We start from the raw sequence: 142147 nt of genomic DNA on the forward strand, positions 1-142147 counted from the left end.
CAGCAGCTCCCAGGACCCGGGCCTGAGCTGGAGACGTTAATTCCAAAAATATCTTCATGACCTCGTGATAGGGAAAGACTCCTCAGCTCTAATAATAAGAACATTAACAGTTTGGCCATTTAGTCTCAAGAGCGTCTATCACAGACAACACAGAGAGCGAGAAGCCCCAGAGTGGAAGATAATCACACCTTCTGTAAATCATCTTTCAAAAATCCATCTGCTGTAAATCAGAAAAAGACAATTCAGTAGAAAAACAGACAAGAAACTTGGACAGGCACTTCACAGGAAGAAAACCCAAACGACCAACAAAGAGACGGAACACACTCCACTTCAGCGGCGACAGGGAAGCGCCCGCCAGCAGACCCAGGAGGCGCGCCGCGTCCGAGACGCCAGCGACGGCTGACAGGAACCACGCCTTGGCGCACGCGCTGCTCTGGCAGAGAGAGGAACCCCGCGCTCTGGACTAAGAATCAGCAGGAAGAAACTACCCAAGTAAATAAAGCAACGTGAAGAAACAGAACCCTCAGAGAAGAGGCGCATGCTGGGTGCGCACACGCCTGGAAAGACGGGTCCCCTCCCTAGTATTCAGGGCACACAGGGCAACACCGGCAGCCGGCGAGGTCACGCCCGCACCCCAACGGCGCCACGTGAGCCCACCGTGCGCCAGCAGCTCCCAGGACCCCGGCCTGCGCTGGAGACAGCCCTCGGCCAGTCCTCCCCACCACACACGTTTAAGGCCTCTGCAGTCAAACGTGTGCGGACCGGGAGCACGGCACACTGGCATCAGCAGCTTTTCTTTCTTGGTGCACAAAATAACGGTGCATCTTAAAACTAAGGACATCTTAGCTTCGGAGAAACGCAGCGCTGCCTCTGACACGCTGAGCCTTGTCCCCCGCGCTAGACCTCAGCGCCAGGAGGCGGGGCGTGCCTGTGAACCGCTGGCGGGGCGTGTGCGTGGTGCAGGCTGGGCAAGCGAGGCAGGTAGCTTTCTGTTCTCACCTGTACACACTTGCACCTGTTTGCAGTCAACACTTTCAATGAATGTGCTATTTTAAAGCCAGGGGTGTTTATTCGAGTGACCTAGTCCTAGCCCACGGCAAGGAAGATGGCTCTGAAGACCAGAGCGCCGCCCAGCGACCCCTGCAGGGCAGCACAGGGGCGCCGATCCAGCCACAGCACGCCGCCCGCCCTCGTGGGAAACCCTCCGTGCTGCACCCTGCGTGTCAGAACCGGGCCTTTCCTTCGTACCCGATGCTGCGAGGCCAACGCCACCTCTGTGGGGCGTCCAAAACCACAGCCACGTTACCCGTTTTTCTTTGAAAGTCAGGCCTGCAGCTTCTCAGTTTTCACACAGGAGAGAAACCTACGTGCTTATAAATTCTCAGACCAAGAAGCAGATTCGTCTAGAAAACCACGAAACCTCTGGCGCTGTGCACTCAGGCCAGTGTACAGACGGCACCAGAGCGACCCCCCCCCCCCCCCCGTCTCTGAAGTGCCCTGCAGGGAGGGCCGCAGGTCAAGTGCCGAGGTGGGGAGACAACCAACGGCCAATCGCCTCCCATCAGCTGACTTTGAGCATCAGGTCAAAGGTGACACGCTAATGCCACATGCTCTACTCTTCCTTTCCCCCATCATGTCTACAGAGTGGCAGTAAATATGTCTTCTGTAGGAAGTGCCACTGCAGGGTGCCAGCCTGTGCCCTTAGCTGCCTATACCCGGATCACCTGCCCCCAGATCTCCACTCGCCCACCTGCCCTGTGTAACCAGCACCGGGACCACCCCCACTACTCACCTGCCTGCCATGGGGCCAGCCCTCCCACGCCTCCTCCTGAACGAGTGAGCAGGCCTCGCCGCGGCGCCCACCCAGGGCCGGCACCAGGACCAGAGGTCCTCGCACCACGTGAGGCCTTTGCACAGAGCTCAGCGCGCTCGGAACACGCCGTCTCCTGCTGGGTCCTTCTTGCCCCCTGAAGGCAGGTCTGGCACCCGGGAGCTCAGCGAGCCAGACGTTCGGAAGAACCCTTTCCACTGCCCAAGTTACTGGAACACTTAAAGCTGTTTAAAAACCCTACTGGTAACCCAATGGCTCCACACGCGCCGTGATTTTCCTTCTTTTCCTTTCCCCTAACAGACGACACCCACGGTTCTTACGTGACAAGAGGCTGATCCTGTCTGACTCCTCCGCGGCTCCTCCTCCCTGAAAACACCCCCCCTTCTCTGTGACTCTCCCCAGCGTCACAGCAAGCCAGACTCCAGTTAGACAGCCGCTGCCCGGGACACGGTGCCCACGTATGCTGGTCCTCACCTGCGGCCAGCGGCGCCCCTTGTCCCGCCCTGCAGAGGGGATAGCCCCGCGCAGGCCCTGCCTGGCTCCCACTGGCCGCCCGACGGGCTGCACAGAACGCCGAGGCAGACCCCCACTGCGGGATGCAGGACGGTCACCTCCCCGGACCACCAACCAGCGCTGGCCAGGTTGTGTGGGACGCCTCAGATTGGAGAGGAGGAGCGAGGGCGCAGTGCTGGCCTCGACCCAACAGGAAGTTTAATCTGCCTTTACCGACCCCCGGCCCAGTGCCAGCAGCAACGGCCCAAGCTAACCAGAGCAGTGAAGGAAGACGCCCCCACCGCACCGGCCGGGGAATGTCCCCACGTCCCGACCTGGCTGTTCAGGTTCTGCTGCCAGCTCGTCCCACGCCCGTAAAAACCACACATCACACGTAACTGAAAACAATGCAGACACCGTCCCCAAGGACGATGAACACCCGGTGCCAAAACCCACCCCCACCGTGTGACCCGGCCACCAACCTGCCTGGCAGTGCTGCGTCTCTGGGAGTTGGACAAAGCATTCACAGACACGGTTCAGGAGCAAAACACTCCAGGGGGACTCTGGCGACAAATACTGGGAGCCACCAATTCAAAACTGGAATACGCACTGTGTGAAAGTTCACCGGCGGCACACTGAGGGCTGGCGCGCTTTCCTGTAGGCACGCTCTACTTCCATTTTTAAAAGAACGAGGATTGTGTTGTAATGAAAACAAAAACTTACCACCTCGAACAAAAGGGAAAAAGTAAATTCTTTTTCTTGAAAAAAATGGAGGTTAGAGAGTTTTATCAGTTCAACTAAAAATAACTGCTTAAATCGACCCCAACACCTCAGATTCATGTCCCAAAGTGTCAACACGCCAACGTGCCCACCGACGTGGTCACGGGGGCCGCCTGGGGAGCGAAGGTGAGCGCCATCTCGTGTCGTCTGGGCAGGCCCCCCTCAGCCGCCAATGGCACGGGGCTCTCCACTCGCCGGTTTCACCCACGTGCGAATAACCATTTCGAAACGTAACAGGAACTCGCTCTCTGTGCGGCAGGAAGCAGACTGTGTTTGTGTCACTCTCTAGACAGGAGAGCCACGGCGTGGCTTTTCTCGAGCTTGCTCTGTGGTGGCAAGTGCCATCCCCGCGAATGCCATCACCCGTGCTGCCGGCGTGGCGTGTGCCCCCCACCCCTCGCATGACCCAGGAGCCCGGTGCCGCCCTCGCAGGCTGCTGTGTGTGTGCACGCCCGAAAGGCAGGCTGCATGCGCCTCACAGCTCTCCCAGCCGAAGTAGCTCAGCGTTTCCAGTGCCAGAATCTCACTCACCGGATGGAAAAAAGGCCCAGAGAAGTGGCTCCAAGGTCAAGCCGGTTAGTTGCTGACCTTCAAGTCACACTAGCCTAGGCTTCATTTTTATGGCGAACGTGGTTTTAACACTGACTTTTTCTTTTCTTGAACTAGAGGCAACCCAAGTTTTTCATTGCAAAGAAATGTTACATGCCCTGACACGAATCATTCACAAATTACACGCATGGGCCTGATTGCACAGTGGCCAGACTGCTAACCGTGTATGACATTTCCCTGCCCCGCTATCCACTCCCATCATGCTCTGCTTGGGGAAAATGCCTCCCCCCTTGCTACGTGAGGAATAATTCAGAAAACTGGACTTGTCCTCCCCGAAGGAGAGGGAGCACAACGAGGTGCGTGCAGAGAGCTCTGCCGACAGAGACCGCACCGACCCCCACGGCTGAAGCCGACGTTCCCGGCTCGCATCCTGGGACGTGGCCGCGCGCAGGCAGAGGAGCCTGTCACCCGTGCAGTGAGATACCTCAGGGAGCCTGGGTGTCTCACCAGAGCAAGTTCTGCCCCCGAAATCCCCAACGACCCCCACAGCTTGCGCCTTCAAGTGGCGTAAGTCACGGGGACCGGACACTGTCATGAGAGAATATCCAATGTGGCTCTGCTGGGGATGCCAGGACCCCCCAAGTCCCCCTAAAAATATACCTCCACCTTAGGCCCAGAAAAAACCTTGAATCCCTCTAAGAAAAGGCACGGTATGAAAGTCTGAGAAACGCCATCCTGGACATGTCTGTTCTCCTGCCAGCGCCAACGGATTTGACCACAACCGTGATGCGGAGATACAGCTGTTGTCCTGTTCCACAAACACGCACAGAAATGACGGGGAACGAAAATGCCACGATGCAACTGCTCTGAAGGTGCCCATTCACACGTGTCACAAGTCAAACCCCACTTTGCAAAATAAATCATAATCAATTGTAAAAGGTTACCCAAGCTGGTTATTTTTTAACAGGAAATTATGTTTCAATAAATACTTTTTCCTCCAAATGACAACTATAGTTTTAGGGAATAAAAGTATAACCTAGAGCCAGGAGCAGTGGCTTACACCTGTAATCCCAGCACTTTGTTTCTTTCTTTTTCTTTCTTTCTTTTTTTTTGAGACAGAGTTTTGCTTTGTTGCCCAGGCTAGAGTGCCGTGGCATCAGCCTAGCTCACAGCAACCTCCAACTCCTGGGCTCAAGTAATCCTTCTGCCTCAGCCTCCCGAGTAGCTGGGACTACAGGCACGTGCCACCATGCCTAGCTAATATTTTCTGTATATTTTTAGTTGTCCAGCTAATTTCTTTCTATTTTTAATAGAGACGGGGGTCTCACTCTTGCTCAGGCTGGTTTTGAAATCCTGACCTTGAGCGATCCTCCTGCCTCAGCCTCCCAGAGTGCTAGGATTACAAGCATAAGCCACTATGTCCAGCCACTATGCCCAGGAATTCAATACTAGCCTGAACAACAACTGAGACCCCATATCTACAAAAAAAAATTTTTTTAAAAGCCAGGCATGGCGGCACACCTGTATTCCCAGCTAGTCGGGAGGCTGAGGCAGGAGGATCACTTGAGCCTAGGAGTTGGAGGCTGCAGTGAGATATGATCCTGCCACTGTACTCTACCCAGGGCTACTCTCTTCCTCCTCCCTCCCCACAAAAGACAACGTATCAGCACACAGATGTGTAAAATCATGGACTCACTCAAGTTTCATTTATCTCAAACACCAACCCTTCTGGACTCTCAGCACTGTAGCCCTGTCAAGGATTTACACATAACCTTCATCATACAGAAGAATCATTTGGTTGACACTTTCTTTAAAAGTTATATTCTGCAGTGGTAGACCAACTTGTCTTAAAGAACACCCATGTTAGAATTCCGAAAGGCAATGCAAGACAGGCAGCCTTTCCACTGTGAGAAACCTGCCACACAGTACAAATGCTATTGTAGGTGCTTTGGAGAATACAAAACATTTATAAAAAGAGCTAAATCTCAATGTCATAAACTGAAAAATAACAATGACTATACCACCATTGACGCCGGGAAGCCTAAAATGAACCCCGTGTTTGGAACTCTTCATAATACACGGAAAAGTGGCTATGCCAATGCACGAAGAGCACAGGCATCGGGCACACGCATCACGCACACGCTGGCCTAGGGACCAGAGACGCCGGCCATGTCCGCAGCCACGTTAGTGCCTAGCGACACAATAAACAGCAAAAATCCTGCACGCCCAAGGACAATTTTCAGCACGCTCCACATATTTGACTAATTATATCAAGAAAATTCAGAATCCACTCAGAAGTTCAGGAGGGATGCAATTTTCCATCTCTGTGCCAGAAGTGCCTCTAACTTACTTATGAGCACGTTAGATAAAAACAACATGAAACTCCTCTCAAGGAGCTGGTGACACTCGATCGGGAAAATGAACCAGATGAACCTCACACACGTGATTAATATAAAGCAATTAGTACATTACTTTATTACATTTTAGTGCTTCCTTAAAATAAATATGGTAATAGCATGTCAAACATACATGAGAAATAAAGCACACGTGTGGAAACATGGTAACAGAAAACTCACGCAGGACTGTTCAACGCTCAGCACTGGAGGAGCGGACAGCCGCCAGCCTATCACAGGAGGGGCGGCTGTGCCTAGCACGGTATGTACAAGATCGCACGGCTGCATCCTTTCTCCAGGGACCGAGGGGACGAAGTGAGACCTACAGTCCCATGTGGTGTTTTGTACACAATTCACGCCTTTTTTGTGCATCTAAAATTAGGTAACAGGACACTTGTCTCTAACCTTCTCTTTCCATTGATCTTTAATTTTTCTGCAGTTCAAGATAGGTTCAAGTAACACTCCCAAGAGAGTATGTGCAAAACTAAGGTAAGTGGCTCCAGGATCTTCCAGCAGCTGTCAGTCACAGAGGTGTCTCAGCAGCTGTGGCCAGCACGCACGCGCTCCCTGGGAATGTCTGCTCGGGAGAAGTGTCAACCCCTGTTGGGACCAACATGGAAAGAACCGGAAGCCATTCCGCTTACTTGGAGTTCTGAAGTAACTGCAAATAACCACTTAATTGCTTTTAAATAGGCAACAAAAGTGTCAATCTAAACTGAGAGCTGCACACTCCTCTCAGAGCACGCCGCTCTCCCAGAAGCAAGGGTCAAGACATGACGAGTAGTGACGTAACAAAACCACTAAAAGAACTGTCAGTGTTAAGTGCATCATCTTTCAGGAGAAACATGCTCAGAGTGAAAAATATTCTACTTTACCAAAATCTGTCTTTATTAAAGTGAACAAATCATTAGAGCACTATCCAAAACGGAATTAGCAATGACTGTGGTTGGCTCAGCCTGCCACTTTAAATGAGGCAAACGCCACTAAGAGTACCATTCACCGTCCTCATGATCGAGTGTCAGAAAGAATCACCGCCATACTGGGAAGCATTATTCTAGCAGAAGACAGACTTTGCAGACTTCAGTGCTTTCAGTGAACTGGTATTTTCAGTAAACTCCTTCTGAGCAGCAGGGAACAAGAATTTTTTCAGAAATCTTAGACTTGGATATAAATGTTGGCAGTAGACACAATCAATAAATATCATACAACTTCTCAAATGAAAAAGATTTCCCACTATGAATTCCTTCTCTAAAGACATTCAAACACCCGACCCAAGAGCGAGTCTGTCCTGCGCCCGCAGGAGGCTGCAGCTGGCCGACACGAGGGTGCCGGGCGATGTGCAAAGGGGCAAGGGGAGAGGCGGGAAAGCAAAGTGGATTGCGTTCAACTCGTACTGACGGAGAACTTCAAGTAAGGGAGGCCGGCGGCCCAGGGGTCTCGCCCATGGGGGCCTCTCCTCAGGAGCCTCAGTGGCGAGCAGCGACCACAGCAGCAGGAACCACAGGGACACGGCGTTTATTTCTCCACTCTCACGCCGCCTGGCAGCCCTGCGTGAGCTGGGAGCTGGGAGAGCGGTTTTCTTTGTTGTCTAGAAGCCTCTTTGCAAAAGGTTTGTTGTGACTCTGCACACTTCGTACCCAAATGGATGAAAATAATAAATAAGAATCCTGTGGGCACACCCTTCAGACGCCTGGCTGTGTCCGTGTCATTTACGAGTCTGGGTCTTCTTTGGCACTGCGGGCCGCTTGGGCTGCCACAAGTGGTTGTGGATCGTGAGCGCGTCCACGCTGACGGACATGGTTTTGGCAGGGATCAAGTTAAACTGTTTTCGGTCTGAGCTGTATTTATACAGCTTGTCAATCATCTTCTTGGTGATGTTCTTTGGCCCTGTGCCAGTGAGTTTGTAGATTTCTTCAGTGTCAGGGTAGTAGCAGTAAAGCGCCCTGAACTGGCAGCCAGCGTCGCGAAACAGTATGATGTAGTGATTGGCGTCACACTTCTCCAGCTCCTGTGTGGAAGGAGTAAAGGAGACACACTTCAGAGTCACTCCAGTCCTCACAGGTCCCCAAGCTCACCCAGCACCACACCGGGAGAGGTGAACGGCCAGGTGACCCCACCCGTAAGGGCGGCTTTCTGGTATGTTAACCACAGTCCCCCTAGTTTACACGGTGGGTGCATCCACTTCATGGGACACTATAAGCCACTGAGACTGCACTCTAGATAAGCAAGCGAACATGTGTTTAAGATGAAGGGAGAAATGACATCAAAAGATGCTCCTGGTCACCCACCAGAGAAAGGCCCCTCACACCACAGTGAGATGGCCCCTCACACTGCTAGGATGGCAGTGACATCAGACAGACAGTGACAAGTGGCGGCAAGCAGGTGGAACTACTTACTGATGGTGGATATATGGTGCAGCCACTGTGAAAACCAGCTTGGTAATTCTCCACATTATTTAAAAAAAGTTACCACTGACCCAGCAATTCCTCTCTCATGTATACAGAGGAGAAATGAAAACATGCATCTACACAGAAATTGCTAGGTAACTGTTTATAGCAGCACTATCCCTAATAGTCAAAAAGTCGAAGCAAACCCATCACACGTATGTATCAATAAAAAATTTTTTTACAAACTAGAAACGACCCAAGCGTCCATCAACAGATGACTGAATAAACAATGTGGTCGATCCATACAGTGGAATATTATCTAGCCAAAAAAGAAATGATGTTCTGACAGACATCATGACACTAATTGTAACTTAAAGGCAGTATTAATATATATTGCCATGTGAAGGAAGCCAGAACCACAGATCACGTGTCTTGTGACTCCAGTTATAGGAAATGTCTGGAAGAGACAAGAGTAGCTCAGCAGCTACCAGGAAGGATGGGGAGTGAACGCTGACAGGCATGGAGTTTTTGGGGGGAAATGAAAATGTTCGGGAATCATACAGTGGTGGTGGTTGTACTCTTCTATGAATATACTAAAAAGCTCTGGATTGTATAATTTAAAGGGGTGACTTTTATGGTATGTGAACTGTATCTCAATAAAGCTGTTACCAAAAATATGGAAAAATCTGAAGCAAATACAGTAAACTGCCAACACGTGTTATGGTGTTTGTTGTAGCATGTTCTCAAGTTTGAAACATGTTTTTAAACGTCATCATCATTTTTAAAAATGGTCCTCCTCATGTAGGGAAATCTGAGCACAGTGAACGGGTTTCACTTTCCACCCCAGCAGTTCTCAAAGTGTGGCCCAAGGGTTCCCGAAACATTCTCAGGCATCTGTGAGGCCAAGGCCCTCTGCCCCGGGAAGCTCAGACGTCACCATCATCGGCAGCTCACTCTCCTCTCCTGAGCGTCCCACCTTCCAGAGGCCACATGACACGTGAGGTTGTAACAGGTGGAACACAGAAGCAGCTAAGATTCTAGCTTTCTTCTATAAAGCCAGGAACTAACAAGACTTATAAAAATGTAAAATAATGCCACTCTTCTATTTATTCTTGCTTTAGAAACTAGTTATTTTTTTCTTTTTTACAAATGTACAGTTTTAGTCAGCATTTAAGGGGTATATTAAATATTGTAAATATTTTTTAAAGGATTAAGTAGAAAAACTGGAATCCAAAACCATACACGCAATACTGATTTCAACTACACACACGCTGTGTTCACGTAATAGCAGCCGCAGAGGCCAGGCAGGGGTTATTTGCAGGGACAGTGGGTGGTGGGTAGCAGATGCCATCCTGCTGCCGTCAGTGCTGCCCATGCAGTGGAGAAGGGGCACAGCCCCCCTGGTGTCAGCGCGCACTTTAGAGCAGGCCGAAGCTGCTGTCATATGAAGGCCTGACGTCTGAGGCCCTGCTGCTGGCGGAGTCCCCAGTCACCAGCAGGTAGGAGGAGCTCCCGGCGCCTAACCGCTGGTCTCCATGCTGCTTTCCTTCCAGGGCTCTAGAACTCTGGTGCATGCAGGCAACAGGGGGCCTGTGATCAGCCCCCAATAAAAGCTCTGGGCATCTAGCTCTAAAGGGCTTTCCGGGCAGGAGCACGGCCCACGGGCTGCTGCACTGCTGTTGCTGAACTGTGTGCTCCGTGTGACCCAGGGAGGCAGAGCACACGGGGCTCTGACCCCACTGGGGTCTTCTCCCAGAGCACTGGGCCGTGGGCACTGACCACCACCGTAATAACCCGGCGTGAGTGCTCCCAGGCATCTGCGTGTGGGGAGACCCTGGGGACTGCGGCCACCAACTTGTCTGTGTGGAAATCTAGTCAGGAAAAACATGATCCTGGGTTGCTTTTGCCCTGGTCAAATGAAAGAAACGTGATGGGGAGGGGGAATATTATCAGTCCAGACAATCTGCGTTAGTGAGAAAAGGACACACCTGTTTTAAAGAGGAGGGTCACTAATTCCAGGTGCCATTTTAATTTTTTCAACTAAAAGGAAGTGATTGAGGACCAGGGGTTGGCCTTAATTATTAAAAAGTAGAATTTCTGAGGAAAGACAGATCACTGCATAATTTTCACTCATTCCTATTCAAAAGCCACTGTAGCCCAAGGGAAGCAACCTAAGACCCACCACACCTGTGCCTGGACCCTGGCGCAGGGTCGGCTCTGCTTCTCCGTTCCTAGAATTCCACTCCTGCCAGTTGGAGGAACCAGCAGGGACCTGCCCCTAAGTGTCAGGCTCCTGTCTCCAATCTCCTCCTTGGCATGTGCACCTGGATCTTGAGAGGTGTCTGAAGTCCACGTGCTCACAGAACCTGTCCTCCCACGCCGCCCCACTCCCGCTCACCTCCATCTCCCTCCCTTGTAAAATCAGAAGGCCCTGCAAGGCTCCACCCTCGACCATGCTCCCGAAGCTGGCTGCGCCCACCCAGGTCTGCCCCTCACGCACCCCTACTCCCTCCTCACTTTCCTGCGGTCAGTTCTGACCCTGTTCGGAGGACAGGTTGGTCACTGGCCCTCCTCTGCCCACACCTTGCATCTACCTGTCCTACTCAGAGTAAAGCCAAAATCCTCCCTGGGCCCAGAGGCCCTGAGTAATCTGTTTTCCCATGACCTCTGACCCCACTCCCCCCAACTGGCCGACGGGTGTTATGTCGGCACATGGGCTCACTCCTGCCTGCCTGGAACATCCTTCCCCCACATCTGCACACTTCCTCCTTCCCTCCCTGCAAGTTCCTGCTCAAATGCCACCTTGTCATTGAGACCTACTATGATCGACTCGCTGAGCTTGGCAGCAGGTCCCACATGTCCCAGCCTATGGCCCACGGGCCACATGAGCCAGCCATGCGTCATAGCATTTTCAGGGAATCAGCCGCACCCACTGGCCTGCACACTGTCTGTGGCTGTTTGCACGGTACAGAGATAGGGCGTGTGGCCCACACAGCTGTGGACACTTACTGCTTGGCCCTGCAGAAGTCACCTGCGATTCTTCCACCAGGTGACGACTCACCTCACCAATGTAACCAAACACTCAGAACAGCATGCGAACAGGGAGGCACGCCCTGAGCCTTCCTGACTCCTTCACCTACAGACCAGAAGCTTCCAACTGCCAGGGAACATCAGGCCCTGACCTTGGCCCATCTACTTCCAGCCACCGGCTGCACCTTTCCACCTCCCAGGGGCAGAAGCTGGACGTAGCTCAGCAGCAGATAGGCGCGGAGTCAGCCCCGCCCTGCTTGGGGCCTACAGCCACGCCAAGCCTGGGGCTCAGGGAGGGAAGAGTTAACAAAACAAACAAGCAGCATTTTAGCCTAGACAGGCTTCCCATTTCTCTGTGATCAGGACCCAATCCTGGAGCCCCTCCTGCCACCTGAGCACAGTGCTGCGTCAGCCTCCTGCATCTCCAATCACCCGGTTCCAGCTACCAAACTAGTTCTACTATGTTTCTCCACTTAAAAAAAATTTTAACCCAAATTTCTCCTTCCCCACCTCTCCCCCTCACGCCCCCATTTAGTGTCACCCACCTGGGTGACACAGACCAGTCTTCTCACCCAGCCTGGAAGGCTGCTCCGCCCCCGGCTCTGCCCCGAGTGGACTGTGCGCTGGAGTGTCTGCCCGGCTAGTCTAGGTCCCGCTTCCCTGGTGCAATCCTGCTCGAGGCCGTCCCAATTCCTAAAGCCGCAGCTCAGGAGATGGGCACTCAGGCCCTTGGAATCACTCAGGGGAAGAGCCCTCAGCCTTACAGCAGAATCACTCAGCAGAAATTATGAGCAAACCATTGAGAATGTTTTCTATTAAAAAGAACTCTTGATTTAGAAACACCTTTTATTCTCCACAAAATTTAGTGGTAAAATCTGATACTTGCCTCTAATATTGAATTCTTGTGCGGTTCATTCACTTTTCCAGCCAGACAGCAATGGGATATCGCATTGTGAATGATAGGTTTGTTTGATTTGCTACTGGGTTCCTTAAAGAGCTTGGGACCTAAGAAATCAGGCCAAGATTTGCAAAATTAGCATTTTAAGGCACGAACACACACACACACAAAAACCCCAACAATTTTTTAGCAGTGAGCAATGGGTAGGCTAAATTACGGACATTTGTGATTTTTTGAAAATGGGAAGAGCCACTTCAAATTTATTTAAAGAATTCCAAGTTTAAAATTTTACAAAAACTATGCTGGGCATAGTGGCGTGCGCCTGTAAGTCCCAGCTACTCGGGAGGCTGAGGAAGGAGGATCACTTGAGCCCAGGAGTTGGAGGCTGCAGTGAGCTATTATGATGTCACGGCACTCTACCTGGGCGACAGAGAGAGAGCACGTCTCCAGAAAGAAAGGAAGGAAGAAAGGAAAGGGATTAAAAGAAGGGAAGGGAAAGGAAGGGAGGGAAAAGAAAAAAGAAAGAAAAGAAAAAGAACAGGGAGGAGAGGAAGAAGGAAAAGAGAAGAAAAAAGAAAGAAAAATATTTTTTACAAAGACTAAAGTAATAATGTATCCCCTTTCTAACTTTACCATAGAAAGTGTGTTTCTTTACCACAGAAACACAAAACCAGGAACTGACTTTAATAGTCTTCCGGTTCAAAGTGCCCAGGACACGTGCAGCACGCTGGCCCTGTGGGTGGGGGGGGGTGACAGGCCCATGCCTCCCACACCCCTGCCTCAAGGCAGACAGCAGGAGGGCCTGAAAGCTTCTACGAGGACAATGCACCTGTTCCAAACACCAAATAGCCAAACACAGCTCTCTGACACTAAATAAAACACTGTATCAGAAAAATATCTTTAAGACTAAAATAAAAAACAGACATTTTAAAGAGTGCTCCGCGAAGGCGTGTGGACATGAGCACAGTGCCTCTGAGGAGGGCATGGGCCGTCACCTGTGTACTCTGCCACCGAGGCCAGGGAGGAGGCTGCGGAGGCGGTCTCCCAGTCTCGGTCCGTGCTCCTGCTGGCGTTGCGGCTCAGTATGGGCAAGGCCTCCATCGACTCAACTCTGCAGACAGAAAGGACAAAGGATGGAAGGTGTAGCCACGCGCCACCCTCCCTCTCACCTGCAGCCAGCAGGGGCTGCAGCTGTTTCTGTCACCTGACAGCAGACCAGCCGGCAACCAGGGCGGGAAGCTCACCGGCATGGGGGGGAGCCTTCAGTAGGGGGCTCATGTGGGCACCAACCCCAGGCGGCACTGAGAAACAAACACTTGAGACACTACAGAGTGAGGAGGGGAGTTGGCCCTTCACCAAGGAAGTTCATCTTCAAGCGGCCTTTCCCCGGGCACCGCCCTGCTGGAGCAGGGTGCAGGCACGGCACCCAGCCCTGATGCTGCTGGCTCGGGAAGCCAGAGGGTGAAGTCTGGCTACTGTGCTGACACCAAGCAAGGGCTGGGACCCAGGGGAGGAAGGGCCTGGCGGGCGTCTGAAAACCAGGCATCGGGGACCCCAATCCCTGGAGGCCTGAGCTGAACCCTGCAGGGAAGTCTCCACTGAGCACAGCAGATGCCAGTGCCAGGAGGAACACAACTGCCCAGAGACGCCAGTCGCAGCACCGGGGGCTGAATCCAGCCAGAGTCACTGACCGCCAGAGCCAAACTCCAAACTGAACCCTGAGGCCCTCTAAGGGACCCTCCACAAACCCAGGAGACAAGGAGAAGCCACAAGACATGGGGAGAGGCAGGAAAACACAGCCACGGTTGCCAGAGCTGTAGTCACGTAGACTTTGTTTGCTGTTGGCAAACAAAGGGTGCCAACAGCACTTGTGAGCAAGCAGGGGCTCAGTAAAAGCCACTTGAGCCCCTGGGGGGCTGCCCAGCGAGGTCCGAGGTCCACGAGGGCCCCTGGCACGCTCTCAAAAATGACTCTCTGACCATATGACCAGCGTGGGACCCCAACATGCTGCCCTGAGAGAAACGCACTTTCGCCCTGGGCTGCACCCACCAGGACTGTCACCCTCATCCAGTCCAATCACGTGGAGGCCGTCTACACAGTGGCCCGTGTGCACCACAAACACAAGGCTGAGAGGGACAGAGACAGGCTACGGACTGCCTGGGATCAGAGGACATGGCAGACACTTGGCGTGCCAGCACAATGCCGGCCGCCAGCCGACCCTGGACCCGGAGCAACACAGTTATCAGGGACACGGTGGGGCAGCTGACAACAACTAGACATGGACTTCAGATCAGATCTAAGTGCTGGTCTGACGCCTGTGGTCATGCAACAGGACGTCCTTGTTCTAGGAAATACGCGCTGAAGTGCTTGAGCTTAAAGGGCGGGGCGCTGCCCACATGCTGCGAGTGAGCGCAGACGCATCTGCACACCAGGGGAGCAAGGGGGGGGGGCGACAAAGCAAACGCCACCAGTTTAACCCTCTGGCAGGCCTGGGCGGAGGGCACTTAGGAGTTCCTTGTGAAATTACTGCAGCCATTCTGTAAACGTGCAATTACACAGAAAGTAAAGTTACAAACAAACGCATCTCTCAAGAGGTTTTAAAAAACTCTCATCAAGTTCCACTCTCTTCTCCCAAACGTCCCCAGCCCCGTGCCCGGCAGCCGTCCCGGGCCTGCTTACCGCTGGGAAGGTGTGCCCCCTGAGTGAACGCTCTCCGGCTCCGTCGTCGCCGCGGAGGCCAAGGACAGGCTGGACCCAGAATGAGTCCGGCTCAGGTTATCAGCTGCCAGAGACGGAAACAGACGTCAGTGCAATGAGGCGCTTCCATCGGGCGCCCATCAGCTCCCCTAACCTGGAGCACACAGAGCCTCCCGCTGACCCGGTGACAGCAGCAGGGAGCAGAACCTGGCCTCTATGGCATCCTGAGTCCTGCCGCCTCAGCCCCCAGCCCTGCCTAGCGGGAACTGCTCTGCATCTGGATGCCTCTCACCATCTCAGACCATCAGCCCTGGCCTCAATTTTCTCATCTGTAAAATGGGGATAATCTTCTCCACCCCTCGCACCTCACAGTTCTTGAGAAAATCAAAACGAGATAACGAACGCGAGAGCTCTACAGGGTGTGCGTGAGGCACAAGAGTCACAAGCGCATGACTGAGCCGCTTACGCGTCGAGGAGCACTTGGTTCCCGAGTCACTACACGACTCTTCCCGATGGACTGACTTTGGCCGTGGCTTTTTCGCCTTTGATTTAGGTTTGCCAAGTCCCTGTTCTTCTAAGATCTGCTGCTGCTTCCTTCGCAAGTACTCCTGTTTGATGAGCTCTCGCCGCGCCTTCTCCTCCTCTTTCCGTATCCGATCTTCCTCGGCTTTGCGCCTGGGGGGACAGTACGTGCATAATGATCCTGAGTTACAAGGATTCTCCTGCAGAACAAATCTCCCGACCTGCGACCTCCCACAGCACTTGGCGTGTCCAGGCACCGGTTCTCTCCCCCCGGCCCCTGGGCCTCAGGGTGGGCCGGCTTGCCTAGGGCGGGACACAGTGGCCACAGGCAGCCCTGGAGCTGACCAACCCTCGCCTCCCTGGAGGGCAGCATGGCTGTGCTGTCACGAGAGTTAAAGATCATCCCAGGAAGGGCCTGAACCAGAGTTTGGCACGGGAGACCCACCCAGACGCCTGCGACTATGGACAGCACCTGACGACGGAGTGGAGTGATGACACCGGGGGACGCTCCCTGCTAACCACACTGGGCTGGCCTCCAAGCCTGCCAAGGCCCTGCTCAGTCCACGCGGCGCCCACCCCTCCTGGACAGGGCAGGCAGCTTACCGGGCCTCATCTCGCTTGAGCTCAACTTCCGCTTCCAGCTGCTGCTTCCGCACACGAGCCTCTTCGGCCTTGCGCTGCTGTTTGAGGAGGAAGGCTGCCCGCTTCTTGGCGAGTTCATCTTCTGCTTTCTGTTCATCCTACAAAGCAGACATCACGTGCAACGTGATAGGAAACACCCTTACAAAGTCCAACACAGCCTTATTTCAACCCTGTACCAGACTTTAACAGACACTTAGAAAAGCTTGCTGTGTATAGTCCAAAGATTTTTCACTCTTTTTTTCAACTGACGAGTAAGTATATTTTCATAGACTCTAAAATATGAATGGAAAAGAAATAATGGCATTTAAAACGCATTAGAGGCCAGGCGCCGTGGCTCATGCCTATAATCCCAGCACTCGGGGAGGCCGAGGCAGGAGGATCGCTCGAGGTTAGGAGTTCGAGACCAGCCTGAGCAAGAGCGAGACCCTGTCTCTACTAAAAAAGAACAGAAAGAAATTAATTGGGAAACTAAAAATATATAGAAAAAAATCAGCTAGGTATGGTGGCGCGTGCCTATAGTCCCAGCGACTTGGGAGGCTGAGGAAGAAGGATCACCTGAGCCCAGGAGTTTGAGGTTGCTGTGAGCTAGGCTGACACCATGGCACTCTAGGCTGGGCAACAGAGTGAGGCTCTGTCTCAAAACACAACACAACACACATTCGAAGTCAACCAACTCTCCAGATGCCTCATAATGACTCCAGTTTGCCTTAAAAACTACATATGTATCTCCAAAATATGAGCTAATACACAAGTTGATTATTAACTTGTTTACATTTTAGAAGTACAAATACCAAATAAACCATCTTTTGAGGAGATAAACCTGACGGTCTTGCCTTACGCCATCCATGTTCTAACTGCCTGAAGCAAGAGCCTGTGGCCACGCGTGGCTCGACAGCGGGAGGCGGCGGGCTGCCATGCAAGCGTCACGGGTGCACACCACACGTGCCTGTGCTGGACACCTCAGGCAGCCGCAACACAATGGGGCGGGTTTGTGCACCTAAACATGCAAAACGTGCAGTAAAAACATGATGTGGTGATCTCATGGGACCACTGTCAGTGACCAGGTGTCACTGTGAGGCGCCCAGCTGGCTGTACGTACTATTAAAACAGAAAATAAGTTCTCACAATTTATGTTTCTCTCCATCTCAAAGAAAAAAATTGCATGAAAGGCATAGATACAGAGCGAAAAAAGAAAAACATTGTTGTTAAAGCTCCTGTGTGTCTCCAGGGTCTTTGTATCAGGGGTTGGCAAACTTCAGCCCAAAGGCCAAGTCCAGCCCGCCACCAGTTTCTGCAGAGCCTTCCCGCTATACATTTTTTTCACATTTCTAAATGCTTGAAAAATATCCTGAGATACACAAAAATTACATGGACTTCCATTCCAGGGTCCACAGGGAAGTTCCACCAACACAGCCACGCCCACCGCCTACACACCAACCCCAGGACAGACTCCCATGGCGGCAAGGCCACGTCCCTCCCCTGCCTGGCCCCTGTGCTCACCCAAGCGCTTGTCTCCCTCTCACAGCTAAGGAGAAGTGGCCACACCTCACGAATGCTGGAAGCAAACGCTTCCTATCTGTTTACCTTGAAGAAGAAGCCAACCCCTGGCTTCAGGTCACCTTCCCCGACGAGGTCTGCCGAGACGTCGACACTCACGGCCTCCCCGTCCTCATCCGGGGCTTTCAGGCCCGAGAGGTCGACTTCGATGAGGCTTGCCTTGCTGCGCAGGGGCTCCCCCACGAGGACGCTCTCTCCTCCCGCAGCGTCTGGCCCTGCCTCCACACTGGCGTCCAGAGCCTCTCTGAGGCCTGTCTGCTCCGCCGTGGTGTTTGTGTCTCTGCAAGGGGACAGGACCAGCGTCCGCTGGTTGCTTTCATCATGCAGCCTGTAACTGTCAAAGAGACACTTCCCATGCGCATCACCGCCAGGCTCTGCAGCAGCTTCCGAGCCGGGGTCAGAGGGCGTCCGAGGGCGGTTACTTGGGGGGAAGGGTCTCAAATGTGGGAGCGTCTCTACGCTGGGTGTTGGGGTCTTGCTCCGGGAGGAGCCCTGCTGCCTGTCCTTCGGGACCTTCAGCTCGGCCGGCCTTCCGGAGCGGGAATTCCGACCCTGACCCAGACGAGGGGGCTTGCGGTGGCCTGTCACTGCAGTCGGCGAGAGCGGCTCCACAAAGTGGAGCGATGCCTTTGCTTTCTGGTCCTGTGAGTTATTTTTAGAACCTGGAGTTGGTATTGTAGGAGATTTCATAAGAAGCTGCTCTTGCTGCTGGGAAATCTTCAGTATAGCCTGCTGGAGTGTGCTGATGGTCTCGTTCAGTTTCTCAATGGACAGGTCACACTCGTTCACATCCACAACCTCACCTGCGCTGTCTTCCAGGAGAGCCGCAGAAATGACCTTGTTTTTCTCGATGTCGTGCAGCATGGCAGGGTCTTTCGGCTTATGCTGCTGAGCGAAGGCCAGGCTTTCTCTGTCCACATCTTGGGCCTCACTGAGGAGATCTTCTCTCTGCTCCTTCATGAGAAACTCTTCAGTTTTAGAAACACCATCGCCAAAGTCCTCCCCGTTGTGCTGGGAATATTCTTTTGTGAAGTGTTCCGGCTGAAGTGGCTGGGACAGGACGTCGGCCTTCCCCTTCCGCACCACGTGCAAGAACGCGGCCTTGCCCAGCTTTAGGCGCTGCCGCGCGGACAGCGCCTCCATCTTCTTCTTCTGGGCCTCAATGGCCCTGCGCTTCTCCTCCAGCTGCATGTGGAGCTGCACCAGCTCCGACGCCAGGAGGCTGGCGGGGTCTTTGCTGTGCCTGCCAGGGCTCTGCTCCCTCTTCTGTCTCCACGTCGTCAGAGGGGCCGGGCAGCTTTCCGATGCGTCTGGCGTGGTCTTCTGGGAGCTGCTGGTGCTGGACTTGGTCTCGCAGCTGTTGAGTCTCTGGAGCTTTCTCTCCGCGAAGCTGGTCATCTTCACACTTCCGCTCGCCATGGAGACGCTGCTCATCTGAGAGGTTGTGCTCAGACACGGGCTCGAGCGGCCACTGGCATCATCCTTGTCTTCGTGCTCTTTCACCTTCATATCCTCCTGCAGCTTGGCCGACTCTTCTTCACCAACATATTTGGTGATGATCACAGGATGGTCCTCGCCAATAAAATCGTGCTCAGCTTCTTCTATATCTACGACGTCAGAGTCAGAGTCCTGCCTCAGAATAGCCCACGGCTCTGAATCGTGAGAGCTAGGGCTTTTTGCACAGCTGATGTATAACCTTCCCTCTGCGTCTTCCTCGGCCCGGCTGACGTGCAGGAAGAAGCCGTCAGCAGCCTGTCCCTGAGGTAGCAGATCAAACCCACCCATCGGCAGAGGCCCGCCACGCGCTTCTCCTGCAGCTTCTGCTGACTGTGGTCCTGTCTCTGCAGGGTCACTGGTTGTGGGAAATTCTGAAGAGGGGATTGGGGTAAAAGTCCTATTCAAGTCACGACTGCTGGTTGCTTTCTTTCGTACCAGAGGCTGGTGGCTCTCATTGGCCCTCCTGGACGTGAGGCTCCTTGGTCTCCCTTCCCCACGTTCATCCTCCTTGGTGATGATCTGCTTCTCTTTTGCTGGCTTAAGCACCGCGGGCATCAAGGGCTCCAAGAAAAAACTGTCAGGCTTACTCTCCCCGGGGTCTGCCTGCCCCTGGGGAGACCTGGCACTCAATGTCAGGCCTGAGGCCCGAGGTGAGGTCCTGGGGACCTCCAGGTCACCCCGGTGGGGAGCCACGTCTGTTCTAATGATGGCCACAAGTTCTTCCTCCTCATCCTCAATATTGACGTTGTTCAGGAGGCTCTTCCCATTGGCCTTGATGGCTGTGGGGTGCGGCTGGTTCTGTGGAGTCAGATTAACTATGTTGGATGCCAAACTGTCTTTGCTGATGGAGCGGGCCAAGCTGATGCTGTCGCCAGAGCCAGGATCCACATCGCAACTCGCAGCATGATGGAGAGCAAAGGGTGTCGGCTGGGACACAGGCCTAGAACACGGGAAAAAAACCCATTGGATGCTACCACGCACACACGAGAGCCCGACTCAGCACTGACCGCATGAGGGGAACACTGGCTATGCAAAGAGAATGCAAATCTCACACGCAGAAGACTGAAAACCACCTCACCTCCTCCCCGGGGAAAAGGGGAGATAATAACCAGAGATAATTTTAATTGAGTGATTTTCAAACACTGTAGTCCCAGAACCCCTTTAATACCCTTAAAAATTACTGAGGACCCCAAAGGGCTTTTGCCTGTTGTATTCATCAGTATTAACCTCTATTTGTCACACTAGAAATTAAAGCTCAGGCATTTTTAAATACTGATTATAAATTACAGTAATAAGCCCATTACATGAAAAAAGACTATATTCTCTAAAACAGAAAGTCTACAACGTAGAGAGTGGCATTATTTTACAACTCTCTAGTATCTGACTGGACCCTCCTATCTGATTCTATCTGCTATGATACCACATCACGTAGCCTCTGAAAAATTCCATGGTACACTCATGAAGAGCGCAACAATGGAAAAAAGCAGTTAACATCCTAGCATTGTTATAAAAATAATTTTGACCTTGTGAACGCCCTAAAAGGGTCTCAGTGGTCCTTAGGGATCCCTGGACTTCATCTTAAGAACTGCTGTTTAGACTAATGAACACCCAAATAGAAACGTCTTTGAAACGTGGAGAGTCACCTGTTTTTTTTTTCTGGCCACGCCACTGCTGCACCTCGAGGCTGACCATCGACTCGGGTTAGAGAATTAGAGCGATGTCGCTGATCTGTAGGTGAAGGAAATAGTAAATGTATTAATTCAGTGTTAAGTAACCAATTTTACGCCATCTGAAATTCTTTCGGTATAACCACCATTTCTCTAGGAAAGGAATTATGATTCGATATACCAAAAGTACTCCAAGGAAAGCAGATAATCAAAACAACATACCTTTTAATAGTTTCCGTAAGTAATGTGTGATTCAACAGTGATCAGTCCAAAACATGATAATAAACTAACCATAACTATAAATGAACTTCAATATATATAAGTTCTTGGCTTATGTAAATAGCAATTTTGTGCATAGTACATATAATTTGTTGGCTTTTAATGATATTGTCACTATAAACCTATATATTCTAAGGGACATCAATACAAATTAAAATTTATTTTGCTATAGTTTTTTAAAATAAATTACTACATCAAAATAAGATTAATTTTGAGAAGTATTATTTTACTGGCCAGTAAGAAGAAATTGAGGGCGAGGGACGATAAAGAGGAAACAGCCTTCTTACCAGGGGTGTCCTCACCCTGCACCGTCTTTTGCTGTCTCTGTCTCAGCGGCAACAAGGGGTGGGGTGGGCTGAAGGCAGCGGCAGTGCCTTTCCCACTACATGGAAAAGAATTCGAGAGAAAATCGCCGGCTTATCAAGCTGCAAGTCCAAAAGCAAATGCAAAAGAAACTACAGAGACCATCACAAATTCACACCACACTCTGAGAAACTCACAGATTCTTTGGGGAAAATTACTATAAAAACAAACCAAAGGAGTACCAAGAATGTCAAACTTGGGATGAATATCCCAAAACTGCAAACAGAGGACATACTGACTCCTGGATATAATCTGTAATAAATACAACCAGTTTCAAATTTTAACAGCAAAATTCAAGTATGCAATTAAGGTTATCTTTTGAGATAAGCAAAAATAAAAATAGAAAAAGTGATCATTCAAAAAGTATGATTTTCAAAAATGCATGTTACTGGTTCAATTTAAAAAAGAGAACTTCTGAGATAAAATAGGCCATGGTGATGACCCTACTGTGTTGACTGCAGCTCTGAAAATACTGAAGAGTAACTTGAATGTGAGCCCTTCACAGAGAAGCAGGAATGTCCCACAGCGCTGGTGGGAGTGTAAAAGCGTGCAGTTTTAGAGGACAGTAAGGCAACATCCACGAAAGGCTCTAAAGCATTCACACCTTTTCTACTTCTTAGATTACAGTTTAAGAAAGGTCACAGGCACACACTGAGCTGCGGATGTGAGGACAGTCACTCCTGGTGAGGAATGGTGTGTGTGGAAAAGGTGCCATGAGGGCACAGCCCAGCACAGTTTCAGCAAAGTGACATGTGTGGAACCAGCACCCAGCGGCCCCTGCCACCTGCTGGGACCAGCTCCCCAGAAGCACACACACTCGCCACAGGGAGACTACTGTGGTTGTTTTACCTTGGGGAGAATCTGGCAAAGGGATAATCCACAAAGGTGGAATCCCAGGGGACGGCTTCCCACCCTGGGCTGTTGCTGCCTCACCTAGGCCTAAAGTTTGGCGGGGGCAAGGAGTGGGTGCTGCAAGGAGAGAGGGTCAAGGACACAGAAAGCCCAGAGGAAGCAAGTAGTCACCACTTGGGGCTCCACGAGCAGACAAGCAGCATGAACCCTGCAACCCAGACACTGGTGGACACAGCTGACCCCGTGACGACACCCCATCTGTGGAAGACTGCACAGCTGCTCAAATTGCAGAAGGTACTCATTGAATGGGAACATTGCCGCCACATACTGTCAGGTAGAAACAGCAGGTCACAGCAGTATGGGCATATTACACTCATTCTGTTTAAAGATCAGCTTCCTGTGCACACATATGCACTGCACATGCTGGACTCAACAATGGAGAGCAAAGACTGGAGAGAGGATGCTGAGCACCACACCGCCCTGAACGTGAGCACACAGCTCTGGCCTATAGAAGCCAAAGCCCTCCACCTCTGCTCCGGGTCTGGGGACGCCCCATCTCAAAGACCCCACATACAGAACACGTCTAAACCCCTACCTCAGCGACACCCTACACCTGGGTCTGCGCTCCCTCTCAAAATCCCAGCCCTTCAGGAAACAGCACTGCCTGTGCCACTTCTCCACACCCAGATCTAGGACTTCTCAACCACCCTTTCCCCCGACTCCGGCAGCCCCACGGCTGAGCCTTCAGCACTCTGCCAGTCTGACTTCCCAGCAGACACCCAGAGCAACCGAGCTTGTTTTATAACATGTTGTGTCAATAAACTAGTCATTTAAAATCACTTATGAATACCCATTCTAATCTTAAATCCCAATCCAATTGCCACATTTTAAAAATGTTCTTCCATTTTAAAAATATCTTCTGCCCATGCAGGTTGGGAATGTTAACTGGCTCCAGGCTGGAACAAGCCCCCAGCCTCCTGCTACACAAGCACGAAACAAAGCTCACACCTATTCCAAGTACAGGTTCCTTCATCCTCTCCCTAAATGCTGAGAGCAGTCAATCCACCCCAGATACAGTTATCCAAATTAGGTCTTGATGATGAAGACTCGTTTTCAAAAAACACTTTTTAAGCAATTCTATTTTTACACCAGTCTTTGAAAAATTCTATTAATATACGCTTTTTTTTTTTTTTACCAGAACCAAAATGTTCCCTGAAGTTAATGAAGTAAACTGATATTCTTCATTGGCCATCACTGTGAGCAAGAAGTCACATTACCTGAAACGCAAGAGCATTTCACTCTTTATATGCTCCTACACTATAAAAAGCAAATTTCAACTATCAGTTCAACATTTCTAATCTTTAGATGACTTTTTAGAAAGTGCAATACACGGTGGGAAGGAGGACAGAGAAATACCTTTTCTATAAACAATGTTAGGATTCGATGCATGGCCTTTAAAGGATTTCCAGCTAGTGGATGTAAGAGGCCAGGATCATTCCTGGCCTTTTGGGGAGGGGACTGAGTGGCCAGGGCAGGAGGACAACCTTTCACAAGCTAGTCTTTTGTACTTTTTGTATTACCCGTTAAAAAAAAGATAACGTCAGTTAAGATGTTAGACTAACACAAAAAGGGACATGGTGGTAAACTGATTCTGAAAGTGGAAAGACAGACTTACAGGTACTCCGGCTCTTCCGGGTGCAGGGAGTATCTGTGACAGCCTTCCGCCTGCTGCGCGGGGGGCTGCAGGTCGGCTGGGCTCCCCGCAGCAGGGCTGCCTAGGAAGCTGCGTTTGGTCGCATTGGAGATAGGTACAGGAGGCCGGCTGCTTTTTTGATGTAACACTGTTTTAGCTACAGAAATAGCAATTTTACAAAAATGTTATTTACAGTTACTTACAACAACACTAGCAAGAAGCATAGAAAAAGCCTTGCAGGTTTCATAACCATTGAAGTAATTCAACTTTTATTTGAAACCAAGCTTCTCCAAAAAACCTGGTTTCAAGTGTAACAAATGTATTCTGTAATAACAAGTAGTATAAATATTATGCCATAATAAATACCAAAATTAAAAGGCACAACACAGGTAGGAGGAAGACAGAAAACGTGAACCAACTGATGGGTTCTGTCTCCGTCACCAGCACCTACCCTGAAGCTCCCCACCACTCTAAACCCACACGTCACCCACCACCAAGCCTGGTGCTGGACGAGTGGCCGCACTGTCCAGCCCCCTCAAAGAAAGCCCACGGCCTCAGCAGGGTCAGAAGGGTCCTCGTCTGGGACTAGCATGGAGGTGGGGCTGCTCTGTCAGGTCACTACAGGCCCTGAACCTGTGGGGTCGGGGGGTGCTTGGTGGCTTGCGCTCCACTCCCCTGTGGCCCACGCCTACTGGTCCACCTCCCTCAGGCTCAGACCTGAGCACTGACTGTCTCCAAAACTGCTTCCCAGGCAACTGACCTGGGGCAGGTAGTGCCAGGAACAGCTGAAGAAAGCAAGAGATGGGGCCCTGGGGCCAGGTCCTCCCTCTCCAGCCAGGAACAAGGACCCACTGGTAGGGAATGTCCTACCTGATGTATTGCAAACACAGAGGAAACAAGTGTAAGGACAACGGGATGGAGAGCTGCAGTGAGCTTTGCTAAAGCTCTAGGAAAGAGATAAGGAAAGGCTGAGAGAGAGCAATAGGTGACCAAACACCAGGAACAAAAGCCAAGGTACCAAGCTGAGCTCTCCTGCAGTGGGGCGGGGAGGGGCCAAGAATGAATGGCTCCCAGGGAGGCTGCTATTCCAAGGTCAGGCCTTGGATGGAAAGAATGAGACTGTGACATATGGGATGTGGACTTCTAGGCCTTGAAAACCTCAAATTCCCAGATTCCCTGGAACTCTGAAACTACAGAAGAGGGCGCCCCTCCCTATTAAAAGCCAGCACCCCCGTTGGCCCCATGCTTGGGGATGACACTGAGGCTTCTCTCTAGATGACAGGTGTCTCCACCCCCACACGATGCAGTATAATCAAGTTGTCAAAAGTTAAAGACAAAGAATTTTGAAACCAGCAAGAGCAAAGCAACTCGTCACATACATGGGAACCCCCGTTAGACTACCAGTAGATTTCTTAGCAGAAACCAGCAGGCCAAAAGGGAACGGAATAATATAGTCAAAGTGCTGAGAGGGGGGAAAAAAAACAATCAAGAATACTACACCCAGCAAAGCTATACTTCAGAAATGAAAGGAAAATCAAGACTTAGCCAGACAAAAGCTGTGGGAGTTTACCACCACCAGACCTGCCTTACAGGAAATACTAAAGGGAATTCTTCAGGATGAAATGAGAAACACTAAACAGCAAACAAATAAGGAAACTCACTGATTAAAGTAACATATAAACAAAACCCAAAAACGGTATTACTATAACAGCAGTGGATAAATTGCTTTTAATTATAAAAGTTAAAAAATAAAAGTATCCTCTTTCCCATCTTGCAAGATGGCGGGTGAAAAAGTTGAGAAGAAGCCGGATACTAAAGAGAAGAAACCTGAAGCCAAGAAACCTGAAGCCAAGAAGGCTGATGCCAAGAAGGCTGATGCCGGTGGTAAAGTGAAAAAGGCTAACCTCAAGGCTAAAAAGGTTAAGAAGGGGAAGCCACACTGCAGCCGAAATCCCGTTCTCGTCAGAGGAATCGGCCGATATTCCCGATCTGCCATGTACTCTAGGAAGGCCATGTACAAGAGGAAATACTCAGTGGCTAAATCCAAGGTTGAAAAGAAAAAGAAGGAGAAGGTCCTCGCCACTGTTACAAAACCAGTTGGTGGTGACAAGAATGGTGGCACTCGGGTGGTTAAACTTCGCAAAATGCCTAGGTACTATCCAACAGAAGATGTTCCTCGAAAGCTGTTGAGCCACGGCAAAAAACCGTTTAGCCAACACGTGAGAAGACTGCGAGCTAGCATCACTCCCGGGACCATCCTCATCATCCTCACCGGACGCCACAGGGGCAAGAGGGTGGTTTTCCTGAAGCAACTCGGCAGTGGCTTGTTACTTGTGACTGGACCTCTGACCCTTAATCGAGTTCCTCTGCGAAGGACACACCAGAAATTTGTCATCGCCACCACCACAAAAATTGATATCAGCAATGTGAAAATTCCTAAGCATCTCACCGATGCTTACTTCAAGAAGAAGAAGCTGCGGAAGCCCAGACACCAGGAGGGTGAGATCTTCGACACAGAAAAGGAGAAATACGAGATTACAGAACAGCGCAAAGTGGATCAGAAAGCTGTGGACTCCCAAATTTTACCAAAAATCAAGGCAATTCCTCAGCTCCAGGGCTATCTACAATCTCTGTTTGCCCTGACAAATGGAATTTATCCTCACAGATTGGTATTCTAAATTTTTACAAAGAACCTAATTAAATAACTGAAAGATAAAAAAAAAATAAATAAATAAAAGTATCTAAAATAAACCTAAATTGCGTTAATGATTACATAATATAAATAGTTATGGTGACATCAATAATACACAACGTGGAAGGGAAAAGCTGAGAGTTCTTATACAAAAGTGAAGGTGAGTTTTTGTAAGCTTAAAACAGATGGTCACAAGAGATCTTAGTAAGCTCTGGGTAACCACAAAGAAAAATACCTAAAAAAGTTACACAAAGAAAAAGAGAAAGGAAACAAAGATTATCAGCACAAAACTTAAAAAAAAAAAAAAAATGAAGATAGCAGGAAAGAAAGAGGAACAAAAAGAATTACAAGACATGCTGTTTTACTTCATCAGTTAAAAAAAAAACAGAAAACAATTAACAAAATGGTAACAGTAAATCTTTCCCTATCAATAAATATAATACTTTAAATATAAATGCATCAAACTCACCAATTAAAAAATACAGTGGCTGAATGTATCAAAAAAACCAGATCTAACAATACACTGCCTACAAGAAACTCACTTCAGCCTAAAGGACACACAAAGGCTGAATGTGAAGGAATGAGGAAAGATACTGTAGGCAAAAGGCAACCACAAGAAAGCAGGAGTGACTGTACTTAGAAAAAATAGATTTTAAGTCAAAAACTGTCTCTACAGACAAAAAAGGTCTTTACGTAATGATAAACGGGTCAATTTGACAGGAAGATATGACAATTATAAATGTATATGTACCCAACATGAGACCGAAGTATATATAACAATTGACAGATCTGAAAGGAGAAATAGACAGAAATATAACAGCAGTAGGAGACTTCAGTTACCCCACTTTCAACAATGGGTAGAACATCCAGACAGAAAGTCTATACAGACAGCAGACTTGAAACCAAACGCACTGAACACACACACAGACCTTCCACCCAACAGCAGTGGCACACGCCGCCTTCTTCTCAAGCACACACAGCCCATTCTCCAGGATAGAGTCTACGTTAGGCTACAAGTCTTTAAAAATTTAAGATCAAAATCATATGAAGTATCTTTTCCAAACACAATGGAATGAAACTAGAAATCACTAACTTCGAGAAAACAGAAAAATTCACAAATACGTGGAAACTAAACTACACACTCCTAAACTATGTGTCGAATAGAAAATCAAAAGGAAATATTTTAAATATCTCAAGACAAATGAAAATGAAAACACAGCACACCAAAACTTATGTGATGCAGCTAAAGTAGCACTAACAAGGATGTCTGTAGCGATGAACACCTATACTAACAAAGAAAAAAGGACTCGAAACAACCACCTAACTCTCCACGTCAAGGAGCTAGGAAAGGAAGAACAAACTAAGCTCAAAGCAGAAGGAAAGAATTAATAAAGATTAGAGTAGAAATAGATCAAATAGCGAATAGAAAAATAGAAAACAAATCAACAAAACTAAGAGTTAGTTTTATGAAGAAATAAAAATCACAACCGCCTTAGCTAGACCAAAAGAGAGAGAAGACTCAAATAAGTAAAACCAGAAATGAAAGAGGAGACATTATAACAGACATCCCAGAAATAAAAGGGTCACAAGGGACCATTGAGAACACTTAAGATGCCAGACTGAATAACCAAGTTGTGGACAAATTCCCAGAAACAGGAAACCTACCAAGCCTGACTGGAGAAGAAACAGAGAGCCTGAGCAGACCAACAGCAAATAAAGAGACGGAAGCAGGAATCAGAGACCTCAACACACAGCAACGCCCAGGACCAGGTGGCTCCATGGGTGAATTCTACCAAACATTTAAAGAACTGATGACAATCCTTCTTCCAAAAAGTAGACGAAGAGGGGACAGTTCTAAAAACATTTTATGAGGCCAGCATCACCCTGAGACCAAAGCCAGACAAAGACACCACAAGAAAAGAAAACCACAGGCCATTATCTCTGATGAACACAGATGCAAAAATCCTCAATAAAATAATAGCAAACCAAATTCAACAGCACCTCCAAAAGATTACAGACTACGACCAGGACCGTGTGGGATTCACCCCTGGGATGCAAGGCTGGTTCAACACATGCAAATCAGTATGAAACACCACATTAACAGAGTAAAAGGTAAAAACCACATGACCACAGTAGCATGCAGAGAAGGCATTTAACAAAGACAACATTCATTCATAAGAAAAGAAAAAAAATGGACACAAAGTAAGTATACAAGGAATTTACTTCGAAACAATAATGGCCATTTATGAAAAGCCCACAGTGAATATTTTAATCAATGGGAAAAAACTGAAAGCTTTTCCTCTAAGGTCTGGAACAAGATAAGGCTGCTCACTCTACCATCTTTTATTCAACATAGTACTGGAAGTTCCAGTCAAAGCAATTAGGCAAGAAAAAAATTTAGAAGGCATCCACAACACTGGAAAGAAGAAATAAAAATGTCTCTGTTTATGTAAGATGAAATTATATATGTAGAAAACCCGAAAGCACCATAAAATAACTGTTAGAATAAATGAATTCAGTAAAATTGCAGGCTGCAAAATCAGCATACAAAAATCAGTATCATTTCTATATACTAACAAGGAAATACATGGAAAAGAAATCAAGAAAACAATCCCATTTAAGATAGCATCAAAAAGAACAAAATGCTTAGGAATAAATTTAACCAAGGAGGTGAAAACTATAAAAACAATGATGAAAAAAACTGAAGAAAACAATAACTGTAAAGATATCCCATGTTCATGGGTTGCAAGAATTAATACTGTTAAAATGTCCACACTACTAAATGTAATCTATGGATTCAGTGCAATCCCTATCAAAATTCCAATGGCACCTTCCACAGAAATAGAAAAACAATACTAAAATCCATATGGAACCACAAAGACCTCACATAGCCAAAGCAATCTTGAGAAAGAAGAACAAAGCTGAAGGCATCAACACTTCCTAATTTCAAATTATACTATAAAGTTATAGTGATCACAACAGTATGACATGGCATAAAAACAGACACAGGCCGGGCGCGGTGGCTCACGCCTGTAATCCTAGCTCTCTGGGAGGCCGAGGCGGGCGGATTGCTCGAGGTCGGGAGTTCGAAACCAGCCTGAGCAAGAGCAAGACCCCGTCTCTACTATAAATAGAAAGAAACTAATTGGCCAACTGATATATATATAGAAAAAACTAGCCGGGCATGGTGGCTCATGCCTGTAGTCCCAGCTACTCGGGAGGCTGAGACAGAAGGATCACTCAAGCCCAGGAGTTTGAGGTTGCTGTGAGCTAGGCTGACGCCATGGCACTCACTCTAGCCTAGGCAACAAAGCGAGACTCTGTCTCAAAAAAAAAAAAAAAAAAAAACAAAAACAGACACAGACCAACATACAACAGAACAGAGTCCGGAAGCAAATCCACACGTTTACAGCCAACTGATGTGCAAAAAGGTACCAAGAACACACAATGAGGAAAAGATAGTCTCTTCAATAAATACTGAGAAAACTGTATAATCCACATGCAGAAGAATGAAACTGGACGTTTATTTCACACCGTACACAAAAATCAACTCAAAAAGGATGAAGTAAAGACTTTAACCTAAGACCTGAAACCACAAAACTTTCAGAACAAACGGTGCAGGCTCCTTACTGGCTTCAGCAATGATTTTTTTGGATATTACACCAAAAGCACATGGAACAAAAGCAGAAATATACAAATGGGACTACCTTGAACTAAAAATGTTATGCACAGCAATCAACAAAATGAAAAGGCAGCAGATTGGGAGAAAATATTTGCAAACCATATTGCTGATCAAGGGTTAATATCTAAAATATATAAGCAACTCAAACAACTAAATAGCAAAAATACAAATAACCTGATTTAAAGGTAGTCTATGGTATTAAATAAATATTGTTCCAAAGAAGACATACAAATGGCCAATAGGTATATGAAAAGTTGCTCAACATCACTGATCATCAGGGAAATGCAAAACAAAACCACAGAGTATCCCCTCACCTGTCGGTTGGCTATTATCAAGAAGACAAGAAATAAGTGTTGGTAAGGATGTGGGAAAAAAAGGAACCCTTGTACGCTGTTGGTCGGAACGCAAATTTGTAGACTCATGATAGAAAACAGTATGGAGGTTCCTCAAAAAATTAAAAATAGAACTACCAGATGACCCAGCAACCCCTCTTCTAGGTACATGCCCAAAGGAAACGAAAGCAGGCTAAGAGTACCCACGCTCCCAAGTTTTACTGCAGCACCATTCTCAACAGCCACAGTACAGAATCAACCTGCATGGAGATGATGGACGGATAAAGAAACTGTGATGCACACACACGCAAAATGGAGTATTATTAAACCTTAAAAAAGGAGGAAAACCTGTCATTTTTGGCAACACGAACCTGGAGGACATTATGCCAAGTAAGCCAGGCACAGAAAGAAAAACACTGCTTGATCACACTCATATATGTGGACTCTTAAAAAGCAGCACTCAGAGAAGCAGAGAACAGAAGGCGGCTGCCAGGGCTGGAGGGGCTGGGGAACAGGGAGATGTTAGTCAGAGAGTACAAAGTTTCAGTTATAAGACCAGTTAAGTTCTTGGGACCTGAAGGACAGCACAGGGACTATAGTTAATAACACTATATTATATACTTGAAATTTGCTGAGAGAGCTCATAAGTGTTCTCAGCATGTGCACACACAGAGGTAACCCAGTGAAGATATTAATTAATTAGCTTGACTGTGGTATACTGCACATGAATATCAAAACATTATGCTGTACACCTTATATACATACAATTTTAATCTTAATTTTAATTTTCCCTCCCAGCCACTGGGCCTACAACCAGGGTGACATCCAGCAAAAACCGTGCCTGGGAGGAGAAGCAAACCCCTCCAAGGAGCTGCAGTGTGCAGCCAGCAGGCCCAGCAGAGCCAGGGGAGGGTGTGTGGCCCTGGACTCTGAAGGCCAGGACCAGGGTGCTGGGCAAGGGAGACCGTGCTGATCTGTGAGCACTCCCGAGACTCAACACCCAGCACGAGCCCAGGCTCACAGCGCACTTGTTTTCATGGGAAGGGCCTTCCTAATAAGCAAGGGGAACCACCAGAACTGCCATAGACAGTGGAGGACAGGCAAGGACTCAGAGGAGTGGGGGTACCCCAAACACACGGAGCCCACGTGCTCAGGAGCACGTGTCTGAGGGGCAGCAGCAATGGGCAGCCCCCCAGCTGCCTCTTCTGAGCACCAGGGCTGCCTGAGCAACGGGCACAGGGGCAGTAATCACCAACGGCACCACGAGGACGGGAGGTGGCTTTCCCAGGTGAGAGGCCAGGGTGGCTGTAATTACTGTAATGAACTGCAGGGCTGGAGGGGCGGCCATGGGGCCAGGGGAGTCATGGAAAACTGGAAAGAGCACGGCTTCCCCACAGACAAAACGGCCCCGTGGCAGCAAGGGCACTGGTCAACCGGTCTCATGAGAAGCAACCAAGAACGATGACCAGGTGCTACGGGCAGCTGTCCCACAGGGATTCAGGATTCCATGCTCCAGGGAACCAAATTACACCCTAGTGACATAAAAAGGTATTTTAAACTAAAGCCCTCTGCTATCCAACATACCCAGAAAGCAGCTTATCTGACAAGAGGCAGAAACTCCTGAAGGAGGCGTCAAGCAGCAGAGAAGCATAATAAACACAGGCCCCTGCCACCCCCACCCCACAAGCCTACTTGTCTTTCCTCCCTGACGAAGTCAGGGGATTGAGCCCCCGAATCTAGTAAACCCTCTCTGTGCCCTTCGCATGCACAGAACTGTCTTTTATCCTGGAATCCTTCTTGTCAGTGTTTCCTCCCAACAGTGCCTGCCCCAGTCTCTGAGACCAGCAATGCTACTGTGAGAGCACATGGCCATGACTCCCCAGTCCCAGAGGGACCACCAGCCACATTCCCAGGACACCTCAGGTCATTATTCCATCCTGGACCTCTCACTGACAAGGAGGAAGAGCAGCTGCAACGCCTCTGGGATTTGGAGGTAGCACGGGATACCTGGGAATACTGCTCTGGCCAAAGTGGCCCGGAAGGCTTCGACTGGGGCCCAGAGAAGCAAAGCGCGCCTCGGCAGGTGCCGCTGCAGTGTGAGCAGCCCTGCCCTCCGGGCCACACAGTTCAGCAGACCCCGTGGTATTACAGGTATAACACGCCACGTGGAGTCTGGATCCTGGGACTCTGCAGCCACGGACGATCACACACTTTAAACAGCAGGCCCTGGTATGCACTGGGCACAGGCAGAGACCAGGTGCTTTGATCACGGGACACCCACTACCATGCGTCCAGAACTGCCCATCAGGAATCGAGTCCTAGCAGCCACTTGCTCCAGGGTACAAGGTCAAGCACACCCACAAGATGGACGTGGCAGCTTGAGACTGAGCTTGCAGAGGCCCAGGGGCACCAGCTGCAGGAGCCCACAGACCAGGCCCCCTGAGCCAGCACTGCAGCACCAACAGAGAATTGAAAAGGACAAAGCCCACACCTGGTTAACAGGTGGATCTGTTCAGAACGCAGACAGACTCTGCCGTCAGCCACTCTTGTGATGGGAAGAGGGCACACGTGTGAAGGGAGGGAGACAGTACGGAGATAAAGGGCAGGGCTCTGCCTGCCAAGGCTGCTAGAGACCAAAGCCAACCTCTAATGTGGCACCAGCCCTCAAGACCACCAACCATCCACCCGACAGCAGCCGGGAAGGGCCAGAGATGTGTTCTGACAAGAGCAGACCATGCTCTGTGTCCGAGTGTTTGCCCTCCAGGCCACAGGGCTCCAGTTGGCACGACTGCCCAATGGCTGACAGAGTAGGACCTACTGCACAGGGTCCCACATGACACTGTGCCAGTCCAGGGACATACCTATAGCCCAGGACGAGCAGAGGGGAGGGGAATGACCACAGGACTCGCTGGCTATGTCACATCCCAGAGTGATCTAACTGTAAGCTACAGCTGCTTCCTGGCACTTCCAACTCCTTGCTCCCAGGCACCAGTGCGCAAGAGAAGGGGCCACCACTGAGACCTTTCTGGCTCTGGCAGCTCCACATGCACAGTTCCCTCTGCCGTCCCAAGTCCTCCTACTGCCTCCAAGTCCCCCTGGCCCACTTTGACTGAAAACAGCACTCTTCCTTTGGAGCCAACTCTTCCTACCAGTCTATGGCACCTTGGCCACAGGTTTGTCACAGCACACACCAAACCATCCTAGGGTTGAGTTAACCCAGCTGCGTTTCACATCAGTACTTACAGGTCAGCCAGCCCCAGGGGCTGGCTCTCAGTCCTTGCTGAACGAATTAACGTAAGGGAGGAGATGAGAGGCTGGGGGGCGGGGGAGCAGCAGAGGGACCTGAGGCAGGCCAGTAAGCGGGAAGGAGCGCATGAGAGCCGCACTCGCACGCTGGCCCAATCGCAACAGGCCTCTCCCACCAAGCAGAACAGACTCAATCACCCCTTAAGCAACAGGAGCCCTCCCAGGTCCCTGAGTGCGAGTGTCCTGACGACAGCAGAGAAAGGCCACGCAGAGGCATCAGGAGAAGCCAGAGTGGGCAGAGCTGCTGCAGGCGTGAAGGTGAAGAGCGGGGAGAGCACATTCTAGCCAAGAGCAGGAAGGATGGAAAGCACCATAAAACCAGCAGCTGGCAAAGCCTGCACGTAGGGCTAACCTGAAGTGGAATGGAGGCAGGTTTAAGAGTGACTACAGTGTTTCTGTCTATAAAATGGAACAGGTGTCCAGGGAAGAAGAGTTGGGAAAGAAAGTTAGTCCAGGGATCAATTAGTTCTAGGCCATCCATGAGGAACTGAGGTGATTTAAGATCACTCAGACAGCAAAAGCTAACCCAGCAGTCTTCTAAACTTTGTCTTTATTCCTTCTTATTGTAAACTATACATACACCCAGAAACTGCAGAAAAATATACACAGAACTTGACAAATAATTATGAAGTAAAGTCCACCTAACTATCACTCGGGTCCAGAAGGGAAAATCACCAGGCCACCAGGAACCCCCATGTGCCCCCAAAAGAACCTCCTCCCACCACTGATCACGCCTTCCACACACTCAATACATACACACATGTATCTCTCCCCCTTGGAAATACAGTGGAGTTCTGCCCACTTTTCAGCTCTCTATAAAGAAAGACACCCTGTGTGATATCTGGTGCCTTTATCACTGAGGTGTGCCCTGTGGCTGCAGCTGCAGGGCGTGCGTTTCCAGTGCTGTGCAGCACCCCACCATGGGACAACAGCCCTGTGTATCCACTGACTGCAGACACTCGGGGGCTTCTTCCTTGCCACTCCCTAGGAGCACAGCTGCTCTGAGCACTCCCTCCCTGACTCCTGGCACACAAGCCCCCCATCTCCCGTGGTGTCCACAACAGGATGGGTTTGCTAAGACAAAGGCAGACAAACTGCAACACTGGGCAATGTCAAACGTTTTCCAAAGAGCCTGCCCCAATTCACACTCTTGCCAGCAGCAGTGAAAGTTGCCTCCCTGGACACTTTCCTAAACACCTGTCTTGCCCACCTGGCGGGTGTGTGTGTGTCTGTGTGCGTATAAGGTGCTTATCCTCAACACCTGGTACCACTCCTTTGCCGACCTGCAGGGGGTATGTGTAACTTGTATAACATATACAATTATAATATATACAGATGCTCGTCTGTACCAAAGTTAGCTCCTGATAAACCATCATTAGTTAATAATACCACAGGCCAAAAATGCATTTAACACACCTAACCTACCAAACAACATGGCTTAACCTAGCGTACCTTAAATGTGCTCAGAACACTTACATTCCTACATCTAACTAACACAAAGCCTACTGTATGATAGTGTTAAATATCTCGTATAATTCATGGAACACTGAAATGAAAAAGAAAGGTTACTTGGTACTGAATGCACATCACTTTTGTACCATCATAAAGTCAAAAGTCCTTACTGAACCACCGAGAGTTGGGAGCCGGGTGCACATCACTTTGTTTTAACTGGCAAACCCTCAACTGGGGAGGCTGAGCCCCTTTCCATAAGTTTATTGGGCATCCAGGGTCCCATTTTCATGGAGCACCTGTTATTTTCCTCATTTTCCTACTGGTCTTTCTTTCTTCGTATTTATACGAATGAGCTCTTTATATATTCTGGATATTAGTTATTTACCTGTTATATACATCACATGTATCTTTTCCCCCTCTACGCCTAGTTGGGATTTTTTAAAACTCTTTTCATCATCTTTCAATGGAAAGAAGGTCTTAATTTTAATGTGCCTGAATTTTCAGTCTTCTCCTTTGTGGCTAATACTTTTATATCTTTATAAGAAATCATATCCTAACCCAAGGTCATGAAGACATTCTCCTATATTATCTCCTTAAAGCTTTCTAGATTGTCAAGGCTAGCAGATTATTTCACTGTGCGGTAAACAGACTTTTTTTTTTTTTTTTTTTTGCATTGATTTAGAGGGAAAGTAAGAATTCTGGAGGGTGAGAGCAGCCATCCTGGAACAGGGCAGAGCGGTGCTTCCTGACCCAGAAGTTCAGCAGAATCACCTAGAAAGCTTTTCTCAAACTACTCAGGCCCGTCCCTTGGATTCTGACTCTATGGGATTGGGGGACTGCACGGTTTGAAGAAGCTGAGCGACATCGACATGGACCACAATGTGAAAAGCAGCAAACAAGATACTAAGAAGCTAATTAAGAATGCTCCCTGAATACTGTATTAGACTCTATCAAGAAATCTGCTATCAATTCATAGAAAGTCCGTCACTCACCATCTTTCAGCTCCTGAACATCCCTGGGCTGGACAAAGTCTGGTTTGACGTTCTCAAACCACCAGAAGAGCTCAGCAATAAAAACCATAACATTTGGCTAAAAGAAAAAACAAAAACAAAAAGAACAAGGACATGATAAGTAGCTTATTCACGCACAGCTTTAAAACTGTGTGTTCAATAGTTCATTATTACCTTCAACACTAAGGGAGCATACAGCATGTCTTCCAAGGTGAGATAAAAACATTTGTTAAGATACTCATTGGAGAATTCTCTCAGGAGCCGGATGTTGTACAGACTGTCGGCCATCGACGTCACCTCCTTCAAGCATATGTCTGACAGAAAGAAATCACAACCGATTATGATGATATCCTGCTTCACAGGAATACTGTGTGTGTACAGAGATATAAAATGCTGAACCAACAGACATTTTATAGAAAGGTAGTGGTGATACTTAAGGTAACGACATTAAGAGATTTAAACATTACAGTAAGTATACAAGTAACACTAAATATAAAAGGGAAAATGCTCAAAAAAAAAAACCAAAAAAAAAAAAAACGTGAAGAAAACTCTAAGGTCTGAATTTGGTGATGAACATCCATCCATAAAGCCTGACAGAAATCACTGAGACCTGCGGTTCCAAACCCCTGCACTGAGGAGCAGGAAGGGTCCGTGCCTGTTAGGAACCTGGCCACACAGCAGGAGGTGAGCGGCAGCTGAGCGGGGGAAGCTTGATTTGTATCTACAGCTGCTCCCACCCTCACATCCCCGCCTGAGCTCTGCCTGCTGTCAGATCGGCAGCGGCATTAGACTCTCACAGGAGCACGGACCCTCCTGTAAACTGCTCCTCACGAGAATCTAATGCTGATGATCTGATGGAGCTGAGGCAGCGATGCTAGTGGTATAGCGCTGGGGAGGGGCTGCAAATACTACACAATAAACGTAATATGCTTGATTTATCCTGGAACCGTCCCCAGCAACAGTGCCCTACCTCCCTCCCCCTGGGAAAAATTATCTTCCATGAAACTGGTTCCTGGTACCAAATAGACTGGGGACTGCTCACTTAGATTTTAAGACTGGGCTTCCAAAATGAATAACAACAATCACACTTTAGTTTATAAAAGAGCCCTGAAGCATGTAACTAGCAAACATTTAACCAGATTTTTTAGGTATCAGAAACCCTCTGCATGAGGTTATTTCCCTGTTTGCAAAGAGCAGGGGGAAGGGAAAAGCATATATTTTAAAATGTCAGGCTTATCCAAGTCCACTCAGTGATAATACAGGTATGTTACTAATCGCAAAAATCAAGTGACTATACACAGCCCAAGTCTCCATCCCTGAAGAGGTGGGGGACAACTGGCAACTATTAACAGCATCTGGAGTGAGACAATTTTCCATTTCACACTGCTTTGCAGGGTGGCAGATCTCAGTGAGGATATGCCGGTGCACAACCTCCTGAGTCCAAGTGCTCCAGGTACGGGGTAGGAGGCTACCCTCACACAAGAGCTGATAGAACAGCAGGATATAGCAAAGACTAAAGTAGAAGTGACTTAAGTTTATTTTTCCCTGTAAATATATACACATATTAAAACAAAGGGATCTGGCTGGCCAAGGCCACTCATGCCTGTAATCCTAACACTCTGGGAGGCGGAGGCTGGAGGACTGCTTGAGCTCAGGAGCTCAAGACCAGCCTGAGCAAGAGCAAGACCCCAACTCTGCCTCTACTAGGAAAAAAACAAAACAAACAAACAAACAAAAAACAGGAAAATTAGCGGACAGTGGTTGTGCGCACCTGTAGTCCCAGCAACTTGGGAGGCTGAGCCCAGGAGTTTGAGGTTGCAGTGAGCTAGGCTGATGCCACTGAACTCTACTTGAGGGGACAGAGTGAGATCTGTCTCAAAATCAATCAATAAATAAAAATAAAACCAAAGAATCTGAATAACTTATTTAAATAAACTTCATTTCTAAGAAAAAAACTGTTAAAAGTTGAGTAACTGTATGCATTTATATTGGTAAGAAATGTTTTTTAAAATTCTGATTATGAAATATTATAATAACATATCTTATCTGTTTCAGATCTTGTGTTTTTTTTTTTGGAGACAAAGTCTCACTCTGTTTCCCAGGCTAGAGTGTGGTGGTGTCAGCGTAGCTCACAGCAACCTCAAACTCCTGGGCTTAAGCAATCCTCCTGCCTCAACCTCCCAAGTAGCTGGGACTATAGGCATGCGCCACCACGCCCAGCGGATTTTTTCTATATACCTTTAGTTGTCTAGCTAATTTCTTTTTATTTTTAGTAGAGACAGGGGCCTCGCTCTTGCTCGGGCTGTACTCGAACTCCTGACCTCGAGCGATCCTCGTGCCTCGGCCTCCCAGAGTGCTAGGATTACAGGCGTGAGCCACCATGCCTGGCCCAGATCTTGTTTTGTTTTAGAAATAAAATACAACAGCTGGAGCCCATCTCCCTCTCCAAGAGCAGCCATTGTCCTACAGCTGCCAAGTACCCTCTGGTTTCTGCTAGAGCATTTTATCACACGTCTGCATCCATCAGTAACCTGTCCACAAACAGCATTCTCTTGGCTTTGTTAACTTTATGTCAATGATATCAAAACTACGCCTTATCATTTGTGCAGCCTGTTTTCCCCCCAAAACTCAATGTTATGTTTCTAAGTAGACCTATGCTGACATGGGTAATTTGTCATTCATTGTAACAGCTAAGTGGCATTTCACAATTTTTTACTATGATAAAACATTCTGCAATAAGCAAGCTTGTGCGTGCTCCTTGCATGTGCACAGACGGGGTGGTGCCCAAGTATACCCGGAGAAGGGACTGGCTGGGCCGTGAGCCACGCGCCCCTCCCTCCTCTGCCGCACTCACGATGCTGTTCTCCATGGCAGGGCCTGGACGCCGCCACTCCCCACCCCACCTCAGTGTTACATTTTAATTTATGCCAACTCAGTGAGTGTGAAATACCTCTTTTTGAAATAGCAAGTCCTTGATTACTGGTGTTTTATTCCTTCATCTTTACTGGCCGTTAAAGACGACTCCTTCAGTGAAATCTGGTCTTCCTTTGCCTCTGGGTGGTTTGTCATTTTCTTCCTGATTTATAGGATTTCTTTCTGTACTGTGATTTCAAAAGGATTGTATGATAATCCTTTGTCAGTTTAAAGGTGTTGCAAATACTCTCTCATGGAAATAGTTTATCATTTAATTTTATGTCCTTTCATCACAGAAAAGTTTTAAATTTTAATATGGTTAAATGTAACAATCTTTTCTCTTACTTGTGCCTTTTTATAATTTAAGTAATCCATCCCTACACATCAGTATATTGAAGTATTTTCCTATATTTTCTTCTCAAAACTCTCAAATCTTGCCATTCAGGTTCGCATCCTCACTCCTGTGTCGTGGGGGGTGCAGCCTCTCGTGGTCCCTGCTGACGTCCGACCAGCCGGATCTCCCGCTGCCCACCGCGCTGCCCACCGCGCTGCCAGGCCACCTCAAAGGACCAGGTTCCCTGCCAAGTGTTTCTTTTCTTGGTTCTATGGGTTCTTCTGGTCCACATGACTATCTCAAAGCCAAAACCTCACTGTTTCAGCTAATGTAAAGTTAAACAAAACTTGGTATTTGTACAGCAAATACCTCATCTTTTCATTCTTCAAAATTAACTTGGCTGAAATCTGGGATACTAAGTAACAAAATAAATAATAAAAGAAATGGACTATAACCCACTAATAAGAACCCATGAGGCCATGCTGACACACACCAACACATGCCGGGGAGGGCACTCTTCTGCAGGAGAACGCTTGCTGGCAATACAAACATCACTGAGGTCACAAACCATCAGGGGATGAGAGCACTAGCAGTGAGAGCTTGATGGCAAATGTGGCATTTACACTGTCCAAAGCCTCTCCCCACACATTACTAATTCATCATAAACCAAAAAACAGTAACCTTAAAAGTGGAGAAACCCAGCACATGCCACCTAACCCACTGAACAAAGCTGGTGTCAATGACACTGGGACTTCTCGACATTTGTCCCGAGATGATGCGCTCAGAACACATCACAAGGAAACATCAGACAGCCCCATTCAGGGATAACTGACCAACTCACCCACCTTAATCCTCAAAAACATCAAGGTCAAGAAAGACAAAGGCTGGGAAACCAGACGTGACAACAAAATAGGATGAGATGCTAGACTGACTGAAAGGACATTATTGGGACAAATGACCAACTGAACGGGACTGCGGACTACTGTACCAATGTTAACTTCCCGTTTTTGTTGTGTTAGGAGAATGCCTTTGCTCTCTCCAAAGTATTCCCTGGTGGCTCAAAGAGACACCACAAATGTGGCACAACGTAACAAATGTGGAACAATGTAACAAATGTAAAGGAATGTTCCTTGAACAAACTCCTATAAATTTAAATTTGTATCAAAATAAAATGTTACAACACATTAACCTTGTTCTTTTGGCCCTTACTCAACCATATGAGTTTTCCAGTTGCCAGGTCAATTTCTGTGAAAATAAAAGTATTTATGGGACTGGTAACAAATTTGCAGAACAAGCTAGAGAAATCACAATTTTTATGACACCGACTCTTGGCATCTGGGAACACTGTTTAAGTCTTCTTCGAAATATCATAGAAAAGTTTATGATTTTTTTCTTACATTTTTAAAACAGTTTTTACATCTTTTACATTTACATATTTTTCTTAATGTTTTTTGTTGTGCTTATTCCCAAGAACTTCACAGTTCCGGCTGCATTACGGGCAGACACACCATAAATCAGCTGATTCTGGGGTGTCTCAGGCTCCTCCTCCCAACCACCTGCTCAGCTCCGGAGGACCTGCGTCAGGACACAAAGGTCTCCCTTGGAACCGTGTGCAGCAGGCTGGGGTCAATAAGACTATCGGGTCCAATCAAGTCACTACGAGGCCAAGAACGGCCATCACAAGCGGGAAATGACTTTCCACAAGTGATTCTCTCTGCACGCACCTGTGGAGGAGGTTGTATAGACACTGCTCAGTGGTTAAATTCTTGATTTTTAATACTGTGCACAGGATTTCCAAAGATACTTATAAGGAAAGCTGGCCTATAATTCCCTTCTCATAATCTACTCTTGGTGTCAGGAATAATCCCGTCTTACAAAAAGCTAGGGGGCATTATTCTCTGGGACAGTTCACATAACACGAGCTGTCATTCGTGAAAGTCTGGTGAAAGAGCCAATAATGCCAGTCTGTGCGGAGGAACCTTGAGACTGCTGCGCCTGCGCCCACTTATGTCATAGCTGTGCGTCCACCTGTCTGGGCTCTCATCTCTCTGGGTTCAATAGAAAATCGTCCATTCCATCTAACATTCCAAATGTATATAACACAGAAACAGCCTCAGCACTTTTATTTTAGTATCTACTAGATTTGTATTTATATCCTCTTACTATATTCTTTATTTTTGTCTTTTTCTGATCCACCTTTCCAGATTATCTATTTTATTAATCCTTTACTAAAACTAGCCTTTAATTTTACATATTCTCTAAAACTTTTGCATTTTTTCTATTTTATTAATTTTTGATATTGAATTTACCAAGAATTTATTAGTTTTTATTTTAACAAGGTACATAGTCTTTAAAATGCCAAGCAGTGTTTTTAAAAGCTTAAGAAAAACAGTTCTCTGCCCATCCCACTCCTTTGACCCTTTCTGCCTGTGGCCTGACACTCGCTTTGGTCAGAGAACACTGTTCCCCATCTCCTAGTGGTCACTGGGAGCAGGCCGCGACCTGCTGCTGTTGCAGTGGACGATGGCCGCAGCCCAGGTGCCCCACGGCCCTCCCCTGCAGTCACACAGCAGGATGTGAGACAAATCCAGCATCAGTCTCTACCCACCACTGCGTCACAGCTGCATAGCTGAGCTACACAGCGTCTCTGCTCAGACTCCTTGCGCAACTCTGTTTCCTGGATTCAATACTTGCCTCATTTCTTCCCCAATTTTGCTGCCTCCTAACCAAGCTGGCCCATCTGCCCCTCCTGGGCTTTGTCCCAGTGCACTCCCAGGACCATCCACAGGAAGGCTGGTGGCTCCTACCACCATGATGGTCATGCACCCTGGATGGAGCCACTCTCCCCGGCTGGGCCCAGCTGTCCTGCTTCGAGGACTGTGGCCTGGTGTCATCAGGTTCCCTGTCCTGTGTGTGACCTGCTGGGTCCCTCCACTCACCCAGGACCCCATCTTATGCAGGGGCGGAGTTCACCACAATGCGCTCTGTGGGGGCTCTGCTTCAGCAACCCTGCTGGGCGCCCATGGGTCCTCACTATTTGGCCACTAGTGTCCTGCGGACGTTTTTCTGCATTTTTTTCCCTTGGGGCTAAGTTCTCCTGTCCTGTTTTCTCTGTTCTTTTTCTTCCAGCCTAGGCTGATCTTCTGATTCTCCTACCTCTCTCCTTTATTTCCCACCTCTGCTTTTTGTTCTACTTTAAGGGAAATTTCTTCAATTCTGTCATCTAGCAAATTAATGAATTGTCACATATCAGTGACCAAATGTTTCCTTCCCAAGAGCTCTTCTGAGTCTAATCATTTTGTACATCTTCCAGAGGTTCTTCCCCACAGCCCTGTCCTCGCTCCGAGGCCCACCACCCTGTCTGGCGTCTCTCCTGCTCCCTCACTGTCTCTGCTACTTTGGTTCTCGTTCAGGTCAGTGGCTTTCCTCAAACAGCAGGGCTCTCTGGCGCCGTCTGCAGTCCAGAGTGAGGCAGCAGGGCACAGGCACTGCAAGAGGGCACTGAGCAGGGGCCAGCCATCTCACAGAGGGCTGCCTGACATCAGTGGCTGTGGCCTTGTCCCCGAAGCTTATTACTATAGAGAAGAACCCTCCCCTGTCTTGTGTGTGGAGCAGGTTAGCATCACAGAGCCAACCAGGGACAGAGACTTCTTGGGGAAGGTAAACCGAGAGAACTTCTCTCACCCTCCGGGATGAAGAATTTTACACAAAAAAGCCCTTTCATCTCATCCCAGTATGCCTCTCTGCCTGGACTCTGAGACCAGAGCCTATCTGGCTGAGGGTCCCCCAAGAGTGTCCCCCACCTTCTGAGGGTGTGCAAGGAGCAGAAAAGCACACCTGGGCTCTCACTGCTCTTGAGGAACCCACCCCCACCCCAGGCATCACTGTCCCTATGGTCCTTGGTGCTGCCATGTGGCCACCAGGGGTGCCATGGGGTGAGCCGCCGCTGCCCTGGCTTGACCTCCTTCCTTTACAGTCACCACTTCTCCATGAGTAGACCTGTCGCTCCAGCTCCAGGTACATCCTGGTTTTGTCCAAGATGGAATTTGCAGTTTAGCTGCTTATTCTCCTTGTTCTGGAGTGACTTTTGACTAGAGAAATGGTCAGGAAACTACTCTTCATTTTTCTTCCTTCAACTTTCTATGTTCTTTTTCTAATGCACTGAAATGAACCTAGTTCATTCATTTCTAAATTCTTTATTTTCTGGCATGTACACTTGAGGCAACAAATCTCCCTTTACATATCACTGCAAGCTGTATCCTGGAAAGTTCTTAAAAGTATGTCATTCACTTACTCAGTATCTATCTACTCAACACCAATTTATCCCAGACCCTATTTCAGATGGTTGGGATGCATCAGTGAACAAGACAAAGAAAACCCCTGCCCTGGTGAAGCTCACACTAGCAAGTCCCACCGTGATTTCCTTTACAATCCATGAAATAGTTAGAAGCTCCTACTCTAGTTTCTAGGCATTAAAGATTTGAGAGGGGGAGTGTACTAGTCAGGGCTCTCCAGGGAGCTAGAACCAGGAAGATGTACGAGAGGAGATTTATTAGAGAAATTGGATCCTATCATCATGGACACAGAGAAGTCCCACGATACACCGTCTGCAAGCTGGAGAACTAGAGAGGTTGGCAACCTGGCTCAGTCCAAGTCCAGAAGCCTCAGAACCAGGAAAGTTGATGGTACAGCTCAATCTAACCAGTGCCTGAAGGCTGGCACAAGTGTTTCTCAAACGGGATATTAGCTTGGAGGATCCTCCCTTGGCCTTGTAAAAGTCTACCCACTTCAGAAAGAAGGGTGCTTAGCAAAATCTAAATCAGAATTTGTGTTCCCACCACCCCTGTCCAGACACCCACTGCCATTCACATTTCTCTCCTCACACTAGGTTATGAGCACCTGAAAGAGATGCATTGTCATCAATATCACCAATAATAAGCACGTGGTAAATGGTTTATAAACAGATTGAATTTTGCATTATTTATCCCATCCCCAAACTAAGTTCTAGATGTTTTAAATCAATAGAGGAAGATTTAAAAATTCCTACCCTTCTGAGACATAGATAAAGTCATAAATAATTTAGAAAACATTACCCAAATACTTTGGAAGTACAATTTACCAGACAAAATGCCGCTTAAGTGCGCTCATATCATCCCCCAGCTCTTTCATCTGTGTGCTAATATCCCAATTGATAGTAAGGATTCAGTAGTACTTTCTGTTTGTTTGGCTTTTTGTTTTTTTACTATGTGGATCAACGTATGTTCTAATTTCCTTTTAAGCCTTCAGGGCTGTGTGGGGGACGCGCTCACTCACCATCCAGTTTCATCTGCTCGGGGCAGTAATAGTGAATCACAGCTAAGAGAGCAGCGCCATCACTGCCGTCCCTCATCAAATCCTCCAGCAACGGGAAGTAGGGTGACTGCCTAGCGGAAAGGTGCTCTCGTCGATAGCGGACCTGTAGTTGATAAAAGGAAAACGGTCTCTGCGTGTGATGTCTCTTCACTACCATATATGTTACAGGCATCCGGTTAGATCAAGAACTGACACAGCACCTACTAGACACATGGAGAACAACTGCAACCCTCCACGAAATTCCAGAACGTCTGAATTACACACTTTGCCTGGAACATATATGTCAAGAACGAGGGAACTGGGCTCTATGGCTACACCGGTCCCTCCAGTGACAGCAGTGAGTTGCTAGACACAGCCAGGGCCAGTCGACCCTAACTGCCACTAGAGGTGGATGCGGCACAGGTGGGCAAGGAAGGAGAACGCACGTCTACACTACCAAAGCCAACACACCATAAATAATGAGAAACAAGTTAAATGGTGAACATCCTAATGCTTGGAAGACCCAAGTTACTATAACTTTTCTAAGTATCATCATCATTGGACTCAGCTATTTAAAAAAAATACAAAACAGCATTAATATATGGTTTGAGAAATTTCAGAAACCAAGGTAGACAAAATTTCTTGTAATACAAAAAATAGACACGCTAATAAATGCAACAAGAAACTAAATCAAGCAAGGTGCTCTAAAACAAAGGCCTCTGCACTCCTGCATTTAAAGGAGGCCGCTGCGTGGTGTTCTAAGCTCCACCACACCTTGGATCTGCTCCCACAGCGGCATGGCAGTTTACTGGAACGCAAGACACACCAGCTGCTGAGGGAAGGACGCTGGCCCAGGCACTGCTCCCTAACAGCCTCCAGTACCCTCGGGCTCCCTGCACTAACATCCATAATACAGCTTTAAGAATGGCATTTCCGCCATCCACGTTTTCTCCACAGCAGAGAAACACACAACACAAACTAGAGGAGCAGGCCCAGCAGTGTACAGTAAAGGCTTGATTTCTGAGAGCTATGCTGATGAGCTCACCTGGAAGAAAACCTGTCTCTGGAATTTCAAGTTATGTTCTAAATTATTGTGTAGGGTATAATGTAGAATAACCAAGATTAATGTTTCACATGAAACATTTCTAACACATTCTTTTAAATTTAGCAATAAGGCTTTTTATGTCAATAAAATCTGTCTCAACACACTTTAACTTGTTTCTCAGAGCCCACAGCACATCCTACGACACATGACCCGCCTCATACTGTACCACGCGTGCAAAGTCCACAGGTTCCAGCATGCAGTGCACCACAGCATGCGCCAGGCCAGGCTTCCACGGAGACAGCAGACACAGGGGATGGACCACAGTCATGCGGTAAAGCAAATGGTGTCTTGATTACAGATGGATGGTGTGGGTTTGAAATCAAGCAGAACACTCCCTGAACTACCAGGGTCCAGGTAGCTTGCACAAGTGCCTTGCAAATCAGTTTCTGTAAACGTCTAGACTGTAAGGTATGAGGTTAAACCTCTGAATCTGTCGATCTGTATCGACCTTTCTAAATTTATCCTCACTGGCCTATTTACTGAACACCGTGGGGCAGTTATCAACTACCTAATACAAGAAACTGTAAGAGTCACTGTTCTTGGTCACGTTTTTCTGGTTTTATAAAACTTCCACCTGAAACCTGACGTTCTGCAGGGGCTGCATTCTGCGAGCCCCTGACTAAAACACATCACTGTCTGAATACGCAGCTCTTTATCCTCCATGATTCAAGAAGTTAAAAGACCTAAACATTCATCAAAAATGCTTTCGTCTTCTTTTTTACTAATACATTTCAAAGACAAGCAAGATGATCTCTCCACGGCGAAGCAGAATTTATTACTGCTCAGACAGTCCCGCTTCCCAGCTCATCTCCATTGGTGTCTCCTTTATGACAGAATTCTAAGAAAAATATGGCCCAAATAATGAAACTAAAAGACACAGGCAATCAAAGGAGTGCATATAAAACCGTCTGCAAAACGACCTGTGTTCCGAAAGTTCTGTGGAAAGGCCTCTTGGAATGCCGAGCATTTTTCCATGTGGACAGGGTTACAAACTGCTCGGCTTCCAGAATGGGCCACCAGGTGATGTCTAACCAGAATTAAGGTTTTTAAACTTTCTTTTCTATGTGAAAATCCACACTGAACTCCAGAAATCCTGTGTTTGCACTGACCTAGCTCAGACCTGTCCCCACACCGTGCAGGCAGAGGTGACAGAGTGGTAGCAACACCCAGAACAGAGGACTCCAAGCACCAGCACAAGCCCTTCTCTGCAGCCCCAGCCCCTCACCAGGTACCAGCTCCCTAACTGGACCACCCAGTTCAGTAACTAACGGACACTTCACTAAATACCATGGTTAGGCAAGGTAACACCAGGAAGAACAAAACAGAAAGAGTAACTAGGCATTAGATCACTCATCCTGCCTTCTGCTACCTACTAGCAAACAGCAGGTGCCCCACCATTTACGTGTATGTTGGCCACTTAAAGGAGTTACTAAGAAATTGGGCAACATTTAACTTAGAATTCCGAAGTGCCACATCACAAAGCCTATCATCAGCTCAAAATAAGGGCAACGCTCATACTATATAAAGTGTAATAACAATGCCAAGGTGGACATTTAAACAAATGAAAAAAAAAACAGTTTTAGGTACGAGCAATTTTTAATGGAAGCAAGTGATCGCGACAGGATGGCTCTGCAGATGGCAGCTGGTGGCTCCGGGTTCACTTACAGGCACTAATTTCCAGTACCACTTGGAGGGAGACTGCTCGGAGGCGAGAGAAGGAAGGCAGGAGAGGAGCATCAGCAGAGCAGGTCCACGTGTGCACGCAGCTAGCACACTTTCCCCACGGCGTTTACACGGCAGAGGCAGGACAGCCTCTTGCAAGCACAATCTTTCAAGTGCACGCGACCAAAGGCATGTTGTGTTATCAGAGGATGAAAGTGGAGGATTGTAAGTCATCTCCACAACACTATCCTTTGCAGTAGCAAAGAACACTTGGGAAACTTGCCAAGAGCTGGGTACCAAAAGGCAACAAGTCGACGCTGACTCGGCAAAGGCTGGTGTTTAGTCTGTACCCACACATTTAAACAAGTCCATCTGAGGACAAGGAGGAAGCGCCACACTTAAGACCCAGATGAGGGAGGCACACAGCAGGTGGCCTGACTTGCCACCCACCTTGCTAACAAAAGCATGGCCGCTGCCTGGTGCCAGCAGAGGGAGAGGAGGGAGGAGGGGAAGAAGGCACACCGTCCTCCTCATCGAGACCATACAGATGGTCGGGCCACATTATGCGTGCACTTAACTGAGTGGATTCAATCAGCATGTGCTTGGCAAAAGAAAAATGCTGGAGGAAGCAAGACTAGCGACCAAAGTGTGTGGCACACCTGTCTGTATCGCCACAGCAGATGTGCAGAACTGACCCACCTGGACCACAGCACAGGGTTTCAGAGATGCGCCACCAGCTACACTGCACCTCACGGCAGTTCATGGATTTCCAAGAGCACCTTTTAGCAAGGGGCAATTTCTGGGCTGACTCCCAGGTAAATCCTGTGGCCCCTACTCTTGAGCACCCCGATTCCTCCCAACTCACTCTTCACTCTCTGACAATTCCACACAAAATCAGCCTTTCCTGGGAGGGAGGGGAACAGACTGCCCGTGCTGCCCTCAACTAGGCCCAGAGGCCCAGCAAGCAAGTCCGAGAGGCTGGCTTCTCTGGGGAGTAAGATAAAGCACAAGTGGGAGTAACTAATGTAACTCTTTACAGTCAGGACCAGCATTAATGCAACAATAACTTACTGCATTCCAGAAACATTACATTTACTCTTACCTTTTGATGTGCTGGACTTTCCAGTAACTGCTGTTTTAATTTAACTTCTTTCTCTGTTATCTCTCTCATTTTAAGATTCACCTAAAGTAGAAGAAAAACGCATTAACAAGGCAATTGCTTAGCACGCCGTATATAAAGAAAGGCTTTTCTGATGAAATTGGTGGTGATATTAATGGATGTAATCATTAATACCGTAGCACAAAATGCAACAATACTTGGAAGCTCTACATAACTCAGTGAAACCATTTTCCAAATGACCAGTGCATGTTACAAAATCATGGGTGAGGCCAGGCACAGTGGCTCACACCTATAATCCTAACACTTTGGAAGGCTGAGGAGGGAGGATCGCTTGAGCTCAGGAGTTGGAGACCAGCCTAAGCAAGAGTGAGACCCTGTATCTTTTAAAAATAGAAAAAATGAGCTGGGCTTGGTGGTAGTCCCAGGAACTTGGGAGGCTAAGGCAGGAGGATCGCTTGACCCCGTGAGTTTGAGGTTGTTGTGAGCCAAGCTGATGCCACTGCACTATAGCCTGAGTGACAGAACGAAATTCTTGTCTCTCCCCCTCCACAAAAAAACCAAACAAAATGGTAAAAGCCAGCCATATGTATAATCACAGTAAATGTGATTGGTCTAAACACTCCAACAGTAAGGCAGAGACTATCATACGGTATCTATAAGAAATTCATTTTAAATAGAAAGACACCAAGAGAATAAAAGTGAAAGAAAGGAAGAAGTTGCACCACATAACCACTATTGTTAAGGCAGTGGGAACAGCTATGTTAATGGTAAGTGAAGTAGGCTTCTGGACCAGTGATAAAGAGAGACATCTCATAATGACAAAAGGGTTAATTTAACCAAGAGATATAAAAATCCTAAAATTGTATGAATAACAGACTTTGAAAATACAAAAACTGACAGAATGGAAGCATGAAACAGACAAAATTACAACTACACATTTCCACTCTCCTCTGAGAGTAACTGACAGACATAAAAGACAGAAAAACTACTACAGGAGATAGTAGCAACCACCACCAACAATCAATCTGAACTGACACAGAAAACATCTACCCTAAAACAGCAGAATACATATTCTTTTCAAGTGCACACGAAACGTTCTGTGAGACAGAACGTGTGGTGAGCCATGAAATCAATCTCAATAAATTTAGGATTGAAATCACATAGAGTATGTTCTGACAAAGGAATGAAATCAGAAATCAAAACACAAAAAGAAGCCAGGCATGGTGGCTCACGCCTATAATCCCAGTGCTCTGGGAGGCTTGAGGCTGGTGGAGTGCTCAAGGTCAGGAGTTCGAAAGCAGCCTGAGTGAGACCCCGTCTCTACTAAAAACTAGAAAGAAATTAATTGGCCAACTTAAAAAAAAAAAAATATATATATATATATAAATATATATATAAATAAATATATATATAAATAAAGCCTGGCGTGGTGGCACATGCCTGTAGTCCCAGCTACTCAGGTAGCCGAAGCAGGAGGATCGCTTGAGCCCAGGAGTTTGAGGTTGCTGTGAGCTAGGCTGATGCCACAGTACTCTAGCCCGGGTAACAGGGTGAGACTCTGTCTTAAAAAAAAAAAAAAACACAAAAAGATATCTAGAACCTCCCTCCAAATATTTACAAATTAAACATCAAACTTCCATAATAAAACAAGAATCCACAAGTGAAACTGAAAATACTTTAAAGAGAATGATGAAAAAACAACCCATAAAAATGCACACGGCACAGCTAACGTACTGCTTAAAGAGGAAGCAACACTTTTGTGTGAGAAATGAAGAAGGCTTTAACGAATAACCTTCCACCTTAAGTAGAAAAGGACAGCAGATCGAATCCAAAATAAATAGAATGAAAATGACAACAAAGGTAAAAGGAGAAATTAAATATTAAACAATACAGAAAATCAACAAAAACTAAAAGGTTTTTAGATGATTAATCAGACCAATGAAGGGAAGGGGGAAAAGAAAAATAAGAAACAGAAGGAACATATCACTATAGATCACAGATACATAAAAAAGATAATAAAGAAATAATAGGGCCGGGCGCGGTGGCTCACGCCTGTAATCCTAGCTCTTGGGAGGCCGAGGCGGGCGGATTGCTCAAGGTCAGGAGTTCAAAACCAGCCTGAGCAAGAGCGAGACCCCGTCTCTACTATAAATAGAAAGAAATTAATTGGCCAACTGATATATATATAAAAAAAAAATTAGCCGGGCATGGTGGCGCATGCCTGTAGCCCCAGCTACTCGGGAGGCTGAGGCAGAAGGATCACTCGAGCCCAGGAGTTTGAGGTTGCTGTGAGCTAGGCTGACGCCATGGCACTCACTCTAGCCTGGACAACAAAGCGAGACTCTGTCTCAAAAAAAAAAAAAAAAAAAAAAAGAAATAATAGGAACTTTATGCCAATAAGCTCAACAACTAAGTAAAATTGACATATCCCTTCAAAGTTACAAATCACTAAAACTGACACAATATTTAATAGAAAATCTAAATACATGTATATTAAGAAAATTAAATTCATAATTAAAATCTTCCTGCTAAGAGAAGTCTAGCCCCAGATGGTTTTATCAGTGTATCCCCCCAAGGATGTAGGGAAGTAACACCGACCACACACAAACTACCTCATAAACCGGAGGAAACATTCCCCAACTCACTTTTTGAGCCCCGCATTACCCTGATACCAAAACAAGAAAAATACATGATTCAAAAAAACTACAGACTAATACCCATCAAGAACATAGATGCAAAAATCATCAACAATATATTTAATGTTAGGAAATTGGATCTATCAATATATAAAAAATGATAATCACACCCAATTGGTATTTGTCTTAGGGGATGAAAGGCTGGTTCAACACTCAAAAATCAATTAATATAATTCACTGTATCAACAGACCAAAAAAGAAAAACCATATAATCACCTCGATAAATACAGAAAAAGCAGCTGATAAATTCAATATGTACTCACAAAAAGAAATCCTAAGCAAACTAAGAATAGAAAGTAAGTCCTAAAAAAGGGCATCCACAAAAAAATTTACCACTAACCTTTGTAATGGAGCCGATGATTATTCCCTAAGATTAGGTACGAGCAAAAATGTCTTCTTTCACCACTTCCATTCAATACAAGGAGGCCCTAAACAGTGCTATAGGGAATTTTTTTTTTTTTAAGAGGCAGGGTCTCACTCTGTTGTCCAGGCTGGAGTGAAGTGGCACAACCATAGCTCACTGCAGCCTCAAACTCCTGGTCTCAACTGATCCCCCTACCTCAGTCTTCTAAGTAGCTGGGACTACAGGCCACACCACCAAGGCTACCTAATTTTTTATTTTTTGTAGAGATAGGGGTCTCACTGTATTGCCTAGGCTGGTCTTGAACTCTTGGCCTCAAGTGATTCTCTCAGCCTCCCAAAGTGCAGGAATTACAGGCGTGACCCACCATGCCTGGGAAAAAAATGAGCATATGGATTAGAAAGTAGTAATGCTGTCTTTATTCACAGACAACACGATCTTGTATATGGAAAATATTTAGAAATGTTTTAAATGCCACTAGAACTAATAAATAAATTTAATAAGGTCACAAAATATAAGGTCAATATATAAATTATTAGTGGCATTTCTATAGACTGATAACAAACAACTGGAAAACGAAATTAGGAAAACACGGCTTATAACAGAATCAAAAACATGAGAAGTATGGGAAGAAGGTTAACAAACTACATAGACCTTACCCTATATAAGACCTTACCATGAAAACCTCTAAGCCACAGCTTAGAGAAACTGTGAATCTACATAAATGGAGAGACATAGCATGTCTGTGGACTGGAAGACACAATATTGATAACACATCAATTCTCTCCAAATTGATCTAACTTCAGTGAGTCCCAATGAAAATCCCAGCAAGTATTTTTTTGTAGAAAGTGACCAGCTGATTCTAATATTCTTGGTGGACACACAGAGGACCTAGAATAGCTAAAACAATTTTTTTTTAATAAAAAGGATATGGCAGTTCAAAGACTCACATTGTCTGATTTCAAGTATTCCTATAAACTGCAGTCATCAAGACTGCCTGGGGTTGGCATAAAACTAGACCTGAAGACCAGGGGAACAGAACAGAGTCCAGAAACAGACTCACAAACATGTGGCTTAACTGATTTTCAACAGAGCTGCCAAGATAATTCAATGAGGAAGAAAAATTTCTTCTACAAATGGCTAAGAACTGTTATTTGTATGAAGGAAAAATGAAACAACCTTCCCTCATGTCGCTCACAAAAGACAACTCCACGTGGGTTGTGGAGGTGTGCAAGAGCTGCGACTACACACCTGCACGACCTGGAGAAGGTAAAGACTTCTTAGGCCACAAAAGGACAAACCATAGGCCGGGCGCTGTGGCTCACGCCTGTAATCCCAGCTCTTGGGAGGCCGAGGCGGGCGGATTGCTCAAGGTCAGGAGTTCGAAACCAGCCTGAGCAAGAGTGAGACCCCGTCTCTACTATAAATAGAAAGAAATTAATTGGCCAACTGATATATATATAAAAAATTAGCCGGGCATGGTGGCGCATGCCTGTAGTCCCAGCTACCCGGGAGGCTGAGGCAGAAGGATCACTCGAGCCCAGGAGTTTGAGGTTGCTGTGAGCTAGGCTGACGCCATGGCACTCACTCTAGCCTGGGCAACAAAGCGAGACTCTGTCTCCAAAAAAAAAAAAAAAAAAAAAAAAGGACAAACCATAAAAAGAAACACTGATAAACTAGGACAGACACCGTTAAGGAAACAACCAGGTAGCTAGACTGGGAAAAGATATTCACTATATATATATCTGACAAGGTATTTAATTCATATATATATATTTTTTTTTAATTCTTGCAATGTTATAAGATAACCCAATTAAAAACTGGACAAAATATTTGAATAAGCACTTTACAAAAGACTACAGACAAAGCAAATACAGGAAAATGTAAATTAAAACTACAATGAAATACTGCTACACATTGACTTAAATGGCTAAAATTGAAAGACTGACTATACCAAGTGTTGACAAAAGTATAGAGCAACTGAAACTCTCCTATTTTGATAATGGAAGTTTAAAATGGTACAAACACTTTGGAAAATATTCTGGCAGTTTCTCCTAACAATTTAATTTAGATAGACTTATATATTTAAGTTATATATACTATATATATATTATCTCATATGACCCAGCAATTCTACTCCTAAGTATTTACTCAAAAACCGAAAATATAACTACACGGACTTTCACATAAATGTTCCCAGTGGCTTTATTCAAAACAGGCAAAAACTGGAAAAGACTTGCATGCACATCAGAAGGTGGACGGACAAATTACAGCACATTCACACAATGGGATTCTACTATGCATGAACAGAATCGAACTAATAGATGCAATGCCATGGATCAAACTCAAGAACAATTTATTCAGTGAAAAAAGCCAGACGCAAGAGAGCTCGTACCATACCAAGTGATTCCATTTTTACCAAAACCTGGAAAGGGCAGGGCTAATCCACAGCATAGGAAGCGAACAACAGTTACCTGGGTCAGGATTAACTGCAAAGGAGTTTTTTCAGGGTGACAGAAACATTTCCTTAATTGTGGTGATTGTCAAACAGATACAGTTGCTTGTCAAAACTTAATCGGGGCCGGGCGCGGTGGCTCAAGCCTGTAATCCTAGCACTCTGGGAGGCTGAGGCGGGCGGATTGCTTGAGGTCAGGAGTTCGAAACCAGCCTGAGCAAGAGCAAGACCCCGTCTCTACTATAAATAGAAAGAAATTAATTGGCCAACTAATATATATAGAAAAAATTAGCCGGGCATGGTGGCGCATGCCTGTAGTCCCAGCTACTCGGGAGGCTGAGGCAGGAGGATTGCTTGAGCCCAGGAGTTTGAGGTTGCTGTGAGCTAGGCTGATACCACGGCACTCACTCTAGCCTGGGCAACAAAGTGAGACTCTGTCTCAAAAAAAAAAAACAAAAAACAAAACTTAATCGGATCCATGTATTGCACACAAGTTACACCTCATTAAAGCTACTCCAAACACAGATAAAAGCAACCGGCTGGGCGTCAATAAGTAACAGCAAGAGCCCCCGCAAAGTGTCCACGGTAGAACTTCGGAGCCCTCAGGAAAGAGAGCCCAGGTCATACAAGCAACAGGGAACCCAGACAACGGGCAGACCCCTTGGTCTTGAAGAGAGAAGACAGCTAGTGGGTACGCCCCCAGAGCCGGGAACAGGTGCACAAGGCAGCTGGGAGGGAGGCTCCCGCATCCTCTCAGCACTTCGTGGCACTGGCCTTTTCTTGCATGCTCTCAGCTAAGCACATGGGACAAAGGGAAGCCCAGGAGGGCAGACATGCTGGTGGCCCAGGCAGCAACCATCTGGGCTGCAGCAGGACACAGTCCCAGAGTGATGCCACAAAGAAAGAGAAACTCCTCTCACTGGACAGGCCTGCCATGTGGCCCATCCTCTCAGCTGATGGGGATGAGGCCACCCAGACACAGAGCCAAACACAAGAAGGGAATGGCCTCACAGATGTGAATGTGAGAGCAGCTGAAACCTGCACTCGAATGAACACGCATAACACAAATTCTGGAAATATGGTACCTATGACCAAAGTTCAAAAGGAATTCAGAGCTTATCAGGCATCAAAGAATTGAGGATGGAGGAAAAACTCACCCTCTGGAAAACCTTACAAGAGCCCAAAGCTTACTAAACATGCACCAGTTCACCGTGGAGAGAACACCTGCCAGCATGGGGAAGGGGGAGCACGTGAGGCGCCCGAGTATCCACACTGCAGAGGGCCCAGGGTGCACGACTGTGAGAAAGCCGCAGGGGAGCACGATCGAGACACCAGGGACTTCACGCCAAAGAGGCTCCGGACACAAGGAACGGGGGGGGGGGGGGGGGGGGGTTCGAGCTGCGCCCAGAGCCCACACCTCGGCCAATGTCAGAGCAGCCACGTAAGGGGACTGTTACTGTGAGGGACTTAGATTCATATGGAAATGCCAAGGGAATATCAAAACATGGAAAACAGGCCGGGCGCTGTGGCTCACGCCTGTAATCCTAGCTCTTGGGAGGCCGAGGTGGGCGGATTGCTCAAGGTCAGGAGTTCAAAACCAGCCTGAGCAAGAGCGAGACCCCATCTCTACTATAAATAGAAAGAAATTAATTGGCCAACTGATATATATATAAAAAATTAGCTGGGCATGGTGGCGCATGCCTGTAGTCCCAGCTACTCGGGAGCCTGAGGCAGGAGGATCACTCGAGCCCAGGAGTTTGAGGTTGCTGTGAGCTAGGCTGACGCCACGGCACTCACTCTAGCCTGGACAACAAAGCGAGACTCTGTCTCAAAAAAAAAAAAAAAAAAACATGGAAAACATTGAATACAAATTTAATTTTCGGATGAGAAATAAAGAAAAGATCATGAAAACTGAAGTATTAACTCCAGAAAAAACAAAGCATGTATGAGAAAAGGCACATGAGCTGTGAAAATAGGTGTCTAAGCACAGTTATATAAAGTCTGACCACAGATGTGCCCTAAGTTGTCAATGTGACCTCAGAAGATGGGGACAGTGAGTAGAGTGGACCGCGAGCTAGAATCATTGCTTGCCACAGTCCTAAATCAGTAGATGATACACTGTGACAAGCCAGGAGCCAGGAATACAGTGTATTTCTTTAAAGGAGGAAGAGAGGCAGAGGCAGGAGGATTGCCTGATGCCAGGAGTTAAGACCAGCCTGAGCAAGAGTGAGACCTACCTCTACAAAAAATAGGAAAATTAGCCAGGTGTGGTGGCATGTGCCTGTAGTCCCAGCTACTCGGGAGGCTGAGGCAGGAGGATCACTTGAGACCAGGAGTTGGAGGCTGCAGTGAGCTATGATGACACCACCACACTCTACCCAGAGTGACAGAGTAAGACTCTGTCTTAAAAAACAGAGGAGGAGGAAACAGAGTAAACATGTAAAGAAAGTGACACCTCTGGAATATATGAAGATTGTCTTTATATATCTGCCAAGTCCACAAACAGAGGCAAAAATAATCCAGGAAATTACTTATAAATACATAGCAAATATATGAGAATCCTGATCCAGTAGGGGGAAAAGGAACATGCCCCCCCCACCCAAAGGAATGTGAGCGAAGACACAAACAAGCCATTTACCAGAGAAGAAAGATTAATAGCCACATACTCTATTGTTTAAAGTTCCACTTTGCCAAGGAATGAAGAAATTTAAAAAGACACTATTTTTCACCTTTCCAATTGGCAAACAATTTCTAATAATAGCTGATACATGGGAAGACAGGGTAAAAAGACACCTCACAGACTAACAGTGAGAAAAATGATACAATCTGTATGGTCAAATTTGACCAAAAAACAAGCAAAAGTCCTTAGATGCAAATGTTTTTATCACAACCATCCCCTGGCAGGAGCGTGGTCTGAGGGAAAGCATCGAGACTGCGCAGAGCAGGAGGAGATGGCGTGGCCTCCACAGCGCTGGGCGCCGGGCGGGACGTCTGCTCGGAGGGGCGGGTGCTGACTGCGCCGGCCGCACCGAGTGCAAACCCCGGCATGTGACAGAACATACAATAACCCTCCAATGTGGTTTAAGTCTATATGTCACAAACAAAAACTATCAGAATTTGTATCAAAATGTGAACTATTTTCATAAATGGTAAGATTATGGGTAATTTACATTTTGTTCTTTTTGCTCATCCATAGTTTTTAAATTTTCTATAACCACCATGTCATCTCCTGTAGTAAGAGGAAAAATCAATAAGATGTTAAAGAAAAGTAAAAATTTGAATTTTTGACCGTAATAAGCTTCTGCTAGGATTATAAGAGCACCACTAGGAAGCTCAGACTCCCATGGAAACAGGCACCTGTCCTGAACACCATTTTTAACAGGATTCCTGCTGACACTGCTCCCCACACGCACAGTGCCTGCACGCACGGTGCCCGCCACCATGAGGCGTCCTTCAGGACAGTGGCAGAGACGGCACTGGCTAGCACCCAAGTCCAAACTAGGGCCCAGAAGCTCCACAGTGAGTCCTAGAAAACCCAGAGGCTTTCTATCCTCCACCCTACGGCAGGATTGTGAGATTTTAGGGGTTCTGCCTGTCCACTAGACTCCCCAAACCCGTTTGGATGGAACACCAACTGAAGAGCAGGGCAACTGTCCTAGAAGAAATCACAGCACAAACCTTTACCAATTCCTATCGGAAAGACCTGCCTGTCACAGTGAACGGAGAGGCCCGTAAGGGGAGTCAGCAAACGGAGCTGCCGGCCTGACTCTGCCAGAGCAAACTACGCAACCACCTAATCTAACTCAAGTCCACTAGCACAGCCTCGCACAGGCTGCACGATCTTCCATGTCCTTCATGTTATTAACGTCCACACTTGCACACATTTTTGCAAAAAGGAGGCTTCCTACCCGAAAGCCTTTGGTAAGGTAATCCTATACATACTATTAAAAATAAACATTCTTTACATACAAAAATTATACTATAAGCTTGTAAATGTAAATACTTATCCATTTAAACCATAAACACGTACTGCATTTTCAAATACAAATTCATCACACTCTGCTCTGGACATTCAGGAGTAACGCCTGTTTGCTTTGTTTTCTGACAACAGCAGACACATTTCTGGACACAGAATGTTATGCAAAATGAAGCCCCAAATGAAGGGACTGAGGGGCTGGGTCTTGGTGTGACAGCAAGGACGCATGCTACTCTCAGGGAAGAAGAGGACGGGCCACAGAAGGAGGTTGCACAGCCGTGCCATGAGGAGGCACTCACCTTGTTGATCCAGAACACCATGGCATCCTCAAGGTCGTATGGAAGTTCCTTCGAGGCGCTGAATGTTGAGAAGCGCTTGACACTGGCCACCACCTTCTCGATGCTGATCATCTCCACGGTGTAAGCCATCATCAGGGCGTCCACCATCGCCATGTGAGCACTCTGAGGACAGAGGCAACAGCGATAAGCCCCACACCACCTCTCCCACCAGGTTACGGTGTAGGGAACCTGCCCAGCCTCAGAACTCCAGCCTCATTTTTTCTTACCCTCCCGCATGAAGAGATGCTAAGATCTGAGACCTGCATTCCATCCTATTTCAAGCCTGGCATTGTTGGCCAAAGATCCTTAGGATGACAGGAACCAGGGAACCCTCTCAGGGTGGCAGCCCTGCAGCCTGTAGTGTTTCATGGTCCTCATTTGTTCATCTCCCTAACCAGCCTGTAAGAGTACCCCGGTCAGTGGTGGGCTTCCTACTGTCCTACTAGCAGCTGTGGAAAAGGCACAGCAGAGAGACTTGCCCCGAGGCTTTCTGCCCATCAAAGGACTCTGGCTACTAGTCCACGGCTCTACGGGTAAAACTGAACCACTTCTTTGTGCCGTGTCTTCACAGAACACAAGTAACATTCTCTTCACCCAAAACACATCCTCCAAAAAAAAAGACAAAACACATCATTCACAAAGTCCACAACTGAAGCCACAGGAAACAGAATGTCAGGGACATCTTGAACAAAGGAAGTGCAGGAGCACCAAGAATGGTGTAGACCTAGGACGTTCCAGGAAAGAATCCCTAGTAGCATGGCTTCAGAGAAAGATTGGGTGGGGAGTGCTTAGGGAAGGAAAAGGTGTACTTATTTATTTTGGCAGAAAAACACTTATAAGGTATGCATTTAACAATCTAATAGAATGGGCTCAGCAATCGTATTTCACATGATGTATAAAAAGCTTTCCTCAGGGCCGAGCGTGGTGGCTCACGCTTGTAATCCTAGCACTCTGGGAGGCCGAGGTGGGAGGATTGCTCAAGATCAGGAGTTTGAAACCAGCCTGAGCAAGAATGAGACTCCGTCTCTACTAAAAATAGAAAGAAATTAATTAGCCAACTAAAAATATATAGAAAAAAAAAATTAGCCAGGCATGGTGGCACACGCCTGTAGTCTCAGCTACTCGGGAGGCTGAGGCAGGAGGATGGCTTGAGCCCAGGAGTTTGAGGTTGCTGTGAGCTAGGCTGACGCCACGGCACTCACTCTAGCCTGGGCAACAAGTGAGACTGTCTCAAAAAAAAAAAAAAAAAAAGTTTTCCTCAAACATTTTTCTGACCAGACCTCACTTCAAGCTCAGCTTTCGTAGAGCATTCACAATGAGCAAAAGAGCTAGAGGCAAATTGCTCCTTTCCCCATTTTCCAAAACAATTACACACTTAAAAAGATACATAAATGAGAGAATACCCCACACACACGCAAACTCCGCCATCCTGTTGCACACCCACGTGCACACCATCTGCTGCCTAAAGCGCCGGGTCCGCGCAGCCAGCGTGCCGCAGCCAGGAACACAGACGGAGCCCAGGGCTCCAGAGGCTGGCCCGCAAGGGCCACCACAAGCCACTCACCATCTTTATGGGTGCTTGGCTGAGGTCGGAGTCCGTCACGGGGGTGTCATCGCTCTCCATCACGTAGATCCCTTTCCGAGACAGGGCCTGAATGACAGATTGGTGTCCTTGTAAGGCGGCCACCTGGTCCCCTTTCAGGATGAGGCTGCAGACACGACAGTACAGCTCACTGGACAGGAGCAGCTTGATGACGGGGGGTTTGATGTGCTCCTGCTCATACTGGTCAATGTAGAAAGGGTCCCTGAGGTCCTCGGGGATGTTATCTGCAAGCAGGAAGAGAGCACCCTGTGAGCGCAGTCACACGTTCAAGTCTCCGAAGCACCCCAGTGGGACAACGACGCACAGGAGAGCCCGTCAGAGCACCGCTGAAATGGGCGACTAAAAACACAGACAGGTGCTAGGCTAGTCAGTGATTTCATCATCTGCTGCACTGACAAAGCAAACCACAGCACCTCAGACTTGGGGGACACGGGCAACGAGCTGTTTCATGACTCCCGCCCGCCACGGTCTGGCAGGACGACTCTCGTAACGTGCACTGGTGAGAAGCTGGTGTGGAAGCCCTGACGATGAAGGGACACGGAAAATTAGTCGGGCTAGGACCACACAGTGCCTGGTGACACCAGACAAGAGGGCACGTGGGCACAGCCGGCACTGGCCCTGAGGAGGGAGCCCAGCGTGTCCTCTCTCTGATGTCGAAATCAGAGGTGACAAAAAAGGCGGAGGTCTTTACAGAGCAGAGCGCCAAGCGCAGTGCTGCAGTTACCATGACAGAAGCAGAAAGGTGGCAACCAGGCCTTTATCCATCTGTGGACCAGGCAGCACTAAACTCTTCACATGACACACGTTATTACATTTACACATCACTGCAATCAATGCTCCCAAATCAGGACTACTGTCCCTACGTTACGAAAGAGAAAACTGAGGCACAGAGACAGTAAGTGATACACCCAAGGTCACGGGAAGCAGAAACCAGCCCTGAACCCACACTCTGACCCAGGAGTGTCCTGTGTACTCTCAACTACTGCTGCCTCCCACACCAACACCGCCGGGAGCAACACGCACGCACACACCGCAGCCGCGTGGACCACAGCTGAGCTCCTCCCTCGCCTTACGTGATGCCAAGAGCCATCCGGCAAAAGGGAAGAGGGGTCTCTGTAGTCAAATGCATTTGGGAAACACGTGTCCCACGGAGGGAAGACCCTCTGTCTCTGACATGCTGAGACTGTCTCTGACCCTGAGATTCGGCTGGGGCGCAGATGGCCTCATCCCCACGGCTGCTTTTGGAGTTCTGCCCACCTCTGGCTAGCTCCGAGAACCGCTGGGGAAGAAAACCCACTGCTGCCAGACGTTCACCACATGCCAACAAGCCCCTCTTCCTGTCCGGGTGCTCCAAACCACCACCTGAGGGCAAGAGCCGACTCAGTGCATGGTTCAACAGCTTCCCTCTCTTCCTCCACTCCTATATGCTTTTACTTTCTTTACAGGTACTATTTCCTGAGCCCTGAGTCATTTAATCGTAGGTCTGCGGAGCTTCATCACTCCCCCCCAGTCTGAGCACTGCTCAATTGGTTTCTTATTTCTGAACAGCAGCAGCCACCATTCACACAGCACTTTCATTTTTTAAGCAGCGGCGCTCACATCAAATTCAAGTCACCACGGCAACCCCGGAGTGGCCAGGGTGACCATCAGCTCCAGCTCTGGAAGGTTGGCTTAGGAAACTCGAATCCACACTCACATCCTGAGGACCGCATCAGGTAACCTTGACTCTGAAGTCACCAGGATTTGAAACAAAAAAGATACACCGATAATAAAAGGAATGGACCCTGAGGTAATGCACAGCAGGACAACTCGCTTTCCTCGCTACCCAGTGGCAGAGGCAGCAGGTGAGCAGGGAGCGAGAGAAGGGACAGAGGGAGCCACCACACCTGCTGGAATGAGGTGTCCCCAGGAACCAGAGCAAGGTGGCCAGGGCTGGCCAGGGACAGCAGGCAGCCCGTGAGGCATGCACCTCGGGGGCTGCAGCCCTGCCTCTGAAGGGAGGGCTGTCAGGGGAGGGCCCTGAGTCAGAGTCCCACGATCTGACAACATCTTTAGGAGTTCATGCCAGCTGCTGGGGAAGGATGCAGCCTTCATCTTCCCAGCTGACCAGTCACCTCAGCCTGGCAGCCAGGGCTCCCAGCGAGAGCAGCCCTGTCCTGACTTGCGCATGTTTCCCCCATACTCGCTTCCAAGTTGCCGTCTGCTCCAGCTCGGCCTCCTTTGCTGGTCTCCCTCATTTCTCCACGTATTGGGAGAGGCACGTCCCACCTCACTCAGGGGACCTAATTCAGTCTAGTGGCTTCTAAGACTAGACAAAGAGTGATCCCTAAATGTACATTTCTAGCCCTGGCCACTTCCTTGATCTGCCATCTGACATCTCCACGTAGATTCCGGGGATACCTCAAGCCCAGTCGGCCTGGTCCAAGCCACCCTCCCCTCCCAATTGGACAACTGGCACAACTCAAGAGAGACAGACCCCCCCCTCCTTCTCTGGCTTGGGCAGCACCATGCCCCGCTGTCTGCCCCTTCTCTGGTCACTTCTCTCTTTCTCCCTTTGGCTTCTCTCCTGGCATCAGTGTGTACATCTGGTGCTGCTCAGGTTTGCCCTGACCAGCTTCTGCCCTCGCTGTGTCCATGGCTTCGGTTACTGTGTGTATAATAAGGTCCAAATGCTCCTCTCTCCAGCCCGCCCCTTTCTCTTGGGCTTCCATTCTCTACACCCACCTCCCGCTGGAGCCAGTGAGTCTCTGCCCTGCCGCTCAGCTGAGTCACCTAGGAGATCTCCACTACAAGGACACCCATGTCACTGCCCAGACCAACTCACTCAGGATGGCCTGTGGGCAGCCTGGGCATCAGCATCTGACACTGAGCATCACCTCAGCAGAAGCTCCAGAGGTGGCCATGACAGTCTCCTTCTAGAAGATGTTGTTACTCTTTCAGCACAGAAACAAGGCACCCCCCCCAAATAATTCCAACATAAGGTAAAGTGACCAGATGTGGTCTTCCAGATGACTACTACCCATAACCTCAACTCTATCCTGGAGATACCAGACACAGGAGAAAGAAAAGCCAACACCATGGCCCCTGCAGGCCTGAGCCCTCTGACCCCCCAAACACCAGAGAGAACCAACAATAAAACTGCACCCGACAGCAGCAGGGATGGGCACGCGCTGGGCAGAGTGGGCACCCACAGCTGCCCTCTCCCATTATGCTTCGCAGGCTCAGGTGCATGATGTGGCCAGGAAAGGAGACAGACCCCTGGGAACCCTAGAACCAGATGTACACAGGCCCTTCTCTGCGAGGATCCCCAAGAAGAGGGAGCTGGGTGAAAGGGTCCTTTAAGTCTATGAGTAATGCCCTAGATACCCCCTGGTAGCCCATGTGTGAAACCGACAATGAGCACTGCAACAACTTAGAGAACTACACTACAGTGCAGACCACGGTCCAGGTTTCAGGCTGCAGACAGACCAGAACAAAGGCTATGAAAACTACGCCAACAAAAACCACAGCCACGGAAGGCAGGCCAGGACTTGCAGTCTCTATCTGACTGGCATGGACTACCCACCAAAACAAACAAGCCACATCTAGATTTCTAACAGGATACAGAGTTTCAAGATATAATATTCTAAATGTCTAACATACAACCCAAAATTACTTACCAAAAGAGAAAAAACCAACAGGAAAACCTACAACTCTCAAGAGAAAAGACAATCAATAGTGACCTGACAACCAAATGCCAGAACTGTCTGACAAAGACTTTAAAGCAATTATTATAACTGTGCTCCAAGAAGGAAGGACAAACACTTGAAAGAAATGCAAACACTGACACAAAACTGAGAGAATTCCAGGGAAAGAGAAGTCCCAGTATGGAGGGAAACCAAAACCCAGAGAAGGCAGGCAGGTGCTGGTGAAAACAATGGCTGCAGAGCAGCTCCCCACCACGGCCACCCTGGCCTCCCCACGAGCAGCACTGCCCAGACAGAGCTGTCCCCACAATGGGGATGGGTGAGCAGCAGCCCCCCAACCCTCATGGGACACTCCCCACACCACTTCCATTTCCAGGCTTGGTGGTCACGACACAGGCAACAGCTCTTCTACAAGGACAGTACCTGGTGGAGGGATGGGGAGGGAGAATGGGGAGAGGGGGCGGGGGGGTCACAAGGGCAAGGTCAATCAGTTTGTGGGAAGGGTGACAAACGAGGATAGCCAAGCACAAACTGTAGGGCCAGAGGCTCCCCACCTTGACATGCAGCCACGCTCATTCACACCTCAGGTTCCCAGGAAGGACTCTAACTTCATCCCTCTCCCCAGTGAGCGTCACACACAGTTAGTTCCCAGGGTTTCCAGGGCAAGCTCACAGAAACACAATGACACCCCTGAGGAGTGCAGCCCACATCTGGCAAAGGACAGGGAGGGACAACCTAATGACAAGTCAGCACAGCTGGACCTTACAGACTAACGGGGAGGACCTCTGCTTCAAGTCCCGGTGGACCAGAGGGCAGCACCGGCAGGAAGCTTCGCCACCTAACAGAATGGTGAGGATCACCAGGCCAACTCCAGGGAGAAGATAGTTCAGTGAGCCCAACCTGGGGACAAAGCTGTTGGTCTGAGGGCCTTTGCCTTTTCTCTAGGACGGTCTGACGTTCCAGGAGAGGTGGTGTTCAGGAAGTTAAACTGCATTTCCAGTACCTCACAAACGTCTCAGGACACAGTTTGGACTCTAGGGCCTGCCAAACAGAACCTACCACACACCGTGGTCTGGACACATCCAGGCTGCACCCTCGGCGCAGGAGCGAACCTGAACTGGACAGGCCTCAAAGGGCAGAGTGCGGCTCTGAAGCACCTGACCTGGGAACCTCAGTGGGGAGACTGGGACTGCCACTGTCTCCAGGTGACTGCTAGAAGCTGAAGCGAATTCTCCCTGGAGAAGAAAACACCTTAGGCCTCAGATTGTTCCTAAAGTCTTTCAAAGACAACGTTCAGTCCATAATGAAAACAAGCAAAGGGCAAATGACGAGCCCCAACTGACGAAGCCAGCAGCAACGGCAAAGCCCAGACGCAGGTGCCCACCGATGCCCAGCGCAGCTCTGCTCACCAACCACAACCAAAATCTCTGCACAAAACATAGAAAGAACTACCTGAGGGTTCTGGAAAGCAAGCAACAGCACACACGTTGGGTAGAAGAGTCAAGCTGGAGGCAGCAACCCTTACTGGAGAATTCCCCAGTTTTGTTTTCTCTTTCCTGTCCCGGCTGAACCCAAGAGCAGCCCTGGCCCCAGAACTGTGCAGCGGGCACAGACAGCCAAAACCCTGAAAGAAACCCTGTCTTTCTCTGGCCAGACGACCAGGACAAAAGGGGCCACCCTACAAGCTGTGGGGTGTGGGAGGGGAGAACCTGGGGGAAGGGTACCCTTTTTTCTCTTACAGTCTGCCCAGTTGGCCACAGTCACAGAACTGTGCAATGACCGCATGGGAATCCTCCTCTTCCCAGGCAGTTATGGGATAAGGAAGAGCCAGGAAGCGTGGGGTAATCAGAGCAGGAGCAGGGGGAAGGGGAGCCCTAATAGCGTCTTGAGCCTGCACAACCCTAGGCTTTCTCCTGAGACAGACCCACAGTCTCAAGGCAAAGTCTCTGTGAACTGAGCTGACAAAAGGGCAAAATAGACCTGTGGTCTGAACCTAATGGGCTTACTGCAACCCAGCTGCAAAATAAACAAAATCAACATTACCCAAAGCATTTTGATAGCAGCCAGAAAACAGTCTCACAATGCAATGTCCAAACGCCCAGAACACAACCCTTGATCGCTCAGCACACAAAGAACCAGGTTTCAAGGGAAAGGCACGCAGCAGAGGTGAACCCCGCGAAGACCCGGATGCAAATTACCAAAGACTTAAAAGCGGCTGTTGTGACATGCTCCATGAGGTCAGGGTACAGTCTTCAAATAAGTGGGAAAATAGACACTCTCAGCAGAGAAATAAAAACTACAGAAAAGAACCAAAATTTCAGAACTAACAAATACAAAATTCAGCTGGGCGCGGTGGCTCACGCCTGTAATCCTAGCACTCTGGGAGGTCGAGGCGGGCAGATTGCTCGAGGTCAGGAGTTTGAAACCAGCCTGAGCAAAAGCGAGACCCCATCTCTACTATAAATAGAAAGAAATTAATTGGCCAACTAATATATAGAGAAAAAAATTAGCCGGGCACGGTGGCGCATGCCTGTAGTCCCAGCTACTCAGGAGGCTGAGGCAGCAGGATTGCTTGAGCCCAGGAGTTTGAGGTTGCTGTGAGCTAGGCTGACGCCACGGCACTCACTCTAGCCTGGGCAAGAAAGTGAGACTCTGTCTCAAAAAAAAAAAAAAAAAAAAAAACAAAATCCACTGGATGAATTCAACAAAAGAACGGAAATGACAGAGGAAAAGAGTCGGTGAACTTGAAAAAAGGTCAACAGAAACAGTCTAATCTCAAGAAAAGAGAGAAGAAACAGACGGCATAAAACGAGTCCAGGGGAGCTCCGCAACAAAGTAAAAAGTTCCCACATTTGTGTGGGCGAAGACAAAAGACCAGTGCAGCAAAAGTGTATGAATAACGATGGCCAAAATCTCCGCAAATCTGGGGAAAGACACCAATTTACAGGCCCAGGAAACCCAGCAAACCCCAAACAGAATAAACGCAGAAGAACCCACATGCAGACACTTCATAATCAAACTGCTGAAAACCAAAGATGAAGAAACAGGCCTCTGGGGCCCCACAATGTGAAGTGTCAGCCACAGACTTTAAATGACTATGCTTAAACAACAGAAGGAAACAACATGATTAAAATTTTTGGCAGAAATTATTTAAAAATAAGAAAAAAGAACTTGACAGACTGGAAAAAGAAAATAGAAATTCTAGAACAGAAAAAAACTAAACTTAATTTTATACAACAGATTGTCAGACAGCAGAGTAGATACAGAGAGAATTAATGAACTGGAAGATTAGTCGAAAGAAAGTATCCTGAATGGAGAGTACAGTAGAGAAGATAAACGACAACACAAGGGTCACAGAAATGTAACTGGAGGCCCAGGAGGAAACGTGAGGAAAAAATGAGTCAGAAACCATATTTAAACACATTAATGGACAAGAATTTTCCAAGACTTGTAAAATTCACAAAGCCATCGTTTCAAGAAGCACTGCAAGAAGGCAGCAGGATTAAAGAGAGAGACCTGCACACCAAAGAACATCGAAGTAACACTGATGAAATGCAAAGACAAAGAGAAGATCTTTAAAGCAGCAGTGGTCTTCTATCTCTCCCTGACCCTCTGCACTGACGCACAACCACAAATGCTGCAAGCGGCACAAAGGACAAACAAGGAGAGGCAGGCAGGCAGTCTGGTTTGAGGCCCAGGACTGGAGGACAACAAGGCATCCTAGCACCCTCCCCACAGACGTAACTGAAGCAACCCAGGTATGCTCATTCCTGTCCGGGTCACACAGGAGTCCCGCCTACAATACCAGGTGAGCCCAGCAGAACTTCCCAGCAGGAAGAAACCCCACTAACAGTAAGCAGCCAGGGGCACAGCAAGAGATCCTACCACAAAAAAACACCCAACATAGCAGCACTTTCTATTCCCACTGGGCCCAAGACACCCCACCTCCCAAACCAGACACCTTAAGCCAGGAGAATCCAGCAGGCAGACTCAGACATGGTGCAGCAGAGGGGCACCAGCAAAGGGAATCATGCTACAAGTACCTGGCTGGGAAACTCACTCCATCCCCTCAGAAGCAGGGGTGGCCAGCCACAACACCCAGCCCAGGAAGCTGTGTCCCACTGGCAAAGAATCCCACCTCCACCCAGAGGCACCAGGCTGCCCAGCCTGGCCCCAGAGGCAATAAATCAAGCCAACCAAAATAGCACCACAGGAGCTCTGAATGCTAGAGTGTCACTGGAACCACAGCCCACCAAAGTAGGCCAAAGCCCGCATGCCAAACCACAACAGGGAGACTGTCTACTAAAATAAACTTCTAAAGTACCCAGAGTCTCCTAACACAATAGCCAAAATGATCAGGAAACAATCAAAAATTACTACCTTAACAAGAAAACACAGCCAGTCACGGTGCACATACCTGTAATCCCAGTGCTTTGGGAGGCTGAGGCAGGAGGATCACTTGAGGCCAGGAGTCTGAAGCTGCAGTGAGCTATGATCACTCCACTGCAGTCCAGCCTGGGCAACACAGTGAGATCCTGTCTCCACACACACACAAAATCAACTGGCACAAACACCAAAATGAATCAAATGTTGGAGTTATGTGACAAGGATTTTAAAGGACTATCATGAAATGATTCTACAAGTAATTACAAATTCTCTTAAAACAAAACTAGAAAATTTCAGGAAAGAAAGAGAAGTTATAACAAGAACCAATTACAGAACTGAAAAATATGGTAACAGACATTTGAAACTCACTGGATGGGCTCAACAGAAGAGTGGAGAAGACAAAGGAGAGGAATCACTGAACTTGAGGTCAGATCAATAGAATTTACCCTCTTAGTGACAGACAGAAAATACAACAGCGGGCAAAAAAAAAAGAACAGAGCCTCAGAGACCTGTGGGAGAACAACAAAAGACCTGCTGTATCCCTGGAGTCCTAGAAGAGAAGAGAATGTGGCTGAAAGAGTATTTGAAGAAGTAATAGCTGAGAACTTCCCAAATACAGTGAATGATACGAATGAAACAAACAGATTTTAAGAAACTGAGTGACCCCAAATAAGATAAACCCAGAGAAATCCACACCGAGACACATCACAATCAAACTTCTAAAACTAAAGATAAAGAAAATATTTTGAAGCAGCCAAAGAGAACTGGCACAACACACAAGGGAACAACAGAGGATTCCCTCCCTGCTAAAGCCTGGAGGCCACAGGGAAGTGGCACATTTTTTCAAGTGCTGAAAGAAAAGGACTATCAACCACAAATTCCATCTCTGTCGAAACTAAGATCCCTAAGAAATGAAGGGGAAACAAAGACATTTTCAGATGAAGGAAAATAGAATTAAAAAAAGAAAGTGTCTCTAAAAAACAAAAAATGGCTAAAGAAAGAAAACATAGAGAAAATGATAAAAGAAGAAATCTTTGAACATTAGGAAGAAAAAATAATGGAAAGATATGGGTAATATGGGTAAATAAAACAGACTCTTATGAGTTTTTTTAAGCTACATATGATGAAAACATCATCAGACATTCAAGACAATGGTATTTAAAAGGAAGGGAAGGTAAAGGGACCTAAATGGAAAAAAGGTTTCCACACCTCACTCAAAACAGTAAAACTTGCTAACAGTAAACTGCTGTATATCATGATACCCAGAGCAACCACTAAGAAACTATACAACGAAATGTACTCCAAAACAACATAAATAAATCAAAATGAAATCCTAAAAAATGGTCAAGTAACCAACAGGAAGGTAAGAAAAGAGAAACAGATACAAGAAAGAGAGGAAACCAACGATAAACAAAATGTCAGACTTAAGTCCTAACATATCAATAATTACATTAAATGTAAATACTCTAAATAGACCAATTAAAAGACAGATGATTGGCAGAGTGGATTAAAAAACAACAAACACAATTTAGGCAGGGCACAGGGGCTCACGCCAGTAATCCTAGCACTCTGGGAGGCCTAGGGGGAAGGATTGCTCAAGGTCAGGAGTTCAGGAAAAACAACACAACTACAAGCTCTTCACAAGAATCTCACTTCAAATTCAATGACTTAAGAAGGTTAAAAAGTAAAAGATGCAAAAAGATATACCATGCAAATATTTCTCAATAAAGCAGGAAGAGTTATATTAATATCTAATAAAGTAGAAAGAAAGTTACCAGCGACAAAGAGGGACATTACATAATGGTAAGAGATCAATCCACCTAGAAGAACTTAAAATCCAAATGTGTATGCACCAAACCACAGAGCCTCAAAATACATGAAAAAATTAACAAGAGCTGAAAAAAGAAACAGACAAATCTACAAATAGAGTTAGGGACTTCAACACCCTCTAATCAGCAACTGAGAGAATCACTAGACATAAAATCAACAAGGGTATAAATCTCCACAGCACAAACCACCAAAAGGATCTGACATACACAGAACACACCACCAAACACAATACTCTTTTTTTCCAAACGCCTGTGGAACGTTCACCAGACTATATCAATCACAGTCTATAAAACAAACATTAACAAGTATAAAAGAACAGAAATCAGAGTACCATAAGAGTTATCTCACCATAATGAGATCATACTAGAAAAAAATGACAAAACAGGAAATTCTCTATAAACACTTGGAAATTATATTTTAAATAATTCTTGAGTGCTATAGTCTGAATGTATGTGTTCCTCCAAAACTCATGCAGAAACCTAATCCCCACTGTGGGGGTATCAAGAGGCAGGGCCTTTAGGAGGTGATTAGGTCCTGAGAGCAACCCCACCCCCAGGAATGAGGTCAGTGCCCATACAAAGAGGCTTGTGGGAACCTGTTTGTCCCCTTCACCCTGGGAGTTAACATATAGGAGAAGACACCATCTACAAGGAATAGGCCCCTACCAGACACCAAATCAGCTGGTACCTTAATCTCAGACTTCCCAGGCTCCAGAACTGCAAGCAAGAAATTTCTGTCATTCATAAACACATCCCAAGACTCTCAGTGCAAGCCTGAAATGAAATATAGTACCAAACTCTACATATACTGTATTTTTTTCTACACTTATATAACCTACGCTTAAGTTTAATTTATAAATCAGGCACAGTAAGAGATTAATAATAATAAAATAGAGTAATATGCTGTGATTAAAATGATGTGAACGTAGGCCGGGCGCGGTGGCTCACGCTTGTAATCCTAGCACTCTGGGAGGCCGAGGCGGGCGGATTGCTCAAGGTCAGGAGTTCAAAACCAGCCTGAGCGAGACCCCGTCTCTACCATAAAAATAGAAAGAAATTAATTGGCCAACTAATATATATAATAAAAATCAGCCGGGCATGGTGGCTCGTGCCTGTAGTCCCAGCTACTCGGGAGGCTGAGGCAGTAGGATCGCTGAGCCCCGGAGATTGAGGTTGCTGTGAGCTTGGCTGACGCCATGGCACTCACTCTAGCCTGGGCAACAAAGTGAGACTCTATCTAAAAAAAAAAAAAAAAATGATGTGAACGTGTTCTCTCGCTGACTCTCTGAACATCTTACTGCACTGTACCCAACGTTGAGACTGCGCAGTGACAAACTGCCTGTGTGATGAGAGAAGTGAGGTGAACGACAAAGCCTTAAGCTACTACTGACCTGAGGGCACATCCGGAGGAGGGTCCAGAGACTGGGGGTGGGAGTTTGGTTAAGCTACACAGAGAAGATACCCTGGACAAAGGGATGATTCACATCCCAGGCAGGATGGCATGAGATTTCATCATGCTAATCAGAACAGCATGCAATTTAAAACTTATAAATTGTTTATTTCTGGAATTTTCCAAGTAACACATTCGGATGGCAGTTGACCACAGGTAACTGATAAGAATGGACTACTGTATTTTGTTATAGCAGCCCAAACAGACTAGGTCAAGGAGGAAGTATCAAAGAAAATTTTTAAAAAAATACATACGACTGAATGGAAATGAAATGACAACAGGTGAGTGTGAGATGCAGCTAAGGCAGTACTGAGTGGGAAATTTATAGCACTAAAGGCTTACATGAGAAAAGAGGAAATGGGCCCTGTACAGTGAGTGGCCCACAGCTGCAATCCCCACACTGTGAGAGGCCAAGGCAAGAGGATCACTTGAGGCCAGGAGTTCATGACCAGACTAGGCAACACAGTGAGACCCATCTCTACAAAGGTAAGATGTGGTGGCACACACCTGTTGTCCTAGCTACTCAGTAGACTAAGGCAGGAGGATCACTTGAGCCCAAGAGTTCGAGGCTGCAGTGAACTATGATCATGCCCTTGTACTCCAGCCTGGGCAACAGAGCAAGATCCTGTCTCTTAAGAAAAAAAAAGAATGAAAGAGAGAAAAAAAGGTCTCGAATCAATAACATAAGTTCCCAGCTCAAGAAACTAGAATAAGAGCAAAATAAACTGAAAGCGAGCAGGAAGAGGGAGGCAAGTGTGGCTATAAAAGAGGTCCTTATGAGGACGGAATTTTCTGTTCCTAGATTATATAAAAGTCAATATCCTGGTATAATGTTATGCTGTAGTTTTATAAGAAGCCACCATTGGGGAAACTGAGTAAAGGGTACCCAGGACCACACTCTGAAGTATTTCTTACAATTGCACATTAATATGCAATTATCTTAAAATAAAAATTTCATTTTTTAACATTAGTGTCACTAAAGTTGGTATTCAACCCCCAATTGCTAAGTTTGGCTAAAATAAATACATAAAATTTAAAAATTTAATTTTTTAAATTGGCCAAAGATTTTAAAAGATACTTCACAGAAGATATTCAAATGGACAATAAGCATATAAAAAATGCTCATGATTAGTCATCAGGGAAATGCATACTAAAACTCCGATGAAACAGCACAACAAGTCCCCTTGAATGACCAGAATTAAAAAGCACGGCAACATCCAACACCAGCAACTGCAGAGCCATGGGGACTCTCACGCACTGCTGGTACAGACAGACGACAGCCACTCTGCACAACAACTGGGCACTCTCATAAACACACTTTTATCTCATAACCCGGTAATTCCATGTCCAGCTATTTAAGATAAATGAAAACATCTGTCCACACAAATGAATGTTCACAGCAGCTTTATACATAATGGCCCAAAGCTGGAAACCACCCAAATAATCATCAACAGATGATGCAGAAACAAATGTGGGCTACCCATACAACGGAATACTAAGCAAAAAACAAAAAAAATCTGCGCAACAGGGATAATGTCACAAGTACCACGGTGAGTGAAGGAAGCCGGATGCACAGTCCTGACAGTGTGACCAGATGCACAAGGAACTCTGGAAAGCCAGTCCGCGTGCGGGGATAGGCAGCGGGCCAGGAAGCCCTGGGCAGCTCCCTGGGAAGGGGCATGGAGGTTACAGTCCAGTAGCACACATTTGTTTAAACTCTTAAAATGTTGTCTGTTTTATTGTGTGTAAACTATACCTCTGAAAATGCAATTTTCTCAAAGATTCCGAATAAAAGTCTTCGCTTTATACCCTGCAATGGCCACTAATCACTGCACCCTAGCAGACACTGCTCTGAAAAGCCCATATTTCATACATCTCTTCCCTCCTCAGAAACCTCCAAGGGCTCCCAATTCACACAGAGCAAAACGCCAGTTTCTTAGTCAGCTGTTCAAGGCACTGCATGGCCCTTGGCACTTTTTCCAATCTGATCTCGCCTTCCAACTGCTCTGCACTCACATTCCACTGGCCACGTGGAACACACGGCTACCGCACTCGCCTCCATCCCCTTCTTGTACGTGCTCCTGTTTCCCGGTGGGGAACCTGCAGCCTCAAGGCCACACGTGGCCCTCCGGAACCGAGTGCAGCCCTTTATTAAAAGAATTTGTTCTGTGAAGTTTGGATTCAGTCAAAAGGCTGCACTCAAGGATCCAAAAGGCACACGTGGCTCCTACATGAGGCCCCAGGTTCCCACCCCTGGATGGAACATTCCAAATTCCCTCAGAGGAGTCACTTTCCCTCCCTCACCTGTTCTGCCAGTAACTTCTGCTCTTCTCTAAATAAAGCACCAGCCTCCTTAGCCTCTCATTACAGGTCTTTGTGAATGTGCCCATTCCTGTAGCTGTTTGCAGAGAAGCACACTAAGGACCCCACCATTCACATCATGATACTCAACTCAGCTGATGTAAGTTCAATTTTGAGTACTTGAGTCAGAAGTGACTGGGGGACAGTGAACTAGTATGAAAAAAAGAGAGCTAGGTGGGAGCTCAGGAAAGAAGTCAAAAACAGAAATAAAAACTCAAAGACCACCAGCCCAGCATGATGGCATGGCCTATAGTCCCAGCTACTCGGAAGGCTGAGGCAGGAGGATCACTTGAGCACAGTTCGAGGCTGCAGTGAACTATGATGACACCACTGCACTCCAACCTGGGCAACACAGTGAAACACTGTCTCCAAAAATAAAAAAAAAATCAAAGATCATCTTTCTGTATGTGATAACAAAATCCATGAAAGCAGAAAGCTCCATGAAATAAAGACTATAAATATCCCCATCAAGGGTACTACTGCTGCCATGCTCAGGCTCCCCATGCAGTCCAGGTGACCGACTGTAATTCACCCAAGGGCAACTCCCATGGCTGTCAACCAATCCAGTTCTGTGCATTCTGCTTTTATGATATCTGTTGGCTCAACCTACCCTTTTCATTCCCACTGCAAACAATCAAGACAAGTCCTTGGCTCTTCAAGCCTAAATAACATCAGCTCAGATGTTGTAGCTGTCTATGGCCTCTCCCCACTCCAACCCACTAAAAACATCTTCCCAGGCTTGCTCCCTCACTATGCCACTCCCCTACTTAAAAACCTTTCCAGGCACACACAAAGAAATCCCCAGCCAGCATGAACACCGTAAACAATCTGGCCTCAGACTAGTTTCCAAACTAATCACCTACTATTTCAGTCCACAAATCCTCTGACTCAACAAGGTTAATCTAATCAGCACACCTGAAAACATGTCTCTTCTGCACAGTGCTGTGGCCAGGTGACCCTCTGCTCTTGGGGCCTACCCAAACTTTATCCATCCCTCAAGGCCTATGGCCCACAAAGCGTCCCAAGGACTTTGACCCACAGCAGCCCCTCCGTCTCTGCAGCACCAAGCACTGTCCTTTCCATCTGCTCAGCCAGCAGCTCTGTAGTGATGTCACACAGCCATTCTTTAACCATTGAATTATTTTATTTTCCCCTGTGCATGCCAATATTTCATGGAGATTTTAAGCAACAAAGGAGATGGCAACATATAATTCTCCCTGCCTTTGTATTCCCTATAGCGCAAAAAAAAAAAAAATGATGCACATGGTAGCCGTTTCATATTGTCTGTGTCCTGGCCACCCTCGGACTAGATCAAAAATGACCACAATCGGAGTTTTTCTATAGTTCAATCAGGGAGTAAAAAACGGCACTGGTACATATAATGCTGATATGGCCACCAAAAAAAGACAAGCCTATGACCTATTAGGGGAATAAATGTTGTAAAAGAAAATATTAAGGGCTCTTTGGAGAACATGTGCATAAAGTTAACATTCTGAAGCAAAACAGTGGCTGACCCTTTTGAAGGTCGCTCTAATTTAAAAGATTATAACAATCTGAACCTAAAGATGGATTTATGATCTTTGGGCTAATGTTGAATTTGTGGCATCAGGACAGGAAAGAGAACAGTGCAAACTGATTTATCTTTAGAAATACAAATTCATCCATTTATGGCCACCAAATCAGAGTTATAAAACACATCTTTCTACTCCACCTGTTTCAAAGGTGTTTCAAACACTTTTATCCATTCAGCAAGTACTGAGCACTCTGTACTGCGGACAAGGCATTGAGCAGGCCGCCCATAATCCCCACCTCACAGAGAGGGATGCACAACTGGACAGCAGTGGGTCCTCAGGACACCTGTGCAGAGAAAAGGGCACACCACCAAGACCCACCAGTGACCCTCACGGTATCTAGTGCCACCTAACAGGTGCTCAATGAACATTTGAAGTTTCTCTGTAACCTCCCACCTCAGAAACATCCAAATCGCTTGCCAAGAACAACAAAAGACTATTTAAAAATACAACCTAAACTCATAAACTAATAATCTGAAGAAAATCATCACCTAAAAAAAACTTAGCAATTTTCTTATGAAACTGAAAAATGAATAAGGCATGCCACTGTCAGGAGCCTCAGCCAATCCAGGGAGCTTTGAAGGTTTCAAGACCAGCTCTGGAGCTGAAAAGGGGTTCTGAGCACAGAATTAATTTTAGCCAAATGTCACTATAACAAAACAATAGGCCACCTATTGGAGTTGATTATGAAGAGGTTTTGCCCATAACACCAATTAAGCAAACCAGAGTCTAAACTATTCTTGTCTACATAATGAAACAGCTGGCAGTGGATCCAGTACAGGTAGCCCTTAAGTGGGGACTAAAACTCAAGCCTCACAGGCCATAATGTCCTCACACTGATTTCTTACTCCATAACATTGTTTCCAAACAGTAGTGTAAATTACTCCAGGCTGAGTGTAGGGAAGAGAGTGAGGGAGGAGGAGACATGGCACTTCCTGGCCAGCAGTGTGACTCTGGGCAGGCCAGAGTCACTCTCTCCAGCCCAGAAGGTTGAACTTGGCAACCCTGTGCCAGTGCCCTAAGATTCAGGGCAGCTCAGCCACCTGGGCAAAGGGACAACTTGGTTTCCACTGAGCTACACAGCAACATTATTGCAAATAGTTGAATGTCTTCTAGTACTTTCCCTGGGTTTTTTTTTTTTAACATTGTCCTTGAGATAGAACAAAAGTTATTACTCCCTACGCTGCCCACTTTGGGTCTCCTGAGGGCATGTGTGAAATGCACAGTGGACGGGGACACCGTCTCTATTCTGCAGAACGAACAGAACTTAAGTCACCCCTTTAAACTCTTTTACCAATTTATTACAACTTCCACCCAAATGTCACCACCACAAAATCTTGCAGCTAAGCAGGTTCTGCTCCTTCTTGCAGACACTTTTATTTTTTTTTCTGGGTTTCTTTTTTCTTCTCTTTCTTTCTTTTTTTTTTATTTCGGCATATTATGAGGGTACAGATTTTAAGGTTTCAATAAATGCCCTTTCCCTCCTCCCCCCGCAGAGACTTTTAAGTAAACAATTTTCAACAAGTCCAATAAATTATTTCTAAAAATTAATTAAAACACTGTCAATGAAACGAGAGAGTTACCCAAAAAAGGGCGGAGGCTCTAAAAATAAAAACACAAGACAGCCCACAGCTCTTGGCTGTGGCACCAGAGGCAAATAAAACTGGAGGAAATGCTTCTGCACAGCCATATGCCACAAGGCCTGGCCCAGGGTGAGCCCTCCAGAGCCTACCTGCTCCTACAAATGGCAGAGACACCCAGAACCTGGAAAGGCAAACGCAAAAGAAGAAGGCAGCCTCAATGCACCTATCCCTAGAGTTTCAGCACACTTTCAATTTTCACACAAATGGAAAACCATTTGGCTTTATTCAGCAACCTACAGAACTGCAAAACAGTAAAATACTTAAGCCACTTACACAAACATACACCCCCAAAACTGATTTATGATTAAGGTATCCAGACTGAAAGAACCATTTCTAATTAACTGAAAATTAAGTTGGAGAGGTGGCCAGGCTCAATGGCTCACACCTGTAATTCTAGCACTTTGGGAGGCCAAGTGGGGAGGACCACTTGAGGTCAGGAGTTCAAGACCAGCCTGAGCAACACATCGAGACTTCGTCTCAATCAGTCAATCAATCAGTCAATAAATAAATAAATAAGCCAGAAGTGGTCGCCTATAGTCCCAGCTACTCAGCAGGAGGATCCCTAGAGCCCAGGAGTTTGAGGCAGCAGTGAGCTATGACCACGCCATCCAGTATGTGTGACAAAGGAAGACTATCTCTAAAAAATTAAAATTAAAAAAAAAATAAAAAAAAAGCTGGAGAAGTGCATGGAGATATCCAAAAGAGGAAACAAAGAATATACTCCTGGATTAGGAAAAGAGTCTGCCAAAACCCCCTCCCCTACCCAGTCACCCAAAAGACACAACTACAGGGTGGCTCACGCCTGTAATCCTAGCACTCTGGGAGGCCTAGGCGGGTGGATTGCTCAAGGTCGGGAGTTTGAAACCAGCCTGAGCGAGACCCCGTCTCTACTAAAAATAGAAAAAAATTAATTGACCAACTAAAAATATATATAGAAAAAATTAGCCGAGCATGGTGGCACATGCCTGTAGTCCCAGCTACTCGGGAGGCTGAGGCAGTAGGATCGCTTGAGCCCAGGAAATCGAGGTTGCTGTGAGCTAGGCTGACGCCACGGCACTCTAGCCTGGACAACAGAGTGAGACTCTGTCTCCAAAAAAAAAGACACAACTCACACTGGGTAGCAGCAAATCTCACACTGGGCTGACCCTCATGACAACAACATAAATCAGGTCAGCTGGCCTCAGCTGGCCAGATGTGGTGGCTCACGGCCTGTAATCCTAGCACTCTGGGAGGCCGAGGCGGGAGGATCGCTCAAGGTCAGGAGTTTGAAACCAGCCTGAGCAAGAGTGAGACCCCGTCTCTTCTAAAAGTAGAAGGAAATTAATTGGCCAACTAAAAATATACAGAAAAAATTAGCCGAGCATGGTGGCGCATACCTGTAGTCCCAGCTACTCGGGAGGCTGAGGATCGCTTGAGCCCAGGAGTTTGAGGTTGCTGTGAGCTAGGCTGATGCCACGGCATTCACTCTAGCCTGGGCAACAGAGTGAGACTCTGTCTCAAAAATTAAATAAAATAAATCACGTCAGCTGAGCTGAAGCAAATATTTTTGGTCATGTGGATTTGTCAATTTAAAGAAAGATCCTTATTTTTTTAAAATTACACCTGCTCCCCTTCTGAAGCAAGGTATAGAATGGAAAAGTCTTCTCATCTGGCAAAAATGAATGAAAACCAGACCTCCTAAAATCAACGTTTGATGTGCACACTGCTGGCCGAGGCACTGTCACCAATAAATAGCAAGGTGCACTCCAGTCTCAGATCCTAAGGAAGTACCTGATCTCAGTTCCTGCTCATGTTTCTAGTCTTTAAATAACCACCTTTTAGTAATTCCAAAACTTTAAAGCCCATTTTGGTATCAGATTTTGAATTCATTATCTGATGAGTCAACAAGTACTAAAGAGTAATCTGGTACTGGAAATAAAACCGGACTAACCCAGTACTGACACTGAGACACACATTATTTCTAGATAGCTGACAGATCCCACACTGAGTGCCAAAGCCAAATGCAACAAAATACAAATGGATTCACCTTGCTAAAAAAATTGGAAAGCATGTAACTACAGAATTAGAGTCTAACATCCACTACTAGAGCCCTCTTTTACATACAGAAAGTATGTAAAACCTAAAACCACACCCAGGAGCGAAACCATGCAGAGAATGCGCCAGGTTCCAGGGCAAAGGCCGGCGGAGGGCAGCCAGCGCCCTGTGCAGCTGCAGTGGAAAGGCTAACCTCACACAGCAGTGGAGAAGAGCGCAGGGGAGTCGGCACAAAGCTGGGAGAACCCAAAGGGGCACCATGGAATAATGAAAGCAAGTCTCAGAAAGGACATCACTAGGAAAGGTGCAAAAAAATAAATAAATAAATAACGAAATAACATGGTTTAGTGATGCAAACACAAGTGGTGAAACACAAAGAAAAGCGAAACAATGGCCAATACAAGAGTGAGGTGCTGGGGCAGGGGGACTGCAGCCTGCAAAGGTTAATGGGGACCCACTGCCAGATCCCAATTCTTGGGTCCAGTGTTATTCTGCACCCTTGACTCAAAAATTATACATATATTGTTTTTATCAATTCCATTTTTAAAAAATCATGCAAATCATGTAGCAGTGAGTGTTTCCCCATCACTACTATGCCAAAGCTAAACAAAGCTCAACTGAGCCAGTAAGCAAGGTTAAAAAAAAAAAAAAGGAATTATTCCCTAACTACTTACACCCTGCAAAAACCGGTTTAAAGTAAAGCAACGCGTTTAATCCCTAAAACTTACAAAACGTGTTTGTCCTTATGACTAACTGGGTCTAGCTGGGACACAGGCCGCTGTCTACGGGGAAACGCCTGCTCAGCAAGTTCTCGAAACCGGTCAACTGAACTCTTCCGAAAGGTTCTCTCTTCTTCAGCCTCACTCTAGAAAGGGTCCTATTTTCGCCAGAATAAAGGCAACTGTTTAAGGATTCATCAAATTAAAAGAGGATGACAAGTTATTAACCCTTCACTTTGCACATGAAACAAAGCACCTGAAATTATTTAATGAGTCAACCGATTACCAGAACCACTAGGTCCGTAAAGTTCCCAGAGCACAAACCAGGACCGTCTTAACCCTGTACGCACGTTAGGGCCTCGCCGACCGCACGCAACGACGAGGCGACCCCGGTCTCCAACGCGCGGACTCACCCGAGGGGCTCCCTGCGCCTGGGTGCAGCCGGTGTAATGAGCGATTTCTGGTTGGGGAATTCAACAGCCCGAGGGCTGTGTCAAAATCCGCAACCTACGAGCGGCTCGGGGTCGCGGGTGCCACCCCGGACCGCCGCCCGCGCCGGCCCAGCCGCCCCCAGCCGCGCCGGCCTCCCCGCACCTTCCCACCTGCCGAGCCGCGGCGCGGGCTCCCGGCAGGGCCCGCCGGGGTCGCTCCGCCCGCACCGCCCGCACCGCCCGCACGGGCTCTCCGCCCGCACCGCCCGCCCGCCCGCCAGCCCGCCCGGCGCACAGGCCCGCGCGGCCCACCTCGGCCGTAGGCCTTGGCGCAGAGCCACTGCAGGTTGGCGGCGATCTTGGCGCGCGCCGCGTCGTAGCGGTCCAGCGGCACGAGGTCGGCGGCGCCGTCCGGCGGGGCCTCCATCTTCCCGCGGCCTCGCGGCCCGGCGCCCGCGTCACCGTCCGCAGACAAAGGGCCGCGGCGCGGCCTCCACAAAGGCGCCGCCGCCCCTCACGCCGGGCCCGGTGCGCCCCGAGGCCCCGCGGCCCCGCAGCCGGCGCGCCGGGCGGGGGCGGCCGCGCGGACCCGCCTCACCTCACAGCCGCCGCCGCCGCCGCCGCGACTGCCGCTGCATGCTGCGGGCCGAGCGGGGCCGAGGAGGCGCCGAGCCGCGACCCAGCGAGGCGGCGGCGGGCGGGCGCGGGCCGGGGGCGGCGGCGACGCGTGCGCGGCCCCGGGAGGCGGCGGCTGAGGCGGCGGCCAACGGGCGGGAGCGCGCGCAGCGCCGCGACCTCGCGCAGGCGCAGTGGGCGCTGCCGGCTGGCCCGCGCCCGCCCCACCCCTTCCCGCAGGCGCAGTGGGCGCTGCCCGTCGCCCCGCCCCGGCCCGTGCCCGCCCCGCCCCTTTCGGCAGGCGTGCTTAGCGTCCCGCGCCGCCCCACGCTCTTCGGAGGCTCTGAGGCGCGACCCGCGGGCCGCGGGGTGGGAGGGGCCTCGGGCCGTGGGTGGGCGGGGTGCGGGGGGGTGGACACAGTTGGAGGGGCTTAGGGGCGGGGCCGGGCCGGAGGGGCGGGGCCGGGCCGAGGGTGGGAGGGGCCTCGGGCCGTGAATGGGCGGGGTGCGGGGGGGTGGACACAGTTGGAGGTGCTTAGGGGCGGGGCCGGGCCGGAGGGGCGGGGCCGGGCCGAGGGTGGGAGGGGCCTCGGGCCGTGAATGGGCGGGGTGCGGGGGGGTGGACACAGTTGGAGGTGCTTAGGGGCGGGGCCGGGCCGGAGGGGCGGGGCCGGGCCGAGGGTGGGAGGGGCCTCGGGCCGTGAGTGGGCGGGGTGCGGGGGGGTGGACACAGTTGGAGGTGCTTAGGGGCGGGGCCGGGCCGGAGGGGCGGGGCCTGGCCGAGGGTGGGAGGGGCCTCGGGCCGTGGGTGGGCGGGGTGCGGGGGGGTGGACACAGTTGGAGGTGCTTAGGGGCGGGGCCGGGCCGGAGGGGCGGGGCCTGGCCGAGGGTGGGAGGGGCCTCGGGCCGTGGGTGGGCGGGGTGCGGGGGGGTGGACACAGTTGGAGGTGCTTAGGGGCGGGGCCGGGCCGGAGGGGCGGGGCCTGGCCGAGGGTGGGAGGGGCCTCGGGCCGTGGGTGGGCGGGGTGCGGGGGGGTGGACACAGTTGGAGGTGCTTAGGGGCGGGGCCGGGCCGGAGGGGCGGGGCCGGGCCGAGGGTGGGCGGGGCCGGAGGGGCGGGGCCGGGCGCCGTGGGGACCGCGGGTGGCGGCGGCCTCGCTAGGCGACCGCGCGGCCCGGCGGGCGGCAGGCGGGCGCCGCGCTCTGCAGGCCGCGGTCCGGGGCCAGGCGAGGCGGCCACCGGGCACCGGGGCAGCAGCAGGTGCGGCCCGGGCGCGGATCGCGCTGTCCCGATGTCGCGTCAGGGCCCCGAGTTCGCCCAGGGACACTCACCCCCGAGGCGCCGCGACCTCTCCGCCCGGCAGGGAGCCTGGGGGCGGACACGCTCCCCGCGGGGCGGACTCGGGCTCCGGGGCAGGGCGGGGCCGGGGAAGGGGCGGCGCGACCCCGGGTGGCGCGGCCGCGGGCCTTGCAGCAGATGGAGCAGGGGTGCGGCTGGCCCTTCGAAGGGACCGTTCCGGTGGCGCCCGCCTGTCATCCCAGCACTCGGGAGGCTGAGGCAGGAGGATCGCTTGAGCCCAGGAGCTTGAGGTTGCTGTGAGCGAGGCTGACGCCACGGCACTCACTCTAGCCTGGACAACAAAGCGAGACTCTGTCTCAAAAAATAAAATTAAATTTAAGAAAATTAAAAAATATATTTCTTACTCTCCAGCCAGGCGCCTCCGGATCCCTGCGGCCCCATCCCAGCCGCAGCCCTCACCTGACCGTCAGCCAGGTGGTTTCCACACAGGCTCCCCAGGAGCCTCCTCCACCCTTGTCCCATCTGGTGCTGCCAGGACACCCTCCTGAGCCACCTCGCGCCCCCAGGACCCGAGCGCTGTGGGTGGCGCACAGCCTCCATGGCCAAACACTGGGCCCTGGGCACGGCCCTCAGGCGTCCAGAGCCCCCCGGCCAGGCGTGAGGGGGTAAGGGCAGCTGGGGGGCAAGTTTCTGTCTCCTCCGGCCTCCATCAAAGACCCCCAAACGACAACACCCGCTAACTGGAAAGGGGGCAGACCCAGCAAGCGCACTCCCTGGTATTTGCTCAAAGGGGTGGAAAAGCCCACGGCCACACGAACGCTGCGCGGATGTTCCCAGCAGCTGTCCTCACAAGATGCCCTGCCGTGGGCGCGTGTCCCTCCCCACGCCAGGGTGTGCTTTGGCGCTGAGAGGCGCTCTCAAGTCATAGAGCCGGAGAACCTTAGGTGCACACTGTGACGGGAAAGACGCCAGTGGGAAGAGGCCACACGCTGTGAGCTCCAACTGCAGGACACGCTGGGGAGGACAAAACTGTGGGACGGTGAAAACTCAGTGGTTTGCGCAGGTCGGCGGGGGATGGGCAGGGGGGCACAGAGGACGCGTGGGCGGTGAGGCTGCTCCACGTGACACCACAGTGGCACATACGTGTCACTCACGTTGGCCCAAACCCTCGAGGAGACCGTGGACCGACTTGGGGTGACGATGACACAGGGTCATTAGCGCGGGTTCATCGATGGTAACAAGTGCACCACACCAATTCGGTGTCCGCCCAGGAACGGGGCGTGGGGGGCAGACACGGATGGGAACTCTCTGTACTTTCTGCTCAACTTCCTATAAACCTAAAACTGCTCTAAAAACTAAAATCTATTAATGTCCCTAAAGCGCACTGGGGAGTTTGGCTGAGCCCCAGCTGTTGCCCCAGACGGGCACCATCCTGCCCGCCGTCCTGCCTCCCTTCCGTGGGCCCACGAACACTGATCCTGCCTGGACACTCTTCACCTGCTCTTCCCTCCTGGGCCGAGTCGAGGGTGGGGGTGGCAGCTAAGTCACAGCTTCACCGGGCCCCCTGGGGCCACTGTCCACCCTGTCCCCGGCTGTGATGCCCTCTGAGCAGGCCTACCCAGCCACAGGGTATGCTGGTTTTAACTGGAACATTCTGCCGGGGAGAGGGGGCAGTGCAGGGCCCGGTGAGCCGTGGTGAGCACCCCGAGCTGGAACAGTCCGCGGCTGCCAAGAGCTGAGCTATTCTGGGACTTCAGAGGTGCCCCTGCCGCCGCCGAGTTCCTGTCTGGCTAAACGTCACTCTATTAACTTTAAGCACGGGGTCCCCACTGCTCTGGGAGCCTCCGATGCCTCCCCTGGACCCCGGGGCCACCCTGGATCCTGGCAGGTAGCAAAGGCTACTGCATCGGTTAGTGGGCTGCACCCAGGCCCCAGGACCCCTCCTACTTTGCAAACGTGGAAACTGAGGCTCAGAGACTCGGGGATGATCTGGAAGCCACACCGAGAGCCAGTGCTGAGGGCTGGGCTGCCTCCCTCGGGGGCTTGGCCCTGCCCCTGCTGCCCCAGATGGCCCGGTGCTCCCAGCAGAAGAGGAGGAGCTGGGTATAGGCTCAGCCGTGGGACTCAGGGACCCTCCCATTGCACAGCTAGGCCCCCGCTAGGGAGAAAGCCCATTGGCAGGTCACTGACAAGTGTTGCTCTCCAGGTGTGCGGGGGTCAGAACATCTGCAATCAGACCTGGCCACGCCCAGCGCCACTAGGCAACCCCACACTCTGTCCAGGGCGCTCCTACAGGTGCAGGTGGAGCACAGTGGCCCACGCCTGCAGCAGGGCCCCCCGAGGAGGAAACACTCCTTTAATTTAAACCTAATTAAGTGAATTAATTTAAAGTCGGTTTGTCCCTTGCGAGAGAAATTAAACATGAAGGAATGAGATTTTGCCAGGGTTGAGCTCTGAATGGCCATATGCCATCGCAAGAGCTGAGGCACTGGTGGCCCCCAACTCAGTAAGCACGTGATCCTCCAAGACGGCGACCACGCCCAGTCCTCCCTGGGAGAAGCATGCGCTCCACGTCCCCGGGACACCCTGGGTTGGCCCGTCCACCACCGGCAGTGCCCCCTCCCGCACTCTGCTCCTTGCTCTCCCGCACGGCTGCTGGTCAGCCCTCCCTTGTCCGGCCTTCAGGCTCAGGGGACAGGCAAGGCCAGGACATGGCGCAGCCTCTGTGCAGAGGGCTGTGGTGTTCACGGTGGAGGTTCTGAGAGCCCGAGGCCCCACAGGCTCCTGCCCTAGCGCTGGGCCCACTGCCCGGCCGCCAGGCCAGCCCCGTCCTCAGGCGGCACAGAACTTCCTCTGCACAGCCACTGGCTGGCCCACCCTCTGCAAAACGGAGTGAGTAGACGCTGTTCCCTTATGGCCCAGGAACCTGGGCCCAGGACGGCTGTGGCGTCACCCTTGCCAGCCCTGGGTCTGGCGTCTATGGCGGGCAGCGGAGGGGCAGGTGAGGTGCCTGGTGTGGATGGCAGCACACAGATCGAATCCCCACCACCCATGTCCAACCGTGGGGTCTGCCGACCGGTAGTCACAGGCCAGCACCTCTTGGGCCTTGGCCTCTGGCCACACCACTCTCCTGGACGGCCTGAACCTCAAGCATCCCATGTTTTTAAATTTTTTTTATTTTAACTTTTTTTGTAGAGACGAGGTCTTGCTATGTTGCTCAGGCTGGTCTCAAACTCCTGGCCTCAAGCAGTCCTCCTGCCTTGGCCTCCCACATGTGGGATCCCAGGTGTGAGCCACCGCACCCCCAAAGGCAAATGACTCAGTAGAACTGCTCACTACGTCTTCTTGGGCATCTTCCAAATGTTGGGGGCAAGATGATCTTGAGAAGGACAAATTCTCCGGAACATGATGCAGAGGTCAGCTTCGGATGGCCAGAGGGACAGGCGCCCCACGGGCCAGGGCAGACCCTGCAGCGCCTTGCTGGGCCCACACTGGGCTGAAACAGCCCTGGGTTCCCGCAGGTGCAGGGGGGCGGCCCGGGGCATGGTGGCCGAGGGGACTCAGCAGCAGGGGCGGATCCGGGTCTGAGCAGGGCACCAGCTGGCAGCTCCTGGATTCCTGGTCCAGGCAAAGGAAGGAAAATCCAGGCACGGGCCTGCGGTGGGGCTGCCGGCCTTTCTCCCACGCTGGCCGGGGACGGCCTCCTAGGGCCACTCTAGCCAGAGGCTCCTCCAAACTGGACAAAACCGGTCAAAGCCTTTTGGGGACACTCCCAGGACCGAGGTCCCTCTTTACACGTGGAAATGGGACGCTGGGTGCCTAGGGAAATAGCTGTGAGGAGGGGGTGCCTGGCCCTCTCCAGGGGCCCTGGGGGGGCCATCTCCAAGTCCACCACCTGGGAAGAAGCGTTGCTAGTCTTCAGTGGTGCCCACAGGGCCAACCCCAGGGGCCAGCCAGACACTGGCCGCCAGGGACAGGGAGCACACGGGCTCTGGACAAGCCAAGAGGACAGTAAACACCAGAGGTCACAGCCTCTAAGGCGGGAGGGGCCTTTGGGTCCCAATAAATCCCTCCTTTAAAGCTGGGGACCAGAGACCCAGCGGCTAGAGGGCCAATTTGTGGCTTAACACTATGTGGGTGCTGACAGGGCCCCAGGGATCTGCCAGGCTCTGGGACTGCATGCCTCCTGTGTCCCAGGATGAGGCCCAGCCCAGAGAGCAGCCAGGAGATAAGCCAGGGAAGAAGGGGGCTGGAGGGTGAAGGACGGGCAGACCAGGGGGCACTACTGAGCTTGGGCCCCACCCCACCCAGAGAAGGGCCAGGAGACCCAGGCTTGTAAATGCCAGGGCAGGGGGGTGGGGGTGGGACCTGAGGCAGAAGGGGGTGGGGAAGGAGACCTGGTGGCCACCTGCAGGCCAGCGGGAGCCAAGGCCACCCCCACCTAACATATGCCCTCCAGGGGACCCTCTGCACAGCCACCCAGCCCCGCAGGGTCCCTGTGGGTGAGGGACCTGTCCGCCCAGCCCTCCCCAGGATACACTGGGCCCTGGTGAAAGCCCCTCGCCTGCGAGCCCACCACCCTCTTTCATCCTCCAGCCCCTACGTTCCTCCCGGCTCTTCCACCCTGGCCCTGACCCTGCCTCCCCCGAGGCCCCTGGCTTATCTCTGGCTCCCCGTGGCCCTGGACGTGAGTGCCATGCACATGGCTGTCTGGCCCCAGCTCTAGGCTTCCAGGGACCCACCTGTCACCTCTGGTCCCTGCAGCCCCTGGGCTGCCCCAAACCAGCCCCACAGACAGCCCTCGGCACGGCTGGGGGAGTGGGAGCCATGGCAGAGCTCGAGGGGGCCCTGCCTGGCCGCATCCCCCTGGCCCCCCGCCCCAGGATGGCTGGGCCAGCTCTGCCCCTCAGACCTTCACCTGGCAACGGCCACGCCCAGCTGTGGTAAAGGTCAGGCTGCCCAGGTCTCATCCTAAGAAGATGACTTCAATACATTACCATTTTTTATAATAATAGTGTTTGAATAACATTAGACAGGCGGGTTGAATGGTGACTCCCCCCCAAATTATGTCCACCTGGAACCTGTCAATGGAGCCTTGTTTAGAAACGGGGTCTTTGCAGATGTGATTAAGGATCTTGAGGTAAGATCATCCTGGGTTGCGGGGAGCCCAAGTCCTATGACAAGGGCCCTTCTCAGAGACACAGGGGGAGGGCAAGGCAGAGGGATGGCCACAGGCCAAGGAGTGTCTGGAGCCCCCAGAGCTGGAAGAGGCAGGAAGGAGGCTCCAGGGGGGCAGTGTGGCCCTGGACACCTGGATTTCAGACATGTGCCCCCAGACCTGGAGAGGGTACACTGTTGCCGTGGCACCAGCTGTGGTCACCAGCCAGGCACGCTGCACGTGCGGAGTGTGGGGCGGGCGGGAGAGGCAGCTCATGCTCTCCTCAAAAGGCAGCAGCCAGAGCCCCGCAGGCCCCCCCGCCCCCGCAGGCCTCGGCGGTCCACGGCAGCCAAGAGGCGCGAGGGGACCCTGGGGCACATGCCCCACGCCCTGGTGTGCACCCCGGGCACAGCCAGTCTCCGGTCCCCCTGCATCCGTCTCAGGCTAGGACATGCCCCAAGGAAGTCACCACGGATACGAGGGGAGGCCAAACTTAGGACCCTCCCTCCGAGGGCCGAGAGCAAGTGACCAGTGACCCTGGGCGCATTGCCAGTACTCTGCCAACACCCAAGCGCTCCAGGACAACACTCTGTCTGCCTTGTGCTCCGGCAGTGTCAGGCGTCTTCCTGCCCACCCTTGGGATGGAGGACGGGGGGGGGGGGGGGCGCGAGGAGGGGACGGAACACCAAGCACAGGCAGGGTGGCTGGGGGCACTGGGCACTGCAGCAAAACCCATGCCTGGGCCCAGAGCCCAAGCCTAGCAGGTCCCTCTAGCTCCTGGAGGGGCCAACAGCCCACGGTGCCCCCGCACTGCCCCCAGCAGGACTGTCCCCTGGGCACAGGCCAGGGCCCAGCCCATCCAGGGCTCCCATGCGCCTGCCCCCCCCCAAGTGTTTGCTGGGGGCCACCACGGCCAGTCCTGGAGCTGGGGGTGCAGCCAGGGCCCTGCCTGCCTTCCAGAAGGTGCAGCCTGCAGACCCCGGCCTTCCCCGCATCCAGTGCCTGCATCCAGTGCCTCCGAGGGCCACCTCTCCACCGCCCGCCTTCAGACTCCTCCTGCGAGGTCCTGTTACCACGCCTCCTTGTGGCAGTGGCCCAGGCAGCTGCCCTACAGCCCCCACTGTGCCACACCCACAATTAAGGCTCTGCGATGTCCTGCGCACGGGGTCTCAGGCGGAGTCACCACTCCAGGTGGCTGAACAAGCCCACCGGAAGTTTCAACTTGACCTCAGCTTCCCAAGGAAACACTGGTGTCATCGCTGAGCTCGGCCACCTGGGCGGGAGGGAATGCCATCAAGGGAGCCCCTGAACCCTCCACTTCCCTGAGTGCACGCACCACCTGCCTCAGCCCCTGTCCTGGTCTGCGGCCGTGCGTGCGGCCGGGCCCAGGGTGGGAGCGTCATGCGCGTGGCTTGCCCAGGGAGGGCCGGCTCCACAGGCCCCCAAACTAAGGAAACGGCTCAGCAGAAGCTCCACGTGACACCGGCGGCCTTTTCCAAACAGAATGGGCGTGCACCAGCACGTCTGTGAGCCAGCGCTGGGCCGGGGCTGAGAGCGGGTGTCCCAGACCCACACCCAGGCCGCACCTCCAGCGGCGGGGACTCAGGGCCGGCTGGGCCACTCGGCTGTGAGCAGTTGGAGCAGACTGTGCTCAAAGCCACGCTGGGCACGTGGGCACCATTCCTCCCACGGGCCGCGGTGAGAAAGGCAGGAGCCTGTCCAACAGACGCTCACTGCACTGAGCTCCCAACCAAGGCTGCCTAGGAAAGCATCTGGAGTCCCGGGGTGTGGCAGCCCCCACATTTCACCTTCTGAAACACGACCTTAGCCCTGGAATAGGCATGTGGGACTCAGGCTGTGTTCACACGAGCCCAGGTGGCCTGGTCTGGGAAGCGGCAGGACAAGGCCCCGAGCGCCCCCCAGCGGCCAGCGCGGGGAGCGGACGTCACCTCCGCAGCAGCGGAGAATCGTTTTCTAAAATCCCACCGCCCAGCCCGCGAGTCAGCAACCGGCAGGTGTTTACCTCCACTGACGTCTGCCCACTGCTGCGGCACCTTCTAGAACTACCACCACCAGATCAAAGCAGGGATCCACAATTATCAGAAGACAGGACGAAGTAAGAACAGACGTCCCACCGCCCGGGGCCTGTGGGGGCTGAAGGGTGCGCGCAGCAGAACTGCAGGGACAGCAGCGGGGAGCCGCGCCTGCAGGACCAGCCACGGGGAGCAGGAAACTCACGCTCAGAAGGGAAGTGCCACTCCTGTAGCCGGCACACGCTCAGCCTCTCAAGGCAGGCCCCCTCCCGGAGGCAGGTGCAGCCCGCCGCATTCGCCGGCCTCCTGGCTCTCAGCTTACAGGGGGAAGACGAGCTCAGCAGCAGCAGATGCCAACCCAGATCCTGGGAAGGTTTGGGTTCCTCGATTGACGGGACCAGGAGCCGTCCCCGAGGACAGGCCTGTCCAGCGGTGCTGGCCCACCGCAGAGTGGGTTCCTCAGAAGGGATTTCTCAAGCTTGGCTCTTGTCTGTTTTCAGACAGGGTCTTGCTCTGTCGCCCAGGCTGGAGTGCAGTGGCATGATCATAGCTCACTGCTGCCTCCAACTCCTGGGCTGCCTCAGCCTCTCCTGGTTAATGAAAAAAAAAATTTATTTTTGGTAGAGACGGGGGTCTCACTATGTTGCCCAGGCTGGCCTTGAACTCCTGGCCTCAAGTGATCCTCCTGCTTTGGCCTGCTGGGATTACAGGTGTGAGCCACCTCGCCCGGCCCACGGGGAACATTTTCAGGGATAAATACCAAGCTTCCAGGCCTGGAAAAAACAGAGCACTCCTCTAACATCAACACCTCCAACTATCCCCCACGATGAGGTCACGAAGCTACCGCTACCGTGTAGACCTGCACGGCGAGGGGCAGCCAGCCTGGGGAGATGAGCTCAGCTGATGCGACTACCGCAAAGTCCCTACGCCCAATAACAACGTGAGACTGTGCCACAAAGTGTGTCTACGCGATCCAACCAAAACGCCCACGTGGCCGCAGCACCTGCCCCGGCTCGTGAGAACGCAAACATTCAGGAGGTGCCCAGTTTCTTCCTCGGCACCAAATAATAGTAAGACAGAAAATAGGAAAAAGAGATTTTATTTATTAAAGAAAAGTCATCTGTCGGTTACTCTAGTTAAATTAGTAAGTTGACATTAACACTTTGGAGCGAAACATGCCTTCTGTCAATAACAGGTGGGCTCTCTACAAGCAACGCCTAAGGGTCAGGCCAGGCAGCATCGCGAGAGCCGGAAGGAACACTCTGAGAGGACGTCCTTCAGCTTCCCAGCGCCAAAGCCACTTTTCGTAGACGCCTGTCAGATGCGCAAAGCGCCGCCTTAGGAACTGCCACCGCAGGAGTTTGTAAGCAATAAGGTCAGAGATCAAGTGCGGCCGAGCGCCTCTGACACCTGACACCGACACCGACACTGGGGGCCGAGTGCAGAGGGCGGGTTTCCGGGAGGCCCCTCTCCCCGCTTGGCTGCTCCTAGGGAGGCGGCAGCAGCCCGGCAGCCGCGGGGGACAGCGCCGCCTATGCGCGGTTCAGCGTCTGGAAGATTCTGGAGATCTGCAGCATGACGGGGCCCGTCTCCGGGTCGTTCATCCACTGGGTGCTGTTCAGCGGGTTCTCCAGCATGTCTTCGAAGGCTGCGGGCAAAGCAGAGCACAGCTGAGTGCCGCACCCCGCGCCAGCGAGGACTGCAGCAGCTTCCCCCTGCGAGAGGCTTCGCGGAAAGGGGGGCTGCGAGCAGCCAGGGCACAGGGCGCACAGGCCACCGCTAACCCCTGCCCGAAAACCCACGCAGCCGTGTCAGACCGGCCAACCACACCGGCAGCTCCGAGACAGACTCAAGTATTCCACTGTCAGGCGGCGGCATGCCTGTGCAATCGATGGCCGATGGCCGGCACGCCGCCCCGAAGCCGTCTGGCAGGCCATCAGCACTCTTAAAACCCAGCCCATAACCCACTTCCAATCCCCCCCCCATACAAAAGGACTTACACAAATTTAAGTTTGCACCCATACTTATATCACACGAACTTATATACTAAATGTTGCAAATTTAGTATCAAATTAGAAACACCTAAATATCCTTTCAACCTTAAGAAAACGAGGGCACAGTGGCTCATGCACGCCTGGGATTCTAGCACTCTGGGAGGCCAAAGCGGGAGGACTGCTTGAGCTGAGCAGTTCGAGACCAGCCTGAGCAAGAGTGAGACCTTGTCTCTATCAATAACAGAAAAATTAGCTGGGCGTGGTGGTGGCACCTGTAGTCCCAGCTACTCAGGAGGCTGAGGCAGGAGGATGGCTTCAGCTATGAGGATGCCACTGAACTCTACCCAGGGCGACAGAGTGAGAGTTTGTTTCAAAAAAAAAAAAAGAAAGTAACAGAGTACTTTTCAAAATGAAAACTTTGATCTTCTAAACAGTTTCCCAAAACTGTTTTCCCAAAATAGGTGCATTTAGCACAGCCATCGGTCCCGGCACAGTGAGGCGCGGCCCTCTGCAGGGCGCCGGCCTACTCTGCTGGGGCTGGCGGCTTCACAGCACACCTGGCGGCCAGCGCAGCTGGGCCTCTCCAGCAGAAGGGCCCAAGCCGGCAGGCTGGAAGGACAGTGCTCCCTGCAGGAGCTCACAGCCTCGGGGCCAGCATGAACCTCACTTGGCTTTTTCCACGAAGGTACGACCCCAGGCCCTCAAACAACCCCTGCTGTTCTCCTGCTTAAAATCCTCTGAAAGCCAGCGCAAACTCTCAGGAAGACGCTTGGTGTCTGCGAGAACGCTCCGCAGGGTGCAGCGTCACAGCCCCGCAGCCCTGCGAGGTCGAGGTCGGACGGGGCTGCCGCACACAGGCTGGGATCTGGCCCCCACCCGCCCCAGCGAACAGCACAGCAAACGCCAGAAGGGCGAGAGCTGAGCAAAAAGACGGAAACAGGAATGAAATACAAAAACCATACAGAGGAGAACTCATCTGAGGAAGGACTTTCTTCTGTATGTCTTAGTTTCTGTATTTCAAAAGGTGCCACACACAATCAAAAGGCAAACACGTCTGCAACACGCGACAGGGGCAGATGTTACCACGTAACACGCTATGGGCAAAGAAGCCCTAGGACTAGTCTCGCAGTTGGCAAACAGACGGCAGACGTGGGCGACCTGTGACAGGAGAGCCGCGCTGGCCGACAGAAAGGTGCTCCACGTCACGGACCACCGAAAGGACCACAGACTATACCACCACCACCAGGCCTGTCTGTGGAACGGGGCGGGCGAGTGCCCCGGGCGGATCTCGCGCGGCGACACCAGAGAACAGTCCACCAGGACAGCAGCGGAGTTTACAAGGCTCCACTGCGGAGGGCCCGGCACGCAGGTGAGGCAGGTGGCCCAGGGCCCGGGGCAGGCCCAGCACCAAGGCTCTGGCCACGGAGGGCCGTGGTCCTGCCGGGCACAGCTCCAGGCTGCCGGGACTTGGGTGCCCGCTGCCCGCTAGTTCACTCCCGGCGCAGGGACTGTGAGCGGCACCCCGCGTCGGCCGGCAGCCCAGGTTCCGCTGACTTAGCACCGCAGACTGGCGGGCTCGCTCCGTGCAGCCGGGTCAGACACGGGAGAGGGGCTCCACGTTAGCCACGTGACAATCTCAACAGACGGGTTAAAAACCCTTCACGTCTAAACCGGGGGAAAAAGAGAACTTCCTTTTATTCGATCAAATATACCCTTAAAAAACACCATAATTAGCAATCTCGATGGTGAAGTATCAGAAGAAAATCCCGTAGAAAGGGTCCCTGGACAGACCCACGGCAGCACCCGCTGAGTTAGTCTAAGGTCCAGGGGTCTCGGGAGAGACACACTCTCCGTGTGCAAGGGGCCACTGAGAACAAAAATAAACTCACAGAGACATACCTCAAACTCTAGAATTTGGGTACACAGAGGAAAATCCCCTCTCTCACACCACAAATACCCTTCCAGGTGGATTATGGACTTAAATGAGAAAGGAGAAAGTTTAAAACTTTTAGAAAAAAAACAAAGGAGAATGTCTTGCCGACCTTGGGATGGCAAGGTTTCCTTTTAAAGGTTCACATCACGAAAGAGAACAGACACACCCAAGGACAGCAGAACACAGAGCGACTGTGGACCGGCGTCGCGGACCCAAGAAGCCAGAGGCGGGACAGCAGCTGCGGCACAGGCAGCTGGGCAGGCTCAGCGTGCGGAACGGGAAGCACCTTCCAAGCAAAGGAAACAATCGGCAGAACAACAGGCTGAGAGCCGACAGAAGGCCCCGCACAGCCAACGCCGGGCAGGTAAACTGAGCTCGGCTCGGCCCTGACATCCAGGGAGCGGCAGCCCCTCCTCCCCGCCTGCCTGCCGGGCCGCAAATGCCTTCCCTGCTGTCCAGGGTCACTGCTCCTGGGGAGCAGCCGGGCCCTGCCAGCCTAGCTCTGGGTGTTCGGTGTAGAGAAACCCTCGTCCCTGTGCACTGGGGGACGGGGACAGGACGTTGGGACCAGCGTCAGAGCAGCGCTGTGTGCACAGCCCAGGTACCAGAGAGCAGACAGAGAAACCAACTGGTACGCTCGGCCGACGAAGCACTTCACAGCACTTCACAGAAGAACGCCTGAGTCGCAGAAGCCCACCTAAATGGGATCCTGTTTACACGAGGGCAGGGACGGGGGGCTGGTTAGGGCACAGGGAGAGCGGGCAAAGCTACGGGAAAGCAAAGCCCTCGGACGGCAGCCACTCTGCGGGGAGAAGGGTGCTCCAGGCCCAGAGGGACTGCAGTACTCTGCATTTTAAGATGAATGGTAGATTCATGGCTATTCGTTTTATTATTACTGTTACTGTTATTGTTTTTAGAGACGGGGTCTCACTCTGTCGCCCGGGCTGGAGTGCAGCAATGTGATCCCAGCTCACTGCAGCCTCCAAATCCTGGGTTCAAGCGATCCTCCTGCCTCAGCCCCCCGAGTGCTGCGAACTCAGGTGCGTGCTACTGTGCCCGGCTTAATTTTATTATTCTTTGAAGTTACAAATATTATAGAAGCGTTTGCATGTGTGCGTCTCACAATGAAAATACATAATTCCCGAAGAGGCCCCTCTCAAAGGCCCCAAGCCCGTCTCTGCTCATGGAAGTCCCTGAGCTGCTGGGAGCTGTCTCTCCCTCCTGGACTGGGAAAGCCGCTGGCCCTGGTTTTTCCAGAGCCGGATCCAGCTGTTTGTGATGGGGGCTGTCACCCACGAGCAGAACCTGACCCTCAGGCCCTGCAGTGACCCCGGCGGGAGCTACGCCACAGGCTGCCAACCCGCGTGGCAGGGAGCGGCACCACCGCACCGCGATTCCCAGCACGGCTTCCTCGCGCTCTGCCTGCCGTGGGGGACACCAGCCGCTTCCCGCTTGCCCCGCTCCCACTGAGTCAGGTAAAGGCGGCACACGTACCTAGTAGTGTTTTAGGGTTGGTCAGACCCAGCTGCACCACGGGGTTATCCAGGATGGCCTGAAAGAGAGGGCTGTCGGGGTCGATGCCCTTGTCCAGCTCCTCGGGGGAGGGCTTCCGGTCCCCCAGCAGCCACTCGCACTGCAAAGCCAAGAGCGTCAGAGCTCCGTTAGTTCCCTGCCAAGACTCCGTCAACGTCAAACACCTGGGCCTTTCTGTGAGTCCCCAGCAAGTCCCCAAGGCTGCTCTAACTCTAAGGGACTTTATTACAAAACAAACCTGGTCCCTGTTACGTCAGGCTGGAGGGAGTGGTAAGGTACCAGTCTGGGTTTCTCTCCAGACCCTGGCGTTTGCAGTGCAGCCTGACCACTGCCACCCATAGGGGTGCCAACGTGGCCCTCCCGGAGGTGCTGGGTAATCAACAAATACACCAAACGCCCAGCTTTTTTCCGGGCAAGAAGCCCAGCATGGCTGAGCTCCTGTCACAGCCAGGCAACGGGTCTGGAGACGTCCGGACAGACAGACAGGTCACCGCTAGCTTAGCTGTTTGGGCCATCAAGGCTCAAACGGGCAAGTGGAGATGTCACCGGCCCACCACGGAGCCCCTCTCTGGGCAGAGCCTCTGTCGACAGTCGGCATGTGTGTTTACAGAAAGGGAATCAATTGGAGTCCGTGTAATAAATTAACAAATTACACACTCACCCATAGAATACATACAAACAAGGCACTGTTTTTAGAAAGGCAAAGCCCAGAATTTTCTCAGTATTTTCAAAACTTTATATTCCTGGAAACATCTACCCCATTGTCTCGCTTAAACACAACATGACTGACAGCAAGTGGGGGACTGTCCACACACACACAGCACAGCACACCCGGGAGGTGGGGACGTCGCCCGGCCCGCCTGGTACTCACGGCCGCGTTCTGCTGGTTGTTGTTCACCCGGAGGGCGTCCAGCACCTCCTTTTCGTCGAAGCCCATCTCCATCAGGGAAACCACCGCCTGCGGAACCAACAGGCCGTTACACACCCAGCCCGAGGTCGGCACCGCCAGGTCCTAGTCTGAAGCCGCTTTTCGTTAACAGCATCTTAGCAGAAGGGGCTCTAAAATACTGCCATGGGGTTTTCCACTTCCGAGCTCTCTTTCCTTACAGCTTTACTGAAACATTTCTTAGTTTCCAACATCCTGAGGCCGAGGGGGTGTAGGATGTGGCTGGAGTTAGCAGGACCAGGCTCGTCTGCGGGACCACAGGCTGGGGTGGGCAGTGCTCGCCTGGCGTGTGCAGCCAGACCCGCCGCAAACCCTCTCGGGTCTGTCCCGCCGCCCGGGCGGATGAAACTGCGCCCGGATCTACCCCCGAGGGCCTGCTGCCCAAGCACGGGTAGCCTCAGAGAAAGGTCACGCCAGTGAACCTGATTCAAACGAAGACAAAAATGTTGTAGTATTTGCGGAGAAAGGAGGTTTTATTCAGATTCTATCTTGGGAAAAAGAAACTAAAAATTTAAAAATTTTTAATATTTAACAGAACTTAAGCTGTAAGTGTAAACATACCCTAATTCTTAGAGCAAACAATGGCCCAACCTTCGGTGTGTCGGGGGAAGGATACACATTTTCAGGACAAAATCATGTAACAAGACAATCCTTCACTTTACAAAGGACTTTTATAACACAATGTTTAAAAAGGTCAATTTTGCAAAAAATTATAAGGCTTTCTTCAAAAAGGCTTTTTTTTTAAAAAGCTTCTCATAATCCTTGGAAGGTCAAATCCTGCTCCCTGGAAGCCCTAGGGTCTTCTCCCGCTTTCCCGGTTCTCGAAGGGGTTAGCGAGTCCGACTCCGCGGCCCACACAGCTCTCGCGCCTCTCGTGGTCGGGACGCCCACTTTCACACACGCCCGGCCTGGGCTGGGCCGTCAGAGGTCTCCAAGGGACGCTCGCGGGAAAGACCTCTCGGGGGGGCAGCCAAGGCTGCTGAGTTTCACAAGTGCACACTTTCATTCGTGGTCTATCTCGCTTGCCTTTCTGGGCCACGTCCCAACTCCAGGGCCTCCAGCAGTGAGTGCTGGGAGAAGGGACGACTGCCCAGCACTGTGACGTCAGAGCCACATAACACAGCCAGGAACCTACTGCTGAACGCAGGGACAGGATGGCCTTTCTGTTGGCTTCAAAGAAACCATCCTCTCTCCTCGTGTCTGCTCTGCACTGGAACTTCCGAGGTGACACTCTGGCAGCCCCAGCCCTCCCGGCCTGCGAGAGCTTTCTCACGGCTGCAGTGTGGGGGGGAGGTCCCTGTACACGAGGGCTGGGGGCCTGCACCTCCTGCTCGGTGTCCTGTCCACAGCCAGGGGTGAGTGGGGGGAGGCAGCAGAAAGCCATGTGGTCCCAGTCCCAGCCCTGCCCCCACTGTATAGCAACTGTCACCAGAGAAGACCTTCCATGAAACTGTCTAACTCAGGGGATAGGAAGGACAGCAGTGAGGTATGCTAGGTGGATGGGCAGGTGGGGACGGAGAGTGAATATCCGTATCTAACAGCAAAGGGCTCAGAGGCAAAAAGGACTATAAACCAGCAACCTCGCAGGGACCACTCGGGACCCAGACCAGGAAGGTGGAGCAGCTGCTCTGTCCCGAAAGGCTTCCAAGAGCAGACTTGGACTCGCCCCCAGAAGACTCAGACAAGACGAGCTTCCTGGCAAACCGAGAACCGCTGGGTTCAGTAGGGTGAAAGCACTTCCCAACGCGCAGCTCAACTCACGAGCAAGGGCATCGGCAGGGGTGCAAACAGAGGATAGAAACCAGCCCTGGAGGGTGGGAGGTGCCTTAAGAACAGAAAGTGGAGGCCGGGCGTGGTGGCTCACGCCTGTAATCCTAGCACTCTGGGAGGCTGAGGCGGGCAGATCGCTCAAGGTCGGGAGTTCGAAACCAGCCTGAGCAAGAATGAGACCCCGTCTCTACTATAAATAGAAATTAATTGCTCAACTAATATATACAGAAAAAATTAGCTGGCCGTGGTGGTGCACGCCTGTAGTCCCAGCTACTTGGGAGTCTGAGGTAGGAGGATTGCTTGAGCCCAGGAGTTAGAGGGTGCTGTGAGCTAGGCTGATGCCATGGCACTCACTCTAGCCTGGGCAACAAAGTGAGACTCTGTCTCAAAAAAGAAAAAAAAAAAACAAAAAAGAACAGAAAGTGGACCACAGGCCACACGAGCTGGGGGGTAGGAGTCAGAGGCTGACTTGCAAAGCAGGGCCCCTAAGGGATGGGCAGAAGCACTAGAAAAGCGTTGTCTGAATCTGATCTCCCTGGGTAGGGAAGAATCGAAGCCGAGGACCACAGGGACGCACTGTGGGTGGAGGCCAGGCCCCTGGCTGGGGGTCCTGCGCAGCCCCGGCGGAAGCAAACTCAGAACCATCCCGGTGGGCCTCAGCGAGCAGGCCACGTGTGATTCCCATGGAAAACACACGCTGCACAGGTGGGACCAATATGCAAAAACACCTGTGCCACGCCAGAATCAGGAGCGCACTTGCAACGCGCACCCTGAGCAAACCTATCTGGGACCGGGAAGGAAACGTGGGCAAGCCTGACAATTTAAAATGTTAGAGGATGAATTAAAACCCTAAGCGAAGAACAGGACAGCGAAGAAAGAACAGGAGATACGGAAACGTCACTCATGAGGTGATGCTGGGGAGGGCCATGAAACGTGCCCGGACATCAGCTGCCCGGGTGTAGCGTCTCCTGGGCTGCTGGGGCCCCTGGACGCTGCAGACGGCAGAGCCACGAGACGGCGCCTGACCAGCTCCTCCACTCACGAGGCAGCCCCCGGGTTGCCCTGCAGGTCTCCAGGCAGTCAGTACCCCCCCCAACCCACAGAGCAGCTGCGGCAACAGGCGCAGCTCATGGACATTTGCGGTGTGAACAAGAACCTAAAAATCTTGAATTTTTCAAAAGATGACAAATGTGTCGATGAACGACTGGGGCTACTGAGCAGAAATCCAGATGCCAGGACTGAAGAGAGGATAACTTACAGGTGAACTTGGGAACTCAGGCTCCCCACCTGGGCCTATATGCAAACGGCCCTGGCTTTACTTTCTCCAGGACGGGAGCTGGCCCAGCTGGGGGACCCCAGCTTCCTTTACACAACGCAGCCTCAAGAGAAGGCAGGGCGACTCTGCCTGGTGACAGGTCCAACAACACATACCCGAGCGTCAGCCCGAAATTCCCTTTTCCTCCGAATCTTCTTGAAGATCTCTGTTAGTTCATCTCTGGCCTCCTCATCGTCTGTGCTAGTTCCAGCAGCAGCCTCGGAGGTGCCCGCTGTGGCCCCCGTGGCTCCCGGTGAGGCCTGGCCTGGGAGGGGCGAGTCGATGGCCGGGTCCTCGGCATGCTCGATGAGCCACTCCATGGCCTGGGGCACCGACATGCTGAAAGGCAACAAGAGGCTCTTGCCAACACCCCCGGTGACCTGACCATGCACTTCCTGCACATGCCCAGGAAAAGGCCCTTCCGTGCCAGCGGCTTCTCTGCATGGAGGGACGGCTGGCACTCTGGTCTTGCCTCCAGTGACCCATGCCCCTGGGCAGAACACAGAGACCCACGTGCTGAGGAAGGGGACCAGACTCGGAGGGGCACAACTCGAGTTCAGGTCTGCAGCACAAAGGAATGAGGTTTATGGATTATTCATTTTAGATCTGCACATGGGAGTAATTAGATATAGGACCCTAAGGAAGACTGCTCGGGGTCACCAGCCCTGCTGTGAACAGGCTCGACCTAAGTTCTCATAAAACAACAGCCTGAAAAGCAGTTCCAGGGCAATGAGTTCCACATCCTCACCCCCCACCAAGTACTTTCCCGCCGTGTATTTAAGGGAGCTCTTTAAAAATCCACACACACTAGAAGTGATTCAATCAAACCAAGCGTTTGGGGCGGGGGAGGATGTCACCTGCAGGGAGCGCCCGAGACTAAGCCCCGCGCCCCGGCGGGGAGGGAGGTGGCCCACGTACTGGTTCAGCCGGAGGGCCTTGGAGGCCCTGGTCTCGGGAAAGCCCATCTCCGTGAGCTGCCGCAGAGCGGCTTCGTCCACGCGCTCGTCCTCGTCCTCGTCCAGCATGGCTGCGGGCGAGAGAGCAGACCCGCGTCAGGGCGCCCCTGAGCGCCAACCGCTCTCGGCGCACCTGAAACCTCAGGGCATCTGCGAACTACCACCATGCTCACGCGCGAGCAAGAACGATGGCGTAAGCTCGCCGCGCCCCACGTGGACTGCGAGTGGAGTGTTCCGGCTGCAGTGCCGAGGGCAGCGGGTAAACAGCTGCACGTGGATGCAGAATCGTCCGTCCTTCTGGGGTCTGCGCGTACCGTTTGCCTTCTTAAACAATTCCACTGCGTCCGGGTTCAGCGCTAACAATTTCTGTGCCACCTTGATGAGAGACACCAATATTTTCCGGAGTTCTGTCTGGAACTGTAGTGAAAAAAAAAAAAAAAGATCATTTCTTTAAACAACCAAAAAACCTACTTGGACCTATAACCCCACTTCCCTGTCCCAGAATTCTAAACCTGTGAGAATCAAAGCTGCGCTGCTTTCCTTCAGGAGAGGGGAGAGTGGCTGAGGAGGAAGAGGGCGGGACTGGCAGGCAGCCCAGGGCACCCCTCCGGCGGTGCTCACAGCCTGGGGAGGAGGGGCTCTTCTGTCTGCACAGACAGGACACCGGCAGGGCCCCTCAGCTGGCAACACAGAGACAAGGTCCAGGGACAGTCACTCTGTGCCGGCATGACACTCAGACCCATGGCCAGTGAGGACACCGTCTGGCCAGCTGGTACCATGTGGGCAGAAGACCTTCTCTGAAGGTCCCACTGAAGAAAGCGGACGGACTCGATGAGCTCCACAGCTGCGGCTCTCTAACTGCAACTGCTACCAACAGCACCTGCCATGGCCAGTCGATCTTTTCAACAAGAGAGGAAGAGCTAGTAGCACGCGGTCAGAGACCCTCTCTAGACAGGTCCCGGTTACGGGGTCCAGAGATGGGAGTCAGCTGTCTCCTCTCTCACACCAGCCTACGCCTTCCTACGAGACACCACACTGGGCAAACACACCTCTGAGCTGGACACACAGGCCGGGAGGGACAAGATGCTGGCCACTATGGAAGAGCTACATGTTCTGGTTAGTATGGAACACTCTGGAAGACACCCTGAGGCAGTTCTGTTCCTAAGATGAACCAGGGCTCAGGACAGTGATCAGATCAGACAGGCGTCAGGCAAAGCTGAGGGCCAGCGTGTGCCCTGTGTGCTAGGCTCATCCACATGGGCGATGCAGATGCTTTTTTTTAACTTGGAATTTTCCAATACAAAATAATTTAAGAGTTCAGATTGCTATCTCCAAGTTTTTGCCAAACTCAGGGCCAAACTCTTAACACTCTCCCAGTAGTATCCAGTATTATCTACCCTTTCAGTCCTGCCTTCAGATGTCTTTTAACTCATTACTGTAAAATAATTTTAGATTTAAAGAAAAATTGCAAAAATTGAAGAATTCTTGTGTATCTTTCGCCAGCTTCTTGTGGCTCCCACCCCGCTGTGACCAACATGCACCCGTCTCCGCTGGGGCCACACTCACGTCTCGCATGTTGGTCTGGACCACGTCCCGGTCCATGTTGTAGGAGGGCAGGTTGGCAGTGGCTCTGAAGATAGCATCTCGATCTGGAGCTTTCTGGTCTTGTTTTTTCTGCACAGAGAAGTAATTAGAAAGTCAGAAATGAACATAAGCAAGATAAAAGATTATGCAAACTGAATAAAAAGCTCTAAGCAGAGAGAGAATCTGTTTCCTTTAGGAAAAAAAGCTGTAAACTCCTTGATCAGTTGGGGGTATTCCGGAGCGTTCTGTGCAAGACCTCAGGGACAGGAGATTTGACGTGACGCTTAGGCCACACGTGTGGTGGTAAAGGAGGGAGGAGAAGGCGGCCACGGGATGACAGTCACACAGGCTACGGCAGGGCTGGGGTGGGGGGACAGCTTCTGAGGAACCACACAGGTGCGCAGGAGGCCCAGAGGCCAGAAATGTGCACCTGCCTCTGCTGCTTTTGGAGACCCCAATGCGACGAGAAAGAAATAAAGATGGTAGAAATTCACAAAACAAAAAGGATGGCAGAGGAAACAAAAATAGAAGAGAGGCCACAAATTTTTAGAAGACGGCAAGTGGCTGCGAGGATCAGCAGGGCTGCAGAGGCAGCACCAAGAGCTGGCAGAGCAGACAGCCGGCCAGACGCAAGGCCATGCCACCCTCCCCAGAACTGCAGGAGACTCAGAGGCGTCAGGTCCAACGGCAGGGGGAAGCGAGCTCTGGGAGCAGGAGTGGCACTCCTCTCCCACCCTGCTCAGCCAGCAGCCACCTGGAGGGACTGAGCCTGAGATGCCCGTAGGCCAGGAACCCCAGGCTCAGCAGAGGGTGCCCCCCCTGCACCCTTGGCTGCGAGACAGCACCTGTGCTACTCAGCATCAGGGACAGAGCAAGAGACACAGCCAGGGGCAGGTGGGGCACAACAGCTAGGTCTCTGCGCCACAGTGACGCACACTAGCTGGCACAACCTGCCTGGGCACAGAGAGCAGCTGACAAGCTCCAAGGCCTCTTAAAGGTGACATACAGCTAAGGACAGCAGCAGGATATTTGAGGAAAGCTTCCAACATGAAAGACAAAAACCAAAATAAGAACAGGGAAAATAAAAAGAAGCACAAAGGAAAGAGACGGGGAGGGAAGAGGAAAGCACATAAAACTCAGGAAACTGACCCCACACCCAGACAGGAACGCGCCAGACTGACAGACATAACCCTCTGAGGACAAGAAGAGCTTGGGAAGTTTTAAAATATCATACCTAGACACAAAAAAGGCTGCAGGCCTGGGCGCAACGGTCACGCCTGTAATCCCAGCACTCAGGGAGACCGAGGAGGGAGGATTGCTTGAGCTCAGGAGTTCGAGACCAGTCTGAGCAAGAGCAAGACCCCGTCTCTATTAAACATAGAACAATTAGCTGGGCGTGGTGGTGCACGCCTGTGGTCCCAACTTGAGCCCAGGAATTGGAGGCCGCAGTGAGCTGTGATGGCGCCACTACTCTCTAGTCTGGGCCACAGAGCAAAATCTTATCTCAAAAAAAGAAGAATACAGAAAGAAAAGAGAAAACAAGGAGAGAAAATTACCAAAAAATAATCCAAGAAAACATTCAGAGCTCAGTTTCCCAGAACGCACACGTGAACCTCCAGGTTCAACGTGCCAGGCACAGAGAAGGCAAAAAGACCCGTGCCAGCCACCACTAACGCACATCAGGAGATTGAGAAGTTCCAAATGGAGCAGTGGCGGGAAGACGGATCTGCGGGGAGGAATATCGGAGCTGACCGCAGCGCCCATCCACGGCCCCCGACTGGAAGCAAGGCCTCAGGACAGATGTCCCCGCCCAGGCGCTGGAGGTCGTCGGGCTCCACCAGACCACGTGAACACGTCAGGAAGAACAAGACACTGGAGTCTGTGGCAGGCGTAATTCAGAGACGGCCCAGGCTCCCTGAGCCTGCAGTCACGCTTGCACGATCAAAGGGCGTGAGCCAGACAGATTCCACTCTGGGGTTAGGTTACCTGCTACAGCACAGCTGGCTTTGGGGGAAAAGATGTGACCCTTGGTGGGCCTGACCTAATCAGGTGAGCCCTTAACGAGGGCAGGGCTCTTTCTGGTGACATGAGGCACCTAAGAAATGCTGTTGCTGGCTCTGAAGATGGAAGAGGCTGTGTGGCGAGGAAAGGAAGGCTGTGTCCAGGGGCTGAGGGCAGCCCCCAGCTGACCACCAGCAAGAAAGAGGGAGCTTGGCCCTACGACTGCAGGAACTGGATTCTGTCAGCTCCCTGGAAGAGCTGGAAGCAGATTCTTTTCCAGAGGCTCCAGATGGGAATGCGATTTCAACACCCTGATTTCAACTCCAGACTTGAGCAAAGAAACCAGCTGAGCCCAGCCAGACTTCCAACCTACAACAATGTGAGCTGAGAGATGAGTGTTGCTGTAAGTGGATAAGTCTGCGGCAATTTCTCAGGTGGCAAGAGAAAACTTAAATAGAATTGGAAGGTCCTAACTCGGGAGAGAGGGAGGAAAACTCAGGCTGTGTGACAGTCCCCGAAGGCAAGGATTCAGACAAATGCAGGGGCCAGAGGGACACAGAGAAAGGATTCCAGGAGAAAAGGGAACCGGCAGATGACCTAATATATGTGACCACGGAGGGAAGGCTGTGGGAGGGGCCACATCCTATTCATTAAGAAGCCAACAGAGTCTAAACTTGATTGTCAACAAGACTTGAAAGACTTGTAGTATTAGTTGACTTTTTAATACATGTGTTTTTTTGACTTAAAAATGATTAATAATTCATAAAAATTTGAATAAACATCTTACAATGCTTCACTCCACAAATATGTGAAGAGAGCTGGATCCACTGCACCCTGCAAGCTACAGCGGCTGTGGTCAGACCCCGCTGTTTGCTAGTTATGGGCCTTTAAGTCTGAATATCAACGCTCACAACTGTAATTTGAGCACAGCAGATGCTACTTGCACAGTTCCCAGAAACTGGCTCAGGGACAGGCCGCCCAGATCTGTCCAATACAGATGGGCTGGGCGGCTGCCTGTGTGCCGCCCACACGTGGCCGGGCGTGGCTGAAGATAAGGAGGGGACCCAAGCCCAGGGCACTCCTCCTGAACCCCCAGTCGCAGACAAGACCCTAAAATAGCTCATCCACTGGCAGGCCGTGGGCACAGCCCCAAGAGTTTAGGCTGCTCTTTCTCTGCAGCAAACACCTGCCCTCGCATCTCAAAACACCAGTAAGAAACTCTACCCCCACTTTCTTCTCCACACCAATAAACAGGCCAGGTCTTCCGTGCTGGTCACACGAAAAGGGACCAGGACCAACCGGTGCAGGCACGACAGACTCCCTGATAACCACATAACTGTGGCCAGCCATGACGGGGAACTCCTGACAGCCACGTCCACCGTAACTGCAGCGGTGTGTGGGCTGGTGAATAACCAGCACAGAGAACACTTCTCTTTGACATTCTTGAAGTACAGACTTCTACGGATAAAGATCTCCAATTGCAAACTTTGAAACTTACCTTTTCTTCTGCTGAGACCTCAGCCATCTTGGGAAGTGGCGTTGGAGCACGCTTTTTTATCAATAATAGGACATCTAGAAAGAATAACATTTATGTCTGTCATGCTGGTTATCATGCACGCCCACAAGATGGCATGAATTGTTCTAGATGATCCCACTAAAAGTTCTAGACGTTCGGCCGGGCGCGGTGGCTCACGCCTGTAATCCTAGCTCTCTGGGAGGCCGAGGCGGGCGGATTGCTCGAGGTCGGGAGTTCAAAACCAGCCTGAGCAAGAGCGAGACCCCGTCTCTACTATAAATAGAAAGAAACTAATTGGCCAACTAATATATATAGAAAAAATTAGCCGGGCATGGTGGCGCATGCCTGTAGTCCCAGCTACTTGGGAGGCTGAGACAGAAGGATCGCTTGAGCCCAGGAGTCTGAGGTTGCTGTGAGCTAGGCTGACGCCACGGCACTCACTCTAGCCTAGGCAACAAAGTGAGACTCTGTCTCAAAAAAAAAAAAAAAAAAAAAAAAAAAAAAAGTTCTAGACGTTCCCACTGGTCCCCCAACCTGAGCGTCCACACCAGCCGGCCTGGCAGGAGCCCACAGGTGACCAATGGCCCAGGAGGCTTACACAGCACAGCCCTGACAACCACATGAAGAACTGGTGGGAATCATCCAGAAACGTTCTCACTCTAATGGGCTCAGTTTTGGAAACCTGTGAGGTTGGAGAGCTTGGTCTTAATTCTCAGCTAAAAGTCTGAGGCATGGCTCTCCCACGACCCACAACGGCGGGTCACCTCCCACTTGGTTCTGAGCTTGTTAGCAATATTTTCAGTGTTTTCAAAACTAATTACTTAAAGGAATTCCAGAATGAAAGTCATCATTTGAATGACATATAGAAAACTGTGGTTTCTCCCCAAGTGCCTCCAGACACAAAACTATAAGGAATTAAATGGTTGTGTATAATGTGAACATCGCACTAGCATGCTTAAAACAATCACAATGATCATTTCCAACCAAAGTTTTCTCTTTATTTCCAAAAATAAAACCTACAGAAGCTCTGGAGTCTCTGGTTTTGCTTTGAAACAGAACAAAAATTAAATTAACGTTTAACGTCTCAGATGTCTGCTGCTTGTTCAATTTCAGTTTCTGCTGTTTCCACAAATATTCCATAACACACACTTTTTTTTCATAAAAGAAAAATGGAACCATTCAGCCTAATCTGGTTTTCTGGCTAACATCCTACCCAGAGTCCGGACTCCCTGCTGGCCAGGCCTCTGCCCACAGCGCTCCTGACTGCTCCCCGGCAGCAACCTCACCTTTGTCTTGGATGTTCTCTTCTGAGATTGTCTTAGTGTCACTCAGCACCCTCTCTGAAGCAGCATGTATTAATTTGTGATGGGTTACACTTTTGGGGTCTTCTAAGCTCCCATGAGCACACTAGGGGGAAAAAATAACATTATTTCAAGATAGAAAATAAATCATAATACTAATAATACAAGATCTGACATCTTAAGCCACACCAAGAATTTACAGGGTTTTCTTACTACGTAAGAAATTAAAGCACAGCTAAAATTAAAGAATTCCCATTAATGTGGGAAGCCAAACGCAAGACCACAACACTGGATCTCCTCAGCCAGTGATCTGCTCACCAACCCGCTAAGTACTTCTGAAACAGGCCCACAGCTTTGACATATAATACCCTACTGATAATTAATGGCAACCCGAATCGCTTTAGTCTGGAAAGATCCGGAAAGTAATTTTTAAATGAAAATAGCAGGTCCATTGTTTCCTGCTGATCTAAGATCTGTTTTGTGTGCTTGTTTTTCTTTCTTCCACAGACACACAAAAGGGGCCGAAGAGACAGCAGAGACTGGTTCAGAGAGTGACCACTGAGCACCCACAATGTCCCAAGAAGAGCCCTTAGAATGCCTGGTCTCAGCTTAGCCCTGGCTCACCAAGTAACGTCACACTACAGACTCAGCTCATGGGCCCCGCTGGGGTGGCTCAAAGGGGGTCGGCGGGCACAGAGTTGTGTCCAAGTCACCAGGGCCCTGGACACCCCATAACACCTGGGTGGGGAAGGGCACTGAACAAAGGCCACACAGGAAAGCAGCGTGCGGCGGCAGTGAGGAGCGCACCCTCTCACACAGCCCCACAGCTCACACGGATGACCTGGGAAGCCATCTCGACAGCTACCGACTCAACTCCAGGCGAAGCCTGAGCAGGCGTCCATGAGGTTCCTTCCAATCCTGTAATTTTAATGTGAAGAGCTCACAGCAAATTGTGGGTGGGGCCTGGCAGACACTGTTCATCGTTTCAACCTCCCTGCAGAGCAATGCACAGTGTTAGCACTGGCTCACAGAAGTCCTCCTTTCCTTGGGACATAAGCCATCGGATCACCACATAGGCCCACCATTCTGGGAAGACTGAGCAACCGCTGCCAGTCCCGTGTGATGAAGACCCAGGTAAGCGCGTGTGCTTGTGTGTTGGCGTGCAGACACGCCCACCAGATTGTCACCTTACTATCTGCTTCAGACCACACGGCCAAACACACCACACCACGCCAGATAGTGGTGCCCACCTAATCAGCTATGGCCCCTCCTCATGAACCAGAATCTCAGGGTGCGGGGAGTGGGGTTGCACTTGTATATTTCAGAAAACACTCAGATGCTTCTATAGCCCAGGCTGAAAACCTTTGCTCTTACTGAGTCCCTGAGGTTAGATGGTAAAATTATCTGAAGGCTGTGGCACCATCCTGGGACAGCCCGGTCCCAAGACACCCAGAGGGCCAGAGTCTTGGAGGCCGTCCCCAGGTGTCTCACTCAGGTGGCCGGGTACAGACCCACTGCAAGCTTGCTCACCGCCTCCCTCTGCTACCACGGAGGCTCAGAGATACAGCACACACAACTTCTGACCAGAAAATAAGAAAAAATCTAAGCATATGCTTCACCTCACAACACTGGCATTTTAAGAGTAACTGGAATTTTCCATTACTCTCAAGACTGAAAATGATGCTGAAAAAAGGATCATGAAGGCTTTGGGAGCTGTCATTCATTCACGTAAAACCAGCAAGGCTGAGGGGCAGGAGGTGGAATCCAGTAATAGTAAAATACGCTCTTGCCACTTATGACAAGAGCAGAGCAGTCAACTCCCTTTGAATTTGACAATGGTTCTGCTCCCAGAAATACTGGGTATGCCTCTTCACAATTCTAAAATTTGCAGGCTAGTTGATTTATCAAGTTCAGAATATAGTCTACAAAACACAGTTTTCCAAAACACTCCGAAAACTGCACTCTGCAGCATGGGAACAGCACACGAGGGACAAAACACAGGCCTTAGTCACCCACACTATGCAAGGCTTTCTCGTTCTGTTTCTCTGCTCTCAGTAGAAGCTGGGTGCAGCCATGAAAAAGCCCTAACAAAGGCCACCACCAGGCAGGGAGGTGGCTAACCTACAGCAGAAGAGCACTGACTTCCTTTCCACTTACACCTGACATAATCTGTCATTTGAAGGTACACCTTCAGGTGATCTAGGAAATTTTAACAACCACACTAGCCTACACCAACTCCACCACGCCAGAGGCATAATTTATTTAAAAGCACTAACCAGCTCTCTTCCAGGCAATGGAAGCTAGAGACCACCATGGCGATCCCAATTTGCACAAAACAAAAAAGGGAAAGGCAACAATGACGTTTCTTTAAGAGTTATGATAATAAAACCCCTCCTTAATACAGCAGTCACTCTCAGGAGTACTCTGGGGTTATAGATAAGAGAAGAAGAGCCCACGTTGTTCCCCTGAGGGTAGAGGGGAAAGAGGGAGGGAAAAACATGCCAGGGGAAGCCCACGTGGTGGGGAGGAGCTCTGCTAAGACCCAGACCAGGCTCTGGGCTACAGCAGTCTGAGCAGTCTGCCGTTCCAGGACACAACCTGGGTATCCTCTCTCAAACGACTGCATTCTGGCTGCCTGCACAACAGGACAGGGCACTCGGGCGGGGAGGCTTTCGACAGGTCACCCTGTAATGCCTGCCGGCCTCTGCAGTGTGAAAATCCCCTGGTGGCCAGATCCTCCACTCCCAGAGAGACTGCAGAGTGGAATAAAGTCTCAATTTGAAGGAGGATAATGACCAAAAAATCCCAAATGATATATCTCAGTACCAAATGGAATAATAAATATCAGGAACATAATAATTAGCATCATATAGAAATTGGCTAATTAACCCCAAGTGCTCGTGAAATCCATCAGTAAGCATCTATAGATCAAACAGTTCTCATTTCCCATTCACCTTCATAAAATCATACCATTAGTGAATTAAACTAAATGCCATACCAATGCAGGTGACATCCCATGTCATTGCAGTTTGGGGTTGACAACTTATTTTCATGTATTCCATTAATCCACACATTTGTTTTAGTGGCTACTCTGAGCCTGACCCTGGACTTGTGGCTACAAACCGAGCCCTTAGGAGCTTCTGTCCTGGGTGGAGGAGGAAATACCCCTCAGGGAGGTTTTAAAAACACACACACAGATACACACACACAGGAAAAGCAACAAAGCCTGGCTCTCACAGGATGCCCAGCGGTGCTCAGCCTTTTAGCTCAGTGCTGTCCTGGTGGTTTTCTAGATGGCAAAACCACAGACTGGGCCAGAAGAAAAACAAGAAAGCAGCCAAAAACACACTGCCCCTGAACGTGTGTGCCTGGAGGCCTCTCCTCAACGCGGATCCCTAAACTCACGATTGTTCATGTCCCGTGTGTTCCAGAAGGAGGCCTGCCATGCCTGCCTCTGACAGTTACAGAACAATTCCCTAGAACCACACTCAGGAGAGTAACTCAAAAGTACTCCTTGTGAGCGCTTGGATAACTTCTAGACAACAGTTAGCTACTTTCTTACACACCAACCTGTCAACATATAGATAACGGAACATCACACAGAGTCCCCACTAAAAGGCTGCGGCAGCCTCCTTTAAATTCTGACAAGGAAGCACCATATCATGTCAGGTAGTTTTCTTAGGCTACCAGAGTCGGACAAATAGTCTTAGCTGACCTTATGCATCGAGTTTAGCGAGGTGGAGGCCTCAAGAACTGTTATTAATTCTAACAATTAGCAACCTGAGGAAGTAACTATCCAGTAGTATTTCACATAAATACACTTGAAAAAGTGTCTCTTTCAGTGAAGAGTCCCTTCTCCTGGACCTTCCCACTTCATTTTACCTCTGCAGAAAAGCAGCGACACAGACACTTGCCCTTGCAGTGGGACTATTTTAAGTGACTCCACCTGAGACGCGCCAGTGGCCGGAGCCAAGCCCTGGCCCACACACCAGCCCCAGGAAACAGTGTCCTGCTCTTCGGGGAAAGGGAAGGGGCCTCTTAACGACGGGACCTGTGTTAATTCTCCACTCTTGGAGGAGCTGCTGGAAAAATGGAAACCTCGCCCCAACGGCGAGCACGAATGCCGGAAAACCGCGAGGCCTGCTCCCGTCGGCGACCTCACCTCTCCCAGTCTCAGTTTCCCTACCTGCCCCCTCGCTCTCAGAGTAGCTGTAGAGTCAAATGACAGGGAGGCTTGTAAAGCGCTCGCCCTGGTGGCTGGCACCGGGCAAGTGGTTGATAAACGCGCCCCCCCGGCCGGCGGACTCAAAGGGAAAGTGTCTAGAAGGGGTTGGGGGTCGAGAAGGGAGGTAGCTGAGGCGCTGCCTCCGCCCGGGAGAAGCGAGAGCCCGGAGCTGCGGACTGGGCGGCGGGCCTGACGTCGAGGAGGGGAGTCCGGGATCGCGCCGAGGGTCCGCCGTCGAGGCAGGAGTCCGGGGTCGGAGCGGGGGCGAGGCGAGGGTGCCGGGATGGGGAGAGGGCCGGGGAGCGGGGCGGAGTCGCGGGCGCCCGGCCTTACGTGCTTGAGGCAGCGCTCCTTGAGCTTCTCCACCGAGGTGTCCTCGGCCGCCTCCTCCAGCCACTCGGCGCCGTCGGCCGCGCAGATGTGGAGCCGCAGCACCTTGCCCGCGAAGATCTTCTCCTCCTGCACGAACATCCCGGCGCCGCCACAAGGGCCTGCGCCCGCCGCCCGGGCCCGTGAAGGTCACCGGGCGGGCGGGCGGGGCGGGGGCGGGGCCAGGCCGCCCGCGCGCGCCTTCGCTGGGCCGCGCCGCCGCCGCCGCCCCGCCCGGCTCCCGTCCGCCCGGCCGCCTGTCGCTCGCGCGGCCTAAGCGGTCGCCTGGCTCCCGCCGCAGCAGCCGCCGCACCGGAAGTGCGTCACGGCGTACGACCGGCGCGCATGCCGGGAGATGCAGTTCTCTGCCGGCGACCCGCTCCCGCGCGCCGGAAGTACGTCAGGGAGCGCGCCCGAAGCACGACGGGAGCTGCGGTTCTCCCGGCGCTCCCTCGCCCGAGCTTCTGCGCCGCCGGTGGGGCTGAGCCGGGCTCTGGTGGCCAGGTCCTCGCCGGTGTCACAAGGCAGCAGGAAGAAAGAATGTAGGATACGGCAGTGATGGCTGCGTATTCGGTGCACGTTGAAATAATGTTTTGTGTTGGGTTACTTGTAAGGCTGGTGGCAGGCCCCAAAGCCCCGGCCCCCTTTTTGCTCGCTGCACTCAAGACTCTGGCTGACGGAGACGCGCCCCTGTGCTCTTGGCTCCGCACCGGGGCCAGACCGCAAGCTGCATCCGGACACAGTCCCTGGGTCCGTTGCTGTCGACCCCGCCCCAGGTGCCCTCGTAGGAAGTCCCCAAAACCCGCCAAACGCTGCAGTGGAAATTCCACAGCCTGCATAGGAGACTGTAAAAGCCTGTCCCCCCTTCAAACGCCCGCAACCTCTCTGGCCCCGATCTGTGGGACCCGTGAATCTCGCCCGGGAGCGCTCGATGAACGCCACGTTTGTTTGGCCCCATCTTGCCTGTCATTTTCTTCCATCTCTTCAAACCTTACATTAATTTTTTTTCCCACCATACAATTATTTATTTGACATGCAGTTTAATTTAGTTTTTTTTAACTTAAACTATTTTTATTTAACCTAATAAAGCCAAGATATTATCATTTCAGCATATAATCAGTATTAAAATTATTAATGAGATGCTCTAAAATTTTTTTCATACAAAATTTTCAAATCTGGTGTGTTGTTTTTGTTTTTTTTTTAATTTAGGCATATTATGGGGGTACAGATTTTAAGGTTTCAATAAATGCCCATTTCCCCCCTCCACCCTTACATTAATTTTAATACCTGTTAAAATCAACCTGACCTGTTTCGTTTTACGTTTTGAGATCCAGCTGCTGGAACTTCTTTTTTTTTTGGAGACAGAGTCTCCCTTTGTTGCCCAGGCTAGAGTGAGTGCCGTGGCGTCAGCCTAGCTCACAGCAACCTCAAACTCCTGGGTTCAAGCAATCCTCCTGCCTCAGCCTCCCGAGTAGCTGGGACTACAGGCATGCGCCACCATGCCCGGCTAATTTTTTCTATATATATTAGTTGGCCAATTAATTTCTTTCTATTTATAGTAGAGACGGGGTCTTGCTCTTGCTCAGGCTGGTTTCGAACTCCTGACCTTGAGCAATCCGCCCGCCTCGGCCTCCCAGAGTGCTAGGATTACAGGCGTGAGCCACCGCGCCCGGCCCACTGGAACTTTTAACATGCTGCGTGTGGCTGCTGCGATGTTTCAGACGGCCCGCACTGCCCTGGAGCGGAGGTCCTTAAAGTGGGGTCCCCTGGAACTGGTGGGGTCCCGCCCACACCTGGGGAGACACAGCCCCCCAGGCCCGAGGAGCAGGAGTCCACACAAGGCTGGGCGTGGGGGATCCCAGCGAGGCCGGAAGCTTCCCCGAGGGCACAGAGGTCCAGGTGGACTCAGACTCTGCTTGGCCAGACTGAGTCAGGCTCCCGAACCTTCTATGCCCACGGGTGCACTTCCTTGTAAAATCCAGCTTTGGCAAAGAACCTGCTAAGTCAGTTTAGCCAAGAGATCCCACCCTCGACATTGGGTCACCCTCTATGTCTGATCCAGTTCTTCATCCTCCACCGTCCCCAGGAATGTCTGGCCACCCTGGCCTGTCCACAGCAAGAATCCCCCTCACCCCTGCTGTCTCCTCCTAGTAGTTTTTCATCCGTTGACCCCCACCCTGTTCTGTGGCTGTAGATTCCCACCAGCCTGTGGGGTGTTCAGAGATGAGCCCAGTCTCTCCCTCACGGCAAGCCCCGGTTGCTCTGGTCTCTGCAGCTATCTCAGTGGTCCTGTCTGCCTTACCATGGTGATAAGTATGAATGCTGCAGTTTGGGCCAGACCTTGACCATTGACTGATCTGTGCTCATGAATCTCCACTCAAAAACCTTTTACTGAGTGAGCAAAGATGAGTAAGACACAGTTGCTGTTCTCAGAGGCCAGCAGTACGTGAGGGGGTGGTTGCAGTATCTCTCACCTGCAGGCTTATACTCTGTCCACACCATTCCGCACACACTTCCTCATTTTTGTTCTGTACGGTCATTCCGATCTTGTCCAGATTCCATTTGTCTGGTCAGACTTCTACTAATTGCCTCCCACAAGTCAGAGCCTCTGCTACCCAGTGAGACTATAGTAATGATTAAGACCAGAGACCAGGGTATGGGGCCTGGAATGGACATTTTTGTTTTTCTTTTTTGAGACAGAGTATAACTCTGTTGCCCGGGCTAGAGTGCCGTGGCATCAGCCTACCTCACGGCAACCTCAAACTGGGCTCAAGTGATCCTCCTGCCTCAGCCTCCCGAGTAGCTGGGACTACAAAAGCACGCACCACCATGCCCAGCTAATTTTTTGTATATTTTTAGTTGGCCAATTAATTTCCTTCTATTTTTAGTAGAGACAGGGTCTCGCTCTTGCTCAGGCTGGTTTCAAACTCCTGACCTTGAGCGATCCGCCTGCCTCGGCCTCCCAGAGTGCTAGGATTACAGGCGCGAGTCACCGCACCCTGCCTGGAATGGGCATTTTTAACTCAGAAGTGGAGGAGGTGCTGACTGTTAGGGACCCCGGGACAAGCAGGGCCAGGAGAGGGCAGTGGTGTCAGGGTGATCCGGGTGACAGGTGCAGGGTGACACGGGAGGAGGAGTGGACAGGAACAGGAGCAGAGACCCACAGGAAGGAATCAAGTGCAATATGTGAAGAAAGTGACAAGTGTCCCAGAGTTCCCGCATCATCAGGGTGGAGGGTGGGGCAGCTGGAGGGCTCAGGCGGAGCCTGAGGGGATGGCAGTAGGTGACTGGAGGGGGAGGGGACGGGGCAGGGTGGAAGGGAAAAAGCTGGGAAGCTACTGCCTCCTTCCAGGGAGCGACGCTGAGGGCCTGAGCTGAGACAGTGGAGCAAGGAGGACAGGCTCGATGGCCTGTGTGGGGCAGGGTGGGCAGGATGTGGCAGTGCCTCTGATGAAGGGAGGGAGGAGACCAGAGGGAAATCAGGGCCGGTGTGAAGGCTCCAGCCCGGGTGAGAGGCACACGGCAGGGGGGCAGGGCCAGTGCAGGGGAAGGTGCTCAGCTCGCTCTGGGCAGGGGCACCGTGTGTGCAGGGGACAGTCCCCTGGAGGTGGTCAGGGGCAGTTGAACCCACAGCACTGAAGCCCAGGAGAGAGACTGGCCTGTTGTTGACACCGCAGCAGGCACCAGAACTAAGAGGGTGCCCACCCCCCTCCACGTAGGAAAGCCTGTGAAGATCAAGGAAAAGGTACCAGGAACGCTCGTGGCGTGTGTGCAAAGGGAGAAGACTTTGAGGAGATAGTGGGGGCTGCGGCAGAGCTGGAAATACCACGTCATCTCAGCGAGTGTCCTCGGGCCGGGCAGGGGGTTTGGGGACATGAGCCTGGCTGGCATGGGTCTGGCATCTACAGCCACGGTGACGTGTGTAACAAAACCGCCTTGAAACCCAGCAGGTAAACAGCTCTCCGTCAGTTCTCACAAATCCCGGGCTGACCTGGGCGGGGCAAGGCTGATTCCAGCCAGACTCATTGGGTGTTTGCCGTCACCTAGCAGACGGGCTGCTCTCGATGGCCGGGCTGGGACCCGTGGGCCTTCATCCGTGTGGCCTCCCACTGCCTGGAGGCTGTCCTGGGCTCGAGCCCACGCGCGTGTGTAGGACCCACATCAGTGCGTTTCCAGCCTCTGCTTGTGCCATGACGTTGCTGGCATCTCCGGGATAGAGCAAGACCTGAATCCAAGCCCAAAGTCAAAGCGGGTGGGCCAAGATGACACGGCAAAGAGAGGGGACACGGAAGCCACCAGTGGGGCCATGGACACACCCTCTCCACCTCCCAGAAGGTCGGCTGAGAACAGAGAGTGAGGACGCACCTGCGCAGGGAGGGCTCTGCGGTGTGTAAGGGGGGGATGGGCATGTTCTGGGCTGAGCACAGGGCAGGCAGAGGCTGCGGCCGGAGGGAGACTGGGAAGGGGCCAAGGCAGGGACCCCAACAGCACCCCAACTTCTAACAGGAAAAATCTGAATCACCCTCTTGGCGTGAAAACCCTTCCCAGCCTCCCTGCTTCCTCCCAGCCATGTGCTGCATGGCGTGGGGGTGGCCCTGCCACAGAGGCCTCACCTGGGTCCACACAGGCCACCCAGGCAGTGTTGGCAGAGGGCCCCGCAATCCCCCGGAGAGTGGAGGTTCCTGAGGAATGACTCCCAGGCCTCCCGCTGTGCCCCTGTCTCCCCACACTGCCCCCAAGCATGTTCTTATCTTCCCCATTCTGATGAGCTGTGTGTGAGGCTGTATTCAATTCCTGTAACCAATGACCACCAACAGGGTGTCTCAAAAAAACAGTGATCTCTCCTGGTTTTGGAGGGAGAAGCCCAAATCAACATGCTGATGTGACGGCTCCATGGGAGATCCCTCCCTGCCACCTTCAGCCTCTGGCCCCTGGGCCCACACCCCGTGGCTGACCCTCTACACACGGCCCCACACACCCTGCTCCCCAAGTGAGCCCTCTGCGCACAGCCCACACCCCGCCACGTGAGCCCTCTGCCCACAGCCCACACCCCCACGTGAGCCCCCTGCCCACAGCCCACACCCCCACGTGAGCCCCCTGCCCACGGCCCACAACCCCACGTGAGCCCTCTGCCCACGGCCCACACCCCATGGCTGACCCTCTGCGCACGGCCCACAAACCCCCCCGCCTGAGCCCTCTGTCCACGGCCCCACACCTCTTGGTGTCCTTAGCTTGTGGCCGAGTCATGCCAGCACCCTTGTCTCCGACTCTTCTCCCCGAGTCTCCTCCGTGTGTGTCGTCGGACACTCGTCCCCGGATTGGGGCTGACCCTAAGCCAGGACGACCTTCTCTGGAGATCCTGAATTCTGCCTACAGAGGGCTTTTTCCCAAATGAGGTCCCATGCACAGTGGCAGGGTTGGGACTCGGGGGCACCAGCCGGTCCCCCAGAGGCTCCCGCCCTGCCCTGGAGGTGCGGCTGCTGACGACAGGACCCTCGGGGGCCGCTCCTATCAGGGGCCGTTGGCTTCTTCCATTCTGACGCTGTCCCCCTCAGCGTGGAGGCCGGTCCTTGCGCTGTGTGTGGCAGAAGCGGCTGGTGGTGTCCTCACCGGCCACACCAGCCAGGCCCAGCCTTGCTTTGTGGGCTGGCATCCGCTGTCCTGAGTCCCAGCAAAGCTGCCACCGCCCGCCCGCCTGCCCCTGGGCTTCTCCCGGCCACACTGTTGCTCCTGCTGTTCTCCCGACCCGATTAGCAATTCCTTGCCAGGACGCCTGTGCAGACCCAGCCCACTCCTAGGAGCTCAGGGCTGCCTCCTCCAGGAAGCCCACTCTGCCGGGCCTCGTCACAGGCACCACTCGGCACAGGCACAGGGAGCGTGTCAGCGAAATGTTTCCCAGGAGGCTGGAAGCCAGTGTAAGGGTCTCCACGTCGGTGGCAGCTGCTCCCCAGGCCAGAGGCTGGCCCCCAGAACACGGGAGAAGAGCAGCAGGTGCCGGAGGTGCCTGGAGCAAGTCCCTCCCCTGAGGACCAGGCGCTGACTCTCGGAGCAAGTGGCCTACATCGGCTTCCAGAGTCAAACCGACCAGCTTCCCACCCGTGCCCTGTCCCTTCCCGGTCAAGAGGCCTCGGTTTCCCCTTCTGTGGCTTGGTGTGGACACAGAGACGCCACCCGAGAGACGCCACCCGAGAGACGCCCTCCAAGAGAGGACCCGCTGCCCGAGCAGCAGACGCCACCTTGGAAGTCCCTCCGGGGTGGCCGAGCCGAGTGGGGCGAACAGAGCCAGCCCCCTCCCAGGTCCTGCGGTGGGGACACGCCCCAGAGCCCACCCCCACCACCGAGCACAGGCTCTCGGGGCTCAGCGTCCCCCTGCCGGGTGCCGCCTCCCCGTCCCAGCCAGCAGGAGCTGGGCTCCGAGTCACACTGTGCGCCCGGCTCCCGCTCGGCTCTGCTCCTGGGGCGCCGGCCCGTGGGCCCAGCTTGCGCCTGCGCGGCACCTACTGCGCGCTGGGTGCCTCAAGGCCTAAGGTGCAGCAGGAAGAAGGCAGATGAGGAGCCCCAGCCTGCGGGATGGGGAGCCCCGAGCTCCCTGTGTGCGGGTTCAGGGGGGCTTTGGGCCAGGGGGCTCCTCGTTGCTGCAACAGAAGCCAGCTTGGCCAGTTCAGGCAGGAAAGGCCTTCTAGGGGGCTCTGAGACTTCCCGGGGCCACGAGGACCAGGCTGGGGCCCCAGGTCACCGTGCGGGGGCGTCTCTAGGATGAGCCTGCAGCCCTCCACGCAGGGCGCCCTCCTCGCCCTGGCCAGGCAGCCCCAGGAGCAGCGTGCGCAGTTTATGTTGTGCCCACACTGTGAGCCCTCTGGGGCAGTCTCTGTCCCTGTTGTTCTTGGGGGTCCTCCTCCACTCTGCCACTACACCCCATCCCCACACCCTGGAGTGAGCTAGCTGCCCCAGCCCGGCCCCGGCTCCTGCCCGGCACCTAAGGGTTCCCCAGAAGAGCCGGGGCTGCCCCGGGTGGTGGCTGCTCAGGACCCCCTACACCCTGCAACCCCCGCCTGACTGGCTCCCCTGTGTGTTGTCTGCGGCCGGCCGGCCCCAGACCCTCCCAGACAGCAGCCGCCTGGTCGCAGTGCCTCAACACGGCCACAAGAGGGCGGAGGTGAGCCATTGTCCTGCCCAGAGAGGGGAAGTCGGGGGAGGGTGCGTGTGCACCTGTGTGTGCACCTGCCTGTGTGCGTTCGTACGTGTGTGGGGTGTACATGTGTGTACATGTGCATACATGTGTGTGTGACTCAGGACTTCCAGGGCCTGGCGTCACTGCCTCCACAAACACGCAGGGCGCCACACTGGAGCCGGGGCTGGGGTCCGGCGCTGACCTGCCCCGTGGGGTGGGGGGTGTGGAGCTCTGAGGATGCAAGCAAGCAAGCTGCTGGGGCCAGCATCCCCGAGGAGGGGCACTGGGAATAGGCCCTGAAGGATGGCTAGGAGTGCTCTGGGCAGCAAGAGGGAGGAAGTGGGGTGTGCTGGGGAACCTAGTTTGAAAAGCACAGCTCTGGTCCCACCCCCTGCAGTGGGCGACCCTGTGGTTTGGAGAGAGGAGGGGACCAGCGTCTGGTCACTTGCCCTGCTCGCTGCAAAGGCCAGCACCAGGCCCCTCTGGGGCGCCCAAGGTGCTCACGGCACGGCCCTGCCCTGTCCCAGACCCCTCCCTGCAAAGGTCACCACCGTGGGGGGTCCTGGGGCCCCCATAACAAGGTGCCCACACCAGTGGCCTCAAAGCAACAGAGAGGCACTCGCTCGCCGTTTGGGGCCTGGAAGTGCAGAGCTGGGAGCCACAGGCTTGCTTCCCTCTGTGGGCTCCCAGGGGTGGGGTGGGGTGGCGTGGGGTGCGGTGCGGTGCGGGGGTCCTCCCAGGCATCCTCCCCCTTCTGCCGCAGTCCTCGGTGTCCCTCGCTGGTGGCCGTAGCTCTCCGGTCTCTGCCTCCGTCTTCACCTGGGCTCTTCTCTGTGCCCTACACCTCCCTCTGCCTTTCAGAGACAAGGACACCTGTCACCGCACTCAGGGCCGCCCTGAGCCCAGGATGACCTTGCTCCAGATCCTTAGCTAACCCTAAGTGCACCTGCAAACAAGGCTGCAAGTGGACGAGAGTTTTTGGGGGACCCTACCCAACTCACCGCACCAACTGAGGGGTTATATGGGCACGCACGAGGGCGGGTCTGTGTCACCCCTGCCGGTCCCTGCTTAGGGCTGGCCCGCCCCGTCCTCACCGGTAAGCCTCCCACGAGGTTTGGCCTCCCACTTTCGGGTCCCGAAGGAGAGGCCACTTCGGAGCGTCCCGTGTGCCAAACGGGCATGGGACCCCGGGGAGGGGGGGCAGGAGGTGGCCACACCCTCTAGGGGCTGAGGTGTCGCAGGCTGCCCGGTGTGCGGGAGCCCAGGGTTGATTGGCAATTACATTAGAAGTGTGCCGTTCAGGGCCCCGCCAACAGGGAAGTATTAATCACCCGCTTCCTCAGCCTGACAAGTGCGTTCCCCTAAATTCCTCCACTGCTGACTTAACCGAATGATAATCTCCTGGCTGCCACTTCCCATGAAGTCACAGCTCATGAATATTCTGGCACCACAATTTGCTTTTGGAAAGGACAGACTTATTATTTCATTTTTAAGTGGCTGTTATGAATAGTAATTTTGCAGCCCCCGAAATAACGAAATGGCGGCGACTTTTCTTGTCGGCCAGGGGCCGGGCACTCGGTGACACGGCAGGGCCAGTCCCCGCCAGGCAGGGGATGGGGGACGGCGGGTGGCCCGGCCCCTGGGGCCTGCCTTGCAGCCAGCCGGCCCATGGAGACCAAGGCTGAGTGAGCTGATGGCTGCCCCTCCCCTCCTCTCAGCACTTAACAGTTTATAAGCCCCCCTCACCCCCGTCTTCAGTTCCTGGGTCCTGGCAGCCCCTGTGCATTTGGCCACGACGGTCTTGTCCCCCATGTTCACTGTGCCGTGGCGGAAGCACAGCTGTGGAGTCCGGCAGATGCCAAGTTCAACTCTGTCTGCTTGCTGTTTGATCTTGGGCAACTTGCTTAACCTCTCTGGGCCTCAACTTCCCCATCTGTGAAATGGAAGGAGCAAACCCATATTGGAGCCCAGGATGGCCCAGCCCCGAGCTGGGGCTCCTGTACCCTCTCTGCTGCCTCAGATCTAAAAGGATGAAGCAAGGCCGGGCGCGGTGGCTCACGCCTGTGATCCTAGCACTCTGGGAGGCCTAGGCGGGCGGATTGCTCGAGGTCACGAGTTTGAAACCAGCCTGAGCAAGAGCGAGACCCCGTCTCTACTATAAATAGAAAGAAATTAATTGGCCAACTAATATATATAGAAAAAATTAGCCGGGCATGGTGGCGCATGCCTGTAGTCCCAGCTACTCGGGAGGCTGAGGCAGGAGGATCGCTTGAGCCCAGGAGTTTGAGGCTGCTGTGAGCTAGGCTGACGCCACGGCACTCACTCTAGCCTGGGGAACAAAGTGAAACTCTGACTCAAAAAAAAAAAAAAAATTAAAAAATTAAAGGACGAAGCAGCAGGACCCGCAGACCCGAGGTTTGGAGCTTCCGTTTGGACGGAGCAGAAAGGAGGGCACCCAGGGCTGGACAGAGGAACAGAGCTGCCCTGCGGCTGCCCTGCGGCTCCTCTCCCTTCACGGGATCACAGGCCACTCCGAGCGCCCGCCCGGTGATCCGCAGCAACTCACTGCTGCGTGCTTCGCTGGAAAACCGGATTTCGCGACTCCCTTCCACAATCGCTCGTGTGGGGAGCAGCCCCTACTCCTACGGCGATGCCTCCCTCTCAGGGCTGGGGTGGTGGCGAGTGGGAGGGGCCTTCCCCAGGCCCCTTGTCCTTCCCCCTGGGACCCGGCACCACCCCCACCCCGGGCCCCCTCGCCCCCAGCCTGGGCCCCGACAGCCTCGGAGGAGACCAGCTCCCACCACCCCGGGCCGGGTCACCTCCACGCTGCCACGCCCCTCCCTGGGCTTCTGCAGCCCGGCCCCCTCGCTCCGACCCCACCCAGCTTCCTCTGCGGCGCTGCCCAGCTGGTGCCAGTCAGGGCTCCTTGCACCCCATGCTCAGTTTCCCTGGGAGCCCAGCGTGGAGCGCCCCGTTCCCGTGTCTACCTCTGCCCCTCCCTCCTCGAGGACGGCCGGGTCTTACCGTCCCTGCACCCCAAACCCCCCCAGTGCAGCACTTCCACAAGGGCAGGCCCTCAGATGTGCTTGCATTTGATTGTTTTGAATGAATGAATGAATGAACGAACGAACTCGGGTTGGGGGGGCCTGTGACGTGGGCCCTCCCTGGAGACAATGTGTGTTTACAAGCCGGTGGTCCCCAGCCTTTTTGGCACCAGGGGCCGGGTTCATGAGAGACAGTTTTCCCATGGATGGAAGGTGGGGTGTTGGGGGGCCCAGTCCCCAACAGGCCACAGACTGGCACTGGTCCAAGGCCTGGGGGTTAGGGACTGCAGCCCTAAGGGAGGGGCTGTGAGTTACACTTCTATTCTCCCGGGACACTGTCACAACTCGTTTTCCAGAACAATATTATAGGTGATGTGCAAAGAAATGTGATCTGACTGACCCCAGGCTCCCCTGCTGGCAGTCGGAGCCTTGTCACGCAGGGCCCTGGGCTCAGGGTTCCCGCCAGCCTCGGGGTGCCCGTGGGCAGTGGCACTGGGCACATGGAGCCCCAGTAACCCCGGGTGAAAATGACTGAGTCTGGACAGAGCTTTACTGTAACCGGATGTCTTTAAACCTCGCTGGGAACGATGTCACAGGGAATCTGAGTGGCCTGGTTTCCGGAAGGCTGTGTGCTCTTCGCTGAAATGGCATCTGTGGACCTTGCAGCGATTTGTCACAGGGCGCCGTGGGTGGAAGGCCCGTGGGGGCAGGGCTGTCTCTCCCAGGAGGGAAATTCAGTGTCCCGGTTTTCGGGGCAGTAAGCACCAATTGCATACCCACTGCCTCCCAGTGACAAGAGTGACAAGCAGCTCTCCTTGGGGACTGGGGACAATGCCACCACCCACAAGAATGCTGGTGCCAGCATGTGCCTCCTCCCTGTGCAGGCATCGCCAGGCCCTTCCTGCTCTGGCCTGGCTGGGAAGCCCCAGGTCCTGGGGAACCCTGCAGCGAATTCCTGCCAGTCCCACAAGTGCCATCTTGGCCAAGAGCGTATAGTCTGGAAACCAAGCTTCGGGAGGGCCCGGCCACTCCGATTCTCGGTGGGGTCCCCAAGGGGTGGGAGCCTTTGCAGGTCCTGGGGTGGGATGGGCAGGGCGGGACCCGGGCCTCCTGAGCTGCACCCACGCTGCCTGCGTGCCGGGGCCTCTTGCACATCCCTCCCTCTCTGCCAGGCTGGGCCCCGCCTCAGTGCACAGCCTCTGGGAGGAACGTGCCCCTTGCCAGGGGACCCTGCAGGCGCCTGGCCAGAGGGACAAAGTCCTAGGAGGTCTCCCCAAGCGTCTGCCTTGCTTCGGCCACAGGAAAAGAGCAGGCAGAGCCCAGAAAGGCTCCGAGGTCCTCCTGCTCCCGGCCCGGGGCCAGCAGTTCCTCTGGCGCAATCCAGGTGTGGCCGGGTCTCTCTCCAAGGTGCTGAACCGTCTCCTAGCCTGGCTGGAGGCGTCCTTCCCACCACAGGCCGGTGAGAATTCCTGTCTCTCCAACACTCCCTGGGCGTGCGAGGCCCCTCGCCCACACTCGTCACCATCCTCATCTTCTATTTATTTATTTATTTATTTATTTATTTAGAGACAGAGTCTCACTCTGTTGCCCAGGCTAGAGTGAGTGCCGTGGCGTCAGCCTCGCTCACAGCAACCTCAAACTCCTGGGCTCAAGCGATCCTCCTGCCTCAGCCTCCCGAGTAGCTGGGACTACAGGAATGTGCCACCATGCCAGGCTAAGTTTTTCTATATATTTTTAGTTGGCTAATTAATTTCTTTCTTTCTTTTTTTTTTTTAGTAGAGACGGGGTCTCGCTCTTGCTCAGGCTGGTTTCAAACTCCTGACCTTGAGCGATCCTCCCGCCTCGGCCTCCCAGAGTGCCAGGATTACAGGCATTAGTCACCGCTCCCGGCCTTCTTTTTATTTTTTAAAAATTCTGGCAAGACATACGTAACGTGAAATTTACCATTTCAGCCATTTTTGAGTGCACAGTTCAGCGGCGTTAAACACATTCCCGTTGCTGCGCAGCCGTCACCACCCTCCGTCCGCAGAACTCTTCCAACTTCCCCACCCAACGCTCTGGCTCTGAGAGACACTGGCTCCCGCTGCCCCCCCAGCCCTGGCACCCTCACTCCGCTCTCGTCTTCTGAACGTGAGGACTCTGGGTGCTGGAGCAAGCGCAGCCTCGCGGCGTCTGTTCTCCTGCGACTGGCATGCCTCGCTGCCGTGGGTTCGTCCCTGTGCCGCAGTTTCCCTCCTTCCCCAGGCTGAGCCCCGCCCCACTCGTGGGCGACACCTGAGTTCATCCACCACCTGGGGACGGACGCTCGGGCGCTCCACCGTGGCTGCTGCGGGCAGGGTGGCTGCGTTTCCTCCTGTCCCTGCTCTCAGTTCTTTGTGGACCTGCTGGGTCTCGCGGCAGCTCTACCTCTTGGGTCGTGAGGAGCCGCCATGCCGAGTCCCACGGTGGCTGCGCCGTTTTCCGTGCCCACGACGCAGCACACGGGTCCCCCTGCTTCCCCACACCCTCACCCACCCTGCCGTCTGCGGGGTGTTCCGTGGCCGTTCCAGCGGGCGCGTCCTCACACCGTCCGCCTGTGTCTTTCTGTTTTGCCTCGTGTCTCGTTTTTGCGGCGGGAGCTGCGGCAGAGCCGATGGGACGGCGGCTGAGCGTGAGGCTTTGGAGCCAGGCGGACCTGGGAAAAGTCCTTGCCCGGGTGTTCCCCAGACCTCAGGCTGTCAGGGTGGCAGGAGGAACCCCTGGAAGGAGCAAAGCAAAGCTGGAAAGGAAAGACGTGGTGGCTACTGTCATCGTCATCTGCAGGTGGGCTGCGGCACAGGGACTGCCAGGCGGGTGACAGGCCCTCCCGCCGGCCCCCGAGGGGAGGTGGCGGTTTGCCGGCCCCCAGAAGTGCCTCTGTCCTCGTTCCGTCAGCGAAGCCACAGGGGCCGGCCGTGGCGGCGATGAGCTAATGCTTCCCAGCTCTGTGCTAATAGCTCCTGACGACGCGCGGAGCAGCGTGGCTCCGGCGCCCCGATGCAGGAAGCGTTCGGCACTGTTTCTGGGAACATGAGACATTTAAGCAACTTCCTTGCTGAATATTTCATGATTTACATTAATGGATTTCTGGTGTTTTTTTAATAACAAAACCGTCCACATTACGACGGGTTAAAACGTGGTGATTCCATCCGCCCTGGCTCTGAGACACCCGCCAGCCCCAGCCGCAGACCCTCCGCTCTCCCACTCGGGGAGCGAGCAAGCGTCTGCCCCTCCGGCAGGGCTCAGGCTGGGGCGGGAGGCGTTTGTGACGGCTCCACGTCACGAGGGGGGGCCAGGCCCCGGGACCAGCCCTGCCGGCCAGTGGCGTGGGCTGCCCTGGCCGAGAGGGCAGGTCCTCCCCTGGTGCATGTTTCTTCCATGCACTGTTCCCCGGGTGGAGCAGTGGGGACCCAGGGCCTCGGGTGACGAGGGCCACAGAGGCGCCCCTGCTCAGGGTGGGGACACTGCCCGGTCAGCCCCAGTGCAGGCCCCCCAGCCTCTGGTGCTTCTCGCTCCATGGGGGGCTCCCAGCGTCCACAGTGCCTCAGAACCTCTGGAATATTCCATCAGTCAAGGTGTAAAACCATGGAAACCAGAACTGCCCAGAGTCTCTCAGAGTGCTGTGCAGACGCACCGCTGGTGGGGTTTGAACAACCCAAATTAATCTCTTCCAAGTAACGTCTGCTCTCTGCCGGGGGGGGGTCCCACGGGGGGGTCCCACCCACAGGGCTGGCTGGCTCTTCTTGGACGTATTTGCTGCCAGAGAACAGCCCTGGGACAGTCCCTGGTGACCCCCACCCTCGGCCCTGGGACACCCCATGCCCCGGGCCCCACCTTCAGCAGCTGGGGCCTCAGGGTCCCTGGCCTGGATCTGTAGGCCCGTCTCTACTAACACTGGGAGAAACGCAAGAGCCCCAAAGCCAAGCCTGAGGACGGGCCGTGGGGGTGGCCAACAAGGGCCTTGTCCACCAGGGAGTGGGAGCTCAGCGCAGATGCAGCGGTCATGTGGCCACCACGGCTCCTGAACTCCCTGCCCTGCTGCCCGGTCTGGCCCGGCCCTGGGAGGTGGAGAGACATCGGCGCAGTTTAGCCCGGTGTTTCTGACTCAGTTGCCCCTAAGCATCCAGGAAATGTCCGAATAAGTCTGAGAAGCAGCCTTTCCGGCCCCCCAGTCCCCACCCCACGGTCCCAGGCTTGTGGCAGCGATCCTCCCTGCTGGAGTCTGGGCAGGCTCTGGCCCTCCCTCCCTACCCAGAACCCACCCCGGCAGGTGCACAGCCCTGCAGGGGTGCTCCTGGGGGTCTCGCAGACTCCTCCCTGCTTCCACCGGACAGCCTGTGCCTTCCGGGCTCCTCGGGTCTCTCGGACAGGCAAGCTCAGCCCGCGAGGTCCCCAGTGTGCAGGGTGGTGGCCACTTCCAGGGCTTCTGCTCCGGCACCAGAGGGCCCAGCCTGGAGGCAACTGCACCAACCCAGCAGCCTCGGCCCACCCGAGGGTCCCCGGGGGAGGGGCCTGCTGCTCACACCGGCCACAGGGTCCTGGCGCAGCACCAAGGTCCCCCACACCAAAGCTGCCCTCACACTGACCTCTGGCTCTTTCCGGAGGGCCCCCGGTGGGCCGTTGGCCTTGCACACGGCGGCAGGGGCTTCGGAGACCAGGGAGAGCACGGGGGTAGGGGGGCTGTCACACGTCACCAAGCTCCGCCAGGCAGGAGGCCTGGGTGCCTACGCACAAGAACCGGTGAGGCCTTCCTCTGCCACCTGGCCCCAGCCACGGCCCCCTTGAAGGCAGGGCCAGCAGGGAGGACAGGGAGTCCCAGGACCCGGGAGGCAGAGCGTGAGGGTGGGGGACAGAGCTGGGTGCAGCCCCCATGGCAACACCATGGCTGGGGGGCACCTGGGAGCCAGGCCCTGCAGATGGGGCAGGAGGGGGCAGCTCAGGGCAGCCCCAGGGGGAAGCTACAGCTGCTGGGGGGTCCTCCCACTCCCCCCCAGCCAGACACCCTCCCTCATCTTCTCTCCTGCCAGAAGGCTGGCCTGGCTCATGACTTTGGCGCAAGGACACCGTTTCCCTGTTGGAAACAAGAGCGTGAGATAGCAAGTGCTGAGGATGCTGGGCTCTGATTCAGCTCCAGGAGCCCAGCAGGCCCAGCGCGGGAGCTGGTCCCCGTCTGTGGCCTGGGCAACCCGGGGCTTCGGACGCTGGTGCTGGGGACTCAGCTGCAGGGACGTGAGCTGTCCCAACCCGGGGGCCATGTGGAGGGCCGTCCTTCCTCCAGGGACCCTGTGGAGTCCCACCCCCCTAGGGAAGCCCCCCTGCCCCAGCTGAGCCAGCAGAGCCTCCAAGTGGGCGATGCAGGACCTGTCCCCCACACTGCCCGGCCGCCTCCTCCTGGCCCCAGAGTCCCGCCAGTCTGAGGGTCACCCGGGCTCCACCTCCACCACCGGGTGCTGAGGACATGTGGGCTAGGGAGTTTTCACCCCCACCCGTGGACTGGTCTCCCGGCCCTCCTGCACCCTGGGCACCCATGGACAGCATAGGGGCCGCCGAGCCAGGCTGGGGGGGGGCTGTCCCGGGCTGTGGTGAGGGTGGCCTTGCTCCCATAGTGCCAGCCCCTGCAACTCCACCTCGGGCCCAAGGGCAGAAGCTCCAGGCAGCCACAACTCCTGCCAATGAGATGGAGAAACTGAGGCACAGAGGGGGGTGGGGACTGGCTGCACTGGGGGCTCCAGGAAGTGAATCGGCTCCCCTCTCACCACAGCCCCGCCTCTCCAGCAAGACCAGAACGTCCATCAGGGCAGAATCCGAGAGGCCCTGCCTGGGTCCCCCGTCTCTGCCACGGAAGAGGGGGCCCCGGGGACTGTCTAGGGCTCAGGTTGGGGGTGGCTCCTGGGGCTGGCACCTTCCTCCCTCTCCCCCAGCAGCCTCCCTGGCCCAGTGGCCAGACTGGCATCCAGGGACTTGGAGCCACGGCCAGGCCTGGGCACTGGAGCCGCATCCAGATCTGGGCCCTGGGAGGAGGCGGCGGGAACACGGCGTCCCCCTGGCGCCCTGCCAGGCAGCCCAGCCCCCGCTGCTCCCCTTGGCCCCGTGGCAGTGGAGTCTCAGGCACTGCCCACCCCAGGCACACGCCGTCCGCAGCCCAGGCCTGCTAGACGCCCCTGGCTGGACCGTGGCGCAGCGACGCCCAGGAAGCCAGACATGGGGCAGCCCCTCCCCCGACAGGGGGCCAGGAGCCCACAGGGGTCAGCGGTGAAGAACTAGGACACCGCCCCCACCCCGCCCCAAGGGTTGTCACGGGACACGGGCACTTGGCACGCCCGGTGAGGAGTGCGGGCGGGCGGCCAAGCCCAGGCCACGCTCCGGAAGCGTCCGGTCCCGCTGCAGGCTCCTTCCCCGCTGGCCCTCCCGGCCCTGGCTGTCACAGTCCCCAGGGGCATCTCCTCCAGGGCTCTCTGCATGGCGCGTGGCAGGGGCAGGGTGGCCCAGGGTGTCCTTCTAGGGCTGGGTCCCCGCCAGGCAGCCTTCGGCCTGGAGAGAGGAGCAGCCCCCCGAGACCAGCAGGGTGGCGTAGAGACCCCATTCTTGGAGGAAGACGTCTCAGGGTTGGCGAGGGGTAGGGCTCGTCCAGGGTCGGGATCTGACCGTGGGGTCGGCGGCCCCACCCTCTGTGAGGAGGATTCGGGAGCTGGGGACAGAGAGCCCTGGCACTGAAGGGACCGAGGGGACGGGCAGGGTGGCCTGGACGAGGTGGAGGGCCTGGCATGGAGGCGGGGGGGGGCAGCTTTCCCAGGTGGATGGTCCCAGTCCACGAGCACACACTGTCCCCACTGTTGCCACCTCGGGATGTCCCAGCACCGTTTGAAGCCCCCCTTGGAGGCCAGGAGACTCTCAAGGCCCCCCCCACCCCAGGCCAGCCCCCCACACCCCACAGACGCCTGCAGGGCCAGGAGGGGGATTCTCAGGGGGGCTGCAGCCTGAGCAGTGGTGGGGGGTTGAACCCGGGGGGGGGGAGGGTGCCACCACCTGCTGAGGGGGGTCTGCAGCAGGGGCTGGAGAGAGAATGTTCTAGCAGGAAACAGCACCCCACGTGACCCCCGCCATGGCGAGAACGACAGGTGGGTGGACTCCAGGCCACCTGGGAACACGGCTCCTGGCCAGAGCTGGCACCCAGACATTGCCCCAGCTGAGCCCCAGGCCAGGCTCCCCCCACCCCGCAGGCCAGGGCCTTTCTGCCCCCCACCCACACCTGCGTGGCCCCTCCCGCCCATCAAGGTTGGGGTGGCGTTGGGGTCCAGTGCTGAGGACCTGACTCAGCCCCCTCCCTCCCTGTGAAGGCAGGTGTGCGCTGGTGAGATGCAGGGCCAGGGCAGAGGCCCCCACATCTTGCCATGGCCCCCCTTCCACGAGACCCAGGCGGGGAGCTTGGGAGGCCCCTCCCTGCCAATAGCTGAGGGGCCGAATTTCCCGGCTGGCGCCCGAGTGGTGATTCCTTTTTTTTTTTTTTTTTTCGAGACAGAATCTCACGCTGTTGCCCAGGCTAGAGTGAGTGCCGTGGCATCAGCCTAGCTCACAGGACCCCCAAACTCCTGGGCTCAAGCGATCCTCCTGCCTCAGCCTCCCTAGTAGCTGGGACTACAGGCACACGCCACCACACCCAGCTCATTTTTTCTATATATATTAGTTGGCCAATTAATTTCTTTCTATTTATAGTAGAGACAGGGTCTCGCTCTTGCTCAGGCTGGTTTCGAACTCCTGACCTTGAGCGATCCGCCCGCCTCGGCCTCCCAGAGTGCTAGGATTACAGGCGTGAGCAATGATTCCTAATTAAACAGAGCACGCACAACGGGACCTCGGAACGACCGCCCGAATCGATGGTAGTTTGAAGAACACACACCCCGTTAGCGCCACTTCTGCGGCGGCAGAGCGGGGCGGCACGGGAGCCGGTAGCGAACGCGGAAACACGCTCGCTGGTAGCTCGGCCCGCAAACGAGCCGCTCCACGTGGCGCCGGCCCAGGGAACGACTGCTCCGAGCCGGATTTGTCCGCTCGCTCGCTCGGCAGCACTTCAGATTAATAAAAATATCTGATAGAGAATCAAGATGGTTTGCCCGTAATGCAAAGAGAATCACACCGCCTGCATTTTTATGACTGAAAAATTGGAAGCAGGAGGACATAACGACGCACGCCACCCTCGCATGACAGAAATCCCCGTTCCGGCGGCGTGCTCCGCTCTGCAGCCCCGCTCTGCCCATAAACATAATCTACCCGCGCGCCTCTCCCGCCGGCCCCTTCCAGAGCCCGCGCTGCGCAGTTTAATGCCACCCGGCTCTCGGCAGCACAGGCGAGTGATTAAATAAGAAATAAATTCGGCTGTCATTGCATTTAAAATCAAATCAAGGATCATTTGTTACCCCAAATGAAGCCGTTCTCCTTCCCTGCCCATAAGTAGGCTGCTGTTTGCCGAGCCATTTAGAGATGTATATATAGTAAACTCGGCGCATAATGGCCCATTCTATAACGCGGTCTTTATGGGCTGCCGCGCCGAGCTGCCGGGGAGCCCGTAAGCGCCACGTGGCTTCTTTTTTAATTTAAAGTTGTAAGTATGAGACTCTGCGGGCTGGTCTCAGATCCATCTGAGTCTCGTTGGTGGGGGCCCACGGCGAGATGTGGGGGGCCCCTGCCCCTGCCCCACACCTGGGTTAGGGTCGGAGGTCACAGGTGAGGCTGAGCCTCTGTCTGTGCCGGGTCTCCAGCCCACACCTGCCCGACTTCACGGGGAGGGGAGGGGGCCGAGTCATCCTCAGCGCTGGACCCCAACCTGGAAGGCCGGAGGGGCCGGGAGGAACGCTGCTGTCAGAAGCAAGTGCAGGGCGGGCTCTCCCCCAGGTCCAGAGAGCCGGTCCGAAAGCCGGTGAGGCCCAGGCAGGACCAGGCCTGCCCCCGCCCCAGATCCCACAAGGACAAAGAGAGCTGGGGGTGTCAATGTGTCCCCAGATGTGGAGCTGCACACGTGACCCGAAAGGCCTGACCCTATGCCCCCACTCAGGCTCCCCGATGCCACGGGTAGTGCTTCAGCTCCCGCACTCACCTGTCCTGCGGGACGTTCTCTTAAAGGTGACCAAGAGGCTGGGCGCTGCGGCTCACACCTGTAGTCCCAGCACTCTGGGAGGCCAGGGCGGAGGATGGCTTGAGCCCAGCAGTTCCAGACCAGCCTGGGCAACACATCAAGAGATCTATTAAAAAAATTAAAAATAAATTAGCTGGGCATGGGGGTGGTGCCTGTAGTCCCAACTGCTGGGAGGCTGAGGCAGGAGGATGGCTTGAGCACAGGGGTTTGAGGCTGCAGTGAGCCATGACGACGCTGCTTTACTGCAGCCTGGGTGGCAGTGTGAGACCATGTCTATTGAAAAAATTTTTTGGCTGGGCATGGTGGCTTATGCCTGTAATCCTAGCACTCTGAGAGGCCGAGGCAGGAGGACACTGGAGCTCAGGAGTTCGAAACCAGCCTGAGCAAGAGCGAGACCCCGTCTCTACTAAAAATAGAAAGAAATTAATTGGCCAACTAAAATTATATAGAAAAAATGAGCCGGGCATGGTGGCGCATGCCTGTAGTCCCAGCTACTCGGGAGGCTGAGGCAGGAGGATCGCTTGAGCCCTGGAGTTTGAGGTTGCCGTGAGCTAACGCCACGGCGCTCTAGCCTGGGCAAGAGAGCGAGATTCTGTCTCAAAAAGAAAATTTTTTTTTCATTTAAGAAATAAAGTAAACCTGTCCAACAGGCTCCCTCAGTTACGCCCTGTCCCCCCACCCCGCAGATCCCACCATGGGGCGCTTGTGAGCAAGGCCGAGAGCAGAGCCTGCAGCAGCCGCAGTGCTGGCCGCAGGACAGCGAGGGCTGGGGACCGTCCCAGGGGTCGGACCCTGAGCTGTGGGTGCAGCAGGAGGTGAGGCTGTGGAGGGCCCAGAGACGCCCAGCCCAACCTGCCTCTCCTGGGATGGGGACGCGGCCTCAGGAGGGGTGGGAGGGAGCGCCAGCTTCAAGGCAGCCGGACGGGCCAGGCAGAGCACGGTGGCCCTGAGCCTGGGCCTTCCTGGAAAACGGGGGTGTCCACCCACCTTGCTTGAGGGGCTCCTGGGTAGAAGCACCGGGGACCCATGGCAGGTGGTCAGTGTGAGAGTAGCCCCTGGCTCTGGGGCGGCCAGGGCTCTCAGAGCCCCCCAAACCCCGGCACAGACAGAGGCTCAGCCTCACCTGTGACCTCCGACCCTAACCCAGGCCAAGCCCCACATCCCCTGAACCACCCCCCACCCCCGGACTCCTGCCATGTCCGTGAAGCCGCTGGCTGTGTGGGCACAGAGGGGTCTGCACAGCCCACCCGCCTCTGCCCGGGGTGGGGGGACGCCATCGCCCGCCCACCCAGCCTGGCTGGGGACGCCGGGTGGAGCCCCTTGTCCGGGCCACCGGGGCCAGCGCAGCCTGGGACCCGGTCTGGGAGCGTCCTCGGCTCCTCTGCCAAGCACACGGAGGCCGATGTCACGCTAACGGCCCGCCGTGTCCTCCCGTGTGACGTAGACTCGGGATGGCCCGCCTCGCCTGCCCAGGCGTCTTCACCTGCTCCTGGACGCAGGTGCGGCTCATGGCCGTGAACTCGACGCGGATTCCTATTAGAAGTTGGCGTCTGGCAAGGCTTCTTTTGTTAGCTCGTGATTTCACACTTTCTCCTCCTTCAGAAAAGAAAAGAAAAGCTCCCTTTTTGTATGTTTTACTCCTAATTTTAAAAATGCTCAAAGGAAAAGAAGACAGTCCTTTGCCCCCCTGGTTCCGTGTCTGCAGGTGCGGGGCATGGTCGCGGCCGTGGCCCTGGGCCACCCTGGGCCACGGGGGTGGGTGTCCAGGCTCTGAGTCGGGCCCAGCGCCGGCCCCGAGAGCCCCGTGCCGTGGTCTGCAGTCGAGTAGGGAGGCCAGGGCGGAGCGAGGGTGGGCGCCCCTCCAGCCCCGGCAGACTCTCCTCTTCCGGTTGGCCCCCCCAGCCCGTGGGAATGGGGAGGCGTGACCCCTAGGTGACCTCTGTGATAAGCAGCCCCCCACCCCCCAGGTGAGGGTGCAGCCCAGGCCTCCGTGCCGGGTGGGGGTCCTGCAGCTGCCGGGCCTGAGCGGGCGTGTCCCTCCCTGGAGGGCGCAGGGGGCGGGGGCTTTGCAGTCGCCCCCAGGTACAAAACCCCAGGCACAGATGAAGGGCCTCAGTGGCTGCTCCCGGGACCAGCTGGCAGGGCGTCCCAGGAGGCGCAGCCCTCAGGCCCTCGGTGAGCAGGTGCAGACACGACCACATGAACTGTGGCGGGTGGCGGGAATGCCGTGGGGCCCACGCTGCAGGGGGGTCCCCGGAGCGGGGTGTTTGCGAGGCGCAGGGTCCCTGGCCCTCGGGTGGGCCCGGCCCCTGTCTGCCAGGGCAGCTCTGGCCCAGCTCGCAGGCCCCTCCCCGGGGCAGGTTGATCTCTTTGCCCGGAGAACAACAAATCACTCTCCGGCAATAACGGGGATGAGCAGACACTTAATTACAGGCCGCGAGGCAGCACGATCATTAATTTTCAATTGCACAACCTGGTCCTCAAGGCTGGGCCTGGAGCTGTCCCAGAGGGCAGGGGCCTAGGAACTGCGGCGGGGGCCCAGGGAACTGGGCGGAACACAGGGCTGGCCGGGGTCAGGGTCGGGAAGGGGACTCGGGGGCGCAGGGGCCTGAGGTTGGAGACTCCCGGGCGGCCCCACGTCCCTCCCTCCCGCCAGCGGAGGGTCCGGGCAGTGGGGTCTGCAGAGCCCGCCTGGTGCCACCACCAGGGTCCCCCTCGGAGGCTGTGCTGCCAGCGTGCTCCAGGCTGCCTGGGGGTGTGACCATGCCAACCCCTCACGTCCACAGGGGGACAATTTGGGCCCACCCATGGGTGTCCTCACCTTCCCCAAAGGGGCGGGGGAGGGCCCTTCACCTGCAGGTGGCGAGGCCTGGGCCGGGTCCACTCTCCAGCCAGAGCAGCTGTCGACGGTCAGCGTCTGCTGGGCAAGGACAGGACATACCTACAGGGCCACGGGCACTTGTGGCCCTGCCCTGCCCTGGAGGGACCCCACGGGCAGGGCAGCCCCAGGTCCCTGGAGCTCAGAGACCAGACACGCAGGGTGACAGCTCCCACCAGGAGACCGGATCCAGGCGGGAAGACCACCGTGGGGACGCTGGGACGCACTTGGGTACAGCACAGGGCTGACCTTGAAAGGTGACAGGGTGGCTTGCCCCCCCTAGGCTCGATGACTCGTCATGTTCCCTCCTAGGGCTCCTCAGATCCCGAAGTTCTTTAATCCCTCCCCCCCCCCGCGGTGTGCCTGGCCGTGGGGGCCCTGGGCTTCCTCCTGGGTCTGCGGGGGCTCAGGGGCCGCAGGGACGGCTGGGGGGACCCAGCCCCTGACGGATGGGGACCCGGCGAGGCTGCGTGCAGCGGGACGGCCTCCCCGGGGAGGCGGCGGGCAGCCCGGTGCCAGGCCAGGCAGCTTGCGCGACCGGCTGGGAGGCAAGCTGTCGGTGCTGCCGGCGCTTGGCAGGCTGCGGCAGGAAGGGGATGTTTGCAGACTGCCGCCGACAGTTTCCCAGCTGACACCTCCCGCTGCTCCGCGCAGAAGTGAGCAGTGCCCGTGGGCGGGTCCCGGAGGGGCGAGGAAGGCAGGAGGGGCTGCCGGGCTCCTGGGTGCCACCCGCTCCCCGGGCTCCGCGCTGGGCCGAGGCTGGATTCCTGCCTCTGGGCGGCCGTGATGGGGACCAGGGAGGGTTCCGCCGCGGCCCCTGCTCCACCCTCGTCCCGGGAGGGCTGCAGGGCCGGGGTGCGAGTTCCTGCCCAGGCAGCTGGGGGGCCTCTGCAGTGATGAGGGCAGGTCCACCACGGCCGGGTCATTGCCGTTTGCAATCACTGTTATTTTCCAGTTTAGGAAAAACACACAGCTGTGAGGCCGTTTTGCAGAGGAGACCGGGCTCCCGGGGCACGCCGGTCCCATCTTGCAGAGAGGCCGAGTGGGGTCCGGGGAGCCTCCCCGCCTGGAGGGCGGAGGCCACAGCTCAGCCATGTCCTGGTGGCGGTCCCCAGAACCCAGGCAGGCCGACACTAGTCCCTGCCTCCTCCTTCGGCCTGACAGTTTCGGGGGGACCCTGTGTGTGGGGGGACTCTCAGCCACGCACTTCTAGTGCAGGTCTCTGCTCTGGGTGCTCCCGTCTCCCGGCTCCCACGTGACTCTGTGGGTGTCCCACCGTGTCCCAGAGGAGCCCGTAGGGGTGGCTTCTGCCGCTGTCACTGGGGACCAACCTCCCGGCCAGCGCAGGGCCCCTCACAACGGGGAGACCTCGGCTCAGAGAGGGCAGTGGTGCCCGGCCCTCGGGCCAGGATGGGCAGGGTCCTCGAGCAGGCCTGGGCCCAGCCTGGGGACAGACAGCAGGGCACTGAGGCCCTGCGCTCCCTCCTGAGCTCAAAGCAGGTGGGGACACCCTGGTCTGCAAACACAAGTCCTGCTGAAACCATGGCGAGGGCCGGGGACGAGGGACACGTGCAAGCAGGGTGTCACCTAAACAAGGGACACCCGCCTGCCCCATGGGAGGGAGCCTCAGCCTGGCCCTGCAGGCTGAGGGGGGCGGCCAGGCAAAGGGGAAGGTGTTCTCTGCAGCGGGCCTGGCGTGGCACAGGCCACGTGGCAGGGACCGGGGGTGGGAAGGTGAGGGGCTGGGGTGGGACAGGCTGGGGGTCGTGAGCGGGAGGAGCCCACGTGGGGAGGGACGGTCACCAAATAGAGAACGACCAGTTACGCTTGGGTTTCAAATAAACAGTGAACACTTTTAGTGTAGATCTGTCCCCAGATCGCATGGGACGTAGGTGATAAAACCGTTGTTGGTATGGGATTCGGATCTCACTGTGGGTGCCATATTCTCACCTGTTCCGGCAGCTGCCAGGTCCTGCAGGGCCTCCCCGCCCACTGCCGCCCTGCCCTGGAGGTCCGGCTTAGGGTGCCGGAGAGGAACAGAGGAAATTGTCAGCCAGCCCCGAATTCACAGGAAACCAGGGCCTCACCTGGTCGTCTGGCTCCCAGGCCCCTCCCAGCCCCCACCTGGGCTGGGGACAGCTGCCCTGGGGACACCTGCTGGACCACAGGCCCCACACAGAGAGGCCACCCCACTGCCCCAAAGCAGGTGGTACTTATCCGCCAAACGGTTTGACCGTTAATAGCGGGGGCTGCGGCTTACAGGAACTGCCGGGGGCAGGCGGCTCCACTCTGCTGGCTGCTGGGGAGCTGGCCCTGCGTCCAGACTGGAGCCTGCGGCCCTCCCCTTCCTTTTCTGGAGGCCAAAGGATCAGATTCGCCGTGGCCATAAGAGGTCGCAGATGCACTTAGCGGCTTCCAGCCCCGGTTTGGAGGGGAAGTCAGTCCGGGTGGTGGGGGCTGAGGTGGGCTGACCTGCGGAGAGGAGAGGGGGCCAGCGGCTCCCGGAATCAGCCCCCCTTCTCACAGCTCCTCCCCACCCACCCTGGAGGCAGGGCCCAGAGGAGGAGGTGGCAGCCTGGGGAGACCAGGTGGTGGGAAGGGCCCCATCCCTGCCGCCCGGCCCAGCAAGCTTTCCTCCTGGGGGGCACCAGACCAGACCTCCAGGCTGTCCCTGACCCTGGTGACCCTCCCAGGCCCGGCCTCCTCCCTGCAGGAGGGTCTTCCCCTCTGGGAACCGGGTCCCCCCAGCCTGAGCAGCCAGACAGACACCTGGGAGGGCACCTCCCAGCTGCTCTCAGAGCAAGCGGACCAGTGAGATTTGCTTCTGGATGATTCCACGCTGTGGGACAGCCCCTCCCCAGCAAGGCTGCTGTGACCGCTGGCTCCTCAGCAGCTTCTTGGCGCCCTGAGTGCGGGGGTGCGGGGGAGGGGGACCTGGACGCTGATGGATCAGCCTCTACCAGCCCCTGGGCTCCGTCCTGGGGGTCCCCACCATCGGCACGCTGGATGACCGGACTCCACACTGCCGGACCCAACACTGGGAAAGTGATCGGTGGGCCTTTAATTTCCATACAATAACTGTCTTATTAAATCTAAATTTAACGTGTATTTGAAATCCTTAATTTAAAGTGTTACTGCGCCCACCATCTGCTCTGCTCTCTAAATACAAGAGCGGTGAGCACATAACTCAGCGGCGTCGTCAAAACACGGAACCGGGATTGGCACGCAACTGGGCCTGAGCTGGCCTGGCTGCCCTGCTCAGCCCCACAGCCCGTGCCCTGGGGGTCCCACTGTGCCCAGCCCCCACCACCTGTGCCCTGGGGGTCCCACCCTGCCCAGCCCCCACCACCTGTGCCCTGGGGGTCCCACTGTGCCCAGCCCCCACAACCTGTGCCCTGGGGGTCCCACCCTGCCCAGCCCCCACCACCTGTGCCCTGGGGGTCCCACTGTGCCCAGCCCCCACAACCTGTGCCCTGGGGGGCCTCCCTGCCCAGCCCCCACCACCTGTGCCCTGGGGGTCCCGCCTGCCCAGCCCCCACCACCTGTGCCCTGGGGGTCCCACTGTGCCCAGCCCCCACAACCTGTGCCCTGGGGGGCCTCCCTGCCCAGCCCCCACCACCTGTGCCCTGGGGGTCCCGCCTGCCCAGCCCCCACAACCTGTGCCCTGGGGGTCCCACCCTGCCCAGCCCCCACCACCTGTGCCCTGGGGGTCCCACTGTGCTCAGCCCCACAGCCCGTGCCCTGGGGGTCCCACCCTGCCCAGCCCCCACCACCTGTGCCCTGGGGGTCCCACCCTGCCCAGCCCCCACCACCTGTGCCCTGGGGGTCCCACTGTGCCCAGCCCCCACCACCTGTGCCCTGGGGGTCCCACTGTGCCCAGCCCCCACAACCTGTGCCCTGGGGGGCCTCCCTGCCCAGCCCCCACCACCTGTGCCCTGGGGGTCCCACCTGCCCAGCCCCCACCACCTGTGCCCTGGGGGTCCCACTGTGCCCAGCCCCTACCACCTGTGCCTTGGGGGTCCCGCCTGCCCAGCCCCCACCACCTGTGCCCTGGGGGTCCCACCCTGCCCAGCCCCCACCACCTGTGCCTTGGGGGTCCCCCCTGCCCAGCCCCCACCACCTGTGCCCTCGGGGTCCTGCCTGCCCAGCCCCCTCCTTGCCAGGCCCCCCCAGGAAGCCTCCGCTCACCACTGACCGCTGCCCTCTGCCACCTCTCTCATTTGACTTGTGCCAGGGCCTCTGGGTGACCCCAGGACTCCCTTTGCTGACCCCGGCCTCAGACCACGAGCCCTGGGTCAGCCTGGCTTCCCTGCAGCCCATTGGACCTCTCTGTGTGTGGGACATCTCCCGGTGGGTGGGGCTGGGGGGCTGGGGGAGGCCAAGGTGGGGATGGGGCCTGACCTGGGAGGTCTGCTGGGTCTGCAGTCACCCTCTGTGGCCTTGGCACCACCCCCAGGTTTCCAGAAGTGCCCTGGGAGCCCCTCCTGGCCAAGGTCACCCCTGCCTGGGCCCAGTTTGCCCAGCTGCCCCTCCTGCAGCAGAGAGCCCTGGGCTGCAGCCAGTGCCTTGTCAACCTGCCTGCTCTGGCCTGCAAGGTCCCCGCCTGGGCTGGACTCGCACTCCAGGCCAACGCCATTGCCAGAGCCTGGCGGGCCGGCGGTATAGCCCGGTGTCTTCTCCACAGAGACGGCTCCCGAGGGCAGAGGAGCCCCCCAAGCCAGACCTGGGGCGGGCACCTGGCCTGCAGCTGGGCCCCGCTGCACCAAGCACCAAACTCAGGATAGTTTGGTGGGAGTAACAGCTGCAGCTGCCAGACTCAGTTTCCCATTTTGGCTCCAACACTCACAGCTGTGAGGGGTCTTTTTTTTTTTTTTTTTTTTGCTTTATTTTATTTATTTTCTTTGAAGACAGCGTCTCACTCTGTCATCTGGGTAGAGTGTCGTGGTATCATCACAGTTCACTGCAACCTCAAACTCCTGGGCTCAAGCGATCCTCCTGCCTCAGCCTCCCGAGTAGCTGGGACTACAGGCGTGAGCCACCACACCAGTCTAATTTTTCCATTTTTAGTAGAGACAGGGTCTTGCTCTTGCTTAGGCTGGTCTCGAACTCCTGACCTCAGCAATCCTGCCTCCTCGCTCCTCCAGAGTGCTGGGATGACAGGCGTAAGCCATTGCACCCAGGCTTTTCCTTTTTTTTTTATTGCAAAACACACAAAACAGATTTACCATTTTAACCACTGTAAACTGCATATTAATAGTTCAGTGGCATTAAGTACATTCATAGTGGTGTTGTGCAACGAACACCACTCCCTAGTTCCAGAAACTTCCACCCCAAAGGGAGGCCTGTCCCCATCACGCATTTCTGTCTCTTTGTGCTCTGGACTTCTCATGTAACTGTCGTCGTCCGGTAGGTGCCTTTCGTACCTGGCTTCTCTCGCCCCGAGTGACGGTTCCAGGTTCCCCCGCGCCGAGCCCTGAACCAGGGGGCTCCGTGCCCCTCACGGATGATCCATGTCCCGTCACGTGGCTGGGCCGCTGCTTATTCTGCACCCACTGGCGGACTTTAGCCATTGTGGACAGCGCTGCTGTGAACGCTCGTGACACCTGTGCGTTTGAGCACCTGTGGTCAGTGTGTGCAGGTGTGCAGCCGGCAGGGGATCTCTGGGTCACGTGTTGGTGATGCCGCATGCAGCGTTTGGAGGGGCTGCCGGGCACCGTGTCACATTGTCCCCGCCCTGGGACTGTGGGTGAGCCTCTGCGAGTTGCCCTTCTCCTGTCGAATGGAAATAAGCTCTCTCTCCAGCAGGGCGGGAGTGGGGGGCTGGGATGGCGCCTCCTTTGCAGAGGGCGCTCAGCACAAGGCTCCGTGGCCGTGGCGACCGCTGTCCGAGCACCTGGGCACAGGCGCGGTGACAGTCGTGGCCCCGGCTTGCAAAGCTCGCGCTCTGAGCGCACGGCCAGCTGAAGGGCTGCCCAGACACCCCGGCGGCTCTACAGGTGCTGGCGCCAGGAGGGCTGGCCTGAGCTCGGCCGTCCCCAGCGGGTCCGGTCTGATGCTCCAGGTAGACACTGTGTTCTTGGGTCGCCACTGACAACCGGGAAACCAGAGCTCCTGTCCCGGGCATCTGGTCCGAACCAGCACTGCATCCGGTGCTCTCAATATATACCAAATGGACGGCATGTCTTTTTTATTATTATTATTATATTTTGAGACAGAGTCTCACTCTGTTGCCCAGCCCAGAGTGAGTGCCATGGCGTCATCCTAGCTCACAGCAGCCTCAAACTCCTGGGCCCAAGCGATCCTCCTGCCTCAGCCTCCCGAGTAGCTGGGACTACAGGCATGCGCCACCACGCCCGGCTGATTTTTTCTATATAATTTTAGTTGGCCAATTAATTTCTTTCTATTTTTAGTAGAGATGGGGGGGTCTCGCTCTTGCTCAGGCTGGTTTTGAACTCCTGACCATGAGCCATCTGCTCGCCTCAGCCTCCCAGAGTGCCAGGATCACAGGCGTGAGCCACCGCGACAGGCCTGGACACGTGATTTCTAACTTCTGGGACGCCCCTGTACAGCGGCAGCTGTATCCGTATTTTCACAAGATCTCAGGCAGGTGAAGTAGCTGCAAACCAGCCCTGGAGAGAGGATGGAGTCAGGCCTGGTCACGGGCCCCTCCTGGCTAGACGGGTGAGAGGGGCGAATCCCCAGTTCCCACCCTTTCCCCACCCGGACCGCCAGGTGCCAGCATGGCCCCTGCCTGGGGGCACCTTGTTGCGCCAAGGCTAAGCTGGCTGCAGACACAGGGACCCCCCCCCCATGCCTCCCAACTTGTGGCCCAGGGCCCTGTGCCACCCTCAGCCTCTGCCCCGCCCCCCCAACCCCCCTGCCCTGCAGAAGGCATTTCCTCAGAAAGTTCTACATACTCTTGTGGAGCTGGTTTCCTGCCCGGATCACAGCCGTGGGCCTGGCGGTAATTGACTGCTCTCTAATCAAATTGATTTCCATTCCAACGAGCCCTGCTGTCCGCCTCCGTTCCAGGAATGGTATTCTGAGCAGACGGGGCTCGGTGCAGATGTATGACCCAACGCGGGGTGTGGAGGGTGCCGCGGCCTCCCTGCCAAGCCGGTGACAGCTAAATGGCCGGAGCTTTCCCACTGGGGCGTCCTGGGGGCGCCTGCTGGCCCTCAGAGGGGAGGGCTCCGTGGCGTGGGTGGGTCGCAGTGGTCAGACTTCCCTCCCCAGGCTGCCCTGTGCCCGCCCTGCACGGCCACTGCCTTCCCCTCCCGAGGTGGCTGGGGGCCTGCCCGGAGCTGCCCACCCCTTGCTCGCCGTGGCCTGGGCCTGCCCCCGCCCAGGCTGCTGCTGGGTCTGCCCTCGCAGGGGGCGGGGACCATGGTCCTGAGGCTTCGTGGCTGCCCAGGGGTCCAGGGTGCCCGCAGCCTGTGCAGAGAGACAGAGCCCCCAGCAACTTGCTCCCTTCCCCTCTGGCAGCCCCAGACCCCTCCAGCCAGTCCCTGAGCCCAGGGGCTCTGCTCAGCCTCCCCAAGTGCCTCCAGGTGGGGGCCCTGAGTCCCTCTCCTCTGCCCTCCCGTCCAGCTCCTGCTGTGTCAAGGCTGGCCACGGCGTTCACGCACCCCTGCTTCAGGTGGGCAAGGAGACGGCGGCCGGCACGAGGCCCGAGGTCAGCCCTGCTGCCTGCACCTTTCCACTGGGCTCCTGGGGCCAGGCTGCCCTGCTGGCGGAGAGAGCCAGGAGCCCAGGGGTGGACGCCTGCTCACGCCTGGGGCAAGAGGGGTCCAGGCCTCCATCTGTTCCTGCCACCGGCCAGCTCTGTCCCCCTCCCCGGCCTTCAGTGCTGTGTCTACACAGGGTGGGGTGTGTGGCCATAGGTGGTAGCTTCCTGGTGATCCAAGGGTGGGTTACCTTGTGCAAGTGAGGGGTCTCCTGGGCTGTCCAGGCCTGGGGGAACTGCGTTTATACGCAGAGCGATGGGGGTTTCCGGCTCTCTCCTCCCCCGGCTCCCTCAGGGACCCCAAGTATTGCGACTGTGAACTAAAATAAAATCTTAAGCCCCCCCAGCTGACTGCATGGACCTCCTCTTGGTCAAGGGGACCCCAGAACCAACCTATAGCTGAGTTGCTGCCATGAGGAGGGAGGTCGGATATGCCTCCTCCCCCCCGCCCCCCCCCCCCCCGCTCCCTTCTTGGAGATGTCCTTTGTGACTCTCCAACAGGCCTACGGCCATGCAAGACACAGCTTAACCCACACCTGCGGGGCCTCAGTTTACTTAGCGGACCACTTGAGTCTCAGTACACGACCAGCGTTTGTCCAGTGGCTTGTCTGTGACTAACAGACGTCCTTGTCTCAACTGAAAACACTCCAGACCTTTAGACAAAGCTTCTTTAACCAATTGCAAATGAAAGAATCTTTATAAACCCACCCGGGACCTGCAATCCCCTGCTTCGAGACGTCCTGCCTTCCACGTACTTATTTATGACTTTACGTGTAATTCCTGTCTCCCCGAAATGCATGAAGCAAACTGTGACCCAGCCCCGGAGCGCACGGCTCCCCCGGCCGTGGTCACACACACTCAGCTCAGACTGAACCCGCTAGGTTATTTTACAGAGCTTGGGTTCTTTTCCCTCGACGTGACCACTGCAGCGTCCCCGCAAAGCAGCCCCGCTGACAGCCACAGCTCCCAGGTGGGGACTCCGAGGGGCCAGTGCACCCCGATTTTTCCTCCCCCCAGAGGCGGG

At 53.0% G+C, this 142147-nt stretch overlaps 2 protein-coding genes and 1 pseudogene across 5 annotated transcripts; 1 reads left to right on the forward strand and 2 right to left on the reverse strand.

The window, feature by feature from the left end:
* Positions 1-6909: 6909 nt before the first annotated feature.
* On the reverse strand, positions 6910-81143 carry CAMSAP1 (calmodulin regulated spectrin associated protein 1). 3 transcript variants are annotated; one of them, XM_020289566.2, is made up of 18 exons: positions 80920-81143; positions 60459-60721; positions 58856-59017; positions 49051-49131; positions 47952-47984; positions 45164-45305; positions 36778-36917; positions 36586-36682; positions 24112-24286; positions 21509-21603; positions 20919-21003; positions 17806-20215; positions 16183-16319; positions 15524-15732; positions 15040-15142; positions 13356-13471; positions 12349-12467; positions 6910-8053 (listed from the first exon to the last, which is right to left on the reverse strand). In XM_020289566.2, the coding sequence occupies exons 1-18, from the start codon at positions 81032-81034 to the stop codon at positions 7751-7753; spliced, it is 4785 nt and encodes a 1594-aa protein (XP_020145155.1). In that variant the 5' UTR covers positions 81035-81143; the 3' UTR covers positions 6910-7750. The 3 variants fall into 3 exon arrangements, with proteins under 3 accessions (XP_020145155.1, XP_012637532.1, XP_020145156.1); XM_012782078.3 differs by lacking the exon at positions 80920-81143 and adding an exon at positions 80590-80772; XM_020289567.2 differs by lacking the exon at positions 47952-47984 and having other exon boundaries at positions 80920-81142.
* LOC105880799 (large ribosomal subunit protein eL6 pseudogene) lies at positions 25895-26822 on the forward strand (annotated as a pseudogene).
* Positions 81144-90796: 9653 nt separating the features above from the next.
* On the reverse strand, positions 90797-111468 carry UBAC1 (UBA domain containing 1). 2 transcript variants are annotated; one of them, XM_012782077.2, is made up of 10 exons: positions 111121-111468; positions 106548-106668; positions 105244-105317; positions 101727-101834; positions 100475-100577; positions 100123-100231; positions 99321-99543; positions 96045-96131; positions 95135-95273; positions 90797-91361 (listed from the first exon to the last, which is right to left on the reverse strand). In XM_012782077.2, the coding sequence occupies exons 1-10, from the start codon at positions 111256-111258 to the stop codon at positions 91246-91248; spliced, it is 1218 nt and encodes a 405-aa protein (XP_012637531.1). In that variant the 5' UTR covers positions 111259-111468; the 3' UTR covers positions 90797-91245. The 2 variants fall into 2 exon arrangements, with proteins under 2 accessions (XP_012637531.1, XP_075865306.1); XM_076009191.1 differs by having other exon boundaries at positions 100334-100577; positions 111121-111466.
* Positions 111469-142147: the final 30679 nt, after the last annotated feature.

This window comes from Microcebus murinus, chromosome 12 (assembly GCF_040939455.1).
Source record: "Microcebus murinus isolate Inina chromosome 12, M.murinus_Inina_mat1.0, whole genome shotgun sequence".
In the NCBI taxonomy this organism is placed as follows: domain Eukaryota; kingdom Metazoa; phylum Chordata; class Mammalia; order Primates; family Cheirogaleidae; genus Microcebus; species Microcebus murinus.

Bases quoted from the DNA above. Each gene is read 5' to 3' on its own strand.
- CAMSAP1 (XM_020289566.2), bottom strand. From the start codon at position 81,034: ATGGAGGCCCCGCCGGACGGCGCCGCCGACCTCGTGCCGCTGGACCGC. The intron at 49,132-58,855 runs GTGAGTGCCTCC...CTTCTACTTTAG, and splicing joins TGGTGTTCTGGATCAACAAG to GTGAATCTTAAAATGAGAGA. The intron at 24,287-36,585 runs GTGAGTGACGGA...CTATTTCTGTAG, and splicing joins TGTTCAGGAGCTGAAAGATG to CTAAAACAGTGTTACATCAA.
- UBAC1 (XM_076009191.1), bottom strand. From the start codon at position 111,258: ATGTTCGTGCAGGAGGAGAAGATCTTCGCGGGCAAGGTGCTGCGGCTC. The intron at 105,318-106,547 runs GTGAGGTTGCTG...TATTCTTTCTAG, and splicing joins AGAGAACATCCAAGACAAAG to ATGTCCTATTATTGATAAAA. The intron at 100,578-101,726 runs GTGAGTGTGGCC...TTTTCACTACAG, and splicing joins TCCAGACCAACATGCGAGAC to TTCCAGACAGAACTCCGGAA.